We start from the raw sequence: 120976 nt of genomic DNA on the forward strand, positions 1-120976 counted from the left end.
TCCCTGGTCCTCAGTAAGTAAACAGGAAAAAAAAAAAACATGGTGGAGAAATGTAAAATAAAATAAAATTACGAATGCTCTCAGAGGCCAGGGTGTTAGGGCACAAGGCACATTAAAATAGGTGTCTGGAGACAGGCTTGCCAGGCCAGCGGAGGCCAAGCCCTGAGGCGTTCTTCCTCTCCAGGCTCAGATTTGGTTAGGACCCAGTGACTCAATCTATTGGGAGAAGAAGGTTGGGTCGATGTGAGCATTCAAGTTGAATGAATAGAAGTTATTCTCTTTACCTAGAAGGATAAGTGGGGAGAACCAGAGGACCCCACCCCAACTCAGAAAAGAGAGTGAAAAATGTAAAAATCAGGGACATTGATCTGAATGTGTCACCGGAAGGAGGAAGGAGTCCAGTACAGTTGCCTCTCTGCCCTGTCTGACATGCCTAGTCCTGTTTCTTTTTGGTGCACGGTGTCAGTTTTAGTTCCGGATTCTCATCTTAATCACCTTTGATAGCAACCAGAGAATCGGAGTTGGCTGGAGTTCCAAAGGCAGGCTGGCAGGATGTGGGCTTGGTTGGGAACTCCCTGTTCCTTCTGTGTTGTCTCAGTTCAGGAAACTTTTCTTCTCTTCCCCTGGCCCCACGCTCACCGCACTTGAGGAATTTATTTCTCCTCCCTCGGTTACACATTCTCTCGCTGCACCCACAGAGTCTGAGGAAATAACTGCCTTTTAGCTAGACTCACTCTTTGGCAAGCCTGGAATCCTTTGTAAGTACTCTCCTCGTTATGGTCTCTAGATTCAGCTCCAGTGTTCGCCGCAGGTCCAGGCCGTCTGTTATTTCCTTTTCATTTACTAACTGGAGACCACTGCCTTTCATATAAGCAGGGCACTGCTACGGGAGGACCCTTGTGAGAGGGAGAGAATTCTAACCCTTGTTCTGCCATTGTTGCTTGCTGAGTTTGAGGTAAATGTATCACCTTGATGAGCTTCTAGCTATTGCCTCAAAAAGTACAGGAGAGGGTTGAAGTGAGCGTACTTGAGTACTTTACCTTTTCGTGAAATTGCGGATCTTAGTTGGTCCCAGGTGATCTGCCAAGCTGTCCATATGTTATATTTCACAAAGACACTATTCTGTTTCCTATCATACATATTTTAGTGTAGTTAAATGATCATAATCTTTTATTTATGCAATAGATATTTTTTGAACTCATATTGACTATATACTCAGTACTTAGATTAAACGCAAAGGATGGGAAAACTGTGGCCAGAACTTCCAGCCTCACAGTGCAACTGGGAACACAGATGAACATTCACATACATGACAATGCTGTCATGGAATGGAAGTGTGACCAGATAATGCTGAATGGTGGCATTCAGGAGTCCCTTAGAGGAGGGCTGTACCTAGAGGCTGAAGTTGAGTTACCTGTAAAAGTAGAAGAAAGACATGAAGAAAACATGATGTTAGGAAGTCTAGAGAGTGGATATTGGATGTTTAAGGTGGGTAGAGGAATTATATCTAACCACAGATGGGGTAAGAGAGAAGAGGGTGTGGCCATGTGAGCTAGCTTTAAGCTTTGGACACTCCTGTGGATATTAGAATGCCTGTGAATTTTAAAACCTTTAATTTGCCTCCATAATAATACTAAAGCAAATAAATTTTATCTCATATTTCCTGTGGGCACAATTGTAACTTTTAATTTGATTTTTATTTTCTTTAGGAGTAGGACATGGGACAAGGTTTCTCTGTGTGGTGCTGGCTATCCTGGAACTCACTCTGTAGATCAGGCTGGCCTCGAACTCAGAGACATGCTTGTCTCAGCCTCATGAATGCTTGAATTTAAAGGTTCCTCTGCCACAACTGGCTACAGTTGCAATTTCTTGACATGAATTGTTCTTCTTTATACTCACTACTGTGTTAATATCTTGGAGTAGCTGCAGGAAGTTACCCCAACCAGGATGAGTTAAAGTGAAAGGAATTCTGGTGCCTATAAGACCAAAACCATCCAGGCTGTGCTCCCTCTGAAACCTCCAGAAAAAGGCCTTTCTTTTCTCTCCTGACCGTAAACAGCTATAGTCCCTGAGGTTCCTTCCCCTCTCTGCGTTTGCTTTCCCATGTGTCTTACATCATGCTCTCTATGACCCCTTTTCTAGGTTATATTTCTCTCTTTCAATGGCACCAGTCAGTGGAGCTGGGACACACTTATCCAGCAACCTTAGTTTATTACTTCTGTTAAGACCATATTTGTAAATGTGATCCCATTTGCTTTCGGAGAGCATATTTTGGAAGATGCCGGAAACCTAGTATAATAATGATAAGACCTTGTGAAGTAAAGAGCTATGATTAAGGTCATAGGTTAACACATGGCAGTACTGGTTTGGCAGGGAAACCCTCTAGGAAATTATGGCAGAGCCAGGGCAATTGTGGCATCAGGGGTGGGAAAATATGGATAGGCCTGTTAACTGTGACAGACAGGGTTAAAAACAGGAGGAATCTAGATAAACTACCAGTTTTCTGACCTGAGGAAGTGGGCAGACATTCTTCTTTTTATGAAGTACGAGATAGTACTAGACAAAGAAAGGGTTGGGAAGAAAGGGGCAAACTTGAGGGTTGATAATGCTGCGCTGCAGATACCCCTAGGCTATTGTCTTAGCGATGCATAGAAGTGCTTAGCACCCAAAAGGACTTTCTATGCTAAGCCATCAGAAAGCAGAATCAGAATCATTCATGTGTCAAATATTTACGAGCCCTTCCCACTTGTCAGCTACTATTATAGGCACAAGGACACAGCTGTGAACAGACAGGAATGTTCTTCCTTTCGCAAAATACATTGGGATAGAGGAGACAGGCAATAAATCATAAAAGTAACACAGTTTAAAATAGAAGTAAGTGCTGAGCCGGACAAGAAGAAGATATGGTATAAAAGAAAAGGACAGATAGACTTTGTACCTTAGTTTACATGGTGAGAATGGGCTTCACCAAGAAGGTGGCAACTGAGCTGAGATTTTAGAAGATTAGGTGCTCATTTTAGGAATAAAAGTGCACAAAAACCCGGCGGCATGAATGTCTGGGTGTTCCATGGTAGAACACAACAAAGGTCAGGGTGGTTGCTGCATAGGAAGCCAAGGGGACGTAGAACTCATGGGGTCAGCCCTCAATGCATATGGCATTGCAGTGTGGTTTCTCATAAAGACACCCACAAACACAAACACATAAACAGACACACACACACACACACACACACACACAGAGGGACAGGGACAGAGACTGAGAGAATTTTGTTTTAGTTGAAGCTCTGAAGTTGCCTAGGAAGTCAGCAGTTTGAGGAATACAATAGCACAAACAAGAGGTCTGTGCTCATCTAAGCCCTATGGAGGAAAGATAGACAAAAACTAAATCACTCTCCACCTTTTTAGTGTTTTTCTTTGAGATAGTATTTTAATTACAGCATATTTTTCTCTTCTCAACTCCTCCCTCCAAATCTTCCCACATAACCCTCCCTACTCTCCTTGAAACTCATGGCCCATTTTTCAATAATTATTATAACATGCATATTTGCATGTTATAATACATTTTCCTAAGTACAACCTGTTGATTCCATATATTGTTGCTTACATGAATGTTTTTAGGACTGATCATTTGGCACTGTACAACCAGTTGATGTTCTCTTCCCTGGAAAGGACCACCTCTCCTGGTCCCAGCCTTACTCAGTTTCCTGTAGTTTGTTGTGTAGGGTTGAAGCCTCCTGGACCTTTACCCCAAACAGCTTGGCATCCTTGTTGATGTCATCCTCGTCCAGCTCACATTTGGGCAGTCATTTTGGTGAGCTCTTTTTCTCTTACTCTCTTCTTTTCTTTCTTTCTTTCTTTCTTTCTTTCTTTCTTTCTTTCTTTCTCTTTCTTTCTTTCCTTCCTTCCTTCCTTCCTTCCTTCCTTCCTTCCTTCTTTCTTTCTTTCTTTCTTTCTTTCTTTCTTTCTTTCTTTCTTTCTTTCTTTCTTTCTTTCTTTCTTTCTTTCTTTCTCTCTATCTTTCTTTCTTTCTTTCTTTCTTTCTTTCTTTCTTTCTTTCTTTCTTGTTTTTGGAGACAGGATTTCTCTCTGTAGTCTTGGCTGTCTTGGACTCACTTTGTAGACCAGGCTGGATTTGAATTCACAGAGATCCACCTGTCACTGCCTCCCTGAGTGCTGGGATTACAAGCTTGCACCACAGCACCTGGCCTTAGTGAATTTTTATGGGTGTAGCTTCTGATGTTACTATGAGATACATCTCCTAGCAAACTCCGGCTCTTAAAATCTTTCTGCAATCTCTTTTGGAATGTTCCCTGAGCCTTAGGAATGGGTGTGTTTGTAGATGAATCCATAGGGAGTGGGCTCCTCAACTCTACATTTTGATTGGTTGTGGTTTTCTGCAATGGTCTTATCTATTGCAAAAAGATGTTTCATCGATAAAGGATGAAGACTAAAGGTTTGTTAGGAATTAGGCTGGTTCAGTAAATTAGTGGATGCAGATTTTTCTTGAATAACCATCAAGTTTTTTTTTTTTTTGAGATGAAGTATTTCTCTGAACTTGGAGCTCACTGATTAGGTAAGGCTAGCTGGCCAGTGAACCCCCAGGATGCTAACTCTATCTTTTCAGAGCTGGGGTGACAGACATGTACCCCCATATCTAGTTTATATGTGGGTGTGGGGAATCAGCAATTCCTTTACTCATGGAACTATCTCCTCCGCTCTGAAAATTAACTCTTTGTGTTAAGCTTCTCCCCTTGAAATGGAAGCTGTTTTACACATCCAAGTAAAATAGTGTCAATAGATAATGACTTTATTTCAAACACACAAGATACTATAGTAAGATGAAACCCAGTCTATGACATTTTTATCAATATCGTCAAGTATTTGTCTATTCAGAGATGGCATCATTGGTCATGTGACTTTATTCCTCTCTTTTCTACTAAAGAAAAGCAGCGGACTTATCGTGATGTGCACACGGTTTAGCTCTCTGGCCGAAGACTGAATGCAGACACTGCATTGAGGATGTTTCTGAACTAATCTGTGGATGAAGGAAGATCAGAAACTATTCCAGCTGTGTACTCCTTGCCAATGCCAGCCAAGAGCAGAACCCCCGGTGAACTGCACGTGTATAAAAACAACAGATTTAATCAGCCTGACTATCACATCAGCATGGAATTCCAATAGCCTAGGATGGGCTTGAGAGTGATTCTTTGGTTTAGAATTACTCTCCTCAAGGCAATGGGTAACTGATCTATCAGCCTTGTCAAGGGATTGAGACAGGACACAAAGAGAGAAGAAAACAACCATACATGATAAGGGATAGGTCCTCATCACCAAGTCTGAAGCCTCTCTCCACCAGAGAAACAAAGATTCCAGCCCACTTAACGTTTACAGTTAAAAGTTAATGGTCCTTTCATAATTACATATTTTATGTAAAAGTATCAATGGATCAGAATTAAGGCTTGAATGAATATGAGCTTGGGTAGGGCCACATTTTTTTCTCCAGAGATGGCTCAGTATCTTAAACAAAACAGTTTAATTTGTTTACAGCAAGGAAATCCTTCTCATGTGAGCTAGACTGTTAACCAATGGTGATCCTATCATGTGTCTCTCAGGAACCACCCAGATACTTAGGTTTCTCAACAACACTTCAAAGACAGTAACTTAGAAGTCCATCAAAATCCTGTATGTTACTATTATAAACACTAACAACAACAAACAATCAAACGTAACTCCCCACTTCAACCTAAATGAAGGAAACGTTGAAACAAACCCGATGAAGTCAGGGCTGAGACAAGGATGTTCAACTTCTGCACTCCTTCTTGATACTGTACTCAGAGCACTACCTGGGGGAAAAGGCAAGAGAAGGAAGCCAAAAGGATGCAAATAGGAAAAAGAAGACTCTAACCTATCCCTGTTTGCAAATGACATGATATATAGAAGAGGTACTCAAAATTCTACCACAAAACTTCGAAAAAAAATGTAGACAAACCCTGCAACATGGCAGGATACAGAATCAACCCACACAAATCAATAGCTTTTCTATACATTAGTAACAAACATAGAAAGAAGGAGATGATGGATATACTCCCACTCACCACAGTCCTAAAAAAAAAAATGACATATTTAAGAATACACATTACCTAGGATATAAAGGATCTCGACAATGAAAATTTTAAATCCCTGGAGAAAGAGATGGCAAAGGGCATGAAAAAATAGGAAAACAGTCCTTGCTCATGGACTGTAAATGTTGTGATGGTAGCATTTTGCAAAATTCATTTGCAAGATTCAAAGCAAATCCCATTGCATATTCCCATCTCATTCTTTACAGAAATAGAAAAGAAAAAAAGAAGCTATCTTAAAATAAATATGGAACAACAAAAGATTTTGGATAGCCAAGTAAATCCTGTTCAAGAATAATGCTGGAAGAATTATCATTTCAGATATAAAGATACATTACAAAGCTAGGAGCGGTGCAATCTCAGCACTCAGGGAGGCAGAGGCATGCAGATCTCTGTGAGGTCAGCCTGGTCTATAAAGCAAATCCAGAACAACCAAGGCTCTACAGAGAAACTATGTCTCCAAACACTCCCCACCCCCACCCCCAAAAAGGAAAAAAAAAGATATATTACAAAGCTACAGTAATAAACTCAATATGGTGCTGTGAAAAAACAGACACAGACATGTAGAACAATGGCACAAAACCAATGACCCAGACATATTGCACTCATCCTTTGGCCATTTAAAGAAAACGAGGCCATAAATTTAAAAGAGAGCAAGGGATTGATGGTGTATGTAGGAAGACTGGAGGGAGGGAGGGAGATGAAGGGACATCAGTCCTGCTGCTGCTTGTGTTGGAGATTATTTTCTGTGTTCAATCCAGGAATCTTGGTTTATCCTGAATTAAAATTCATAAACGTCTAGGTGAACTCCTCGGACCAATGACAATGTCTGTGGGGAGCTCTGACTCTGTCCCTCAAAATGCTTACAAAAAAGTGAATAAACTGTAATTAATTAAAAAATTATTTAATTAAAAAATGCTTACAAGATGAAAGTGGAAGGTGGGCCAGAGGATTGCAGTCATCTTCCATTTAAATCAGTCACTAATACTTCATGGAAGATCCAGTAGAACCCAGGAAATATTTGCAAATTTGGTTTAGATAGGCTTTTGTGATATGGTGTATTTTTAGCTCTTCAAGTTGACCCGAAGATTAGTGTAATATGATCCAACTGTTTTTACAGTAAAACATTGCTCAGGATGGAATCATCATAAAGAAGTCCAAACTTCCCTGTAAAGGTTGGATTCCATCCATGAGTAATTATCATCTTAAAGATATGGAAATTATTTACCAAGTGTTAAGAACATTAAAAAAATATATTTTAAAGCTGTTAAGAATTGCCAGTCTTTATCTAAAACTTTTCAGAAAAAGCTATTTGGATAACAGATTTGAGTGTTTGAGGAGGGTCAGATAAAGTCTGTAAGCCAGTGGAATAATCCTTTGAAGTCAGTGTTATGTAAGTAAATTTTAACTTCTAGGAAACTGTGTTTTCCATAGAACTTCAGGTCTCACAATTCCAGCGAGCTTGACTGCAGTCCTTGAAATGCGCTGCTTCATTGGAACTGTGGTCAGACCTTGTCCAGCTGATCTGCCTAGGGACTGAGTGTGCTGACAGAGACCTATTCTTCGCAGTCAGGTAATTCTGCTGCCAACGACTGATTTTGGCTCATGAGCTCTGACTAACATTGAACAAACTCCCTAAGAGGGCTGCTGTCTAGGATTCTCTTCCCTGGTTGTGTGGGTTAACTTCGGTAAATTTTACATAAACTTAGATGCACCTGGATAGGAAATCTCCATCGAGGAATTAACTTCCTTAGGTTGGCGTGTCTATTAGATCATTTCTTGATGGTTAATTGAGGTTGGAGGATCCATCCCACTGTGGGTACTCTCATCCCAGGGCTGTATAAGAAAGACAGATAAGCAAGTCACAGGGAACAAGCCAGGAAGAAGAGCTCCTCCAAGATCTCAGCTTCAGTTCTTTCCTCCAGGTCCCTGTTTCAGCAGCTGCCTTCACTTCCCCTGATGGAATGTAAGGTGTAAGGCAAATAAACCCTCACCCCACCCAATTGCTTTTGGTGTTTTATCAGTACAACAAAAGCAAAATAATATGTGAGTCTTCTCTTTCTGGGTCATTCATTCTCGTGAGATGTATCTTGTGCCCTCATTTCCCTTTATTGCCTTTGCCACTCATTCTCTATTTTCTTCTACATGCGTGTTTCTTGTTGTTGTTGTTATTATTTTACATATTGAATCCCATCTTGGGAACCAGTTCTTGAGAATCCAGCTTAACACATGATTCTCTGTGAGTCTTGGTTTCCCTGTGTGAAAGAAAAGTCAGTCTATAAGGTGGTAATATTACATTAAAGTGAACCAAGGAGTTTAAAGTGTAATTGCACAGCAGCATATAATATAGTTTTAGTTAATGAGTGGAATTATTTTATTATTATTACAATATCTTTTTTCGGTTTGTTTTGTTTTTGAGATAGGGTTTCTTTGTATAGCCTTGGTTGTCCTGGACTCTCTTTGTAGACCTGCCTTTGCCTCCCGGAGTATTGAGATTACAGATGTGAGCCACCACGCCCTACTTATTACAATATCTTACTAATTTTTCTGTATTTTTCTAAATTGGCAGTTAGTAGAGCCTGAGCTTGTCTATCACTAGGGCAGCATAGAATAAATTAAATGTAAAACAGAAGAATTCAGATTAAAAACTACATAAACTATTGATAAAATACATCACTAAATGTTCATAGACAAGATGATCTTATCTGTCACTCATTTAAAGTGAAAGGTGTAATTGACTGGGGCTAACCCACCTGGCATCCATGTTACATGGCCATCGAGACTGGATTCTCCTTTGAATGCAAAGAAAATCAGGAGTTTTCAGTTACAATGAACCATTTTCTCACAGATAGAAATGCACATGTCAGAAAGAGGCCTATGAAGGGCCCCAAAATATGTTCCTGGCTTGAATTATCCTAGTAATCACATATGATCTACAATGATCCCGAGGTCATGCATGTTTGCATGCCATTGATAATGGTAGTTCATCAGGGGGTCTAATTTGGGGATCATGCTTAACATTCTTTCCCCAAAACTGAAACAGAAAAATAACTTAAGGAGTGACCTCCATTTGTAAAAAAGAAATGGGAATTAGAATTATTTAATAAAAATAAAAGGAGATGAGAATCCAGAATTGCCTCCTATTAAATTGAAATATAACTTTTAAATGTAAATAATAATGGAGGGCTGCCAAAAAGAATCTCTCTATCTATCTATCTGACTGTCTGTCTATCATCTATATCTATCCATCTATCCATCTATCCATCTATCTATCTATCTATCTATCTATCTATCTATCTATCTATCTATCTATCTATCTAACATCTGTATCTATTTTTCCATCATCTATCATTATCTATGTATATATCATTTACCTATCAATTGATCTATCATCTATATCTTTCATCTATCTATCTATCTATCTATCTATCTATCTATCTATCTATCTATCTGTCTGTCTAATCTATTTGTCTATTATTTATTTATTTTGAACCTTGTTTTTGACTTAACAATTTTCAATAGATATTTTTCTTCATTTTCTTACACAGGAACAGTTTACACATGTGTAGAACCTTATAGTTAGATTCATCTTTATCTATATCTGCCTTAAAGTAAAAGAACAAAGTAATATTAAAAGTCATATCCTATTTTGCATTATTTCTGGAGCTATTCAGGGATATTTATTCTAACAGTAAATTCTGCTTTGTTTAACAAGGTTCTGTGAGATCTTATCATTCAGATTTGCTTTGAATCAGTTAAATGTAAATCAAATTTGCTATGGTTGCGAACAGCTGCACATAACACTGTCATGTTTGAATGATGTTTTTATTTTTCTGACCAGTTCAGTAGTATAAGCCAAAACTATTTCCAGGACACCAAAAGAACCTTACAGTGTTTCTTCTGTTTTCAGAATGTTTCAGTCTATAAGTCATGTCTTAGAGTTCTTAAGGGCAATGTTGTTTTCTCCGAAGAATAAGCCAGCTCTCTTGGTGTCATCAGCTGCCTACCAATGATGGAGAGATCACTGGTTTGAGCGGGTATTGTAGTGCTCAATTATTTCATATTTTTCTCTCCCTTGTCTCTGCTCTTTCAGAAACAAACACAAACACAAAGCAGACATGGATAAGGCACGAGCTCAGAGAAGACCTTGACCACGTGAATACTAACAGAAAGTTGCTTATTCTTCTATTGACCTCATTCAGTGTGTGTCTGTGGCACCTTCATCCAAAGGCCAGTGTCAGGGACCAGTGTGAGTGGTCTACTTTTGTTTGCAAAACTTTTCCCTTCCCTTCCTCTTCTTTCCCCTTCTCTCCCTCCGTTCCTCCTTTCTTTATTCTTTTCCTCCTTCCTTCCTTTCTTTTTCTTTCCTTCTTGCTTAACTTTCTTTAGTTAAGTCAAAACACAAAGCTTTCTTCATGGTGTTTTCATGAACATCTTGCTCTTTCATGTACACCTTCCCCACTGTCTTCATTAGTCCCCTTGATCCAGTCTAAACTGATCCCCTTTTTTTCCTCTCCTACGCTCTCATGCCTATGTACCTTCTTACAGTTTTTGTTTGTCCCTCTTTCCATTATGGCCACTTCCTTCCCTCTTATGCCCTCCCTTCTTCCTGAATCACATTCTAATCAAATAATCTCGTAACTGGCCCCCTTGATTTCTGTGCTTTCTCTCCAATCTACTTTCCATAAGATGTCCATTAATCTCATTTTCATTTTTATTTAATTTATTTACGTGATGCTGCTGTTTTTATTACGACTTCTAAGTTTTTTTAATTAAATTCTTATTTTTTTAATATTAATTACAATTTTTTCACTTTGTATCCCAGCTGTAGCCCCCTCCTTCATTCCGTCTCAATTCCACCTTCCCTCCCTTATCTACTCCCATGCCCCTCTCCAAGTCCACTCACAGGGGAAGTCCTCCTCCCCTTCCATCTGACCCTAGCTTATCAGGTCTCATCAGGACTAGCTGCATTGTCCTACTCTGTGGCCTGGTAAGGCTGCTACCCACTCGGGGCGGGGTGTGGGGTGAGGGGTGGTCAAAGAGCCCACCACTGAGTTCATGTCAGAGACAGTCCCTGTTCCCCTTACTAGGGAACCCACTTGGATATTGAGCTGCCATGGGCTACATCTGAGCAGGGGTTCTAGGTTATCTAGGTTATATCTATGAATGGTCCATGGTTGGAGTTTCAGTCTCAGAAAATACCTCTGTGCCCAGATATTTTGGTTCTGTTGCTCTCCTTGTGGAGCTCCTGTCCTCTCCAGGTCTTACTATCTTCCCCTTCTTTCATAGGATTCCCTGTGCTCTGCCCAATGTTTGATTATGAGTCTCAGCATCTGCTTTGATACACTGCTGGGTAGAGTCTTTCAGTGGCCCTCTATGGTAGGCTTCTGTCCTGTCTCCTGTTTTCTCCCGCTTCCAATGTCCATCTCATTTGTCTTTCTGAGTGAGTATTGATCATCTTACCCAGGATCCTCCTTCTTGCTTAGCTTCTTTAGGTACACAGATTTTAGTACGTTTATCCTATATTATATGTCTAGTATCTCCTGATAAGTGAGTATATACCATGTGTGTCTTTCTGTTTCTGAGATACCTCACTTGGGATCAATCTTATTTTTATAATGATCTTAGGCGTCTTAATTTTTTTTTGTTGTTGTTGTTTTTATGGTTATGGTCTTCAAAACGTTCTGAATACCCAGCTCTAATAGGAAATAAATTAAGCATACACCTCTAGTGCTATGTATTTATTTTCTAAAGAAAGAAAGACTGGGTATGAAAGTAGGGAGGATTTGGGAGAATCTGGGAGGGGGAGGGGAAATGGGATCAGAATATATTATATGAAAAAATAATTTCAGTTTATATTATATATGTATCTTAAAATTTTAACAAGTTACCCTTCCTTGGTGTAGAGTTTTGGGGGAATGTAGGCCCAGACCTACTTGGAAACAGCAGTTCTGGAATTGTTGCTATAAAGAAGAAAATCCCCAGACACAGAAGGAAGGAGACCAGCTGGGGAATTCCAAAGGTTTAATGGCCTGAATGTGGATGTCCCTGGATCTTCCTCCACCCCTGCCCTTCATGGGAGCTCAATAAACCTTGGATATGCTTGTTTGTATCTTTTGCACAGGACACTTGGGTCATTGTATAACTGTAAAAGCTCTACTCACTGCATCACTCAAGTACCTGTCCAGAGGTCCAACCTACAGGAAGTAAAATCCAAATGTGGTCTAACAGTTGGGAGGCTGAGGCAGGAGGAGCACTGGGATGAGAATTCAAGGACAGCTTGAGCTATTGAATAAGACTGTCTTTAAAAATGGCCAGCCCTTAAAAGATGAACATACATAAGAGTAACGCTATACAGACTGAGGAGGTTGAAATTGTGTTTTTAGGAAAGCATAAAAATGTGTGTGTGTGTAAGGACAAAGAGAAAAGACCATGAGTTTGAAGGAGAGCATGGAAGGTTACTGCGGGTCTTGGAGGAAAGTGGAGGAAGGAAAGGGAAAGAGAAAACAATGTAATAAATGATGTAATTACATTATAACCTCAAACACTAAAACAAATTATGTTTTAAAAGTCTCTATTCAATAAACACATATTATTCTGAAGACCTCCTCTCCCCATCTGCATTTGCTTTTGGTCACTGTCACATTCACTTGAAGAAACACTATAATAGACTTTCCAGCAGGTGTGACTCATTACAGCTATTTTTGAACACCTCTGTGAAAGGCGAATTCGTCCACACAACAAAGGCTCCGAGGAATGCAGTGTCTCTCACACACCATCATTACACACACTCACAGGTAATTAGATGTCTCTGACAAACAGGATTTGTCATGGCTAGACTAAGAATCACTTGCCTCTCAGTGAAACCCTTAACTTTATTGGCTTTGTATTGTAATTGCACCTGAAATATTTACTTCTGTGATCTCTTGTTAATTTTTTTTTAAACAAATACCCAACAATTGCTAACTTGTTGCAACTCTCCAGAATTCAGTCTTTTCTCTTTAAACTTCTGATTGGCAAATATAAAGATCATAAAGAGGTTCTATTTGTTTGACTATTTTTGGAACTTCCTTATGTTATTATTTTTCGTTGATATTTTTAGATGGCATAAAAAACACTGAGCTTCATAATGACGGGTTTGTACAAATGTATATTTATACTTCAATCACATCACTCCAGCGGGATTGCTTTGGGGTTTCTGAGAATTGGACCTCAGGCCTGATGTATGCTAAGGGTCGAGTGCTGTAGAATGGAGTTGTGTCCCCAGGCCACCCATCTGCCTGTTGATATGAGCCTCCACAGTGGGATGAAAGCTCTCCAGAAAATACTCCTTGGAAAAGTAACCATATAGGAAATTCTCTCTTTTTCCTCAGGTTGATTTACACTAAAGAATTTAAAAAGAAAACATCAGATTCTTGTAAAATAAACGAATGGTTTTACAGCTTTTTCTGTAATTGTAGTTGTAATAATAAGAACATTATTTTAAAATGATATGAAATTTCTCTAAACTTCCATTAAAAAACAGGTTTGTTTTTTTTCTTCATAATTCTGTAACAGTTAATACAGTTTGGATCAATGGGACATTTTGTGCACTTTGGTCCCAGTGGTGGTACTCAGGCAATGCCATATCACCGTGTAAATGGAAAACTTAAATAACCAATTCTTCAAACAGCTTAATGCTAAAGAGAAAAGAAATCTCAGGTCCGTTCTTAGATCCGTAATTTGTGAGGGTTTTTTCCCTTTCTTTCAACTTCATGTAATGTTCAATTTTTATTTTAGAGTGGTTTGCACTAAGTGAGTCCAAAGCATTAAAACCAAAATTGATCCTAAAGGAGATCAAGTGAAAGCAAAATTAATTATTTGTCTCAGAAGACATATAATGCATTGCTTTATCAAACTGAATATATGCATTCCGTTTTCTTTCCAAAATTTTAAAACAAATAAGTGTAAATAATATGTTCATAATTATATTTGTAGATGGTGTAAAAACTACATTTGTGGCATTAACAAAAAAGCTAGAGTATGCTTTTTCTTCCAGACTGCTTGTCCATAATTACTGATAAAACACCGCTTTGCTAAGCCTGATAAAACCTACATTTACAATGACCTTCAGAGTTAGATGATTCTTGTTTGTAATAAAATGTTTGTATGCAAGGAACATAGACACCTCATGTCTGGACGAATCTGTAGGTTTCAGACTAATTTGACCGTTGTTGGGAAGGTTTTGAATTTCCAGACTCAAATAACACTGTTGTAAATTACCTATTTGTGGTTAGTGCAAGTCATGTCTATGCAAAATTATTAGATGGCCTGTCCCCTGTCTCACCTTTAAGCCTAATGTTGTTTATACTAAATGGTTTAGAATAACTTTATAAGAAATGGTATTTGAAAGTAGTAGAAAGCATATAATAAAACTACCTGTACTAAGATTTGAGGTCTTTTTAAATTGTATTAATAATCATTGGCTACATATCTGATAAAAGGGCTCATTCTGGTTACTTAAAAATGATAAAAATTTAAAACGTTAACAGTCTATGAATGGAGTAGGTTACTAGAAAAAAAACATTAAAAAAAGAAGCGGGGACATGATATTTGTAAGTGATGTTGAAATAATGCTCTATTTAAAGCGAGAAACTTAATGCTTTCCCTTATACCATAATCTTCTCAAATGGTTATTTCATGTTATAACAATAGAAAAATTGGGTCTTGGAAGATAGCGTAGCTGGCATAATGCTTGTGCTAGAAATGTTGGGGCCTGAGTTAAACTCGCATAAAAATGTCTGGCTTGGTGGATGAACTGGAAATCACAGAGGTATTGAGGCAAGAGACAGAAGGGTCTATGATGCTTACTGACCATAGCATTTCCTAATTGGCCAGATTCCAGGCTCCAGTGAAAGAACCTTCCTCAAAACCAAAACAAAACAATAAAATAACAAAAACAAAACAACAGCATCAAGGTTGATTTCTGGTTTTTAGACTCATGAGCAAGCAGGTACACATACTTTCACACACATGATCACCTACACATGTATGAGCACATGTGCACACACATGAATGTACACAAAAATAAACATACAGAATGACAGGAATGATAACATCTATGAATCCTTTATATAGTTTAGAAGTGGCAAGATGGCTCAGCTGGTAATGATGCTTGCAGCCAAGGCTGATGAGTTCATTTCAATCTCCAGGACCCACACAGTAGAAGGAACCAATCCTGCAAGTTATTCTCTAACCTTCACATATATGTCATAGCACATGCATACCATGCACTAAATAAGTAAATAACCAAAATACATCATTTTTAAAAGACCAATACTGAAAATGCCACTTATTATTTTGTTTGATGTTAGGCACTTATTGGACATTGTATTCAAACTGAGACATGAGCCAGTAAATTAACATACAAGAATCTCAGTATACTTGACATCTGATTTTTCTCTGCTAGACCACACCTGTCCTTACATTGTATATCCTCATAAGATAAAAATTATCACTCATGGTGGCTCATGATTATTATACTATCACTTGGGACACAGAGGCATGCAGATGGCCACGTGTTCAAGGACAACTTAGGTGGGTTTCAGAATGAGAAACCCTGCCACAAACCATAAAGATACCTATAAAAATATTTATTGTTATCTGGCATATTCAAAATCCCTGTTTTGAGTCGACTTTAAAAAAAAATCTACATCATTCACAAAACAGTTTTATTTTTGTGCTCAAATCTATGCTGCTTCCATTTATACAGATCGTCTTCGGACGAAGCGACTACCCTCCAGTGCAGTGTAGCCTAATAGCACATTTTCGAAGAATTCTATTGATGTGTTTGCAAAATCTGAAATGCATCCAAAACCATGAGGAGCTGGGATTCTAACCAAGATAACAGCTTGATTCAATTTCATCTGTGAGCCATGCATGTCCTTAACTTAGAACCAGCAATTTTGCTTGGAAAATTGTCTCATTGTTTGTTCGTGCGTTGGGCTGTCAACCAACTGTCCCCTACATCCTTGTATGTCCCTGACTAGGGCAACAGACCCTTATCCTTTTTCCTTTGTTATTTCTCTTTTCTTCATTTCTGGTCCTCTTTTATACTTCAGCTAAGGGAAATCTTTGCAGACACTGACACCAAACGTGAATCTTAAGAGATTCATATTTCCCGAAGGTCAAGGACCAGATATTTAGTACAATATTCTACAGAATAATCGGAATTTCCAGCTTCCACTCTGTATCTGACCTCTCCACATGTGGACTTCATTTCCTCTGTCACATTCTCGTGTATTACTCACTGTTTTCCATCAGCCCAGACTGAAAATCCTTCTCTCTTTTACCCTTCACGAACCTTTGCCTCATTTAACACCCAGCTTATGCACCACAGCCGGTTCAAAGCCTGTTCAAAGCCATCTTTGACTCTCCCTGCCAGCCAGGCTTCATTTTCCATCTTCCCTCGGCACTTCAAACTAGTTCAAGAGCTGGTATTCTACTTTGATCCATGTGATCTTAAGCATCTTTCTACCACTGATTATAAATGATCAGTTCCTTCCAGGAAAGGCTTGTTCTTATGTTTACCTTTTCTGTTGCTCGTGGGCCCAACACAGACATCCATGTGTGAGTAGCAGGCATTAGATGCATTTTTATACAGTGGGATCACAGCAGAAAATGTGAATACATTGGTGTTTAGAAGTCTTATGAAATGGAAATAGGGTATTGACTCTGTTCTTTATTTTCTCCTTATTTTTCACAAATGAGAATGGAGAATTATGGAAAATAGTTGTTTTTGACACAAGTTCTCTTTCTACAACCTCAGAGTAAACTCTGCATTTTACGCCATTAATAAGGAGCGATGAGAGGCACTATAAAGCTAACCCTGAGATAAAGTATATCATAAATATGCTTATTATAAAGCCTGTTATAAAGATGCTTAATGTTCATATGGATGGATCTAAGAGGAATACCAGCCCTTGAACCAGTCTAAAGTGCTTGAGGGAAGATGGAAAATGAAACATGGCTGGCAGGGAGAGTCAAAGATGGCTTTGAACAGCCTGTGATTAGGTTGGATGTTAAATGAGGGGACAATTTATGCTTATTTTATATAAAAGCATTTTAAAAGCCTGCTTCTGGAATGCAGGTAGAATACCTAACTCCTCATGCACTCATTTTTCCAACTTAGCAATATTTGAAGCAGAAATGCCCATAAGGTCAAGAACCACAAAGTGAAATAACAGCTTGGCTAATTCCTCCTAACTGCAAATAAATGGACCAATCAGACGGAGAAAATAACCATTAACTCTCTCCACTGCCAAAAGGTAGATTGGATGGCAGTGAGTGCGTGGGCATGATGGGGCAGTAAAAGCAAATGATGTGTGGTTTTGCCATGCCAGCAGAACAAATACCCCATCATACCCTACTGTGGTCCCTGGTGAACTTTCCATGGAAAATTCAAACATGAATTCATTGCTCAATACCCCAACAATCCAAGTTTACACTAGAGAGTCAGTGTTGGCCTAAACCATCTAATTGACCTGCCTACCTTCAGTACGTGTTATCTTATCACTCAAACCAGTCCTGCTACAGAGTATGTTTTCATTCTTTGGTTGTCACCTTTGACGGGCGGGTCTCAGTGACTTATTGAAATTTATGAATCTACTTAATGGGTGAGATTTCCTAACTCAGAGGCCTTATGATGCTAGCTCTGGAAAATATTTGAGACATTACTGAAATATAACTTACTATTAAAGAAAGCATTTCCAAGGTGTAGATGATTTCAGTGCTGTTATTTAAATGCAGATATGTATGCAAATTAATTAGCCACCCCATTCCTCAATAAAAGCCTCTAAAATTTTCTTGAAGAATAGTTGACATGTGGATAATTGACTGATTGTTGTTATAAATAATTCGGAGGGGGCAGGTGGCGGTAATGCACGCCTCTTATCTCAGCACTCAGGGAGGCAGAGGCATGCAGATCCCTGTGAGTCTGAGGCTAGCCCAGTCTACAGAGTGAGTTCCAGGCGAGCCAAGGCTACACAGAGAAACCCTTTCTAGAACTCTCACACCCCAATAAATGAATGAATGAGTGAATGAATGAATGAATGAATGAATGACTAAATTTGGGGTTGCAAAGAGGGAGACCACATCCCCAATTGAAGAACCTCAATGAGGCAAAACTTTACTCTTAATCAAGAGGGCACACTTCTCACAGAAGAGCAGGCACACGGCGGCAAGGAACTGGGTCTTCATTTTAACACAGGTGAAGGCTCTGTCTTTGCCCCATTGGCTGCCATCCCACCTTACAGTCTTTTTCTACTGACTAATTTTAAAAGAATCAGAGCAAAGAAAACTAAGGAACAAGTTCATCACTTAATTCACTCAAGTTCCAAGAATGCAACAGACCTTTTTATGAATAATAAGTTTACTGGCTGGGGAGGATTAAAACATTAGCATAAAAGTCTTACAGCGTGAGGGAGATAAAAAGATTTGATGTCCTTGTGACAAACCCATCTTACAGCCTTAGATAGAAAAGATTAATGTTTACTATTTCTTACAGTATGAGTTGCTACTGTTGGGGCAGTCAAGTGTTCTCAGTATCTGTCTATTACAATTTTGCATGTGCTCTTATCTGCCTGATCCCTGGCAAAAACAAAAATATGAACAAAGTCAAATTGCTGACTAAAGATTATCATTAGTTTTTGACTAAAGATTACCATTACTTAATTTAAATTGACTTCGGACAGGTACACATCACATATAGGACCCCTAAGTTTGGCGGTCCTGTTGCCTTTTTAGTGTTCTTCCTCTGTTCCTCCCATTTCGAGTCCAGCTGTATGTGGGTGTTGAGAGGACTAAAGTTGAATTACAGTGCTAGAATCCAGTGTAAACTTATTGTCAGTCTGCAGTTGTTCATGACTAGTAAATGAACATAAATCTCTCTCTCTCTTTCACAATGTTTTATTTTTTGTGCTTGAGTGTTTAGCCTGCATGTATGTCTGTAAACCTCTTGGCATGCCAACCGCCCATAGAAGCCAAAAGAGGGCACTGGATCTCCTGGTTCTGGGGTTACAGGCCAATTGTTAGCGGCAGTGTAGGTGCTGGAAATCCAGCCCAGACCTCTGGAAGAACAACTAGTGCTTTTACACACTGAGTCCCCAAGTCTCTTTAGCTCCCAACACCATTTTTTTTGATGTTCCGTATTTTACCTTGCAAGAAAATGGATGTTCGACAGAAGGTTAACATGTTACTGTATTATGTGAAGTGAGAGAGAGAAAGAGAGAACAATGATACATTAAACCTTCTCCTCAACTGGCTCTTTGAGGCAACGCGTGGTACTGAGGAGGAGCCTCTTTAAAGTGGGGCTCTGAAGAAGGGCTGGGCTCGCCAGACTGAACTAGGAGTTCCAGTCGAATAAGAGTTTCCCAAGTAGAGGGCATGTTTCGGGCATCTAAAAAAGACAAAAGGAGAAGCATCAAGACAAAATACGTGAGAGTGAAGAAAATAGCCAAGAAACAGATATGGCTATAATCTGAGGTTTAGAAGAAGCTGCAGGGCAGGGCTGGCTGTGAAGAAATGCAGACTCCAGTGCAGGCAGTATAAACATTTTAATGCTTGAGAACAGAGATTTTTAGCTGGGCTGGGATGTGTGGTTTTAGGCTGACCTGCGATTAAGGTGCGGCTGACCCTTGGGCTCCAACCCGTGGAGAAAAGAATTCTAACAGCAGTAATTGAAGGCAAGGACACAAAACTCCCACAGAAACCTTACAAATGTGTGCCTGCAGAACCTGAGAAGCTGGAAATCTACTATAGGGGAAATGGTCTGTGTGATCTGCTTTTAGGGGAGGACAGAGGGACATCCCTAAGATTTAAGGCTCAGTTAAAGAGCTTTTATACACAGAACTGAGAGCTGGGAGGTTGGTGGGGGAAACGTTTGGTAAGAAAATACGGAAGATGATTCAAGTCGAATTCTGTGACAGGATTTGAGCGTTAGGAAAGCAGAGGCGATATTGATGGGGCGAGGGAGGAAGCTGAGGTAGAACAGTTGTTGAAACCAGCCAGCTAATTAAAATAAGAGGCAAAGAATCCGAGCTGGTGTGACGAAACATTAAACATGAGGATGGTGAATGGGATCAAAATGCAGCTCCAGTTTGCAGTCCATTTACGGTAATGCGGTCACTGATTTGGTTCTAGCGCCAACTTTCTCTCCTTAGGCTTTCATCGTCCCTATTCCATCCTTTGTCTCTTCCTCGTGTTGCTTTGTACCCTTTATGGATTAACATTTATTTCTTCGCACTAGAGTTACACTTAGTTTCTTCTATCGCCCTTTGACCCTTTCTTTGTGATGTTTTTGTTCGTTTGTTTGTTTTGTTTTTACTTGCATGTGTGTGCTTTTGTGATTAAACATGTGTTCCTAAACTACCATAGTCAACTTTGGAATAATATATAACTCCTCCCTTATAAAGAGACATGTACATCTACACTCTCTGTTCTTTATGCTATGCTGGCTTTAAGAGAGATAAACCTGCCACAGTGCAAAACTATTCTTGTTTAACATTATCTACACGGTTCTAAAGAAGCCAAGTAAATTGTGCTTAGTGTTAAATTTTACTTGGAACTCTGAAAACTATTTTTTCATGTAAACTGTTTGTTTATATAAAAATGTGTTTACTTTAACTTTTTGCTGTTGTTCTGATTTAGAGCAAAGAAAATCTTATGGTAATCAGGTACCAAACCCTTTAATACCATGGAATCATTTAGTTACACTATTTTTTAATCAATATGTATATGCTATGTGCTAATTACTGAACAGGTACTTAGATTGCAGACTTCCTACTATTCATCAAACGATACTTACTAATGCAGCATTTGAATAGGTATTAGCTTATTAATCCCTTGTTCACCCTTATTTTCAAAGAACATTTTTGGATATACATTTATAGGATGAGCTCTTGTTTTTTTCTACTCTTTAATATTTTATTTTTCTTTGATCTTATTTTTTTTTCTGATGAGAAATCCATCTTTGAATCTTTATTTTATTTATTTTTCGTTCATTTTTTTCTTTATGTTTTCCTTTCTGTTGTTCTTCTTGCCGATTTTCCTTCTTCTGGGTTCTTGTCTCCCAGTCTAAACAAAGAGGCACAAGGATCACAGAATGAGTGAGCGATGGGAGCTTCCTTAAGTTCATGATAAAAGAAAGAAAGCTCCTAGCTAAAGCTGAAGGTCCCCTAAAGCTGGTTAAAAAATGCCCAATGTAGGAGATGGAAAACTAGCTTCTAGGGTACAGGTTAAGGGTAAACCATGGAAGGCATCCTTGGGCTAAGAGTGAGGTAAAATGGAGGCTGTGAAGGCATGTGTAGAGCCGATGTATGAGCAGGTTTCTGGGTGGAGCTAGATATGGTTAACCAGGTAGCTGATGCAAATTCACTGGTGATGACAGTCGGTCATGGGGACTTCCTGGACCCTCTTTATTTGCCTTATCAGGGACTGTCAACCCCTGTCTCAGTCAAAGCCTTCTTTTAATGCAGGCACTTCGTTTTTTATTTTTAGAAAAGATATATTCCAATTTCTCACTTTTTTCTTATACGTCACTTATAAAATGATATTGATCCGCACAGTATCAATTAGTACTCTCAGTTTCTCTTCTCTCCATATTTCAGGTTTTTTTCACTTGTTAAATATTATTTAGGTAATATTTATTGACTTACCTTCTAGCTCAATTGTGAGTCCATTAAATGAACGTTACTGCTTCTGCTTTTTAGATTTATTGTTTCTTTTCATCTATGTGTACCAGTGTTCTGCCTGTCTGCATGTATTTGTACCATGTGCAAATCTAGTGTCTGCAGAGGTCAGAAGAGGGTGTTGGATACCCTGGAACTGGAGTTACAAATGGTTGGAGTGCTTGTAACCACTGAACAGTCTCTCTTGCCCAGGATATTATTATTTCTGATATTGTACTTTCAGTTTTCAAATATGTGTCAGGATCTTCTTAGGATTTCTATTTCCCCGTGTAAACAGTTTGTTGATCTTCAACATTGCCTGGAAATGCTTTACCACAGTTATAATCATTATTTAAGCATTTGCCTAGGACTGGGCATGTAGCTCAGTGGTGGTGTTAGCACAAATATTGGGGAGTCCCTCTGTGGTCAGCGTAAGTCACTAGGGAAATCATATTCCCTTCTTGGGGATATTAGTCTCACAAATAAAAGGATTTAAGGATTGCTTGAAATGAAAGCTTAAGGACAATTTCATTAGAGTTTAAAAGAAAATGCTCAGGATAGGCAAGACATAGATCACAGCAGCTGCCTGGCGGAGAAGAATGGAGAAGAGAGAGAGTGTGTGCGAGTGAGAGAACAAGAGCGAGAGTGAGCAAGTGAGTGAGCAAGCCATTCAAGTTAACAGGAATGAAAATTAACCAGATGGCAGCAGGCAACCGCATGGTTTGGTGGGGATGTAGGGCTTTAGAAGAACAAGTCAAAAGCTCAAAGTACCTGGAAAAAATCCAAGAGGAAGACAGAAGATAAAATGGAAGGGAAACTTACACCGTTCAATGGTGGACAAATCCAGTAGGACCTCATGATTGCTGGTGAGGGCTGCACTAGGGAATGGGAATTCTGGAAAGAAGAAAAAAATTATCTCTTTAAAGGACTAAAGCCCCCCCCCCATGTCTTTGGCACAAGTTAAGATGAAACTGTCTTTGCCAGTGTTGGTCATGCCCTCCTGAGAGCCCCTAAGCCAGGTCATAGACCTCCCAACGGGAACATTAGGGCTTCAACCAGGCTAGAGTTTTCATTACCTTGAATGGAAGGAGACACCTTAGTGCTGCTCTATCAGGAGAATGATCACTAGCCTGTGCGAAACTCTACATTTCATACCAAGTATACACACACAGACACACAGACACACACATACACACAATAAAAAGAGAATAGAGTATTTATCTGATAATTCTAGTAAGTTGGAAATTATTCTTGCTCTCACATGGCTTTATTATTATTATTATTATTATTATTTCTGTTAGTTTTATTACTATTCGTGTTTCTGCTTCCTTTATTGTCGAACTTCCTGTTCTACTCCTACTGTCTAAAATGAAAGATAATGAAGACTGAGATCTGGGTTTGTTTTGTTTCATTTTTTAATTTTATTTCTTTCCTTTGCAGTTAGATTAAGGTGCAGATCCATCGGACTTCTGCAAGACTTGAAGGGATCCATGGCTGTAGCTGTAAATGCTTGCATTTATGGTACATGTCAGCAGCCTATTCGGTGGTTAAGTGCCTCTTTCAAAGTCAATTCTTTTGTTTTGTCATCAGAATGTGATATGAGGGTTACACTTTCAGGTCAATCCTGTCCAAACACTTGCTCCCTATACCTCACTTTCCTAATTGTAGTTTCTGGAATCTTGACCAACTCCTTCCACTGTGCTTGAGTCTGTGTTTTCTTACCGAGAGACATTTCTCTTCCCACGCAAGTGAAGGATCAATTTTTCTGCTTGATATTCTGCCTACGACAGTGATTCATGCTCACTCTTCACTTTTAGTGCTTCCGGGAATGAGGCTGTAGCTCAGAACGGTCTTTTTATCTTTGGCTTACACCATACGCTGGACAAAAACAATACGGAAGCCCCCACATGAGCGATTTGGCCGGGAGAGGGATGCTTTTACGAGAGTGGCTCAGAACCTTAGCCATCTGGCACTGCAGCTCTGTTCACAGCATCCTGAGGGTGGATTTATTTCTCTAATCTTATGACTTTACTATCCTAACAGAATACAGCTCACAGTTGTTCATGATGGACAACTCAGGGCAAATGGTCCCTTGTGACATTGTGGGTAGATTCCCCATCTCTGCAGCGGCATAGTGGAAATGGTATTTCACATGGCACTTGGGACTGCCAGTAGCATCACGTTCTGGTTGGCGCAAGCGCCGGGATAGACTACACTGTAGCATCTATCTGCACAGTGCTCCATTGTTGTGGGCCCACAGGCCCATCTAATCCTGCAGTCTTGAATGTCTACTGGTAAATAACTTAATTGGTTATTTTTAAACATGTAGTGGTTGCCTTCAAAGACACTTCTGGCTCTTATCTTTCTTCTTTATTTTCTTCTTTTTTCTTCTATTTATTTATCTTGGAAATAATGTCTTAGCCTACCCCCCCACACACACACACTATAAACCTCCTAAATTTCACTCATGTGAATACTCTTAAATATTCGGGGTGTTATCTTCATTGAGACATATTCTCTCCCTTTTCTTCCTAGGTTATTAGGTTCTCGTTTTTTTTTTTTTTGAGAATTGACTCAAATTTGAAAACTAGCACTTGTGTCAGAAAGCCTTCATCCTTCTGTTTGTCTGACCTAAATTTGTGTTTTCCACAGTCATTAAACAAGATGCCTTTTAATTTCCATTTCCTGGTGCCTATGCTACTATGATCTGGTGGTCTGTCTTTTCGCATCCCCTGACTGCTGCTGCAGCCTTCATAGTAGTTGCACATCTTTGCTTCATGTAGTAAACTCCTACCAGTAGCTTATTATTATTATTATTATTTATTATTATTTACCATTGTTATAGGGAACCTGCTCTATAACTTACTCTCCTGAGTAAGTTGCTCATGGCAACTTACTAGTCTCTGTTTATCTTTTGTCTGTTCTCATATCCTCTCCACTCGGACAATTTTTACAGTACGGGAGAATGGAGTGTCGTTTTGAACCTTTCATAAAATTAATTTACTGGTAGATTTTCAGCCTTCGGTGGTATAACTAACTATTCTGACAAGCTCACTTTTGAGCTTTTTTCTTTTCTTTATCTCTCTCTCTATTTTGTTTCTTTCTATTTTCTTTCTTTTATTCTCTCTTGTTCTTTAACAGGATTAAATCCATAACCTGGTGCATGCTACATGTAATTGAGCTATGTCCTAAGACTCTGTGAAGCTTTTGGTATTTTCTTCAGCCTCAACTAGGAGCCACTAGCATCTTACACTCAGTCTTACAACTTGGGGAATGAATATATCAACCTTGTTTTGAGTTTTAGGGACATTTCAGTACATCCATAGATGATGTAATAAGAATTAAAATAAAATAAAAAAAAACAACTTACCATTCCTTTAACCTAGTATATGGAAGTGTTTCGGGAAGAAAATGAATCCAGACATTGAAGGTTTTTAATTTCAACAGAAAACGTGAAGCTATGAGTTATTTTGGAATCTTTATATTTAGTTAAGACTTCCTTTAATATTGTACTTTCTTTGGAGTTGGAGACTCATGTGTCATGGTAAAAGGCACTGTATTTGTTTCTTCTTTACTTTGTAATAAGAAAATTTTATCTGCCCTGATAACTACAAAGGTTTATATTTTTAAACATTTATAAAATATACAGTGACGCTTCTGGTGTGATAGACAGCAAGATAAATATTTCATTATTACTTCCACAAAACATTCCTCCTGTCCTGTGACCTTTTCAAGAACTGATGTGCTACACGTGCAAATTATAGTAATAAATTATCTTCCCTCAGGAACTGGCTCACACACTAGATGAAATTCAACGAACAAAGACATTTGGCTTATGAACTAGTAATTTAGTACTATTGCTGAGGTGTAAATTTCTCAGTGGATTCATCCTATACATGCATGATGAATAAGCAAGGGATATATACACTAGACGTGAAGGGTGAAAGGCCTGAAAAGTTGTTTCATTTTGTTTTTTCAAATATCTAGTCCATTCATTACTTGCTCTATGCATCCAGAAAACAAGACCAGATAAGAAACTTGTTGGATGCCTGTGCTGTCTGGCCACACCTCACTGTGGAGCTAGTTAGAATAAAAAAGATGAAATTTTCAGGATTTATTTTTAATTATATGTTGGTGTGTGTGTGTGTGTGTGGGTGTGGGTGTGTGTGGGTGTTTGTGTGTGGGTGTGCACATGGGTACTTACACATGAGTGTGGTTACCTGTAGAGGTCGGAGGAGTCAGTTCTCCGTAGAAATGAATTTACAGGTGGCTACAAACTGCCCAACATAGGTGCTGAGAAACAACCCCCCAGGTACATGCTCATAACCCCTGAGCATCTCTCCATTTTCCAGGATGTTTGATGTACTTCTAGATCGACTTTGTTATTGCAAACTTTAAGTAGCTCTAGAAATATCACAGAACAATTTTATTAACAACTGCAGTCAGTGGAAAGTTGTAGACTGCAGTGGTTACCCGATGGTTATAGTCCCAGAATCCTTCTTGTCTTTTATTTTATAGTGCAAATCTCTGCAGTTTAATTAATTCCATGGTCCTCATGTGACATTGAAGGGGCTCGTATTGCCTCTGGTTTCAACCTAGTATGTGAAGCTATGGTAACAGGCTTCCAAAGTAGAGTCCATTGGTCTCTTTCTCTTATTCTTCATATGCTATGCTGTTACCACCCACATTTCACTGAGATTTACTCATGTGACCAAAATGCCAACTGAATTGGTTGTATGCAACTACTGATATTGGATAAGATTGTGCCTTCACTACTGGGAGCATTCTATTTTGTTCTAGCCATTCAGTTTGGGTAAAGAGATCTGCCCTGTCATGAGAACACTTTGGTGGTCTGTATTAGTTGTTCACATAGCACAGAAATAGTTCTCAATCAGCACTCAGTGAGAATCTGGCTCCCACTAAACATGGCAAGTGTGTATTACTCACTGTATCAGTGTGCTGGCTAAGGTTATGTCAACTCGGCACAAGTTAGAGTTACCTGAAAGGAGGGAACCACGATTCAGAAAATGCCTCCATCCTTATGTAAGGCATTGTCTTAATTAGCAAATTGATGGTGGAGACCTCAGCCCATTATGGATGGTGCCATTGTGGCTGATGGTCTTGGGTTCTATAAGAAAGTAAGGTGAGCAAGCCATTAGGTGCAAGCCAGTAAGCTGCCCTCCTCCATGGTCTCTCCATTAGCTAGTAACAGCCTTTTTATTGAGAGTCCTACCTAGGAGGTCCTTATTCCCAGCACTTGAACCCTTGTCACACATTCACAGACAACATCGGAGTGAAAAGTAACCATTCCTCCACTGGTATCTTCAGGATTGAAGACAGCCATGATCAGTAGCTCAACTGCCATCTCCTGTGAAATCGTGAGTCAGAATCACACAATTAAGGCCATTCTGTGTTCCAGATACACAGAAACAGTCATAATCCCAAGCTATGTCTATCATACTGTGTGATATCAAATAAGAATCACAGTAATACAGACTAAGCCAAATAGTGAACTTTATACCATTGTGGTAAGAAAAGTAGAGGTGGTCATTTAACCTATGTTGGTCCACTTAGTGTCTCCTTGGGGCTTTCCTGGGAAGAATTATAACTCCTCCTATCATCTAGACTATTAGGGGTCCAGAGTGAATGGTAAGGGCTATTTAAAAAAAAAAAACATTGAGGAAAGACATTGAAGAATATGCTAGAAGATGGAAATATCTCTCATGTTAGTGGACCTGTAGGCTCAATATTGTGACAATGGCCATCCTACTGAAAACAATCTACCATTTCAATACAACCCTCATCAAAATTTCAAAACAATTCTTCACAAAAATTGGAAAAAAAATTATAAAATTCTTAGGAAAAGACAGTTGATAATGGTAGTCCAAAGGATTCTGATCAATGGCAAAAACAAAACAGAACAACTGCTAGAGCTATCACAATCCCTGATTTCAAGTTGTATTACAGACATAAAGTAATTAAAGCAACATGGTACTGGCATCAACACAAACACACTGATCAATGGATTAAAGATTCACATATATGCCCATGCTCCAACAGCCACCTGACTTGACAAAGAAGCCAAAAAATATACACTAGAGAAAAGATGACAGTTTCAATAAATGACACTGGTCAAACTGGATAGCGGCACGTAGAATAATTAAACTAGATTCTTATATCTCATCCTGAGCAAAACTCAGCTCCAAATTGATCAAGGACATCAACATAAGATCTGAAACCTTGAATCTAATAGAGAAGAAAGCTTAGGATATGCTTCAATTTCCAGGCACAGGAAAGAACTTTCAGAGCAGGATTCAGTAGCATGGAATTTATCAACAACAACTGACAAATGCAACTTCATAAAACTGACAAGCTTCTGTGCAGCAAAGGAGATCAAAAGAAAGGTGGCCTACAGAAAGGGAAAAATAGTTTCACAAGATATGCATCCAGCAGAAGGTTAATGAGTAGAATACACAAGTAATCCAAAATCTAAACACAAAGGAAACAAACATACAGACAAACAAAACAAGCTAACTAAAAACTGGAGCATGGAGCTAAACAGAGAGTTCCAAAAAATCAGAGCTGAGAAACCTTTAAAATACTGTCCAACATCTTTAGTCTTCAGGAAAATGCAAATTAAAACTACTTTGAGATTTGATCTTAATTCTGTCAGAATGGCTATGTTTGAAAAACTCATGTGGGTATGAGGAAAGGGAAATGCATATTCATTGTTGGTGGGAGGCAGTCTGGTATCCCCACTGTGGAAATTAGTGTGACAATTCCTTTAAAAGCCAGAAATACATATGATTCAGCTCTACTCCTCTTTAGTATACAACCCAAAGGATTATTTTATTTTAATATGCTTTAGGGTATACTTTAGTATATACCTCAAAGAACAGAGTTACATGCTCATCCATATCCATTGCCAATAGTCAAGAAGTAGAAACACTCTAGATGGCTGTCTTATTCAGAGTTTCACTGCTGTGAAGTTGATCATGGCCACTCTTATGAAGGAAAACGTTTAATTGGGGCTGGCTTACAGCTCAGATGTTTAGTCCATTGTTATCTTGGAAGGAAGCATAGCAGTGTGCAGGAAGACATGGTGCTAGAGAAGATGCTGAGAGTCCTACATCATTTTCACAGGCAGCAGGAGGGGACTGTGTACCACACTGGACATAACTTGAGTATATAAGACCTCAAAGCCTGCTCCAGCAGTGACACACTTCCTCCAACAAGTCCACACCTACTCCAACAAGGTCACACCTCTTAATAGGGTCACTCCCTATGGGCCAACCATTCAAACACATGACTCTCTGAGAACCGTACCTATTCAAATCACCACAATGGCCATCAACCAATGAACGAATAACAATAATGTGTTCCATATAAACAGTGGAATACTATCCAGTTATTAATAAATGTTAAAACTTAAAATTTTAAGGTAAATCATTGAGGCCAGAAATAATCATTCTGAGTGAGCTAAACAGTAAAGAGAAAAGTCACATGTTTTTTTCCCATATGTAGATGGCAGCTTTGAATCTTCAGTAAGAAGTATTTTTAAGAACAGTTATCACAAGCTGCCGTGTGGGTGCTGGGAATTGAACCTGGGACCGTTTGGAAAAACAACCAGTACTTTTAACCGCTGAGCCATCTCTCCATTCCCTGAATCTTTAGATATTAGATATATGTATTTAAGTTGGAGTACCGCAGAAGTTAAGAAACCCATATGGGGCCATGTGTATGGGAGCTTTTAAGAGAGGGATGATAGAATGCAGGATGATATGAAAGGAGGATGAGCCATTACTGAATGAGAAGTGCTAAGAGATGTGGATGATGGAGTGTAGGGTAGAGGAAAGAATATGGGGAGGGACAACAAATACTAAAGTCTTTTGATAAAGCCAAATGGAAACCTACTACTGTACAAACTTCCTTAAATATATACATATAAAACTCAGTTTAACGGGAGTTATACTTTTTTTTTTTCTCTTAAGAATATTTTTTTTCAATGCAGTTTATTCAGGAACCTTGAACAATCATCTGACCCTGGGGAAAGCCAGCCCACAGCTTAAATAGCCTCTGGGTAGCCAACCCCAGCGTGCCACGTGGGCAATGCAGATAGGTCCACATACATGGAAGCAAGCCAGATCCTCAGCCTTAGCCAAATGTGGAATTGTTTGTGACAGAGAGCACTCACCATCGGGAAGGTAGAAGGCGGAAACCAGCTCCATCTTTAAGGCACAGCATTCCGCAGCTCTCTACAGTTCCCCCTTTTTGTTTTAGACGCATCAGGCAAGAGTAGAGGTCTGATCTCTGATATTAGAAATAAATTGGGACTTTGTACTGATGTTCATTTAGGTGTCATCCACCCAAAGAGCATCAGACCCGTCTGATACCTTTTTCTCAGAGGCGGAACCTGGGGCATCAACCCGCATGCAATCAGACATGCTCTTCTCTGGGTCCAAAGCAGCTGACCCTGAGTGCAGTGCTTAGCCTCGCATCCTGAGCGTATCATTTTAGCTTTTTATGGTATCCAACCATGCTTGGGGAGAATGTCCTGCTTCAATGGCTGTAAAGGCCTGAATGATCATGGCTGCATCACACTGTTGTGAGACTCTAATCTTGCATATATACCACAGGCAAACCAAAGAGACCAACACCAGAAGGCCTGCTAACCCTCCCATGCCCGCCCATTCCTTCAGATGATTCATGGCTGCAGCAATCCATGTTGATAATCCTGTGGCTAGTCCTGCGTCCACTCCGGTAGAATTTACTGTGACAATGGCCACTCTCAGCTGCTCCATCGTAGTATCGAATTCTCCAGTCCAATTACCTAAAATATAGCTCGACAATTGTTTAGACAGATTTGCAGCACAGGAAAAATTCTCATGTTATATGCTAGTGAGTCAAAGTCCAGCATATTTTCATTGACAGCCAAGTTGAGCGATTTGCCATAGGGTATCAATTTGCTCCTGCACGAGGTCAATTCTCTGATTGGCCGTTGATGCTCCTCACGCTATGACTCTCTTCAGACAGAAAGGGATCTTGGAATTACAGCCGCCATTGTTACTACCATCTCATTGGCGGCTGTTGGAGCTACCACCAGGGCATTAGCCATGAGTCATACTGGGCAGACTGCTCAGACCCTGAATAATCATTTAGCCAATGTAGCTCATGCCTTAGTTGTACAAAAAGGAATTAATGCTCAACTAAAAGGAAGCTTGATGGGAGTTATACTTTAATGGGGAAGACAATACCTCCTCTAGACATCATGGAGTATCAAATAAAAAGCTCAGTGCCAGGTATGGGTTACCTACTTTTGAGTTGTTGAGTGGAATCCCACAGACTCACCCAAACATCACAACCTATTACCATTGTTCTCATCGTTCTCCATATTGTGAAAGACTCAACGTACTTGGAAAAAATTCAAGCCGCCACTGACCTCTAGCTCCAACAAAACTGGCTAGTTTTCACACTGCTGGAAAGTGCGATAACACTACTGCAGCAGAAAAGTAATCATCAGGGTTACCCAGCCATAAACCCTGCAAGCTATAACAATGACCATTATGGCAAGATGAGCTTTTTCTTCCTGAAACATTGCATCCAGTATGGAAGCAAGAAGGCAATCAATTTAAAGAGCTTCAGGAAGTCCCTGAAGATCACCTGGTTTACTAGGCCCCTCCCTCCCAGAGTAAGCAGTAAAGCTGCTGAGAGTGTTTCTCAGACAAGTCAAAGTGCAAAAAAAAAAAAGACTCTCAGACAAGACCACCAGGCTGCTCTGAAGAGGTTTAGGCCAGTGGAATCACTTGGAAATAACACTCTCCAATCTGTTGAGTTGCCTGTAGGCTCCAGCCTACAGGCTGGAAGTGAAGTGTGCTCCAGGTTCCTAATTTTTGTGAGATGTCCCCCATGCTGGGGTGGGCTTTGTGGTGCAGCTGTCTTTGAGTCATTTCTGTTTCTATAAGTAACCACTCACTCAAATTTCTGTGAGTAGCTCCAATAAAATTGGACTTTGATAATAGCCATACTTTTTTTCTGTCATGGGGGTCCTATCTGGGATGAGTAGATGTGTGTTTAGCATCTCCCCAGGAAAAGTTTTGTCACACAACATATGTCCACTAGTGCAATAATGACACTTTATGTGAGTAACCAACCACTTTCTGATTGTATTTAAGGCCTACTCCAGAACACAAAAATTCTATCACTTTTAACAACACAAGGAAACGATGACTGGATAGTTCTTAGATTCTAGGTTCTAGTGGAGAACCTACTTCTTTTATTCTGCTAAGTAGTTATAGTATTAAACTGACTTGTAAAGACTTATTGCTATACCTATACAACAGAACATCTCACAACCCTCATCAGAGAAGCTTCCTTTTGCAGTAGACTGGTGACTAACACAGAAACTTACAATTGGTCAGTGTATAGAGAATAAGAAATGGCAGAATGCTCAGCTTAGATTGGGATGTCTATATCAGACTTCTCTTCCATACTAAGACTCAGATATCATCTTGGAAGTGTGTACACAATGATTTTAAAAGCCAGAATCCTTGAATGAATACAGCAAAAGGGTGTCTCCAAATGCAATAGAATAATTGCATATATGAACTTAAAATGGCCAAGACAGCATGCCCAAGACCTTTCCAAGATCAAGCCAGAGAAAAATCTGGAGAATGGGGTCAGTCATGAAGTCCCACCTCTAGCTGGGGAGTTATTTGCAGTTGATGGTTCCTGGGAAAATGAGAATCAGGTTTCTCCAGTGATGCAGTTCCTGAGCTGTCAAGAGCCTATCCATGTTCCAGTAGGTGGCCCTGTACACATGCATGCACATACTGGCAGCACTTAGTGACTATCTGGAGGGAGCATAGCATGTAAAAACCATTCTAATAGTTAAAATCACCTAACATATACATCTCAGTACACCCTGACTATTTAAATATTGATGTGAGTCGTCTGACCTTTTCCAAACAACAACAACCTGTATATCTTTTATAAAAGTGAGCAGTATTATCAGCTAATGTTTGACCATTTGAAAATGTACTTCATGTCCACAGTGCAAGTATATTCACTTGAGTTCTGTGTTATCGCTGTTCTGTCATTTTCCTCCCCTTTGGTGCCGTCTTTAGGGGAAATGGTGACTAGAGATCTCTATCATAAACAGTTTGTTACCAAAGAACAGCTGGAAAATGACTAAGTCAGCTTTGTTTCTGTTGAGACTTGTTTGTTGGAGGCAAGAACTAAACCTTATTTTACCTTGCTCAAATAAAAGTGGGCGTGGGTAGATGAAACCTTGCGAAGTCTCTATGGACTGAGTCAGAATCTGCACGAGGTTTCCAGGCAGTCTGTTCTTCTCACAAAGGACAAGACTTACAGAGAACATTGGTTTTCCTACCCTTAAACCACTGGCATTTTTCTCATGGTAGATGTGACAACTTGGCTGGCAGAGACTCAATAAATATGTCCTTAGGACCAGGGCACTCTATAGAAATATCCCAGAGACACTCTGACATCTTTTTTTTTTTTTTTTTTATGAATCATTATGATTAGACTCAACGATGTGTTCTTGATTTTAAAACACATGAAAAATCGAAGTGGGTGTTTCTTTGATTTACTTGTGAATGCATTAATTTACTTTTAAACAACAACAACAACAAAACTTACTTAAGTTAATTTAACAGTATTTAAAAAGCCACTTTAAAGAATGACTTTGGTGTCATAGGTTGATGCCAACAACACTACTAACGAGTTCAGTCATTAGAGCTACCGGTTAAAGGTCAGGGCGTCCAGAAGTATCCATGCAGGCTGTGGATGGCTCCTCTGCAGGGTGTGATTCAAACAGACTGCAGCCTGAATTGTGAACTCTTGATGTGTAACCTGAAACTGACAACATATGAGTGAATACACTCGTAATTGTTAATCTCATATAGACAGCTACACAGGAATGAGTAAGTCACACGTATATGTGGGTTACATTTATCCATAGTAATTTCCTGGTAGTAAGTAAAAGTGACACCAGGAGTAACTTCCCTGCTGCCTCACCCTGCCATCCATCCTCCACTTTCCATATTCATGGCCAGTCAAGGCTTCAAGATTGAATGTGTTTCTGGTAAGAGAGCTTACAGACTTGTGCTAACAGTTAGGCTGAGATCAGAGTAAGCCCCGATGGTTTGGTTTCCTGACTGACATTATTCTAGATTATGTTTCTGCTTGGTACCTGAAGTAGTCTCTGATTTCCTTCCAATAAGTGCAAAGCCTTGAATTCAAGGTCTATGAATCTTAGTGAGGCAACTATTCAATCAGAATTCAATCCTGAACATCTAAAAGCTGTGTTTGTATTCCTAGGTAGCACTCTGATAACCCTGATTCCCTGCTAAATGCCCTGCCTTATCTCTTACTTTCTGATGTTACACCCAGTTCATGGCCAGTGACAAGTTTTATAGCAGTGGAGACCACTGATATCTTTCATCTCTCCCAAACTTGAAGATATTTCTCTGACATTTCACTTCAATTTTCGTAAAAACAAAGCAGAATTGATTGAGTTAGGTTTTGTAGCAGTGTATGACATGGTCCTAGGAAACTAGCAATTATTTGGTCACTTCTTTTCTTTCTTTCTTTCTTTCTTTCTTTCTTTCTTTCTTTCTTTCTTTCTTTCTTTCCTTACTTATTTACTTATTTAATTTATTACACATACAGTCTTCTGCCTGAATGCCAGCAGAGGGCTCCAGATCTCATTGTAGATGGTTATGAGCCACCATGTGGTTGCTGGGAATTGAACTCAGGACCTCTGGAAGAGCAGCCAGTGCTTTCTAACCTCTGAGCCATCTCTCCAGCCCTCATTTCTTTTCTTAATGGTGAAAAAGATCCCTGAGATTTGGACCAAGACCTACCTGAGGTAGGAAAGCCTCCCTAATGCACAGGACTTGAACCTGCATCTGAACAACTTTCCCTGGTCTGCCACGCTAGTACTGTCCTGCCCAACACCTGTTTCCTGAATACTGCCCTTCCACTTTCCATGTTACACCTGCCAGACTCATCCAAGGATAGCCCCCTTGTTTGTTCTGCTTTTTGATCCCTGACAAAGCTAGTTTGACCTTCTTTGGCTCTAAGATGAACTTTATTTGACATATGTAAAGTTTAAGTAATCCAATTAGAATGAGACTTTCAAGAGGTAAGGCTTCCCTCCCTTTGCTACCCACCACCTCTCCCCCCATCTTGAAAATTAGTCTCAAAGCAATGAGAACACTGTGTTTGCACAAAAACAGCGTGAACTAAAGCTATGGTTAATGTCGTTCCCTGCACTGACAGGCTACATGATCTGGCTCTGCATCTTGGTGAATGTGTGTGGTAGTTTGAAAAAATATGGTCCCCCATAGGCTCATAGGTTGTGGCACTATTAGGGGGTGTGGCCTTGTTGGAGTAGGTGTGGCCGTGTTGGAGGAAGTGGTCACTGAGGGTAGGCTTTGAGGTCTCTGATACTCAAGCCATGTCCCGTGTGGCAGTTCTCTCAGCTTCTTCTCCAGCACCATGGCTGCCTGCTGGCCATCACACTTCCTGCCGTGACAGTAATAAAATAAACCTCTGAAACTTTAAGCGAGCCCCACTTAAATGTTTTCTTTTATAAGAGCTGCTGTCGTTATGGTGTCTCTTCACAGCAATAAAAACCGTAACTAAGACACCATGGGAATGGCGCTATCTGTTTGACTTCAGCCACACAGCAAGACTCACAGATGACTTATTACTAAGAGAAGAAAGGCATAGACTGGGAGTCAGTGGGCACACAAGAATATTTAAATGTCAGGAAAAGCAGGCTTCAAAGCTCATCAGACACACCAGAACAAGAAAACGTGCATCTTCCTGGCCTGGATCCCATAAAAAGGTGGACACAGCACTGAAATGGTAACCACCTGACCCACTTGTCACATGACCACCTAGCATGTCTATCAGTGGACACAGAGACAGAGAACACCTGAGTATGGCAGGAATTTCTGAGAGTTAATGTTAGTCCAGTCTTTATGACTGGAAGTGGAAATGCCACCCGAGTTTGCCTCAGCCTGTCTATCAGGGAAAATTGGACTACTAGGAAAATTCCTGCTCATATAACGGCTGCACCATGTGAGCTTGTTATTTAATAAGTTGTGACATTTGGGAAAGATAAGCATGGTATTCCCCTGTGGTTCTGACCCAGTATGCTCTGAATGATTGGTATAAAATCTGGGTTTTCTAGAACCTTAGTCCTTCTGTTCAACTAATCTGATGTTCCTTATCCATAACCCCTTTCCCTCTCCAAGGTATTGCTGAGCTTGAAGCTAGAAAAAGTTTTACTTCTTACCTATAGTGATAAAAGTATTTTTATGAACATTTCTGCTAATCACACAGACTGAACTTGATGTTTATGAATGGCTGGGTTACAAAAATGAAATGGGTTCTTTAAATCCTAATCTGCTTAAAATGCTTAGAAGGTTTTTGCCTAATTCCATGTTTCTGACTAAAGGCTCTGAGAGAAACTATCCTTCCTCGAACTTAATAAGTGTGAAGAGTGGGCATGACTGAAATATAGTTGTAATGCATTGCATTGAACTAATTTACATCACCTTAAATAATGCTATTGTGCTCAGGTTAGACTGGGCTCCCAGAGCATAGACTCTTAATCATCTCTAATTAGTCTGGATCTAGCTTTCTGCTTAGGCAGCACTTTTACCTTATGAATAAATTCTGGAGGAGCCGTCAATGACATAGAAAATATATTTGACAGTGACACATACTTTAAATTATTCAGAATATGCCCATACTTCTTAAAGTCTAAGACGGGACAGTATTGTTGGAAAGTCTGGCAGGTACCTGTGAGATTCTCATACATTTTCCTTGCAATTAAAAACTCACCTCATGGTTAGGAAACTTCTTCAGCTTCCTCTTCATTTCTTTTTGGAAGGAAGGTTTTCAGCAGCTGAGCTTTAGTTAAAATGCTTATCCTCCCTTTGGGTAATAAAGATCTAGTGGGAACATTAAGCATATATAAATGAGTGTCTTAGGCTATAGCCCTTACTGTTTTGGATCTTGGGAGCTGAAGAATGGAATGATTCTGGAGACATCAAAAGGCAGCTGAAAAAAAAATCTAAATTCCCAGACTCTAGACTACTCTGCCATGAGAGGGGAGATGTGGAAACAATGCTAGACTACTTTCTGGCTTCCAAAATCGCAAGGTGTGTGTGTATGTGTGTGTGCGCATGCCAGTGTGCACTTGCTCATATTTTTTCATAAGGCAGAGGAACAGATCTTTAATGTTCACAAGGAAAAATGGACAAGTTATCAATTAGTTGCATGAATTTCTTAGCCCAGCTAAACTAAAAGCAAGAAAAGTACAAAGGCAGCTCCCAGCTTGTGAAGGATGCCTGCGGAAGGAGTGGCGAGCTGTTTACTACCCTGTCCACCCACTCTTTCTAGCACCCTGAAATTCTCCATTCACCCCGCAAGACTAGACTTGCTGTTGGCCATCTGTTTGCGAAGGAATACTCTTGTGGTTGGTCCTAATTCATGTGGCACACAGAGTTCAACATGTGAATGTTAAAGTGTGTTCCTACAATAAATACCAGTGTACTTCTCTAGATCCAGACATACAATTTATCAGGTTTAATTCTTCTATTCACAGCCATTTAGGTTTTTAAAAGAAAAAAAAAAAAACTTCTGTTAAAATAAAGAGAAAACCTTTTAACGCCCCCCTAAAGAATACAATACCTCCATCAAGATTTTGAAAATCTTCTATGTAACGTGTGCAGATTTTTAATATTAAATTTGCTCTATGTTAAAATATTACTAATGAGAATACAAGCAGTGTACTTATTTCTATCATTAAATTAGACAAATTCAAAGTAATCTCATTAAGGCCGGAAGTATTTAAATACGTTTACATAGAATTAGATTTAAGATCTTTTGGTATTTATGTTCATACTATTTTTTATAAAACAGGGCTTATAAGTTTTTCATCATTGTCTTCTGTGTTACGATAAAGTATTGTCTTTTCATTTCTCTCCTTCCTGTACATTACCTGTGCTATTTTTATTTACTTAACAGGATGTTTAAACTTGTTAGTGGTGTGTGCTTTAGGATAAATGATACCCAGGACTGCTTTTTCCTTTCATATGTAAGCCTTGAAGGTCAAAGACATAATGTTTGTTTAATTACTTACTGACTGCATTTTTGCAAATGTTAACTGACCAAAGGATTTAGGCTGTTTCGTTTTGTTTTTCTCACATGGCATTTAGCTTTACTTGGGCTTGTGAGCTCACAGGGACCGGAGTTCTGAGTGTATCACTCGGTATAAAGTTCTCCCTGCAGTCCTGAGTTCAGTAGATTTTAAGAAGCCACCAGATCTTCCTTTGTTGTTAGACAGCTTATCTAATATGCACAAACAATTCTGAGTCCAAGTTCCAGCTCTGCACAGCACAAAGTGGGTGTCTTGTTGAACACCTGTGATCCCAGAAGATGGAGGCAGGAAGATTAGAAGTTCAAGGTCAACTTTAGCTACATAGTGAATTGAAGCTCAAAGCCAGAGTAAGATACATGAGACCATTTCTCAAAAAGAAAGACAGAAACAAGGAGAAAAAGAAGTGAGGAAAAGGAAAGAAAATGAAGAGGAAAAAAAAGGGGAAGGGAAGGGAAAAGAGTGAAAGAAAGGGATTTAAAAGCCTCTTCAGCAACACAGGCAGAAAAAGAAAACCACCTCACATGATGGGAATATAAGGAAATGTTACATTGGTGACCACAAATAATAAAGGAGAGCCTAGCTACACCTGAGATATTTGGGTATTTTTCAATAGAATATAGCAAGGATAAAATTATCTGGACAGCAAGAAGGCTCAGGGGGTAAAGACACATGCTGTCAAGTCTGATGATCTGAGTTTTATCCCTGTCACCCATGGGTTGAAGGAGAGAACCAAATCCTCTAGCCTTCATATATGAGCTGTGGTATGTATGGAGCAAAGCTTTTCCATACTCAAATACACTTGGAGATATACAAGTAAACAAATAAATGTACTGAAAATTTAAAAGAATAAGTTGTGGTCTTTGATCCACTTGGACTTTAGTTTTGTGCAGGGTAATAAGTATGGATCTATTTGCATTTTTCTACATGTAGACATCCAGTTAGACCAGCACCATTTGTTGAAGATGCTGTCTTTTCTCCATTGTATGGTTTTGGCATCTTTGTCAAAGATCAAGTGTCCATAAGTGTGTGGGTTTATCTCTGGGTCCTCTGTTTGGTTCCATTGATCCACCATTCTGTTTCTATGCCAGTACCATGCAGTTTTTATTACTGTTGCTCTGTAGTACAGCTTAAGATCAGGGACGGAGATACTCCCAGAAGATCTTTTATTATAGAGGATTGTTTTAGCAATTCTGGGTTTCTTGTTATTCCATATGAAGTTGAGAATTTTTCTTTCCAGGTCTGTAAAGAATTGTGCTGGTAATTTGATGGGCAACCTCAACATAAAACCAGACACATTAAATTGGTTAGAAAAAAAAAGTGGGGAATACCCTTGAACTCATTGGCACAGGAGACAACTTCCTGAACAGAACACCAACAGCACAGGCTCTAAGAGCAACAATCAATAAATGGAACCTCATGAAGCTGAAAAGCTTCTGTAAATCAATGGATACAGTCATCAAAACAAAACAACTGCCTACATATTGGGAAAGAATCTTCACCAATCCTCTATCTGATAAAGGACTAATATCCGGTATATATAAAGAAATAAAGAAGCTGAAAAGCAGCAAACCAAGTAATCCACTTTAAAAATGGGGAACAGAGCTAAACAGAGAATTCTCTGTAGAGGAAATATCGAATGGCAGAGAAACACTTAAAGAAATGCTCAACGTCATTAGCCATTAGGGAAATGCAAATAAAAACAACCATGAGATTCCACCTTACACCCGTCAGAATGGCAAAGGTTAAAAACTCAAGTGACAGCACATGCTGGAGAGGTTGTGGAGAAAGGGGAAACCTCCTCCACTGCTGGTGGAAATGTAAACTTGTACAACCACTCTGGAAATCAGTCTGGCACTTTCTCAGACAACTAGGAATAGCGCTTCCTCAAGACCCAGCCATACCACTCATAGTCCTATATCCAAAAGAGGCTCAAGTACACAATAAGGACATTTACTCAACCATGTTTGTAGCAGCTTTATTTGTAATAGCCAGAAGCTGAAAACAGCCCAGATGCCCCTCAAGTGAAGAATGGATGCAGAAATTGTGGTACATCTACACAATGGAGTATTACTCAGCAATGAAAAATAAGGAAATCATGAAATTTGTAGGTAAATGGTGGGACCTAGAAAGGATCATCCTGAGTGAGCTGTCCCAGAAGCAGAAAGACACACATGGTATATAATCACTCATATAGACATAACATAGTATACACCTACTAAAAACTGTACATCTAAAGAAACTAAGCAAGAGAAAGGACCCTGACTAAAATGCTCAATCCTCATCCTGAAAGGCAAAGAGGCTGGACATCAGAAGATGAAGAAAACAGGAAACAACCTAGGAACCTGCCACAGAGGGACTCTGAAAGCCTCTGCCCTGCAGACAATCAAAGCAGACGCTGAGACTTATGTACGAAGTGGGAAATAGTAAGAGCTGGAGAGGACAGGAACTCCACAAGGAGAGCAACAGAACCAGAAAACTTGAACCCAGGGAACTTTCCAGACACTCATACTCCAACCAAGGACTATTCATGGAGATAACCTAGAACCCCTGCACAGATGTAGCAAATGATAGTTCAGTGTCCAAGTGGGTTACATAGTAATGGGAAGAGGGACTGCCTCTGACATAATCTGATTGGCCTGCTCTTTGATCACCTCCCCCTGAGGGGGGAGCAGCCTTGCCAGGCCACAGAAGATGACAATGCAGCCACTCCTGAGGTGATCTGATAGACTAAGATCAGAAGGAAGGAGAAGAGGACCTCCCCTATCAGTGGACTTGGGGAGGGGCATGCATGAGGAAGGGGAAGGGAGGATGGGATCGGCAGGGGAGGAGGGAGGGGCTGATGGGGGAATACAAATTGAATAAAGTGTAATTAATAGTAAAAAAATTAAAAAAAGAATAAGTTGTGGTAGCACTAACAGCCATCAGTAAAGACAAATTCATGTGTTTGTTTATTTCTCATGCCTTCTATTCAGTCCTCACTTACAATTGATCCTCGTTAACTGATGCAGGAATCTTCCTTTAGCCAGAATATATTTGATGTTAGCACAAAATGAAGACCCTTGAAATTTTCCATTTTTAGAAAACTTGGTTTCCCCAATAATTTAATAGTTAATTTCCACTGGCCCTTAATTTTTGTTCTTCAAAAAATTGGACTGTTCATCTAGTTCCAAAGGTTTATCTGTTCTTAAGTCTCTTGATATCAGATCAGCATATCTGACATTAAAATTTTACCAATAACATTAACTTTATACGGTATTTTCACTATTCTCATATACTACTTTTTACTCATGGTCATACAGAATCTAATTTAGAACTATTAAAAGATTATGACTGGGAACTTGAGACACAGTTTACAAACAAAACCATATGACTGCCTTCAGAATGATAGTGCTGAAACCATCGATTGTGGATTTATTAGGTATTAATAATCTTGTATGAAATGAGTATGACATGTTTCTGTAGTCCCAGCTGAGGACTCTTTTTTGAAAATTTATTTTATTAATTCGTTTTACATCCTGGTCATAGCCCCCTCCCTACTCTTTTCCTGGTCCTACTGTCCCTCCCTGTTCCTCCTATCCCCCCTCCTCTACTCCTCAGAGAAGTGGAAGCTTCACCACCAACACTCACCCCAGCATCTCAAGTTGCATCAAGACTGAGCACAACCTCTTTCCCTGTGGCCTGGTGAGGTGGCCCCACGAGGGAAAGTGATCAAAAAGCAGTCAACAGATTCATGTCAGAGTCAAGGGCTGAGAACTATTTGAGTATAGGAATTTAAAACTAGTTTGGACTCCATAGTGAGACTTTTTAAAAAGAAGAAAATGTAACAGAAAACAACTTATGCTTAATTTAAGCATTTAGAAATGTTCACAGCATGTGCACACTATAATTATAACTATGAAGAAGATTAAATTGTTACAAGAAACTTATGGCAGTACTGGTTATATGAAATATTATAAAATAAAAGTAATACGAAATTTTTATTTAATTTAGCAACAAAAATGAGCATACGATTTAGTTTTGACATAATAAAAAAATTAATAAGAGATTTAGAATCTGAGTTTGAGACCTAAGAAATCATTGGGAAAGATACACAAATACATAAATACAAGCCCATGAAGTGACCTAAAAGAAAAGTAAACAAAAACATTTGCCTCAAAAATATATGTTAAGAAAATTTGAAAAGCTTTGTAGGAAAATAAAGGAATAGTCATGGTCGTGTTGTAGACAGAGAAAACAACCTGAAAAAATAAGGTAATGATCCGCCAACCTCATCATTAAATTATTCTTTCAAATTTAATTGCTTATTATTGGAGTTTGAATATGAAATCTGCTCCGTAGTTTCATGTACTAGATGTTGGTGGCCAGCCGATGTGCTTAAGGGAAGTGATTGGACCCTGGGGATACTTGGGTGACTTAAAATGTGATGGTTTTGTTAGGAGGTGGTAAAGGTAGAAGCCAGTGCCTCATTTAAGGAAATGGGTCACAGGAGACTTCTTATTTGGAACTGAATTTTGCTCAGATCACTTCCTATTTTCCCTACCTCTGCTCCCACAAGGTAAGTAGCATCCACGATGTAAGAGCACCACCATAATAATCTGCCACACCACCAGAATCACTGGACCCAAAGACTGGACTAACACCCATGAACTGAGTGATAAAATAAATCACCCTCTCTTTTCTTAAGTTGCTCATATCAGATATTTGCTCATATCAACACACAGTCTTATAAAATTGATGTCATCTCTATGACTAAACCTGACCCTGCAGTTCTTACCCCACTGGGGCTGGTTTGTAAAAGGAATCTGGATATGTGAATCAGAGAAAGCCTAGGATACTATAAACACAGCTGAATACATGATGGAGGAGATCTTAAAAGATAAAAATGCTGACAGAAATGTCTACAAGGTAAAGACTGTGCTCATGATGTTTCTAATAGAAACAAAAAGTCTGTGAGGAACAGGCCCCGAAACCATTCTTCCTACATTCAAAAAAGAGAATTTCTCTACATTTTGCCTCTGCCCTGAGACTTAAAGGTTGAGTCCAAAGAAGACAGGCTAATCAGTCTAGATTACCAAGTTAAAAGGCAATACCATCATTCAGTCTATAGCCTTATTTTTAGCTCTATTGCAGTGACAATTTGGAGAAAACCTAGAACAGAAAGACTTTTAAAAGTCTTTGCTGCTGGGCAAACATATATACATATATTCATATACACACATACACACATACACACACATGTAAATATACACACGTGTACACATACACATAACATACATACATACATACGTACATACATGGTTGAGGGAGACAAAGTACCATGCTGGTAGAAAGAAGACAACTATTGTTCCAATGAACTATAGGAGATCTGCCTTGAGGACAACTAGGAAACTGGCTAGATCCCAGCCACGGCAAGTTCAAGGGTAGGAAGAGGAAGAACATCTTCTTTCACAGGGATGCTGAAGAAGATGTTGTTTCACTGCACTGAGCTGCCACAGGCATGAAGTCCCTGGTTACTGCTCCTAATTCCATTCCCTTGCTTTTCATTTGCCATGATATGAGCTGCTTTGCCTGCCCTCTCCTCCGTAGTGGTCTGAGACCATACTCTAACTAAATATTTCCTTCCAGTAAATTTATTTCTGCCATGCATTGCCTCACAGTTATAAGAAAGATCGCTTACACACTGATCTAAGGCTGAAGATGGAAAGAAAAAGTGGAGCACCCCCACCCAAAGGGAACTTTCAACTAGACAAGGAAGAAAGACACAGAGAGTGACCCTCTGGAAACTGATAGATTAGGACAGGAAGGGCCCAGGGATGTTTCCTCTTGTAGTGGCTTTCTAGAACATCCTAGTGATTGAATTTCAAGAAATTACAATGATGGGAAATGACAATCTCTGTGGGCATTTGTGGGCAACTTCTAGGCCATTTTGGTGAGCAAGCAGATTTTTGCAATAAATTATCTGCCAGATGATTCAAACAAAATATAGAAGAAGGAAGATATGTTTGTTCTCAGGTGACCAGAAATGAAGGTATTTTTTCAGTCAAGGGTAGACTTCCAAGCACCGGGATGATGTTACAGGTTGTAAGAAGTGGGAAATAGTAAGATCTGGAGAGGACAGGAACCTCACAAGGAGAGCAACAGAACCAGAAAATTTGAACATAGGGGTCTTCCCAGAGACTCATACTCCAGGACTATTAACCATAACCAAGGACTATTCATGGAGATAACCTAGAACCTACATCTGCACAGATGTAGTCCATGGCAGCTTAGTATCCAAGTGGGTTACATAGTAATGGGAAGAGGGACTGCCTCTGACATAATCTGGTTGGCCTGTTCTTTGATCACCTCCCCCTGAGGGGAGAGCAGCCTTACCAGGCCACAGAAGAAGACAATGGAGCCATTCCTGATGTGATCTGATAGACTAAGATCAGAAGGAAGGAGAAGAGGACCTCCCCTATCAGTGGACTTGGGGAGGGGCATGCATGAAGAAGGGGGAGGGAGGATGGGACCAGGAGGGGAGGAAGGAGGGCCTTAAGAGGGGGATACAAAGTGAATAAACTGTAATTAATAAAAATAAATAAATTAAAAAAATAATAGGTGGATTTCAGAATGTAAACCAGCAGCATGTATGCTAGGGCCTCATAAGATGTGGATCCAGGGCAGCATGAAGAGCCTGCATAAACTGCTGGATACCTTACCTTGATAGTGACAACAATCTTTTATAAGGCAAGGGAGAATCTGGCTTTGCTGACACAAGACTCCAATACTGCACAAGGGAAGCTAGGAAAGGAGATTTTGAGTCTGTGGTTTCCGTGAGCTGCCCCTGGGGAGACTCTGCCTCAAAAATAGAAACGTAAAGCAAAGAAATCACTGCTACAGTATTTACACCCACTGGAACTTTTTGTTTTCCCTGTTTGAATTCTGTGGTGTGGATAAAAGAGTGAAGGGAGGGAGCTACGTGTTAATGGCTTCCATTGTAAAAATTTGTTAGGAGCTCAATTTTGAATTTTACCAGTTTTTTTGTTACATCTCCATAAATAAAACTTAGTTTAGCGCATCTTAGTTAGTCCCAGGTTAGAAAGCAAGCAAATAAATAACAAAACTCAAACAAATGCCTTTAGAGGGTCTCTGTAGCCTCCTTCAATCTCCAAGTCAGCTACCAGAGTCACATTACAAGTAAGGCCTGAAATCCTCCTTCATTCTGTTTAGTAATATTTAATCACAAAATGTCAGATTCAATTCAATTTTTATTGTCAGGAGTGAGACACGGGTGCAGTGATATGGGTGGTATGGCTGTGGCAAGCACGTGCCCTCACTGCTCATGACTCTTACAGGCAAAGCCAAGCACAAGGAGAACCAAGGTTTGAGGTCTATGTGAGTCATTAGCAGCTGCTTCTCTTAGTTAAGGCCTTTTTTTTTTCCTGCAGTTTATTCATCTATAAAATGTGGAGCTGGCCACGATGATATCTAAGGTCCCTTTCAATTCTGGGTGATAACACCGGTAGAATCTTAAACTGTACAGTGGTCCTAGAGAGGAAGACCTGGGTTTGGATGTTTGCTCTGGTTAGTTACTCAAGGAAGTCATGGACTTGAGATGGGGAGATGTTGGGGGCACGGAAGAAGTTGGGGAGGTGGGATAGCAGTGAATTTTTTTTTAAACTGGAATAAAGATATGAGCAGCCGCCTTCAATGTGATTATTGGGATAGGCAATAAGTTGAAATGAATTCCAAGGAAACAGTACATGTAACTGAGGACCCTAATGCAGTCATAAGAAGACAGCAGCTGAGAAGATGGAGGAGGGTCTCAACTTTTAGGGCCAGGAGATAGGAAAGATGTGGCTCTCCTGGCAGAAGTTCTTCTTAAGGGCAGGCAGAACTTACGCTCTGCTTTGACGTCACATCTGAGGCAGGATATAAAATACAATAGCAGCTTCCATATGTCATGAGTAATGTGTTCCTGAGGGCAAGCTGGTTGAAACTACTTGACTGATTTAGTCAAGGAATAAAGCAGCTTGCTTCATAGTTTCATCAGAACGCTTTGTGGAATTAGGATGATAATCCACATGTCGTTATTTTCCAGGCACTAACTCCTTCTGCTCAGCGGTCAGTGTGGAGAAGGTATCTGGGTGCTGGCTGAGGATGTCAATGAGTCAGAAATGTGGGCAGGTAGCTGGAGAAGTGGAAGCCTGAGTCTGAACAGTGTTGGTTTTGAGTAGGCTCTGGTTTCCTTGGGCAGACTTCCACCTCCCTGACTCATGGGGCAGGCTATGCGCTGTGCTGATTCTGTTTCCTTGTAGCTCCTTTAGACTGAGTAAGATATGGAGTTAATTGTCCCTGTGTTCCTTGGAACTTACACATTTCCAGGTAGATCTTTTAGCTGGTGTAAAACGAAATAAATGAAACCATCTATACATTCCAGTTGAATATGAATACAGTGAGACATTTTGAGAACTGAGATATAGCTGGCATGGTGATGCATGCCTATAGTTCCAATGCTTGGGAGATAGAAGCAGGACCAACAGAAGTTCTAGGCCACTCTCAGACACATTGTGAGTTTAAGGCCAGACTGAGTACATGAGATCTGTCATTGAGCTGGCCCAGTGGGTCACTGTTGCCAAGCTTACTGACCCACTTTCAATCCATAGGATCTCCACTGGAAGAAAGGTGCTTACTTACTCTAGCAAGTTGTGATCTGGTCTGAGGACACACACTGCCATGCTACACACCCCCTCCTTACACACATACACACACAACAATTATAAAAACAACAATGAAAGAGAACTAAAGTACACGGGCCTTATTTTACTCATTCAAGGCATTGGTAATGGACATTTCTTGATCACATTTTCAATTGCTTGTTTCAAACCCCAGTTATACAAGGTTATTATCTACAATGATCAAATATACTCATACAACTTCTAGAAGTTTCACTTCTCATATTGCCATTGGATAAAGTTTAGGAAAGCTAGAGTTCCAGTCCATTGAGTTTTTCTACCAATGTGTCCTCCATTTTGAAAGTGAAGTATATGCCAAGAAATGGTTTGAATAAGGGGCCACCTCAAAAGGGTCTCTTTGGAATTCTTACCCTCAACTTGTCTTATCTGACAATAACACATATCTAAAGGGATCCTGAGCATGACTACACATTTCCAGCTCTAAAATTCCTTACTCACTAGTTATTCTAGTTACTAGTTACTCTCTAGTCCATAGCACAATACCCAGAACATGGAATTCACCTTTTCAGGTATGTGATGGGTATGTACAGAAACCTAGCATTCAGCAGAACTTGCTGCACAGTCCCTGTTTCCTTTTTGTTCAGATTCTTAAGCAAACCATCTCAGTGTTCTTGTCATTGTTGGGCACCTTCACGATCAAGCCAAATGAAAGATCTCTGCTCCTAAGTTGCTTGTAGATGCTTGTTACAAACCTCCTTCTTCAATAACACGATGTATACTCTTTTCATCCTCGCTGAACAAACAATTATTACTCTGAGCAAACTGTTTTGTTTCTTTTGTGCTTAACCAAATTCTATGTCAGAACTGTGCCGCTCACTGTTCCTTTTTCCCCAAAATGCTGTAGGTAATGATTTTCCATGTATTAATCATGCCTTTATTTGTACTCCTAAATCATTTGTAAAAACATATTTGACATTATTTTTGTATGTGTGCATTCATATGTATTTGTTATCTCATTGTATGTATTTGTTCTTCTATTTTCCTGTAAACCATTTAATTTTTTTATTATTAATATATTATACTAAGTGCCTAATCTGTGCTTGACATACTTTCTGCTTATTGGTATCTTTTTTTCTTCCTTCCTTCAATTCCCTACTCCTCTCCTTCCCCTTCTTTTCTTTCCCTTCTCCTCCCTTTCACATCCCCTCCTCTCCTCTGCTCCCCTTTCTTTCTCTTCCGTTTTCTCCCTTCCCTCCCCTTTCCTCTCTTTCCCAGAGGTAGAGACAGAGAGAGAGAGAGACAGACAGACAGACAGACAGACAGACAGAGCAATTGACAGAGAATTTGACCCTAATTGTGAAAGTGAGTGCCTCCAAGATCTACAGATTGAGCTTGTAGCCTGAGACATAGCAGAGTCCAGGAGTCTAGTCCTGGCCCACTTACCACAACAGGAGGGGAGCTAGAATCATAGCTGCTGTCTCAGTCCTCCAAGTTGTTTTGATTCTAGACCAAAGGCAACATTGTAGCCTATACTCCAGCCTATAACCAGTCACAGAGAATTCAATTATTTTCTAGGGAGTATGTATTAATTTGGAGGCTGTCATCAACGTTGCCGTTTCATTCAGGCTTTCGGTGGACTGGATGAGGTCCTTACAATCATAATCTGCTTTACTTAGTCTTCCAATTCAAATGTTAACTTTATGCATATCCTGTTGGTGTAATGTCCTTTTGGAATGTATACAATTTACCCTTGTTCATTCAAAATCTGATTTCTCTACCCCACTATCTGGTTTCAATCTGGACATTGCATTGTGATGCTTATTCTATGCATCACCTGTCTCAAGTTTGTGTAAACATGCCACCATTTGTTCTCTATATTGTCAATTAAAAGAAGCAGCCACAATGCTGAGCAATTGAGAGGATAGGGTGGGACATTCTGGTCCAGAATTGGGGGGAAGAGGAAGGAAGCAGAGTAGGAGAGTAGGAGAATCTGCAGAAGAGGTCTTGGAAACCATGTGGAGAAATGAACGGGACCTAAGATACGACTAAAAGCAAGTTATAATGGGTGAAATCTGTATGGCAGGAAACTATGCGGGCTTGGAGGTTTAGGATGGAATAACTTGCCCAGCATTGTGTTCTAAGTTAATTAAATAAATCCCAGGCTCTGTGTGGTGATTTGAATATACAGCTGGATTAGGAATAACAACTGCTTAACTAAAAAGATAAACAACAGTAAATATTAAATACCACCAACAATATCCATCTCACAGAAAACCCATCCCCACCAGTGATTTATTACACATTCGCCTGCCACAATGTGGCCCAGTCAGAGTGACATGTAAAATCAACCATGGCAAGATATACAGATAAAGCATTACAAAATGACTGCTACAACAGTAATCAAATACTCTCCATAAAAATGTTTAAGGGTATCATGAAACATATGGGGGTTTGAGATAAATGGAGTAGGTATTAGTGGAAGTCACACCAGTTGGTAAAGACATATGAGCAAAGATAAAAATCATGGATAGCTGTGGTCTCTGTGTACCATCACTGTATGGAGAAGGAGCAGTTAAATGCCAACCACATCATGTTTCCCTTCTATCAACTATAAGGTGCTTTGGCATTTGTTCTCATCTCACTCCCTCCATTTCTAGTTCATGGCTGAACAACAACAGAATCCAAAAACAAGCAAACAAACAAAAACAAAAAGAAAACAAACAGACAAAAAACATTGCAGCCAGGCCTGGTGGTGCACGCCTTAATCCCAGTGCTGAGGGTGGCAGAGACAGGCAGGTCGTTCTGAGTTCGAGGCCAGCCTGTTCTACAAATTGAGTCCAGGACAGCCAAGGCTACACAGAGAAACTCTGTCTCAAGCAAACAAAAATTGTTATTTATATATTAATGAAAAACTTAAAAAAAAAAAAAACAACCTCGAGAGAGAGAAAGTGAGAGAGAGATTTCTAAATTAGTAGAATTTTGGTTATGTGCCAATAAACCAAGGAGACATTTGAAGCCTGGAGTTGTCCTTGGTGGGCATCAGTAAACAGTTCTGGAAAATTAACTGTTGAAAGGGCATGGAGACAAAGGAAAAAAGAACAAGATGGAGCTACCGAAGGGGCCAAGAGGATGAGCTGTAACTCATGCCCTGTAGACTATTAAAGGTGAAATCAGGAATATTCAAAATTAATTTTCACATCTAGAGGGCTAGAAGAGACATTGAAATAACAAATCAGTCTTCCAATCCTGGAAAGCACTGAAAGCCAGGATGTTGGTGCAGGGTGATGTGAGGTGAAACACAAGAAGAAAGCTAGAGAAGGTAAGCCAAGGTCCTTCCCTCAGGTACAGATAATTCTAGACTTATGAGAGAGTTTCAGTCAAGTTTTTTATTGTTAGCTGAAATATCTAAAGTAAAAGATGCATCTAATATTTTACTGAGCATCATAGTTTATGAACAAAGTACAATGTATACAGAACATGTTTGGCTGAGCCCTGTGATCCTGTGACTGGCTGGGTACCAGCATTGTAATGTTGCTGCCTAGCTTTGATAAAGAATAGATCACTGCCTTGTGCTAGGCTAGGAAAAGTTCAATTCCAAATATGCAATGCAGTTTTTTTTTTTTTTTTTAAATCAGCTTCCTAAACTTGGTTGTAGGCTGACACTCAGTTTAAAGCTTAAAGTTTGAGGGCAAAGAAGAGTTAAGTGTTTAGTTAGGTGAAAGGAGTGAAAGGATGCTACTTGATCTGTCTGATATTGGAGAACTCTTTTTCTCTTGCTTTTTTTGTTTATTTTTGTGTCAGGAATTGAACCCAGGACCTTGCATAAGGGTCTGCAAGCCCTCTGTTAATGAGTTACATTTTCTGACCTTGTCTAATGTCTAAACTCCTCAGTGGTGCTCAGTGATAAGATCACATCAACTCCACCTGGACCTGCGAATCTTCCATGAATAAGAGATGAGCATGATCTTCAGCTTCATAATCCCCTGTCCAAATATATGCTATACTTTGGACATGCCAGAGAACACATCGCTCCCTAATTTTATACTTTGTCCTTTTACTTTCAGGCTCTACACAATTATGTTGCTTGTAAGCCTGATATCATTCAGTTCTGTTGTGTGGATAAAACAGTTAGTCATCCACTGTTACCAGCAGAAACTCTCTGGGCATGCTTGAAATTCCCGAGTGTTTAGGCAAGGTTAGATGAGCTAAGAATCCATCAGCCTAGCTGACAGCATTGCATTGTGAAGTGGTCATGACTGCTGTGTTAAGTGTACAAACGGCCAGTCTAGTAGTGTGTCTCTTGACAATTTCAGTGTTTCTTTGCCCACCATGAATTAAATATAGCCAAAGCATTCACCATTTGACTGACCTTTGCTGCGACTCAGAAAACAAAACCTCAAGGGAAAAGAAGGGGCCTCAGGCTTACTGTAGTCTTGGAAGCAGAGTCTGTCCAACCTTCTCTTGCTTCTCTCAAGCCCCCATCCCCTGTCACGGTTAACCCTAGAATCTCTGATTTCTTTCACCAAGATGGATTGCAGAAACCATGACCCATTTGCTTGCAGCCTGCCACAAAACCTCGGTGTCTTTTCTGTGTCAGAGCTGGCCATAAATTTTCTGATCTTCCTTGTTTGATTGCAATTTACAGGGCCACAATTCTAGGAACTGTCCATCTCCCCACACTCAGAAGGAAGACGTGCTGCAAAGGAAGGTCCAAAAAGAACCATCGCAGACATGCCCTGCTGCCTTCCCCTCAGTGTTTTACTGCTGGTTTGTACCTTTGATCTTACCATATTTCTTTGTGAACTTGCATGTGGGGGGGTATGTTTTATGTATGTGAGGTTGTATAAGCCTTCTGGAAGAAATGGAAATATTCTAAAGAGGCTCTGCAGGCTATCTATCTCAAACACAGGTGACCGAACTTGGCTGCTTGTGGTAGAAACCACTGTGAAGCCCAAGTTTAGTAGTAGCAGGTGTGTGTGTGTGTGTGTGTGTGTGTGTGTGTGAGAGAGAGAGAGAGAGAGAGAGAGAGAGAGAGAGAGAGAGTGCTTGTGTGTGTGTGTGAACAGGTAAGAGAACAGCATTTCAAGAGTGATTCTCTCCTTCTGCCCTTTTCTGTGGTTGGTCTCTTGATCCTGCCAGTCCACCCAACCCACAAGTTTACAGGCACTCTCCTGTCTTCATCTGCCACCTCACCTCGTGAATACTGAGATGACAGATGTGTGTCAGCACTGCATCCAGCTTCTTTACATGGGTCCCACAGCTCAGGTTCAGGCCGTCTGGCTTGCTCATCAAGTAACTTGACCTATTGAAGCCACTGGCAAATGGTTTTGAAAGGACCATAGGAGAGAAAAAAAATGAATTGTCCCACAGTTACATTTTTTGATACGTGTTGTCAACATGTTATTTTGTGGATGAAGGTAGATCAAGTATGGACACACACGTATGCATACTGACATATGGCACATAAAATTAAAGTGGTGTAGCTGTCCTGGCAAGAAGCAAGATTGTCTAAAGAGGGGCATTTTTGTGCCTCTATTTGGTTATCAAACTATTGAAAATTTGGTCCCAAGGAATGGGAATTTCCACAGGAATCTCATGCAGGTGAGGTAAAAGGCTGAAGTACTGGGGCAAGGGATAGTTGAAATTACTTTGCAGAAAATGATTACATATAGTGCTGGTAGCCTTACAGGAGAAACGGAAGCTTACACAATGAGCGAGGTCAGTAGTAGGCCGACTGGAGAAGACCTTGACCTGGACTGCATAAAAATTATACACACCTATAACCTTTTATTTAAACCTTAGTCTCTCATGTCAGGTCTCCAGAGACAGATGTGGACAGTCATTGAAGTCTTCACCCTTCAGGCCAATGTGGTATGAAATCCCTGTTCTCTACTTTTCAGCATCACTTTTCTCTTTAATTGGCCTGTTGTAGGTGGGTAGCCGAGCCTATTTGTTTGACTGCTAGAGCCCAGTCTTTGACTCTAACAATTTGACCACAGTTGAAACATGTAAATCAGAATAGCTATAATGTGCTGGTGACTTATTATGTTTTATATGCTATATAGAACATTTTAAAATACTAATTAATTTCCGTCACTTCATGAAACAGCTCCTGGCTCTTATGTTATTGACAAGCAGGCCCCATGGGATGTACTTAGTAGCTTGCCGAAGACCTGACATTATTAATTGGAATGGCCTGAACTCAGATCTCTGTGCCTGCAGTCAAGCCTATCAACCAATGATTTATTTTGCCGTTAGTTATGGCCAACTTAGGTTTCCTTTTCTAACAACAGCAATAGATTGTTATTGTGTAGGTATTCCCGCCAAAACACTATGCATTAAAAAAAAAATGAGTGAGAAGATTATTCATGAAATGTGACGTAAACTTGTTTATTCTAAGGGCTGATTCCATTCTTTTTCATGACTATAGACATGCCTCACGACTCTGAGGAAACAGGATTCAACAGAGAAACATCTTGTTCTGCTCAACTGAAAATGCAGGGCTGCTTCCACCTGCAGACCAAAAGGCCAACTGCAGCATTTCCAGTTCCACAAGTGTATCGGTTCGCCCAGCGGCAGCCGGCGTGGCGACAGACTGTGGGTGTCGGCAGGTGTCTGTAGAGCCTCTGCCAGGATCTGCGTCACCGTGGAGACACCTCGAGAGCAGTGAATGTCTGAAGTGATTGTCTCAGGGACAAGGTAACTCATCTGGCCCTGGGGCTGCAAACATGACGAGGATGATTCTGCGGTGAAGGGACTACTGGATGTTGCAGGAAAGAAAATCCAATATTGCTTCACCTGCCAAATGTGGGAACGCGTAGGTGTAGGTGTGTGTGTGTGTGTGTGTGTCTTCTGAGAGCTTACCATGTATCAGAGAGAGCTTTTAGTGTGTGGCCTGCACTGGAAAACAAAACACAGATGTCTATCTCCAGGCGGCTGTGACTAGATAATGAACTTGAAAGTATTTTATAAACTCCGCTCAGCAATTCCCATAATGATATTATGCTTCGTGTTTGCAATAAACTGAAACACTCCATATTTCTTACTCACCTCCGTGGGTACTGCTCTAGGGAGAGTACTAGAAATCGAGGAAGGAGCTCACGCCTTTTATCCCAGCACTTGGGCAGATCTCTGGGATCTTTGTGAGTCCGAGGCCAGTCTCAGGGCCTTAAGACAGCCAGGACTATGCAGAGATACCTTGCTTTGAAATTAGATAGATAGATAGATAGATAGATAGATAGATAGATAGATAGACAGAGAGATAGATAGGTGTCAGTCAAGGCTGATGTCAGTTACCTGGATGAAACACCTTGCTTTCTCTCAATCTCTTGCCCACTGCACTTGGCTACCTCTGGGTACACTTCTTGAGGGCTGAGACAAACTCATCAGAAAAATATGTATTTCTGGCATCCCCTTCCAATTTCCTGACTCTGGGTGTGTGTGGGTGCAGGACTTCCTGGTCTGTATTTATAGCCCCTGGCCCTGGAGATTCCAGTGTTCACTCAAGCTGAAGAACCACCGCCCTAGGTTATACAGTTAGTGTGAAAGGTCCCTGGGCAGGAAGCTAGCAGCTGAAGTCAGGCCTTTCCTGTACGGGGCATGCGTTTTTGGAATGGGTTTGGTGCCTCAGATCAGCAGAGCATTCAAGATTTTAGGGCACAAGGAAAGATTCACTTGTGACTCACCAAAGCTGCATGGTTCGTTGCCTTACACAATAAGTAATCCCTTTCTGATCCATTGTTAACTACAATAAGCCACATAAAACAGCATGAAATATAGGATAATCATACTAAAATCTGTACACTTAAAGAAGCTAGGCAAGAAAGAGGACTCTGGGTAAGATGCTCAATCCTCATCCAGAAAGGCAAACAGGCTAGACATTGGAAGAAGGTGAAAATAAGGACAAGACAGGAGCTTACCATAGAGGGCCTCTGAAAGACTCTACGCAGCAGGGTATGAAAGCAGATGCTGAGACTCTTAGCCAAACTTAGGGCAGAGTGCAGGGAATCTTATAAAAGAAGGGGGAGATAGAAAGACCAGGAAGTGTCTGGAGCTCCATAAGGAGAACAACAGAACCAAATAGTCAGGGCCTAGGAGTCTTTTGTAAGACTGATACTCCAACCAAGGACCACTATGGAGATAACCTAGAACCCTTGCACAGAGGTAGCCCATGGCAGCTCAGTCTCCAAGTGGGCTCCCTAGTAAGGGGAACAAGTGTTTTCTCTGACATGAACTCAGTAGCTGGCTCTTAGATCACCTCCTCCTGAGGAGGGGGTAGACTTACCAGGGCACAGAGGAAGACAATGCAGCCAGTCCTGATGTGACCTAATAGGCTAGGGTCAGATGGAAGGGGAGGAGGTCCTCCCTTATCAGTGGACTGGGGAAGGGGCTTGGGAGGAGATGAGGCAGGAAGAGGATTGGGAGGGGACAAGGTAGGGGGCTACAGCTGGGATACAAGGTGAATAAACTGTAATAAATTAAAACATATTGAAAAATAATAATAAAGCTCAAAAACAGCACGAAATAAGTAGAACAACAGCTGCAATGAACTTACAAATAAGTGAAAATTATGACTCGTTTCTTCTCTATGACAAAGTACTGTAGTCTGTTATATTTTTATATTCATTCTTGTATTTAAATTTAAAATAAATGAAATTAGAAATAATAATGTTCAGTCATGAGTTCATTATTCTAATATATCTCTTGTCTTTTTCTTTTCTTTTTTATTGAAAATGGATTTTCTTCATACAATGAATTCTAGTTACGGTTGCTTCTCTTTCAACTATTCCCATATCTCTCCCACCTCCATACCTACCTAAATCCACAGCCTTTTTTTGTTCTCTCTCATTAGAAAGCAAACAAGCATCTAAAAGAAAAAAATAATAGAATAAAATAAAAATAAACCTGAATAGGACAAAACAAACTGTTTCTTGTGATTTTTCTTTTGTTCCTTTTTTTTTTTTTTCATTTGTTTTGTCTTTCTGGCTCTTTTTACTTTCTACATTTTTATTTCAGACAGAATCACATATATTCCACATGCAAATCATTACTGTAGCTAAGAATAACCTTGAACTTCAGATCTCCTTGCCTTTACCTCCTACGTGCTGTGGTTACAGGTGTGTGTCACCATGAGTAGTTTATGTGAGCTGTGTCCCTAGAGCTCTTTTAATATATTCCTGAAGCCCTTCCTTACCAATTCGTGTCTAAAGCTTCTTAGCCTTTTACTTTAATTCGATGACAAAACGATTAAACAAGAAATAAGGTAATCCGACCATGAGCTGTTAACTCAATATTTAGGTATCTCGATAGCTGATTCTGTTTAGATAATGTGTTTTTGAATTGTTCCACTCTTCCTTCACTTTCTTTCTCCCAGTCTCACTTCCTGTTGTGTTATAACTATTCGAAGACTAAAGGTGTGTGCCACCACACCCAGCCCTGAAAGTACTTTTCTTTTTCTTTCTTTCTCTCTTTTTTTTTCTTCACTAAACCAATAAATACAAACAAGCTATAAACATGTTATTGGTCCAAGCAGTTTGGGGCAAAAAGAGCCCAATATTTCTTCAAGATTTGTATAATTCAATATTTGCCCCTTACTATTTCAAAGAGTAGACTAGAAGTGTTGCTCAAATGGAGAAGAATCATGCCTAAGAAAATAACAAGAGAGGTTGTTTATAAATAGGTTTTGGCAGTATTGTTGCTGTTAACTTTCCATTCTGGAAACCAAAGTTTAAAAACAGGCAAATTTGAAACATTCCTAAGGAACCTACTAATGAAAGAAAAGAACATGTGTATTCATCACACTAACTTTATTGCAAATACGTATGTTCATTAGGAAGATTCAAACTTTAAAAAAAATCCCAATAATGAGAAAAAATTATCTAGGAGTATGCAGGTGTGATTTAGCAGTAAACACTTGCTATGAAGGAGCAAAGCCCTGGGTTTACTTTCCAGTAACTGATAGCATTAAAAGAACTTGGTAATACTAAGTAATGGATCTAACATTACAGACTGTGTCTTCATTCACAAAAGAAAGCAGTGATTATTTAAGAATTGTCTCCAGACCAGCAGGTTAGCTCTGGGGATAAGAGCAGTTGCAGGGCAAGTCTGGCTGCCTGAATTCCACCCAGAGGAACCCATGGTTGAAGGGAAGAGTAGACTCCGGAAAACCATTTGCTAACCTGCACACACACACACACACACACACACACACACACACACACACAGATGCAGACACACAGATATGTACACATATACATACACACATTATACACATACATACACAAATACAAACACACAGGTACACATACAGACTACAGACACACAGACAGACAGATGCACACACACAAATAAAAACAAAATCCTTGAAAGAAAAGTTTGAAAAAATTCAGTAAGCGACCATCACATATACAGTGTAAAATATCAAATCTGAGTGAGTAGCACCATTACTATACTCAATATTCACCATTATTTTTCTGTGATGTGGACACTAAAAAAAATCTCCTCTCTAGCTATTTTGAAATACATAGTATTGTAGCTATAGTCACTCTGCTGTACAATACACTACTGCATTTATTTCAACTCTTTGTAGTTTTGTCTTAAACTCTTCCAACCTCGCCTACTCCATTTTCCAGTCCCTGATGACTACCATTCCACTTCATCCATTTTTGAAATCAACTTTTTTGGGTATCCTACAAACAAGTGATATGAGGTGGCATTTTTCTTTCTGTGCCTGGCTTATTTCGCTTAATGGCCTCCTGTTTCATCTGCACCACTGCAAATGACAGGATTTCATCATTTTTATGGCTGAAGGGTATTACATCGTGTACAGATAGCACATTTGCTCTATGTAGTCGTAAGTTAATGAGCCCTTGAGCTTTGCCCATATTAAGCAAAATGAAGGAGTGAGTGCAAAAGTCTGTTCAAGATATAGTCTGCATTTTTGTTTTTGAGGGTATGTATACCCAGGAGTGAGAAAGCTGGATTACTTTCTTACACTCTCAGTTTTGTGGAACCTCCACTTTCTCCAACAATGCCTGCGCTGACTTACAGTTGAGCATTTAAGCTAGGCAAAGCCATGTATTTGTTGCTCTAAGGCAGTGGTTCTCAACCCTCCTAGTGCTGCAGCCGGTTAACACAGTTCCTTAGGTTGTGGCGACCCTCCCCCCCGCCAACCATAACGTTCTTGTTGTTGCTACTTCATACCTGTAATTTTGCTACTGCTGTGAATCATAGCATAAATATCTGTGTCGTCCAATGGTCTCATCTGACCTCAGAGGAAGGATCATTTGACCCCTAACAGGGTTGTGACCCAGAGGTTGAGAACCACTGATGAAAGATTTACAGACTAGGAGACCTAGAGATGTTGATATTTTCTTAAAATGTGATGGAGCCTGGTATCCTTCTGTAAGTCATTTAGTATTGTTTTATGACTATATTTTAATGTAAGTCAACAGTAAGCTCGCAGAACACACACTCACACACACACCCACACACACACACACAAACACACACACACACACACATTCAGCAAGACTGTATCTTGCATTAAGAAAGAAAATATTGGAATACCTCATTTTTCTATTTTTGTGTCTGTTGTACATTTGATTGTTATTGAAAATTCTTGGGGCTTTCTTTTCTGTGTGATTTGTACATAGGAGCTTGAGGTTTCATTTAACTGATAAGTTATTAATCTACACTCTTCTCCATAAATCTCTAAATGTTGTGTGTCAATCAAAATAAAACAATAATTCACATATGCACATTTGTTCCCAGCCCTGATCTGAAAGGTCAGGGTCCTTGACCCTGCCTCCTGCCAAGTGTTCTGCCCAACACTTTGGAATGTGAACTCGCTTGAGCTAGCTAGTTCTTGCTTAGCATAATTTCACTGGTCGCTTGTCTGTCTAAGGTAGTCAGGGTATATTAAAATAGTCTAAAAATAAAATCGCAATCAGTCAACCATACAGCCACCTTCCAAGGGGGAGGAAAACAGCTCCTTCTCCCAAGGGCCTGAGAAAGATCAGCTTACAAGGCTCCAGCATTGCCTAGGATCCTTCGTCCTTCATCTTGACACAGCCACAGGCCTCTGGGACGGACATTTCACATCAGCCCACAGCCAAGGCTGCTCTCACATGCACTACAATGTATTCGGTTCTTCTCCTACCCTGGCTTCTGATTGGGAGCCTGGCAGTTGGATAATGACCTTCAGGACCCTCGCACCCTTACAGTTCTTTTTTGTACAATCCTTTCTGCAATTTAAGGTCCCTGCAAGAGGGGATTGAGGAAAAGTGAAAGACTTGGCACTCTCATCCCCAGGTACCTGCAACAGAGGCCAATAGCATCAGAGACCAATAGCATCAAAAGCCAGTAACATTCCAGCTGGGCTGGCATCTACCCATGCGTCCCTTCCCGACAGGCTGCTTGCTGCCATGAAGGATCTTCTTCAGTACTCCGCCTGCTTCTTCGCCCTTTTCTCCACTGGGTTTCTCATAGCGGCTACCTGGACGGACTGTTGGATGGTGAACGCTGATGACTCTCTGGAGGTAAGAAGCCAACGACCTCGATTTTGATCAAAAATGTCTGTCAGCCTTACTGCTAAACATAGACTTCAGGATGTCTCTTGGGATTAATGAAAGTGAGGATAGCCAGCAAGGTGAACTGATCTTTACTGAAAGTTAGCACTGTCAGCCTTTTTAATCCTGACACTCATCTATGAGGTAAGCACTGTTGTCCCATTTCACAGATGAGGTAACTAAACAATCCATCTATTTTTCTAAGGATACATTTTCACATCGTGCCTGCCACAGAATCCTCCAGAAATTCACCCTTCCTTTTCTATGTACGAAGCAAAGTATGGGTATCTTTCTTTCTAAGATAAGTGTTTCAACCTTGATTGGCATTATTAAGAGCCCTGTGAGAGACATTCTAAAGCTGATTTTTCTCAGGCGTTGAACAAGTGAACTCTGAGAAAGACTTTCTAAAAGACAGCTAGTAACCTCAGGCCTTTGGAAAAGTGAACTCAAGACATGTAAAATCTACTTCGCTGGTGTAGCACGGAGACAGACGTGTGACTTTAAGCAGGGAAAAACACTCAGTAAAAATGTCTTCCCATTGTACCTCAGCGTTCAGGAACAGGCATGGACTTCAGAATGCAACTCCTAAAAATGATTATCCTGCAAGACTGTCGCCCACGGGTGAGATGGCTGGGTGAACTTACACTTGAGAATTCGATTTTTCTCACTGATTTTTTTCAAGTTGAAGTTTAAAAGGTTTTGCTGTGGTAATAATAGAGATGTGAGCGATGCAAAGCTGAACAAAATTCAAATTTTCCAAGTTAACTGCTTTACCTAAGTAAGAGTGAGAAAAATGCAAGCCAGATAAACATTATGAATTGGGGGAACTCAGAAGAATGAAGGGTGAGCTTACCTTTCCTTTTCTGTACATCCTGGAAAACGCTCCACACTTACTAATAATGGTATAGACTCATCTCAATGAAGCTTTTAAAAGATCGGCGGGGGGGGGGGGGGGGGTGGGAATCATATATGTTTATTCTAGTTCTGTTTACAAACTCTCAAGTTGGAGTTAGAAATGAAATTCACAATTTTTATTTCTTTTGTTGTGCAATCTTTCCCATTTTTACCTTTTTTGTGCTTAAATTTCCTCTTATTTCTACATGACATTTCAAAACCAATAGAGTTATAAATGCCTCCTTAACCCTGAGAGGATATATTTCTAAAATGTGTTATAAAACAGAAGTCCTCTGGGTTGTCTGCTATGCGGTGAGTCGGGGGACGAAGTTCATCTGAGTGGTAATGAAGAAAATAAATAAATAAATAAATAAATAGATTAATTAATTAACAAAACAAACAAACAAACAAACAAACAAAAACAGTGCCCTTTGGACAGTCCTCAGGGGAAAGCGTGGATCAAACACCATGAAGCTGTTAGCTTCTCATGATCCAGGCTGCCAGTCATAAGTGATCAATAGAAAAGCACTTTGCACTTGAGCACCCTTTAAATTGAGTTTTTAAAAATGTTCTTAAAATATGTAAGATCCCATCCAAACTCATTGGTTAAACATTTTCTAAAAGAGTTTGAAAGTCTTTTTTGCTTCTAGTGAGAGTTGTGACCTTCAGTTAAGAAACAGAGTTTTAAGAAGAGCCAGACTGTACTCTTCTAAGAAGAGACAGGAACCCCAGCATTGAGGCACCATCTTCCTTTTATTTTAGTTTGACGATCAATTTGTCATCTACATTTTACAAGAACATCGCCAGTTTAAGTGAGTGAAATGAGTAGTCCAAATTATTCACTTTAAATAAATTCTTCCTATCCTTGGACAGAATGATATTCTTTTTTTTTCGTTTTTTGTTCATTTTCAATACATCCCAAATACAGTTGCCTTCTTTCCACTCCTCCTAGTCCCCCACCACCCTCTCCCCCATATCCACTGCTCCTCAACTTTCCTTCAGAAGAGAACAGTCCTACTTGGAATATCAACCAAACACAGCTTAACATGATGAAATGAGACTAGGCACAAAACTCTCATACTAAGGCTGGATCCTCTGTATGGAGGAAAAGGGTCCTAAGAGCAGGCAAGAGAGTCAGAGACACCCCCATTCCCATTGTTGGGAGTCCAACAAAAACACCACGCTAAACAACCACAGCATGTACGGAGAAGACCAAATTTAGTCCCATCAGGCTCTGTGATTGCCATTTGTTTCTGCCTCCTACAATCCTTCCTCGCTCATCACAGGTTCCCTGAGCTCCAAGTGAGGAGACTCAGTGGAGATCTCGATTTGGGCTCTCCTTGGTTCTCGGCTTCTGAAATGTCTTTCCTATTTTCTCTCAGTGAAATGTGTTCTCCAAAGATCCTGCACGTGGCAACTATCCTGTAAGCATTATCTCTGCTCCTTCCCCCCCGCATTCTCTGTTCACAATCTCTATCAATATATTTAAAGGGACGTAAGTATCTCCTAATAATTTCTTTAATTGGTCAGGATAAAGTTTATTTGTGAAAAAGGTTTAAGCTTCTCATAATCACTGGCCCATTGAGGCTGTTCTCCCTCGTTTACATATTACCACTGGTCCAGGCTAGCATTTCACTTTCTTTATAAACAATTGTTGTAGGGGGAAGTTTAGTGCAATAAAAATATGTAAATAAAAACATTTGGAGAGGTAGAAGAATTATTCTGACTCGTAGCTTTGTTAATATAAGCATGTTGCTTGGAAAATTGGTTCTTTGGTTCAGTTCAACTTGGTAAATACATAAAATGTAGGTCACGAAGAAGCACTATGCATATGATACCAAAAGAGAAAAAGCTAAAGCAGGAATGCATCTTGCCTTTCAGGAGGAGACACTGAGTGCATAAAGAATAAAGATGAGTATGAACTATAACAAATGACACAGATCAGTTCATATATGAGGAGTAAATGAGCAGAATAATGATGGAGCAGAGATGATAAAGCTGTCGGTCCCCATTAGGCATATTGAAATAGTTGCCGTGAAAGAAAGGGCTTTCAAGCTAAGGCTCCTAATGATGCAATTTCAAAGGGTAGAAATGGCAGCAAGGGCTTTGGATGACGGAACAATGTGGCAAAAAATACAGAATGAGGAAAATCTCTGGGTTTGTAAAAAGGATATAACTCAAAGCAAGAGGGAGAAAGAATTCATATATTCTAATGTTTTACTTTCTTTGAACAACTGTTGGGAAAAAGCAAGTGCAATCAAAATATGTAAATAAAGACATTCCTTGGTTTTACTTCTGTACACCTGCCATGAAGGATAAAATTCTTTGTATTTAGTAAAAATACTTTTAAAGAAGAAAGAAATAGCCCCCAGGAAAAACACTGGGCATGACCCAGCACAACAGGTTGAGCGGCACTCCTCTCCTCAACTTCCTTCAGTCTGTTGTTCCTGCAGAGAACTGCTGAAGAGGATGGTTTGAAAGTCTTTCAGGCCAGTGGTGACTCAGCTTTTAGCCCATAGTAACCACCTTCTCTTGGGCAAATCACATTCTTTGTCTTCAGTTCTCCTTCCTCAAAACTGAAGATGGAGTTGAATTCAATTGTACTTTTGTTAGCCTTTTTTTCTTTAACATCCAGATTCCCTGACTGTCTGCAACCCCTGAGCAATGGCTAGTTATTGAGGGATCAAAGATGGTCAGAGCTTTCCCAGGGGGAAAAACTTCCATTGGGAGTTCAATGTGAATAATCTTTAGCTTCGCTCTTGTTCCGTATACTCATTTTCTTATTCCTACTTTCCTACCTTGCTGTCCTCAGTCTAGCCTCCATCTCTCTGTACTTCTCTCTTCCTCCCTCCTTCCTCCCTTCCTTGTCACGTTCCCTCCTGTCCTTCCTTGTTTTCATTTTCTCTTTCATCCCCTTTCCTCTTTATGTTCTTCCCATTTCCTCTTGCCCCACAAATATTCTTTAGCACCCACAGTATGGCTGTTCCTGTAGTGGATTCCTGCTTATGTGGGTTGTGCACTCTGAAGCTTCTATAGATGATTCTCAGTGTGGTAAGAGACAAAAATTTGTGAGCACATAGTCACAGTTCAGCATGCCAAGCGCTTGGGCTGAGTATGAACAACCATGAGTGAACATTTCACTCTGTCTTGGATAATCAGTGGAGTCTTCTTAGTAGTTACATCTAAACTAGGAGTTGAAAAGCAAGTGAATGGCCAGAAGTAGAAAGTGTTCTAACCAAGCAAATGGAATGCACAGGAATATAGGTGTGATTGTGCTGTATGTCTGTGATATTATATATATTTTCTGATGTAGGCAGGAAATTACAGGGGCTAGGTAATCAAAGGCTTAAAGTATTATGCAAAATATAGGTCCAAAACCATAGGCAAGAGTGCCTAACTGTAGACAAATGCACACACGTCTTTTAGTAGTATCAGCCTTTCTGGCTGCTCATGGTGGGTGGCTCAAGGGGGTAAAATGAGCAATGGAGAGGACATTCGCATATACCAGGAAGAAAACAATAGTTGTGTAAGATAATGGTAGTAAACATAGGAAGGTGTGGAAAGATGTGGGAAACTCTAACTTAGATTGATGTGATTGGTGATTGACTGCCTGAGCACAGGAAGGTAATGGGGGTGAGGGGTGGGGAGAAAAGCCAAGTTTGAAATCTGCCTTACTGACTTGGGGTGGTTTAGGGGATCACTCACCCAGTGCTCAAATGGAGATGGGAATTTCTATACTGAAGTCACGGAGTAAGCTCCCTAGAACAGCATCGGTTTTGTTCCAGGCTCAGCTTAGCATGGGGGCAGAAACAGTTCTTCCAGGGAGATCTTCCACAGTACAAGGCCAATAATAACTCAGATGACTTAGCCTCTTGTGAGGATTCAATGAGCCCGCATACACAAAGTATTTACCGCAACACCAGGTAAACACGAATCAGTCAATAAATGTCAGATATATAACGATTAATTCATAGTTCATTGTTTTGTGTTGTTCTGGGGGAAGAGATGACATTTTGTATAATGTTCACCAAACTGCGAGATTGAAGAATGAAATTCTGCTCTCATTTCCGCTATTGATCCTCATAGAGAAATGTTGTTTACTTCTCTGGGCAGCGATTTGCCCAGCTTTATACTTATGACTGATTATTGCTTGGCTCAAGGAGCAAGGCAGACAATGGAGACCTGTAGCAGACGCTATCTATCTGCCAGTGAATGCTCAAAATGAATGAGGGTTAGGAGGATTAGTCACATTATTATGGTGCTAACTATCTTGTAAGATATGCAGTTATTTATTTTCTTGCTGGGGTAGAAACAACACTTTCTTAAGAAAGTTGCTGAGGTCTCCATTATCAGAAGGGAAAATAATGTTTGCGTGGGATGATTCAATTTTCAGTTAATTTTTTTTTTGTTAATTATTTCCTGGAAACTGCTATACTCTGAGCACTGTTATGATTAAATTTTTATTACTTTAAAAGAAGATTATTCACATTAGAATTTATTTCACCCTCCTAATCAGGTTTTCTCCTGGGATTTCTATTTGCCTTATGGATGCTATAATTCTTCCAGACATAAAGTGCATATTAAAATTATTATATATATATGTGCTCTGATTATTTATATACCAGTTTTGCCTCCTGTTTGATTTCAAATTCTCTTAGTAGATGTTTGAAATCAACAGTAGACTTATCCAGGTCACGGTTTCCTACTGCACGGAGGTCCACATTACAGGAACTTAGGGTGCATTCAGACACATGAACTCGGGGCCGTTTTTAATAATGTATGCCGTAGTGCAAAGAGAATGAACAAAAAAAAATGATCTTTGAGGATTCACATTAAACCCAAAATAAGAAATATGTCTACAGTGAAACAAGCATCTTTTCAGAAGCAAGGTCTTATAACTTGTTACAATATCAAGAATTAATACATGCTTTTGGCTAATCTTTTTTTTTTAATAAGAATTTCTTTAAGGAATAAAGTTCTAGTCCCCTGTGGTGTTTAACAAAGCTGGTGAAAAACTCTATTTGGCCTAAATGGTGAGGCTTTTCTGCTTTGTTCTTTAAAGAGAGAAATTTTTAGAGGGCAAGGAAAAGATACCTAATCGTTATTGATATATAATTTGTGACCTCTGATGTGGAGCAGTTATACTCACTGTGATGCTATGCTATTTTATGAAATCATTGCAATGCATGCAACAAGATAATTAAATCAAAATTTAAGTGTTTACATAGGGATGTAAGTCATTTAGCCAGAAGAGTTCTGGTAGCTGGCGCCACAGGACAGAGAAGCCTTAAAGGGCAAATGCTTTGACATTCCAAATAGCCACTTTCAGGACTAAGGAACTAGTTTGTGACACTATAGCTCACTGGAAAATGTCCTCGTTGATATAATTTCTAACGGGATTTAGAGCAATGCTAGTTCAGTGTAAACTTTCCAGTCCGAATACAGTGATTCCAGTTCACAGATTTAACTGTTGTGACTTGTTGATTCTGCTTAAAAGCACCTAGGAAGCCAGGCACAGCACTGCATCTTTATAATTCCAGAACTCAAGAGCCTGAGACAGGAGGATTGCTGCAAGTCTCAAGAGAGCTTGGGCTACTGACTGAGTCTCTGTTACATCTAACCAGAAGGAAAAGGAAAATTTAACAACTGACCATATGCACATGGGAAGCAAAAAGTTCCTCGTGTGGTATTGACCACTTTGCACTTCAGACCTTAAGGCAGTTAGGGTGCATTTATCTGGACTGACGTAAAAGTGACAGACTTTTTCCTCCAGAAAATATCTGTTGAGCATCTATTAGAGTATATCAAGAAGGGATGGAATCCTTGAAGCAAGGAGCTACATCTACCCTGCTTGTTGCTGCCTTCCCAGTATTAGTTGATGTGCCGATTAGAACATGACAAGAGTCCAGTGATACAGATCAGAACACGGCATTGTAGACAAATTCCTGTGGGATCGCAGCAGGAGGAGATAAACTCCAGGTGGAAAGAACACGGAGGGATGTCTTTGAAGGGGAGCTTGAATCCCAGGTAGAAGTGTAACAAGCCAAGAGCAAGGAGCATTCGTTTTCGTATACGCTGGGTTTGAAGAGTTCAGTGTACTGGGGAGCCAGGTAGCCGTCGGTGCATGAGTGAGGTGGTCTTTGTGGGGATGTGATGAGAACAACCCCATCTGAGTGCAGGCAGCCTACTCACTGTTGCTAAATGCTGCCATCCACAAAGAGGTCAGGAGACAGCACTGACCAAGGAGGTAAGGGAAGAAGGGAACCCAGGTATCTGGGTTGTCTCTCCCACTTTGAGGACTGGTGAGCCGACGGGAGATGTGCTGTGCCTTTTGCTTTGTTGCCACCTTGGAAAACTTCATCTCCTTGTGTGGGAAATGATCCATGTCTCACTCTCCAGAGAAATGACATCACTGAAGCATAAATTTCTTCAGCATTGCTGTCTGTGTTATTTATACAAATCCCAATTGCATGTTAAAAAGGAAAAAAAAAACCTCAAAATTAGAATTCTCTATTTCAAATGACCTCGTAAGATTAAAAAATTTAATTCCCGTTTTACAGTTTTTGCCCTTTCCGAAATGTTAGCCACACTATTTAAGCACTGGTTAGCCTTTAAAGAGCCTTATTTTAAGACTTTGAAGAACTTCCGTTGGCTTGCCTTGAAAAACAGTTGCTAATAAGCCATTTTATCACAGGCAGTGAGGTTGGCTGAAAGTAATAGACTATAGCAAGGAGGGATTTCATAAAATGATAACATAAAAGTCCTTTAACCTTGTATTTGTGCACAAAGGCACCTTTAAGGGTGTCTGCAGTAAGTGCTGTATTAAACACAGAAGTTTAGTTAATTACAGCCACTATTCTCACGTATCTTAGCTGAGTGTGAATACCAAGCGATTTAATAGTGTGCCCCTGAGCATTAATACCTAATGAAATTGGATGCCTTGTTTCCTCTAATGACCTCATTGCTTTTCGAAATATGGTCATGGCAGGTAAATGATCAATAGCCTTGAAATTGACACCGTCACTGGACTGTAGCTGAATACCCTGCTTATTAAGGATGGTGTGTGAGTTACATCGTATATGGCAGGAACGGTCTTGTATAATATAACAAGAATGCTTTGCCAGCTGACTGTAGAAAAATGTGAACTATCACTGACTGCAAAGCAAGAGCTTCGTGTCCAAGATGCACCATTCTAATCAGGGTAAGCTGGATTTGTGAGCTGAGAGACGGAAGACGTGGGAACTGAGGAGGTCTGCTTCTCTTCATAGGATAGTGAGGAGGTCTGCTCTCTTCATAGGATAGTGGAGACAGGATGTGGCCTACCTATCGGTTTCCTGGGGCTGCCATCACAAATGACCTTAAGGAAATTATTCTCTCATTGTCCTGATGGCCAGAACTTTAAAAATCAAGGTCTTTGCAAGGTTCTGCTCCCTGCTGCTGAAGCTTCAAGGGATAATGGCTCTCAGTCATGCCAGATTGCGGTGATTGGGAGTTGTTCATGACCTGTGACAGTGTGTCTCCAACACTGCAGTGGTCCTGTGGTCCCCTTCCTTCCTGCCTGTGCTTTTCCTTTGTGAACATATGATGAAAACATCGTTATCCATTAGTTCAGAATCCACTTGGACATCCGATGCGATGCCCTCTTTTCAAGCCCTCAACTCAGTTATATCTGCAGAGTCATAGTCATAGGTTCTGAGGACTAAGGATTGAGTCATTGAGGTTGTCATTTATTTCATTACGTCTTCATTTTTACTATCATCATTTTTAGTGAAACTCAATATAACCACTGCGTCAGTCACGGTATTTAGAAATTTACTACCATTTTCATTTGAGCTAATAATTTATAGAGTATATTAGCAATTTTTTAATATTTTTAACCAACCTATCATTATCTCCCTTATACAGATAAGAAAATTGAGATTCAAAAAAGAGAAGATTTTACCTAAGATTACAACATAACTATTAAAAATGTCAGTCTGTGTTTAAAACTTTGAGCATATGTGTGTGTATGTGCATATCTTTCTTTAGAAACCAATGTGTCAGGTTTCCAAGATGAATTTGCCTCATTAGAGTTTGACCTGTGTGTTCCCCTAGGTCACATAATCTTGCATAAAATCTAGAGCATTACTTCCTATTTGAATGTAGGGACAGTCCGCCAAAGTAGTGATTTGAAGGATGAGAGCCTCAGCATGAGAATCAAGTTAGGGCCACTTCACTGAAGGCTGTCTTCCAATACCCAAGTACCAAGTACGGGATACCGTATCCTGAAATAGATTTTTAAACACGGTTGTAATTATACCATAAACAAGGCTTGAGAACACACACACAAGGACAGTTCAGTTGGAAACTTGTCTCCTGCATCATTATTGAGTGTGCTGTTACAGTATTTTTCCTTCTCCACTCCTCCATTTTCTTATTTGTAAATGGATGATAACAGCTTATTAATGACCTTTAATAAACAAAAGACATAACAATATGGTTAAATAGCCCATACTTTAAAGTGTAGACTCAATATAATTGTTGCTCATTACTGGTTGTAAGTATTTTACACAAAAGGCAATCGTGAGAGTGTCAGTAGAGTTTTAGCAAGCCCCAAATAGGTCTAGGGGCAAGAGTTTCGGAGAGTTCATGTTACTGTGCAACTATGCTCAAATTAATAGGATTTACTTTTTCAAAAATGTTCTTCTGTCTTTTCCCTTCCCATGGACACCATTTCAATGCCTCTCCCTTTGCAGCTCTTTCCCACCTATCATGTTATTTATTCTTTGGGAATGGGCTTTAAATTTGACTTTCTACAATAACTCTAAAGGTTTTCTAAGCTAGCTTTAGATTTCCAAGGTAATGGGATCTGTAATTGAGCCTGAAGAAACAATTCATATTCATGAGCTCTGTCAAGAATACTTGAAACTGGTGTCTGTTGAGATGTTTACTATTGTTTTTAAAAAGCTTATGACGACTTACAGTCCACCGATAAAGAATTAGAAGAATCAGAACACTGGTACCTTTTGGCTCAAAGTGGACATTGTCATCTGCATGCCAATTTCAAATAAAAGTGCCTTACAGCTGTCTAATTATATTAGATTACTTCTCAGTTCCTTTATATTCATGTCATAGCTTAAACATTTGCAATATGTCAGTATAGCAGAGAATAAGACAATCAGGAACTCTCAGTCATTTATTGTTGCCTTTTTTCATTTGCTGGTTTTCTTTGCTAATTTTAAATTTATGAACCTCATATAAAACAGCATCTTTCTTCATGAAAGTCAATGACCATAATGAAGATTCATTAATGTGTATTGCTGATAGACTTGAGACATTAACATTATCATCTATTGTTTCATAGTTTTATTTATGAGTAAATGTTAGCACGTGGAAGTGAAATAGATTACCTTTATGTTAAAGCATGGCTCAAAGACAGAAGAATATATTCAGTTCTGGTTTTATCCCCCTCATCCATGACTTATTTTTCCACACGCCCCCTCCAGTCAGGAAGTAAATTCATTTCTTGGCCCAGCAAGCCTATCATTGCCATTATTTAAGGGAATATGTTAAAATGGAATTGCTGCTATATAAATAGAATTCTAGTTACTGTGCTTTGATAGCAAACATGATAGCTAAGTTTTTACTTGGCCAAGAGGAAATGAAGTTGGTTCTATGAGTTGTCTCACACAGTGTCTTTTCCAACCTTCAGGTGAGCACAAAATGCCGTGGCCTCTGGTGGGAGTGTGTCACAAACGCTTTTGATGGCATTCGCACGTGCGACGAGTATGACTCCATATATGCAGAACACCCCTGTACGTATACTGTAAACCTTCCTGTGTACCAGGAGGGGTGTGCCAAGGGATCCTAAGCTCAAGTTTATGTTTGTCTGTTGTATGGTCCATAAAGGCTTTATTTAATTTCAAATATTAACAGTTAGAAATGGATATCATTTTTGAAATGTGAATTGAAACATATTTTATCATATTTCACCTTTCATCCTAATTTTATAAATTACTTATGGTAAAAATATTATCTTAGCTATGAAGCAAGGGACCTGACTCAATGCCTTATAGACAGTAGGCTTATACTAAATATTTCAGAAATTAAAACTTACCCTCTGGGTGTTGTGATTTTTATCATTAGAATTGACAAGCTAGATGAATAGAATTTATTGATGTGTTTCAACTATGACTTAGCTCAAGTATAAAATTTGCTGGTGTTTTTCACTTGAAGATTTGCTAAGACAGAGTAGCAGGGACAGCGTGAGAGAGAGACAGACAGAGAGAGAGAGACAGAGACAGAGAAGAGAGAGAGAAAGAGAGTGAAAGGCAGACAGAAGATGCGAAATGCTTAAATGAGAATGCCAGCACAGGTGAGGTACCATTAGCCTCTCATTGGAGACAACTCTTTCATTTTCCTTACTCTTAGCTCAAAATCTTACCTAGATATTAGCAAGGTCATGTTCCCATGAATAAAGCATCTTTTAAATTAGCAATCCATTGCTGATGCTCTCAATCCTTCTCCACAGGATTGACTTATTCACTTAGAACTTTGAACCATGCCAAGAAATACCAGTCCCACTATTAAGGGAAAGGGCTATTATGCCTTTCAAAGCCAATGATTGGTGATGGTTCCACACAGTACTGAGATAAATGAAAAGTTGGTTCTCTGGAATGTGCTATCTACCCAAGACATCTGTTTCAGTCCAGGAAAAGCACTTAAACAGAGCATCTTCAAAACATGTTCGTCTGCTGTTTGAAAGTTTGGTGTCTGAGATAATTTTTGCCATAATTTATCAGGTCTTTTAATTAAATTTTTGCTTAGAAAATCGTAGAACTTCCCCCTTTCCACCGTATATTAACATTAACTTTACACACACACACACACACACACACACACACACACACACACACATATACACGCACGCACGCACGCACAGAAAAAATCCTGATTTGGCCAGAAGTGGTTGGCACACACATTTACTCTAAGACTTCAGAGGCAAGGGGAAAGAAAACCCCTGAATTCAAGGCCAGCCTAGTCTATAGAGTGAGTTCCAAAACTGCCAAGGTTACAAGAAGAAACTGTGTCTCAAAAAACTAAAACTAAAACTAAAAAAAAAAAAAATTCCTGGTTTGATGGGTAGGAATGGGAATTTATGCCAGGCTCTCATTCTATCCCCAAAATATAATGTGTAGACAAGCTCAGAAGACAAGCAAGAAGGTCCCAGATTATTATGAAGATAAAATATAATTAGGATATAATGAATTGGATATATATATATTAATCTTTTCTATGATCTAGGTAACATAATAGTGGTGCATACCCTATTTGTGATGTAATTTCCTTTTCTCTAGGATTTAGGATCAAACACAAGGTCTTTGCATGCCAGTACAGTGTTCTGCCTCTGAGCCGTAACCCCAACTTTTCTTACGTAGAATTCTTTGTAGCTACCACTCAGAGTTTTGTTTCCACGGCTGCAGTTTCTTTATGATAGTTTTGAATTTCATGAGAAATTATAGGCATTATCTAATTGATGTCTGTATAAATATAAATCCTGAAGTCTGTGAGTAGCCTTATGTTGCTGTGTCTAATCTTGAGTTCTGTGATATTCCCACGGGAGTTAACCTCTCTCTCTCTCTCTCTCTCTCTCTCTCTCTCTCTCTCTCTCTCTCTCTCTCTCTCCACTCTGGCCCTGTGCTCCTCCAGTGAAGCTGGTGATAACTCGAGCACTGATGATTACAGCTGACATTCTAGCTGGCTTTGGATTTATCACCCTGCTTCTCGGTCTTCACTGTGTGAAGTTCCTACCAGATGAGCCACACATTAAAGTCCGCCTCTGCTTCGTTGCTGGGACCACATTACTCATTGCAGGTACAGGTCTTGGTTTGTTTTATTCAGAAACCCTGAGGCCCTCGTCATCCTTGGGTTGTGCTATACGGATTGATCATTTCTCCACATTTAAGACAGTTTATCCATATCCTGCCTCCCAACAGTGTATAGCTCATACATATACCCAGTAAATTTATTTAACAAACTTAACATTGTATAAATTTGTTTAAGAAAGATATTTAAGACTCCACTGAATACTGTTTTTTTTAATAAATCAGAAACGTAGAAATAAAAGTTACTGAAGAAAATTCTTGTAGGTTCTAACAAAAGAGATCATCAAATTAAGTGGTCTGAGATAGTTAAGGATTGAAATCATTGCCTAGAATTTGTCTGCAATACACATAAATTTTTAAAGCATGCATTCTACTTTGAAGTTTGACAAAAGGTATTTCCAAATTAGTTGACAATTTTCACAATATTATAGAAATGGATGGTAACTTATTTTTTTTTATTTTTTATTTTTTTTATCAGTTACATTTTATTAACTCTGTATCCCAGCCGTATCCCACTCCCTCATTCCCTCCCAGTCCCTCCCTCCCTCCCTCATCTCCACCGTGCCCCTTTCCAAGTCCACTGATAGGGGGGACCTCCTCCCCATTCATCTGATCCTGTTTTATCAGGTATCTTCAGGACTGGCTGCAAAGCCCTCCTCTGTGGCCTAACAGGACTGCTCCTCCCTTCGGGGGTGGGGAGACCAAAGAACCAGTCATTGAGTTCCTGTTAGAAATAGTCCCTGTTCCCCTCACTTTGGGAAACCAATTGGTTACTGAGCTACCACAGGCTACATCTGAGTGGAGGTTCTAGGTTATATCCATACATGGTCCTTGATTGAATGTCAGTCTCAGAAAAGACCCTGTGCCCAGATATATTTGGTCCTTGTGGAGCTCCTATCCTTTCCCCATCAGACTAACTCCCCTTCTTTCTTATGATTCCCTGTACTCTGCCAAAGGTTTGGTCATGAGTCTTTGCTTTGAAAACACTGCTAGTTAGAGTCTTTCAGATGCTCTCAGTAGACTCCTGTCATGCGTTCAATGCACATCCCATCTGTCTCTCTATTTGTAATAGCCAGAACCTGGAAACAACCCATTAACGGTGGAATGGGTACAGAAATTGTGGTATTTTTATACAATGGAATACTACTCAGCAATCAAAAAGGAGGAAATCATGAAATTTGCAGGCAAATGGTGGGATCTAGAAAAGATCATTCTGAGTGAAATATCCCAGAAGGAAAAAGAAAAACACAGTATATACTCACTTATATAGACCTATAAGATAGGATGGTAACTTATATCTGTTTCTAATGGCTTTAATAGCTTTGGTTAGAATTATAAATGCAAATAATGTTCAAGATAGTACCAACTCTTAAGGAGGGAAGATTTTTTTTTTCCTCATAGGGTAAACATTTTTTTTAAAAAATACTCTTTCACCATATTGCTTTGTCTTACGCTTGTCACCTTTCTCTTTTAGATCTAGACTATAATATACAATTTGTACTTAAAATAGCAAAATCTGTGTGCTATCATTTCAAGCCACTCAGTTTTTAGAAAGGCTAATCTGTGGGCTATAGTCAAAATGTAAAAGGAATGCCATTTCTCGGCCCATTCTGACATGGTGTGAAATATGGTGTAGTAGTTACTAGAAAAGAAAGGCAGGTTTTACATGGGATTTGTTTATCTCTCCTCCCTCTGCTCCCAGCACACTGAACAGAACAGTATTGGGCATAGGTTCCATGTAGGTATTTATATTTACATGTCTGCATTTCTGGCAGAGCCTAGTTGAACGTGAGTGTTGACTGTGTATCTGGGACACCACGTATCCCGGTTAGGGTTACTATTGTCATGAAACACCGTGACCGAAAGCAAGGCTGAGAGGAACAGGTTCATTCGGCTTACACTTCCATTACCGAAAGAAGCCAGAACAGAAAGTCAAACAGAGCTGGAACCTGGAGTCAGGAGCTGATGCAGAGGCCACCGAGGATTTCTCATCATGAAATGCTCACTGGTTTTCTCATCATGAAATGCTTAGACTGTTTTATTTTTTATTTAAATTTTTTTATTATTTATTGCAATTTATTCACTTTGTATCCCAGCTGTAACCCCATCCTTGATCCCTCTTAATCCTGCCCTCCCGTCCTCTCTCCTTCATCCTCCCATGCCCCTTCCCAGGTTCACTGATAGCAGAGGACCTCCTCCTCTTCCATCTGACCCTAACCAATCAGCTCACATCAGGACTGTCTTTCATAGTCTTCCTCTGTGGCCTGGTCAGGCTGCTCCCCGCTCAGGGAGAGGTGATCAAAGAGCCAGCCACTGAGTTCATGTCAGAGACAGTCCCTGCTCCCTTATTAGGGAGCCTACTTGGAGACTGAGCTGCCATGGTCTACCTCTGTGCAGGGGGCCAGGTTATTTCCATGAATGATCCTTTCTTGGAGTATCAGTCTCAGAGCAGACCTCTAGGCCCATATTTTTTGGTTCTTATAGAAGCTAGGACCACCAGTCCAGAGATAGCACCACCCACAAGAGTCTGCCCCCTCCCCTATCATTACTAACTAAGAAAACGTCCACAGGCAGATCTTATGGAGGCGTTTTCTCACCTAAGGTTCCCCTCTTTCAGATAACCCTCATTTCTGTGAAGTTGACCTAACTGTGCAGCACAGCAGCCTTACATGTTGGTGTTGACTTTGTATCTGGGACAGCACAATTTGCTTTTGAGTGTTAACTGTGTATCAGGGACAACATGGTGGCATGTGGGTATTTGTGGGTGTTGGCTGTGTTTCTGAGACAGCACAGTTTATGTAAAGATGTTAACGGTGTATCAGGCATAACTTCCATCATGGATATTGGAAACACAGAATTTTTTTAACAGCATTACTTTCAATTGAAAATTAAGGTCGAAGTCCCAGAGGGTGGTGGCACATGCTTTTAATAACAGCACTCAAGAATTAGATAGATCTTGGTGAGTTTGAGGCCAGCTTAGTCTACATAGTGAGTTCCAGGACAGCCAGTGCTATGTAAAGAAATCGTGCCTCTTTAAAATATTTTTTTGAGACAGGATTGAGACCAGATTTTAAAATAGAAGAAAATTAATGTATAATGAAAAAAAAAAGAAGTTCTATGTAATTTGTTTCATGTTCTCTCTGTTTTCAAATTTTGTTTTTAAATATTTTCATTTATGAAGCTGTCATGAGCCACATAAGACATTCTGTTGAAGGACAAGCCATATGCATGCTGGGAGCCTCAGGAGATCACAATGGAAGTAATGATTTGTTTTACCTAGCTTTGCAGTAGCTGTCCTATCATCGTAGCATAAAGCGTTACATATTGTGGCAGTGTCGGCACAGATGAACACACACAAATACAGCATATGCAACTTGGTGATGGTAATGCATGGAATGTTGCAAGACTGAATATTTAACACATGTTATCATTAGTTTAGAGTCCATCCATCCACTTATAAAAGTGTTAAAAAAAAGCCTTATGGCTGACTCCTGTTGCTCACGGCTGCTGCATTTCTTCACTGCATTGCGTTGCATTGTTTTCTCTTGATGTTGACCTCAATTCAATGTTGTTTTGTTCACCATCGCCTTGGAAGCAATGAGCTATGATATTTTTGTATATGTGTAAGTGCACACACACACACACAAGCATGCCAAGCAGCTCAACTGTACGGCAGGCCATCACACAAATTCCTCTGTGAAGGGACACATGGCTGTTCAAAAATAACTTTGGAAAAATGGGAAAATTGTAAAAAGGAAAATCATAGTGATCATTTCAGGGTTCAACAAAGAGCTGAGCAGTGCATCATTTCATCTCGGTGTTTTGTTTTGGGGAGAGGGAAGCTGAGAGGCAATGATCGAAGCTGTCAAAACCTCTACTGTCCGTGAATCACCATAGCGGTGTTACTGTTTTCCAGGGCCCTGTGTGTTTCGAAGAGTAAGCCGGCCCTTTTGAGAGAGCACTCTGCCTTATTCCTGATCCCCTTCATTTCTCTCAGGTGCCCCGGGAATCATTGGTTCCGTGTGGTACGCTGTGGATGTTTATGTCGAACGCTCTTCTCTGATTTTGCACAATATATTTCTTGGGATCCAGTATAAATTTGGTTGGTCCTGCTGGCTTGGAATGGCTGGGTCTTTGGGTTGCTTTGTGGCAGGAGCTCTCCTCACCTGCTGTTTGTACCTCTTTAAAGGTAAGGGCAAAGCGGAGTAAGAGTCTCCCTTTCACTGTCACCTTCTCCAACCCAAAGGAAACACATCTCATCAGAACAAATGGCTCTGATACCCTTCACATGTGCACTTGTTCAAAGACAAGTGAATTGCATAAAGTCAAGGTTTTTTCCCCCATAGTAGACACTAATGGAAAGGAAGCACAGAGCTGTAACTCTGTCTTGCATTCAAACTTTCACTAGCAGTTTATGTACAATGATCATTGTCGTGCATCCAACTTCAGTAAATTAGCTAAATTTATGTTTAAGTTTAAAAGGAGAACCTGACTAAGAGCCAGTAAATATTCACTGGTAAAGAACTTCATGTATGATATCAGTTTTCCAAAAATCTACCTAAAATACCAAGATCCCTTCATAATAAAACAAAGGAAATTATTTAGCCATATTTTCAATCTAAAAATAACCCTCAGGTTGAAATACTCAGAACTTAACCTGAGATTTAGGATTCTTAGATGATTTCAACTGAGACTCCTGTGTATGTGTGTGTGTGTGTGCATGTTTTGTGTGAGAAAAATTATGTATGTGCATGTGTGTGTTTGTGTATACCTGTGTATGTCTTTGTGTGTGTGAATGTATATATTTATGTGCATGTGTTTGCATGTATATATGTACATATATGTGTTGCATGCATGTGAGAGTATGTATGTCTGTATCTGTGTTTTGCATGTATGTATGTACATATGTGTGCGTGCATGTGAGTGTGTGTGTGAATGTGTGTGTCTATGCCTGCATGTGTCCATGTGTGAGTCTTTGTTTTGGAGAATAACATAAAATGACTATTTTTTTTTCATTTTGAAAGTTAAATGGGTCATATGTATTTCTATTTCTCTTGGTTTATCTCTTTCATACAGATGTTGGGCCTGAGAGGAACTATTCTTATGCCATGAGGAAGCCCTATTCAACCGCAGGTGTTTCCATGGCCAAGTCCTACAAGACCGCTAGGACAGAGACAGCCAAAATGTATGCTGTGGACACCAGGGTGTAAAATCTGCCAAATATCAATCTGTGTTGTTTAATTAACCAATCAATGTGGTCAAGCTAATAAAATTACTGATCGATTTTGGTGCATTTATTTATGTTTCAAATTCGACTTCATTAATTGGTGGTTCAATCAAAATATTTGATTCCTCTGTCACTTCTCCTGATTTTCTCTGCTACCCCCCCACAGTCTCCCTGTATTTTAAGTTAAGGCTGAGAGAATGTAGAAATATGTTTCATATGTCTTTATTGCTTTTGGAGATTATGGCATGGTGATATTAAAGAGAAATGATGCTTCAGAAACACAAAGCAATTTTAAACAGGTCCAAGGTTCTAATTTTGAAAGGATTGGGAGCTCTTAGCTCTCCCTGACTCAAAGCACAATTTTTATACTCTCCGGAATTCGTCAATAGCTTGAAGGAAAGTTATTGTTCTAAATTTAAACTTGTATATCAGAATCTCCCATACTCAGATATTATTAAAATGGAAACAGAAAATACCAGCATCATGTATCAGCCTCCAGTGGGGGCTGCAGATTGGAACTTCCACCTCACACTCTAAATGCCAATGGCAAATGCTAAGATAACGTTGGAGTCAAGAGTGATGTCTCCTCATAATTGCAAGAGATCATAGTAAACTTTTCATAGCACCCCAATCTGCCTATACATTGTCAAATTACTGTTCTACTGTACAGTATTTTGAGCAGGGATTCAGTCACATGTAGGTTGAAAATCTAAAGTGTTCCACATTAGAATTCACCTGGTAGGATACTCATACATCACCGGATGCTCAGCATCCAGCTGCTGACTAGACAGTACATTACCAAATGTGGAACATATTCACTGATTCTAATATTCTAGAGTGATTCTTGAGTCTGCTGAAGAAATTCCTCATGAAATATGTGCAGTTTGTTTTTAGAATAAAGAAAAAAAAAGAATATAAACACCTAAAGGAGCCAGTGTAGACTCTTAATGAGTTACATGCATATTTATAACATGATCATCTTGAATATTTCAAATCATTAAGTTCTTTGGAAGGTAGACAATTTAATCTCAAATTTCCTGATTTCTTCTAATTTGAACAGATAACATTACTACTTCTGTACTATCCTAAAAAAAAAAAAATCAAGCAAACTAAAATTTAGTTCTTTGGGGAATAAAGGGAAATAATTTGTGAATCTCCCCCTCCGTTCCTCCCACCCATACAAAGAAGCGCTTCTAACTCAGAAAGCTGAGAACAATGTAAAAGGAAAATGACGGAACCCACTGTGTGTGCTGAACTCACGGAGATGTCACAGGTGTCCTCTTACTATCCTACTCTCTTCTGGAGAGATTAATCTCAGCACTAGGAACAGCTGGCTTCTCCCATCACATCCCATGGATGTCGTTAAAGGGTGATTGACACATTAAAACTTACAGATTGTGGGTGCTACTAACACGAATATTATTCTGCGCATTTCAAAACATTTTGTGCTTTTCTTCTTCAAGTTTGTTTGTTTTAATTTTGAGTATTGGTTGGGGTGCATGGGTATATGCCTGTCTGTACATTTGTACATGTGTGTTTAGGGGCCAGAGGAAGATGTCAGTTGCAATTGTGTTAATTCTCCACTTGACCCAATTTAAAATCATCTGCCAAGAGAGTCTCAAAGAGGGATAGTGGAAGATCATGTTGGCCTACAGACATCTTTGGGGTGGTTATCTTGACTGTATTGATTGAGATGGGATGATCACCCACTGTGGGTGACATGAAGTCCTCCGCCAGGGGTTCCTGGACTGCAAAAGAGGTGAGAGAGCAAACTGAGCTCAAGCATCCCTGCACTAATTAACTGGCTTCTGCTCTTGACTATGGATGTCATGTGACTAGCTGTTCCATGTTTCTGCAGCCTTGGTTTCCCTACAGAGATGGACTGCAAACTGAGATTTGGAACCACATAAAGCCTAGGATAAACTCTTTTGTTAGGATACTTTATCACGGCAACAGAAAATGGAACTAAGATATCAGAAGTCCTCCCTCACTCTCATTGCCTCAAAACAGGGTCTCTCCGTGAACCTGGACTTGGCAGCCAGCCATCCTCATCAGCCCTCCATCTGTGCCTCACACCACAACAGCCCTCCAGAGCTGGGGAGACAGGTTTGCGCAACCTCTCCCAACTTGGGGATCCAAATTCTTGTGTGCTTGTGTCTGAGCAGCAAATGCTTTTAACCACTGAGCAAGCCTTCAGCCTTGTTTTGTTTTGTTTTGTCTTTTTCTACTTTGATTTTGTCACAGTATCTATCATGCTTTAGATATTCTAATAAGTATCTTACGATTCTCTGAGGAAAGACATGGAAATTAAATAGTTCTCTAGATAATAAGCGGTTTTTGAATTTTAAAGATTTGAATTGTATGACACTGTTTCAGAGACTGGTCATAATTCATATGCATAACTATTTTTAAAATTTTTGTATTGATTAAAATGTTTTGTATGGCGTAGAAGTAATATCTGCATTTGGGATTCTGAGAGTTATTTGAAATATTTATTCTTAATACACTATATTTAATAAAACATCACAAACTAAGCACAAAACATATATTTTTGCATGGTAGCAGATGTAAATCAGGTGCTAAATAGTTAAAGATTAATGTGACAGAATGGTTGCTCAAAATGCCAGCAAAGAAAAAGAAACCATAAGCCAAAGTGTACGCACACGACACTCTTATGTTCAGGCATGAAAACAGTAAAGACGATACTGAATTCTAACTTTCAGCCGTGGCTGCTCATCACAACAGAAGAGGTGGCTAAAACTGTGCGATGTTCTCTTGCCACCCCTGCTGCATGCACTGAAATCCACCTTTTGCCATTGTGTACTTATGTATGCCATCACAGGAAGAGGTAAACTACAAAAAAAAAATCAAATACATTTTATTTAAATACCGTGTTGATATTATTTTCATCACAACCAAATAACTGAGAGAAGTTTATTTTGGTGTTGCTCCATGTTTCAGAGGTGCCAACCCTCACAGGAAAAGTCTGTCGGAGCCAAGAGCCTTCATCCCTACCAGAAGCAAATGGTAGAAGGTAGGACCCAGGACAAGGTGTAGATGGCAGGGACACATCCCCAGGGACAGAGTCTCAGCACATGGCTCCACTGACCTTGCAAGAACTCATCATCCAAATTAGGACACTTCGACAGTAAAAGGGAAGGCCGCTCATGTGAGGAAGGCTTGGGGACGTCGGAAGGTATATATCCCTTTATCAGCTGACAAGAATGGTGTGCTTTCAGGACTACACATTTTAAAATATCATCGGGGACCCAGAGTTTCTTTAATTGAATCCACTCTACTTATTTTATTTCTCAAATTATTATTCTTTGGTTAGTAGAGGCTTCATCAACTACCTCGTATTTTTTCCACTTAGATTCCTGTTATTGGTTTTTCAATAATGTAATGTTGAAGGACATACATAAAAGAATATGTAGTGGCCAGACAGTTGCAGTGTGAGTTTACCTGTGCAGTCGGGGATATGCTATATTAGTTGCTCTCTTTTTGCTGAAACAGAATATCTGAAAACGTCTAAATGCAGAAAGAGCTCATTTAGACTCTCAGTATCAGTCCATCGTTGTGTGGAGAGCCTTCTGGGGCAGAGTAGCTCAGGTCACGATAGACAGAAGTCGGAGACAAGACAATAGGGCTATCTAGCTTTCTCTTTTCTCACCTATACTGTAAGCCTGTCCAGATTCAGGGCAGGGTTTCCCTCCCAGTGAATTAGTTCTGGAAATGTCCTCACAGGCCCACGCAGAGGTGGGCCTCATGATGTCCGCGGTGCCTCTCAGTCTGATCCAGGTTCCAATCAAGATGAAACATGAAGGCACAAGAAGAGACAATTGCCCCCCCCAACCCTGCCGCTCTAACCCTCTACCCCCCTACCCTAAGATGTCCTGACCCTGCCCCAGTCATTATCCCTCCATTCCTGGGGTAACAACTATCGTGTTTCAAACGCCCTAGAGTCATTTTATCATTTTTATAAATAACTGTCTATTTATCACTCCTGTTTGTCTTCTTTCCCTTTCTATCATATTGTGAGGTTTAAGATACACCACATGGTTGCATGTGGCTATGTAGCTAATGTACTTCAGGCTATTAATTTTGTAACCATACCTGGCAGTATGAACACGCTCGCAGACTTTCTTTCAGGAGCGATAGATACTTGTTTCCAGTATTTTCCTATTACAGATGGTGTTGACTCGAGCGCTGCTGAATGTGGCTTTGGCCGATGTCTGCTCTCACTTTTCTTGGGAGCCTCCCTGGGAGTGAGTTGCTTTATCACATGGATGTGTATGCTCATCTATAATGGGTAGTTTCTAAAGTGCTTGTACCAACTTCAGTCTCACAAATGTGTGAGAATTCTAGTTGCTACACATCCTTGTGAACACCAGTGTTCTCTCTTCCTATAGCCAGTCATGTGTGTCTACACTGCAGTAAAAAAAAAAAAAAATCAAAATGAAAATTATATTTAATTTTAGTTTCTCTAGCGTATAGTAGACTAATGTGTACTTTGCAAGTTTATTGGTCACTTGGCTTTCATATAAATGAATTTAATACTCAATGCAATTACAAGGTTTTCTATGTGTTCCCTATTTTTATTTCTTATTGAATTCCAGGCAATTATCATATATTTTGACGTAAGATTCTGATCAGGGATACAAAACACAAATGGAAGGCAGTTTTTTGTTTTCTTTTTAACTCTATGAATAGTGCTTTTGAATGAAAATCATTTTTAACACAATCCCTATCTCTGTATTTCCTTAGTAACCATTATTTTTTGTGTTCTAATTAAATGTTTTTGACTGAGGATAGACCCCTCTTCTTTTCATAGCATATATATCTTAATCATCTTTTACATTTTATTTTATTCAAGTTGTAACATGTATACAAAAGTGTATACCTCTCAAATTTATTAAATATTACTTTTAATAAACCTACCATACTATATAATTAGCTTTGAGATAAAGAACAATAATAGAGGAAAACTCTTTACTTATAATCTTTATATATTCTACATAATTACTCTGTAATGTGATTAACAACTGACTCAAATTTGGAAATTATGTTAAGTAGTTCAGAGAAGATAGTTTCCACAAAATTGTATTGTGTTGTTCAACTTTACAGTTTTCTTGTATTCTTTGCCTTTAATTTTGTTTATAGAATTATAAACTTTAAATTTTTTAAATAATCTGAATTACAATGTATTGATGACATAGTTCAGCTAAGTGTATATTTAAAAAGGTGATGAAATACAAATACACACATGCAAACGCATATACATACTTGTGTTACTTATTGATATTAATTTTATATAGAGTGCTTAGAGTATAATATGAAAGAGATTTTTACTCAGTGTCCAGTGTTGATGGCCTTTGAAAATAGTTTCCATTAGATATATGCTTCATATGTCATAGGGTTGACATCTTATTTTTTTGAATGTACAGTTGTTTGATTTCTAAATTATCGTTATTGTCATCATTGGCCTTCTCCTTCCGCTTTTATGGGAGTTCTAGCGGTCAAATTCAGTTTGTCATGCCTGTGTGAGAAGAGCTTTATCCACTAATTCCTCTTACCAGTCCTGTTTCTTTTTTAGGTATAGTAGAAATCACAACCACATGTTCTTTTTAGTACTCAAGTTTTGTACTTGATTTTAGTATGAGTATACTGTGATAAATTTATTTTAAAAATAAAGTAAGTGGTTCTGTTGTGATTTGAATAATTATGGCCACCATAGGCTTCTCTATCTGACTGCTTAGTCATTTAGGGAGTAGCACTAGTTTAAAGGGATTAGAAGTTGTTGCCTTGTTGGAGGAAGTGTGTTATTTGAGATGGACTTTGAGATTTCAAAAGACACAGCACAGTCTCTCTCTCTCTCTATGGATCAGGGCGCAGTTCTCAGCCACTCAGTGCTTTGAGTACCACAATGCTCCCATCATGCCCAGACCAAAATGTAAATGAACCAACCCCTGAAAACTGCAAGCAAGTCCCAGTTAAATTCTTTCTTTTATAAGAGTTACCTTGGTCATAGTGTCTCTTCATAACAATAGAACAGTGACAAAGACAAGTTCCATAGCTGAGAGGATAAACTGTAAAATTACCTTTAACTTTCAGCTTAAATAATAGAAAAAGAAAGACTATGAAAATATATGGGGCTGGACAGATGGCTCAGAGGTTAAGAGCACTGATTGTTCTTCTAAAAGTCCTGAGTTCAATTCCCAGCAACCACATGGTGGCTCACAACCATCTATAATGAGATCTGGTGCCCTCTCCTGGCTTACAAGAGTACTAAAATCTTTTTTTTTTTTTTTTTTTTTTTTTTTTTTTTTAGAGTATTGAGGGCTGGAGAGATTGCTCAGTGGTTAAGAGCACTGGCTGCGCTTCCAAAGAATGCAAGTTTGATTCCCAGCACCTACATGGCAGCTCACGACTGTCTGTAATGCCCATTCCAAGGCATCTGACACCTTAACACTAATGAACATAAAATAAAGTTAAATAAACAAAAAGATGAAAATTAAAAACAAATAACATAGGAAAATATATAAAAAGGAAGGTGCAGTTATTCTAAAACTCTTCTAATAAAAACATAAGGGAGGGAAAGATGTTATGTGGTTCTTATCTGTTTATGATGTAGCCTTCCATTATAGCATCTATAGTGTTAATTGTTCATTGCACCCTCACTTGATCCACACTTGGGAAAGAAATGATAACAGAAGTAGGAACAAGGATGACAAGGTGCTGAACATTCTCTTTACCAAGAAATGAATCTGCACAAACACTTATAAACAATGAAAACCAGAAGCACAACTTTTTCTGCCAAATATTTGAAAGGTATTTGAAAGAAAATATTTGAAAGAAAAAAAAAAGTAGGAAAAGAATCTATCTTAATGACTAAAAGTATAGAACCATTTGAATACAGTAATAGATAGAAGTTTGAAGTTGTCTTAATTATAAAAGTGCTATCTTGATATTTTACCACATGATAAAATAATATACATTTAAATCAATTATAGTATATATAATAATACAATGCCTAAATCTATATGTATTTTAATTTTAAAAACAGATCATTTTATAGGCTAGATCGTAATGCAACATAATCATTGGGAAAATAATGATATTTTCTTAAATTCTTTTTTCACCTTCCTTTACTATAAATTCTAAATCTTAAAAAAACATACTAAGTCATTTTCTAAGCTCAGGTCATTATTTGGACCCTAGCCTAAACTTTTTTTAAATTATTTATTAATTACACTTTATACACTTTGTATCCCCCCTGTAGTTCCCTCCCTCCTCCCCTTCCAATCCTTCCCTTCCTCTCCCTTCTCCACACATGCCCATCCCCAAGTCCACTGATAGGGGAGGTCTTTTCCTTCCTTCTGATCCTAGTCTATTAGGTCTCATCAGGAGTGGTTGCATTGTCATCTTCTGTGGCCTGGTAAGGCTGCTCCCCTCTCAGGGGAAGGTGGTCAAAGAGCAGGCCAATCATTTCATGTCAGAGGCAGTCCCTGTTCCCATTACTATGGAACCCACTTGTACACTGAACTGCCATGAGATACATCTGTGCAGGGGTCCTAGGTTATCTCTGTACATGGTCCTTGGTTTGAGTATCAGTCTCAGGAAAGACCCCTGTGCCAGATTTTTTGGTTCTGTTGCTCTCCTTGTGGAGTTCCTGTCCTCTCCAGATCTTACTGTTTCCTGCTGGGAGCCAAAGCAATCTATGGAAGCCAAAGCCAAAGCTATCTAGTGAAGACAAAGATATCTATGGAAGCCGAAGTCAATTAGTGAGCCAAGGCTATCTACGGAAGCCAAAGTCAAAACTATCTAGTGGAGACAAAGGTAGTTACTGAAGCCAAAGCCAAGTAGAGAGCAAAGGTCATTTAGTGGAGACCTAAAGCTATGTAGTGAAAGAGTTATCTAGACCCTAAATCATGGGTGATAGATTGTGAGGACATCCTTTGTTAGAGCATCTGTAAGATAGCTTAAGGGAACATCCTTATGGTATCTTGCAGGTACAATAGTTAACCCATGAAAGCACTCTTCCTGTCTCCTGAAGCAGCTAATTACCTTCCCCCTTTTCCTGCCTTCTCCCTATATAAGTTGGGTAAAAATTTCTAATAAATGAAGCCTTGATCAGACAAACAGACTTGCCTTCCTCCCTTGCGCTTCTTGTCCCCCCGCCAATTCCTTCCACTCTCCTCCCTTAGGAATCCACGTTCAAGCCCCTCTAGTCGGGGCCATATCCCCACTTCTTTCCTAAGATTCCATGCACTCTGCCCAATAGTTAGCCATAAGTCTAAGCATCTGCTTTGATAGTCTTCAGGGCAGAGCCTTTCAAAGGTCCTTTGTGGCAGGATCCTGACTTGTTCCCTCTTTTCTCCTTCTTCTGATGTCCATCCTCTTTGCCTTTCTGGATAGGGATTGAGCATTTTAGCAAGTTTCCTCCCTCTTGATTAGTTTCTTTAGGTGTACAGATTTTAGTAGGTTTACCCTATACTATATGTCCATGTGAATGAGTATATACTGTGTGTGTCTTTCTGCTTCTGGGATAGCTCACTCATAGCTTAAACTTTTCTTACTTGTTTGTTTGGTTGCAATTGCTTCTATTTTCCCTCATTCCTCCAGCCCATGCTAAATACTTCATATGGGTTGCATTCCTTTCCTTTTTTTTTTTTTTTTTTTTTTTGTATAAGGTAGCAAAATCATAGCCTGATCCCTCAGGCTGACCACAAGATGATCCAGGAAACTCATCTGCTTCTCCTTTTACCACTCATGTCCATTTCACATTCCAAACAGGAGGGATTTCTTTGCCTGTTTCCTTGCTTCTTGCTCTTGAACATCTCTCTCCTATGAGTCTTCCATTAACATCTGGTTCATCTTTAAGAATGCATGATTTCACAGGATATAACTTCCTGAACAGAACAGCAGGCTCTAAGATCAACAATCAATAAATGGGACCTCACGAAACCGAAAATCTTCTGTAAAGCAAAAGACACTGTCGTCAGAACAAAACGACAGCCTACAGTCCGGGAAAGGATCTTCACCAACCCTAGATCTGACAGAGGGCGAATATCCAGAAGAGTAAAGAATATCCAGAATATAAAGAACTCAAGAAGTTAAACACCAAAAAAAAAAAAAAAAAAAAAAAATCAACTAATCCAATAAAAAAAATGGGTACAGAGCTAAACAGAGAATTCTCAATAAAGGAATATCGGATAGCAGAGAGCACTAAAAGAAATTCTCAACATACTTAGTCATCAGGGAAATGCAAATCAAAACAACCCTGAGATTTCCTCTTACACACATCAGAATGGCTAAGATCAAAACTCAAGTGACAACACATGCTGGAGATGATGTGGAGAAAGGGGAACCCTCCTCCACTGCTGGTGGGAATGTAAACTTGTACAATCACTTAAGAAATCAATCTGGTTCTTTCTCAGACAGTTAGGAATAGTGTTACCTCAGGATACAGCTATACAATTCCTAGGCACATAACCAAAATATGCTCAAGTATACAACAAGGACATTTTACTCAACCATGTTTATAGCAGCTTTTTTTTTTTTTTCATAATAACCAGAATCTGGAAACAATCCAGATGTCCCTCAATTGAGGAATAGATACAGAAATTGTGGTACATTTGCACAATGGAATACTACTCAGCAATTAAAAACAAGGAAATAATGAAATTTGCAGGCAAATAGTAGGAATTAGAAAAGATCATCTTTAGCGAATTATCCGAGAAGCAGAAATACAGACATAGTATATACTCACTCATAAGTGGATATTAGACATATAATATAGGATAAGCATACTAAAATCTCTACACCTAAGGAAGCTAAGCAAGAAGGAGGACCCTGGGTAAGATGTTCAATCCTCATTCAGAAAGGCAAATGCGATAGACATTGGAAATGGGAGAAAAAAAGTGAACAGGCCAGGAACCTACCACAGAGGGCCTCTGAAAGACTACCCAGCAGGATGTTGAAGCAGATGCTGAGACTCATAGCCAAACTTTGGGCAGAGTGCATAGAATCTTATGAAAGAAAGGGAAGATAGGAAGACCTGGAGGGGACAGGAGCTCCACAAGAAGAACAAGAGAACCAAAAAATTTGGGCCCAGGGGTCTTTGCAGAGATCAATACTCCAACCAAAGACCATCCATGGAGATAACCTAGAACCTTTGCTCAGTTGTAGCCCATGACAGCTCAGACTCTAAGTGGGTTCCCTAGCAAGGGGAGCAGGACCTGTCTCACACATAAACACGGTGGCTAGCTCATTGATCACCTCCCCCTGAAGGCGGAGCAGCCTTACCAGGCCACAGAGGAAGACAACATAGCCAATCCTGATGAGACCTGATATCTAGAGTCAGACAGTAGAGGAGAAGGAAGGACCTCCCCTATCAGCAGACTAGGAAAGGTGCATAGGCTGAGAAGAGGGAGAGAAGGCGGGACTGGGAGGAGATGAGCGAGGGGCTACATCTGGGATACAATGTGAATAAATTATAATAAATAAAAAATTAAGAAGAATGCATGATTTTAATGAGATGGCTCTTCACTGGACATGGTTAGGTACATGCCCCTACCAGTTTTAAAGGCTTTCTTTGCACTATGAGTAGCCTCTTTGTATTATCAACTCTATAAGACCGTGTGAGGTTCAAGAGGACAAATCTGTTTCATTACTCAGTTTCATCCTGTGTCTGGTATGATGCCTAATATGCTTTCAATACATACTTTAAATAAATGGACAAATGAATAACAATAATATTGACCTGGAACATACATTGTATGTATAATTTATTTGTTTAATGTTTCACTCCTTTATTTGTATATACAGTTTTGAAATTGTATTGAAACGGCCATCTCTAAGTTTTGAAGCAGCCTAAGGCATAGGTGGGACAGAGGCACAGCTGACTGTTATAAAAAATTGTCCTTATTTGTAGGTTTATACAAGCTACCACAAGATCAGCTGCCTGTACACCTGTCTGTGTAGTAGGAGGCTTCAGAAGAAAGGGAGATGTTTATTAAACAAAAGAAGATTACACACTTTTTCAAAACAAAGAAGTTACAGGAAAGAGTTCTATGCTGAAAGAACAATGCACGAAAAGGAATGGGATCAAGAGAAGGCAACTTAAAATTTATAAAAATGCAAGCACAATTCTCAAAGTCCAAGTGGGGGAAGTGAGCTTTGATGTGAAAAATTAATTTGCAATGAGGACCATGCCAAAATTTTCCTTCCAAAATAGGAAAATTCAGGTTAGGGTGTTTATGTTTTAAAAATTTCAATATCACTACTGGAGTACAGTCTAGAATAAGTGCCTGTATTTTCCATGTAGCAATAGCAAAGTATTCTTAAGCCAGGCTTTACCACCAGTGAATAATCTCTGATTCTCTAATGCATCACCTCACTTTACCCTCCTTTATATTTTAATCTTCTTTCAAATAAATCCTGTTTCAATTTTATTTCTTTATCTTAACATTCTCAGACTTTAGAAAATAATTCAAATATTCTAGTAAGGGAATAAACTTGGAATTAGGCATAAAAGCATCACTGAAATTGGTTTTGAAGCCCTTCAGCTCATGAATTGTTGTTCTTGAATAAGGTGGACCCTGAAAAGTGGTAATTAACTTAAAAGTACTATAGGTAATCACCATTGTTCATATTCTTATTTTTTAAAAAGATGGTGATTTAGTCGTTGTAGGATTTCTCTGAAGTTGTATTTATTTCTCTGAAGTAGAAAATGATAAAGCAGAAAGCAGATAAATCCCATCTTAGCAGCTTTGTTAACAGGAGAAATAGGATAAACATGAGGTGTCTTAACGATGGTTGGGGCATTACAGAAGTATGATCACTCTTATCCACCCCTAATTCCTCCTCAATACCTGTCTCTTAGGATGTTTGCTTACTTCTAATTTCTTATGTCCTTCCAGGAAATTAAATAAAATTATGGCAAGTATAGTCTCTTTGAAATTGCAAATACCATATTGTTACTTTATATTGCCCCTTAACAATAAAAACACTAATTAAACTTTTATTGGGTTTTTTTTTAATTATCTTCTTTGTTGAAGGTGCATCTCTTCCTTTGCATTTATTGTTTATCTAGTCTGTCTACTCAAATATCTCCATCATTTGTAGGATGTTGTTACCACAAGCAATGTAACAGTGCATCTAATTTTTAATATATTCTCTCTCTTTATAATATGAACTATGGGTCACATATTATTATATTTTTTTGTACTTGCATTTGAGTATGTCTTTCTGTAGATGGAAAACACATACACATTGTCTTAGTCAGTGTTCTTTTGCTGCGAAGAGTCACCATGACCATGACAATTCTTATAGAAGAAAGCACTTGCACTTGGATCTTGCTTGCACTTCAGAGGTTTAGTACACTATTCTCGTGAAGGGGTAGATGGCAGCATGAAGGCAGACATGGTAGCTGACAGTTCTACATCTGAATCCAAAGGCAGTAAGGAGTGAGAGCAAGCCACTGAGCTTGGCTTGGGTTTAGGAAAAGCCACGTCCACCCCCAGTGATACACTTCCTCCTACAAGGTCACATCTATTCCTTCCAAATATCAACCTATGGGGTGGGGATATTTTCATTCAAACTACTACTTTTCCCCCCATTTTTATTTCTACTCATTGCTGTGTGCTCTGTTTTAAAGCATCAGTCACTGCTAAGAACCTGACACCTATGGCCATGGTGTTTGAAATATGGTCAGGTCACGAGATGTTTGGATTTTATGCCCTCCCCTCCTTTTTTTTAATGTGCATTTCAAAGAAAGATTTGAGGGTTTTCTTTATGATATGACTTAAAGCTCATCTTAGAATTAAAATTTATTAAGATTCTTTTCAATTTGCTTGTGAACAATTGAATTTTGATATTCATTACTTTAATTCATACTATCTTTATAATAAAAATACCCTTAACAAAAGTAGGTTTATTCATTTCCATTGCTTATATAAAGATTTACAAGTTACAATAAGAATTATCAAGCATAAAACAGACTTATGCTGAAGTTTAATGCATAACAATTATTAAGAGCCATGCAGTAGTAAAATAAAATATTTATTTGGTTACTTAAAACTGATCTCAGAAAGCATATCATGTCACACGTAAATATTTCCCTTCCTTGTAAGGAGTTAGTAACATAGCTAAAATATCATTATCACAGTTAATAATACTAACATTTAACAGTTCCTTACATCACTTTTTCTCAGTGTTTGTTTTGATCCAGGTATCTGAAAGGTGTTCTTGTCATTGTATGTAATGGCCTGTTTTTTGAAATTGATAGGATTCAAATGATAAATTGCACTTTTGATCTCTGTGACTTGACTGAAGTGAGACACAGCCAACTTAGTTTATACAGTGGAAAGTGAAATGTGCTGAAAACTGTCAGAATAAAGGTGGGGGAAACTAGGGATCTGTGCAGAAGAGGATGCAGAAACATTGTAAGAACCAGAGGTGGTAGACGTCTTCAGGAAATAGTGTCTTCAAGATACAACAGGACTGATCTCACAGAGACTGTGGTTGCCTGTGTGAGACCTGCCCAGGGTCAAACCAGTTAGGAGTCCTGCACCTTGAAGAGGAGGCTGTCACAAAGTCACATCCCTAACAAAGAAGCTATTTGCAATTGAAAACTGCTTTGGAAGAGAATATCAGTTTTCTCCAATGGAATGACCCCAGGTGGTAGACAGTTCCACTCCCGCAGGCCCCATGCTCAGGCGTTGTGGGCCAACACATAATGGACTCTGGTTTTTGCTCATACTTTTGTTTTGTTTTGATATTTTTGTCTTATTGTTTTCCATTTGCTTGTTTTTCTTTTTTTTTCTTCCTTTGGGGACAGAACGAGAAGGGAAAGAGAGAGAGAGGAGAGATCATGAAGTTGGATGGGAAGAGGTGGGGAGGGTCTAGGAGGAATAAGGAGAAGGGACCAAGATCAAAATATATTGCATGAAGAAAAATTTAATACCCCAAAAGATTTTACTCCTCGTTGGGGAGTAAAAATGGAAGAGCTAACACCCAAGTACAGACATCACATTATGTCTGCTCTGGGGTGACTCTTGCTGTCTTCACAATAAAACAAAACAACTACAAATACATATCCTATACATTTATACACGTCTGCCATTAATAACTTCTCTATCATCTTTCTATCTATCTATCTATCTATCTATCTATCTATCTATCTATCTATCTATCTATCTATCTGTCCCTATTGTCCACTGGTCATCTAGTATAAACAAACTGAAAGTCTTACACACTTTGACCTGCCCTCAAGTCTGCAGGCAGTATCCAGACCTACCCTTATCAGCAACCATCTATTGTTAACCCAATGTGTCTGTGGATGACAGTTCCTCCCGTTTATCAACTCACTGAAGTATTACTCTCAACTATATACTATCCTTAAAAACAACAAAACTACCACTCTAGAGATATCTAGTTTTGGCCCTCGACTCCTAACCCAGGTTGATTCATAGAGCAGTAGTATATTTTGTTATTCACTACCGATGGCAATCGCCACACAGATACCAGGTAAATATACAGTCATCCATTAATTATTTCTAATGAATTCCTGGGCTTCCTTAGATTTTTATCTCTCAAGGTCTTGCAATGGGACACACCAACTATAGCTCTAAATGTAGAAGGGAGTTTAGTTAGTATTAGCTAAGACCTTCAACATTATAAATTTATTTGGAGATGTATAAGCAAGTTCCTACTAGAGAAGGAAGAAATGAAAACACCACCACCACTATTTATTAAGTATAAGTAGATGTTAGTTATGGGAGCAGATAAAATTATATGGATTTGCTTTTTATAGCCTCTAAAGAGATTTTCAGAGTATGACCTTCCCAACAAATATGTACAGACAAGCAACCTACATGATTGGTGAGGTCAGTAATTCTGAACAGTGTGACGCTTTGGCTTGATATTCTAAGACCTGACATATTCATTGATGGGCATTGGTTCTGTATAAGTCACTGATGTAATGGGGCTTAGGGCAAGAACTGTTTTCCAAATGCACAAATAAATACTTTGTGTTTATCACGAAACTAATCTATTTTGTAAAGATTGTTATTTTTATTACCTTTTTTTAAGAATTGCAGTTAATCAAATGTCATTAAAAACTATACTATTTAACCAAGACACAACACTGAAATTCTTTAAAATGCCTGTCTATAGTTACTTTACATGTGATCACTGTTAGTATTTTGGAACACATTCTGCTCCTGGGTTACCTAGCAACTTAAGATGTCATCCTGCCTGCGGGCCAGGTAGCCACACCTGGAAGGCCTGGTTACCTTGCCCCTTAAAGGGCCAACCCCGACACGTGGTCCCTCTCTTACACACTCTCTCTCTCACTCTCCTCTCTTAGTTTCTCTCTCTCTCTCTCTCTCTCTCTCTCTCTCTCTCTCTCTCTCTCTCTCTCTCTCTCTCGGCACCCCTTCCCTTTTCTCGCTCTCTCTTCATGTCCTGCTCCCCCCTCCCTCCATATCCTCCTAATAAACCTCTTGCAGAGATTATCAGTTGACCAGCCTCACGCTTTTTTAATTACTAACAATCACAGAGCAAAATTAATTTCCAAGTGAAAGTTTCTCTTGTAACATATATTCTATTTCTTTTCTATGTTCTTATCCAAAAAACAAAATCTCTACCAAGACTAGAGTCTTACAGCAGCACATTTTTCATTGCTTCCTTTACTCTTATGCTTTTTCAAAGGATTCCACATTGTGCTTTAATGTGATATTGGAGGTGAGTTTCATTTCACAGTCCACACAAATGCTATCCGAGCAGACCTCTATTTCATGTCAGTGAAAAAATATTGAATTTTAAGGTTATCTTTTACAAAAAGCTGTGCTTCTAACACAAAATCACACAAATATGAAACTAAAGAATGGAAAATTGAGAGAATGTGTGGTGGAGTAAATAAGGTCTAGGTGCATCGTGTTAGGTGGTGGTTATTACATACGCCATGGTCGGCACAGATTTCGGTTGGCTAGCCTATGCTAGAACCTCACCTTTCAAGCCTGCTCCTCTGAAGGTGGCTATTTCAAATTTCCTACTCTCTTGCCGGGCAAGCATGCATACTCAATTTTAGTTCAGTATTTCTCAGTGTATTAAACACCTCTTTTCAGATTTGAGCTCCATTAAATGCACGTTGCATCATTATCACGATCTTTGCAAATTTTAAACTCCCTGTTGATTCATTTTGCTCAGACTCATTAAAAGTTTGGCATCAACGGTAACCTAACGTCAGGCTTCATATAGCCATAAATTAAATATACCTAATTGCTGGGTGACATTCATAGGTTTTCTCCCTCTGGTGGACACACAGGAAATGAGCTACACCCTTTAACTGAGAGGAAATCTAAACATTCCTTAATGTGAAAAGAAAGGCTAAAAATATAATCCCGTTCAAATTAAAGTCTGAGAAAGATAGTTGAATAGAATTTTTAAGAAGGCATCAAGAAAGAAATCGAAATCTGTAGGAACAGACTCTAAAGACAACAGAAAAGCAATGGGCCTGTCTTTCGAATGCCCATTTTAAGTGTTATGATAACCATGAGATGTAAACCAGTATTATGATTTTAACCAAACAGCTTTTCAATGGATTGTAGAGAGTTTCTATCTGGCAGTTAGAGTAATTTTAATTTCCACTAACCGTATGTTGTTCAAAGAGGGAAGTTCCTTGAAATCTCATTATTACGATTAAACACAAGTAGTAACATTTGCTGCAGATATACTTGGAGAAGCTACGAGGCCTAACACATAGCAGACATCAGGCCTGTTAAACATCAAATGAAAATGGCAAACAGTATTTGTTGAGAGATCTTCACTAGAAAGAAAAAAAAATCTTCTGGAAAAATAAACTTTTTTTTTTCCTTCAGTTTCAACCTACCTGCGTATACTCTAGACTCATACTTTCTCCCTTTGTCTAACCAACAATATACAAGTCCAACCAACTGTATACCCAATGTATATTTTGATGACACTTGAATTGATGCATATGCCCAAGTAGCTTTACATTAGATCCTAATAACTTCAGCTCTGGTGTTTGCTCTTAGACAAAATCCAGCTGCTGACGCATCATCCCCGTTTCTAGATCCTGCCACTGTTTTCTAAGTACGAATTAACCCCACTGCCAGAAACCCTCATGGAGTGTATTTTGTGATGCTTATTCCATAGGATATAAATAAGAATTCTTCTCTTGAAGTCATTTGCTTGAGATAAGTTTAATTATTATTCACATTCTCTGGTTCAAGGAGTGACCCATTGGTGTATTATGTGTAGCTGATACATAATATTGTACACATTCAAAAGGTACAGAAATCACTAACTCATGGATAATGTACAGTAATCAAATCAGAGTCTGTGCCATGCCCATCTTTCCAGACACGTAAAAGAGAACTCTGAGCTTTTCTTTTCTCTCTTCTTTTGTCCCCTTACATTTCTTTTTAGACAGTTCAGTATATAGTCCAGGCTGGCCTCAGATCTTCAGTTCGTAGTCCTGATTTTGATTCCCCAGTGTCCGATTTACAAGCATATACGATCATATCTGCTCAAGATTTTCAAGGAAATAAGTAATTATACAGATAATCGAACTCTGAGACAGCCCTGAAGTGTGTGTAAAAGATGAAACCACCTCTAATCTTGTCTCCTAAGCTCTCTTAACATTTTACGTTTTGTTATATTCTGAATCCCTCTGTGGGCTTAAAACTGTGAGTTTTTACTCCCAAGACATCTAGTTGCTTAACTGCATGTCTAAGTGAAGTGGCATAACCACTTAAGTGAAATAAGACCGGAGATTAAAACAAGTCAGTACTCTGCTCTTCGTTATCCCGCCCAGCATTTCATTGGAACCCCATTTCTAGAAACAACAGTTTTCCCTTCTCAGTGTTCTGTTTGAGACTCCAGTGGCTTGGATGTACTTGAATGCTTTCATCCAACATTCACTTTCTTTCTCCCACTTGAGACCCGGGCTTAGGTCTAGATTTATTAGCCTGCCACCTTACTTCACATGTAATCTCCTGCCTTCACTTGGCATCAGACTTTAAAGTGCTAACAATTCTAATTTTTCTAAGCAACATCAGTTACTTATTTATAGTTAATCCTTTTAAAACAGTATCATTATAGATTAGTCACAGCTTCATCATATTTTAGTTAACTCAGCTTCTGGCTTTCGTGGTTTTAATAGTTGCTCTTATTTTTTGTTTATTTCCATTTTTTTTCCCTTTCAATCGGCTGCATATGGACAGCTTTGCATCCCATTTCCCTCTGTATCACTCCTCCAAGGCCCTTGTTGCTGTTGCCATGCATGTCTTCACTGGAGTGACTCCACTCTGGCTGGCTGCAATGCTGCATCCCTTAGTTATATGAATTAATTAATATTCCCTGACAAGTGTGGATGAGCTCCACACTCCTGACCTTGGTGCCTCTGAGTGGTTTCAGTTTAGAGTTGCTCGCCTGCTCTCTGTTCCTTCTCTGAAGGCACTCAGCAAGCAGAGCAATGAGGAAACCTCAGTCAGCTCTGAGGACAGTTCTAAACTCCTCTTTCTTCCTTTCAGGTACCACCATCTTGTGGCTGAGGCCCCTCCATCATTTTGTCACTACTATTACTTTTCTTTTGATTTAAATCTTAAGTGCATTTTTTACACCTCACTGAAATGGTAATGGCTTTCTGAAAGGAGAGCATATCCATGCTATCACGTGCAGCGTGAGGTTAGGAAAAGCCAGCTCACGAGACAATGAGGAACATACAATCTGATGCTATTAGCACAGGCAGTTGATATACATGAAGTCCGGCACATCCACCAGGTAGAGCATAGCACACTGATATATTCCTCTAGACTCCTTTTGTTAGTAGATGCAGAAGAGAATTAGGTAACAGTACTGGATTAGCCAACCCTGTTTTCTGCCCATGCTCATACCCACGAGGCCTCACCCTTCTTAGATGCCCATGCAGTTGTCTCTGAGAATTTCTAAAACCAGCAAACAGAAATTATAAATTTTCATAAAAATATATACTAAGTTCTCAATATGCTCTACCAGAGACAGTACAAACCAGTGAGTGATGTTCCCTACATGAAGATTGCTATTCTAGCAACAAAAGACACACATCTGTCCACTTATGTGCAATCTAGCTTAAATGCTACTGAAAACTAAAATGTGTCTCAGATGAGGAGATGGGGGTTTGCTTAGGGAGGAAGTGGCTGCAGTTTAAAGTAGGGTAATTAAAATGGCCTCTATTGAGAGGGTGATGTTTTTCTAAAATACAAAATAAGTTGAGGGGGTTGTAGCAATTTTGGTATATTGGGGTGGTTGAGGCAAGTATTAGAGCTTTTAAGCAGTGATTCTCAGCCATTCTAATGTGACCCTCTAATACACTTCCTTACATTGTGGTGACCGCCAACAATAAAATTATTTTAGTTGCTACTTCATAACTGTAATTTTGCTACTGTTATGAATCATAATGTAAATACAGATTGTATTTTCCAATGGTTTTAGGTGACTCCAAAGTAAGAACCTCTGGCCTAAAGGCACAAATGAATAGATTAATATGCCATAGCATTCAGAACAGAACATCTAAAGGAAGGAAAATAAAATAGGGTCAGATCTCATGGAGCTATATGCCAAGGTTTCTGACCTTTTCTCAACTAAGTTGCAGTATCAGGAGAGTATTGCTCAAGTTGTAAAAGATCACTCTTCATATCAAGAAATGATGCAAATACATACTTAATTATGAATACATACTTAAACATTGGCACTTCTAGACACTGGCATACTCCTCAGCACTGAAAAGAAATGAGCTATCAAGCCATGAAGAAACTTATACACAAGAAATTTACATACATCTTTAAAACTCCAAGGAGCCAAGCCCAAAAGCCTACAATTGTGTGATTTCAAATGACTGCTCTGCTGGAAAATGCAAAACAGGGGAAATAATGAAAAGATCACTGGTGGCCAGGAACTTGGTTAAGTGGAACACAGGGATTGTCATAACAGTAAAACTGTAAGCTACCACAGTGGTGGTATTTGATGCCAAAGCAAATCCACCAAACCCATAAAATGTGCAACACTATATTGAGTGATGATGATGTGTCAAAGTGGGTTTATCAGGTGAAGGGCATAACTTCCAGTGAGGGGTAAAATACTATGAGATCTTGTATGTGTATGGGAACAGGGAATATGGAAAATGTCTCCACCTTCTCCTCAGTATTTGTGCAAATCTAAAGCCATTCTACATCTTTGAAGGATTTTCCTGGCTACTATGATGTCAATAGAATACCTGAGAACAAAAGTGGGCCTAGCTTAGAGCTAATGTAGGACTCCAGCAAGGACTCACAGTGCTGGGTCATACCCGAGCTATCACAGGAAATCTTCAGAGGCTGGGAATTCTGAAAGCGGCCTCAACAACACTTTTGGATGACATAGTTATATGAAGTGAGAAGACAGGAGGCACACGTTGCTGACTGAGCTACAGGAGGGCTGGAAACACTTTGGTAACGCAGCTGAGACAAGATTGGAGTGAGGTTTAGTTACGTGAATTTGACAGTCAGGTGGATACGTCAATGATGTTACGAAGCAAACTCGCCAGCTGTAGGCAGCTAGTGTGGAATCTGCTGTGGATCATCCTGCCCTGCCTCTGCCCCTGCCAAACAGTGCTTGGAAATCTCTCATTCCTACTTTTCCAGTCAGTCTTCAAGCAGAAAAAGGCATCTAGAACAAACTTTCTTGTTATGTTGTTAAAAAAAAAGCGAATCCTGAGAGACCAGGAAAAGACTGGGTTCAGCAAGGACAGTGAGATCCTTCCCCTTTCTCTACACATATCACCATTTCCTATGGTTTACTTCTTAAGCTGTCTTCTGCCTCCGGGTACCCTTTCTCTGTTCTCCGACTGGGGAATGAAACTTGTAATCTCCCCTTTCATTTGTTTTCCTCTGTCAATTTCAAACAGAATTTTCTTTTCATGCTCTCATTTCAGCTTTGGCTCAAATACTCTTCCTCTAGTCACACCTGAATCTATGCCCGAGCCGCTGTTAAATTATTTATTTTATCCTGCCTCTCTATTAGAGGCTGGATGAAGCTGGAGATGTTGGGGCATCAAATAACATGCTGTGAAAGACAGGGGGAGGCTAAGCTGACGCAAATGAATCTAGCACGTACTTCCACCACCTTAAGAACTAAAATGTTAATGGCACCTAGTTAAAGACTGTAACAAGGCAGTGCTGCAGAGTCTACTAAGTGACTATTAAAACCTCCCTTGAGTCAATTCTTTTTTTTTTTTTTTTTTTTTCCTGCCAACCACTCTTTCACCTGCTTGGAAGTGTTGTGACTCTACAGTAGGTCTCCAGGAATTTCCACTAAGTCAAGTAATTGTGCCTAAAATGGACCGTATTTGCAAATATCTCTAACACATTATAATATTGATTCTGGCTAAAATCAGTTTGCTTTTAGAATTTCTTCATATGGAGGTGGAGGACCTAATGCACCAAAACACGGAGCAGGGAACAGTTCAGTGTTCTGAGCAGGAAAGCAGGCGCCAGCTGTTGAACTGCCAATCATTTCTGTACCTGGAAAAAAAATAGGGAGGGGTGATCTCTCAGGTGAGCATACAGGCAGTACACAGAGGAGATGAAATCTGTCCTTTCTGGGATCATTGGAGCAACAGAAATTTATTTGCGAGCCTGAGAAAAACATTTGGGGCCCCTTGTCTCTGCACAGTGATAGCTGAGTCCGTAAGGAGAAAACTCCCCAGAATGACCTGCCCACACCATTAGTGGCTTACTCTCGTGGAAGTCCTCACAAGGCAGCAACTGAAACCAGAAGGAAACATTCTCTGCGAGGGCCCATGAAGATAATTCCGGTAAATACTAATGCTGTTTTTGCTAATGGTCTCATCCTAGGAAACCCGAGTCTCATAAAGAAATTGGACTATTACTAAACTTCACTGTGTCACGTTTAGGTTCTCAAAATGCAACCAATACAAAGTAGCTCGGTGTTATCTTATAATAAGTAATAAGCATGTTGAGATAGGTGGTGACAAAGCACACATGATAAAGACTGGAATTCTAAATTAAAAAAAAAACTTTCAAATTGATGTTCTCACATCTAGATATTATGTACAATACAGCCATTAAGCAAGTATTTGCTTTCACAAAGTGGTAACCTTGAGAGACCTTGAATGATTTCCAGTGGCTCTTTTGGAAATCAGTATTTCCTTGAAGGGCTATTTTTGAGTCACTGGAAAAAATCAATAGTAACATTTTATAGCCTTCTCTTTTTTGCATACTTATTCTTTTTATCCTGGGTATTTGTTTAATTCTGAATTACATTGACATTTTTATATATTAACTTAAACTGAAACACAAGCACTCCCACATATTTACATATTGATTACGTCTGCTTCTGAAGTGTAATGGCAGGGTCATCGGGCCCCCTAGAAGTGGTACAGGCTACTTAGTCAATGTTGTTTCTCTCTGTCCTCTCACAAAAGAGGACATCTCCACTCATCTTCCTTAAGGCCTCAGCCTTGGTAGTATCCAGAAGACTACAAAATCATGCCATAGTTACCAGCAGAATTCAGACTACTAGACATTGGCTCACTGCTGGAATACATATGCAGGTTACTAAAATGATTACTTTATGTGGATTATGATAACTTAGAATTCAGTTTTTAGTAATATGTATTTGCTTTATTTCTTATCTTCCTGGTCCTCAGAATAAACCATAATAACACAATTATTACTACTATACATGAGAGACCGAAATACTAAATATGTTTCACTTCTTGCTCTGATGTTTTCTTGAAATGAAGCTTTAATGAACTAACCCACCCCTATGCAATTATTATATTTACTTAACTCACTCTTCTTCAGCAATAGAATAAGAATGGTATTTATCTCTGTAGATGGAACATTAATTGTCTGAAGAAAGAAACTTAGAAAAAGTTTCTTCTTTCTGAAGAAAGAAAACATAGGTAAACTTCATGCATATATGGTGTTTAAAATGAGCCAGGGATACAATAAAGGCTAACGGCTTTCACGTAGCATCAACTACGGTGCCATGTTAGGAACATGTAACAATTTAAGTCTGTAACATCGCCTTCTTATCAGTTCAACTTTAATGGTTATATAATGATTTGCATCATCATTATTAAATATGACAAAAATCAGTAACTACAAGCATAGTGAGTTAAAACCTTTCGAAGTGTATGAGCTTGGACCGAGGTCTACTAAGCTATGGTATGGCATCAGAGTCAAAGCTTATTTTATACAATCTCCTCACCTCTGTAATTACCTCCATTCAGAGCTCATGCAAAGGATGGTAGCTATTTTCCAGACAGACTGCTACTGATGTAGTCAGCGCAAATTCAGCAGGAACTTAGCGTACTGCCTGGGAACGTTTGGCCACTGGCTTGAGACATTTATTGTTTATGTTAGTTTTAATTGATTTCTCCTGCTGACATCAATATTGTGATCTGGGTGATATGATTCTGACATTTGGTCCCTGTGGTGGGGAAATATTACCTGTTTACTGCAAATGTGCCTGTCGCTTTTATGGTTGCTATGAAAATCATAGGTGTTTTATTGATAAACTAATTAAACCAATGGTCTTAGAAATCTTGAAAACTGAAGATAGACCAGTTGGTATCTTTTTTCAGAGAATGTTTATATACAAATTCTTATGGTTAAGAGTGGACGGAGCAGGGGGGTTGTTTGTTTGTTTGTTTATAGGGCATGCATGGAGGTCAGAGCACAATTTGCTAGAGTCGGCCTTCACCTCCCATCAAATGGATTCTGGGAATTAAAATCGGATCCTCAGTCTCTTTAACAACTGCCTTTACCCAACCAAGCCATCTTGTCAGTTTTATGTTTATCTTTTAACAAGTTAATGAAGTTTAAATGTATTGGGAAAACCAGATGGTTTTGCCGGAAAATTGTTGGTAGAGGAACATTTATTATTCAATTTTGTAAAACCCACACATTTGTCACTGAGTTTTTATAATTATATTCCAGATTTTGTATATGATTGATAATAATTCCAACAGATTGACTTACTTTAGCCTCCGTTTTCTACCTCTGTCTTTTCGCACCCCTCACTGGCATTGGGAAAGGGGGAAGGAGGAAGTCTCACTATGGCTTTGTACTTAGGTTTAGCAGCAGCTGGATCCTGCAGTTGTCCCTGCTGCTGGGATTACAGATAGGTATCACCATACTTGGTCATACTTCCCTTCTCCATCGGTCCCTCCTCACATAGAGGAATGCCAGAAGGCCTGAATGTGGGCCATGTTCTATCATATGCTAAGCGTGAGGCTTCTTCTGTGAATGTCTTTGCTTCTGCCTCTTCAGAGCATTGACAAAGATAGCAACATTTTTTTTTTTCAGAGAACCCTTGGGGAGAACAAGTGAAAGCTGAGGTATGCACACCTGGGAAATGCTGAATCATCTGCCATTAGCAGCTCGTTCCACACAGTGTGTGAATGAAGCCCACTCTCTATCCCTTTCTAAGATGCCATAGGGTATTTACATTAGGCATATAAACAAGACAGAGAAAATCTATAACAGATCCTGTAATAAAAGAATCCTGAGCCACCTACAAGGAGAAAGAGTTGAATATGTAAAGACTTGCTTCTAGTCTCTATCCTCTCGAAGTCCTCCTTCCTCTCCCAACTGAAAGCACTCACATTTAATCACTGCTGGCAAACAAAGAAACAAAAAAACAGTTCTTCATTTTTTTTTCCTTCTGAAAAAGGAAAGATAGAAAATCATCTGTGAAACTTCAGAAAAAAAAAAAAAAGATGAGATTAGAAACTACATAGCTGGAAGGCAGCTTTCCTGGGTTGTGATTCCTGGGAGGCTAAAACAGAGTGAACATCCCTTGAGGGAGGAGAGACAGAGGTCTCATCAGGGACCAGTGGGATGAGGGTGGGCAGACAGCTACACAAGTGTCAGAGTAAACTGTATTGCTCATTAAAGTGTAGACAAACATGGAGTTATCTCTTCTCTCTAATGAATGCTAGGTCACTTACTTCCAGCCTTACCTGCCTCCCATTCACCTCCCAAACCTCCAATTTATTTCCCTTCATATCCTTAAATGCTTACTTCCTCGTACAAATGGGCTTCTATTCTGCTTTTCAGATTTACAACCTTATTTTCCACGAGATCGCAAGATTGCCCTTATTTTTGTGAATTGATTATTTTTGTTGATGATACGTTGTAAAAATCACTTGACATTAGCTGTCAAATACGAACTAAAACAATCTAACGACCTAAAATTCTTTAATTTATATATGTATATTTTAATTTGGAAATCACTGCAGTATCTATTTCATTGTTTTACAGGCCTCACTTTGCATAGTGGAATATAATAATCACAATGATGGAGAGTCTTAGCCTAACATCAGCTAAAACGTGCATAGATTCATCTAAGAAGAGGCTCACTGTATGTTCTCATTATTCATCTTTGCCGGGACACAATTGGGGAAGGGGGATGGAGAAAACTAACCAGCTGCAGATCTTCTGCAGTTTCTGTTGATTTATCAATTAGACTAGCACCCCGCCTCCCCAGAACATTATTAAAATAATAGGTAACAACCTGAAGTTGACAACAAGTTCAAGTAAGGTATCATTTCATTCTTAATTCAAGCGATAGGAAAAGAAAAACAGCTAAATAACTCTAAGATTAAGGCATGAGAGAAAGGAGCAGGGGCAAGTGAGACGTTGGCACACTTAGGAAAACCTAAGGGGGCTGAGTGGATGTTGCTGTGGGTTGTAGAAGACATGATAATGCAGAACTGGACACAGAAGACAGTGTAGTGTAGGGATGAAGAAGATGAAGGAAGGAAGGAAAAACTGTCATTCTGTTGCTGGATGGGGAACAGGAGGTGTGCCCATAGCACAACAGAAAGGGATGGTTTAAAGTCTCTATGAAATGACTCCATGCCCATGAGCTTTTCATGCATCTCCAATATCATACTAAGATTCTTGCTCTTCATCTCCTAGTTCCTTAATTCCTGGACTTCTTATTCCTTCTGTTCTCATATGAGGTCTGTATGTTAGGGCTTCCATAGCAAAGAACCACAAGCTCCTGTCTTCTGAGACCTCCCTCCTCAGCTTGCAGATGGCCATCTTTGCCTTGTGTCTTCATAACATCAGGCCTCTGTTCCTGTCTGGGTGCTGTTCTTCCTTTGAGCAATACCAGTCAGACTGGATTAAGATCCACACTGGTTACACAATGTTTATTGAACTGGCTTTCCGAAGGCTGTGTCTTCAAGTACTTCCATATACAAGGATACTAACTAGTTAGACTTGATAAGATGAATTCACAACGTGGCCCATGGCAAGGTGTGTTTGAGGGGTTATTTCTCCCCCTCCTGTGGAACTCCATAGAGCAAGCACAGACACAGGAGGAAAGATTGAGTGTGATAAATGTCAAAGTGTCTTCTATCTGATCCAATGGCTACGTAGAAAGTCTTCTGACTCTAGGATACCTACCTGATTCAAGAGCTTAGCTCCTAGGAAGTAGGATCCATTTATCTGAGTGCTGAGTCAGCATAGTACTGTGAAAAGATGCCATCACTGGACCAAGAGATTCTCTTCTGGTCTCATGTGTTTGGCTGAGATCCCAGAGCCCTTTCTCAGAGGTGATAGCTCATCAGACATTGCTAGGGACTATGCTGGCAATGCCTTTTTCAGTGTGTCGTATAAGAATGCAGAACCCTGTGTCTACTTTTTTTTTCCTCTTTAGTATTTCTAATCTAACAAATTGGCAACCCAAGCAATGTAATATTGGCAGCAAATGCTATATATATAAAATTGCCTGCTTTATATATTTTAGGAATAGTAAAGTTCAGTCAGTTCTAGCCTTTAATAATCAGTTAAAATTTTCCTTTTGCCTTTTCACTTTTGAGGCCAATGTTTGTGAGATTCTGAGTGTCAAATCTCTGACCCTTATGTCAAAATAACAGAGCAATTTAAATTAATATATGCAATAAGTAGTGATATTAAAGTGAAATAACTTTTGAAGAAATAAAATAAAGGTCCAGGAGGAACCAAAGGTTAATACATCAAGTGTACTGCATCCATTAAGATGCTTCCAATGGCCTACTTCCCACATCCTGTGTCCGGGGTGGAAGAATATTCTCTGTGTGTCAGAGGTGGTGGGGAGTCGAGGACCCTCTTCTCTACTGTAGTAGCTCATCAATGTCACTCAAGTGATTTGTATTTATTTATTCCCTCTTCTTAATAAGTGGGTGTGTGAAAAACTCAAAAAACATACTCCCGTACTTGGAGTAGGCCCGTGAATCACTCAGTGGCTTTGCTCAGGCTGTGAGCACACACTTTGTAGGAGATGTGGAGGTAGGTACATTTGGTTTGGTCCTCACTGTATTTTGCAGGAATTAAAGGATCAGTGAGGGCTCTCATTTTCTGGCACAGTAAATACTTAGGAAGGAAACAGTTGTGTTGAGAGTGGAAAAATATAATAATGAAAGTCTCATCTAGTATGTAAATATAGTGTGGGCCCAGGCTGCAAACTGTCCCAAAATATTGATTCTCTGGAATTCACTTCCTGAAATTACCAGTTGGCACTCCCTAGGATGACAGAGAATGCCACTGTCCAAATTCCTCTTCTGTGTTTTGTGCTGGCAAGGAGAAATAAGAATGCCAAAAGGCAGGCCCCTAGGTCAACATTTGCAGCACAGACTGCCTTCTCAGCAAGGGGAGCATGCCCAGACTGTCAGGGAGCTGGGCAGAGGAAGGCGGGACCAAGAGAACGACAGCTGAGAAGAGGCAGTTTAGCCTATGCCCTCCTAGCTACACAGCAATGGAAGAGGCACTGCCTGAGAGTTTGAGTATTTCTTAAAAAGTAAGAACCAGGTGCTTTAACACGGGGCTTGTGAGAAAGGATGGAAAATGACAGAATTTAAGATCCTAGGATGCAATCCCTGACACCGGGTATGTGCGTGTGTGTATAAATATCTGAATGTTCGTAAGTGATGTTTTGTAGCATGGGATGAGGTGGCAAGGATACGAGCAGTCACACCTAATTTTAACATGTATCTACCCCCATTTAATAGCAAAGGTCTACTTGACATACTGGCTAAGGGAGAGAGAGAAGAGCGGATAACCTCTAAGAGAATAAATATCCTCTGATGATCACATTCTGAAGTTGATATTTATGAAATAAAGATCTGAAAAAGTCTCAAATTATTGCTTAGGGTTTGGTAGATCTGATGTAAACATTAGCTTTTTTTTAGAACTAAACTTCTTTCTGGCATTTATTTATTTATTTATTTATGTCTATGTTTACAATGACTTCAGCTCATTCAGAGGTTGTAATTCTAAGACCCAGGCATTTTAAGGTCATCTATGCAGATTAGTAAAGCAATGTGTTAGAGTTAATGTTTTGGGTTTGTTTGTTTGTTTGTTTGTTTGTTTTCCACTCTGAGATTGGTCAGGCAAGTTCAATAGCAGTGAACCACAGTGCAGCAAAGAGGAAAATATTATATATTCACACCTATAACAATGCTTCTCAAAAATTGTAGCTGAATAGTCAGGTAGTATGATATTTAAGATATAGAAACTTTTCTTAAGATTTAAGGCAGCCTAATGGAAGAGTTTTCCTCAGAGGGAGGGAAGGGCCAAGAAAATAAGGCCACATGATCTTTAGAAATAAAAGTTTACTTGGAAGAAAAAAAAATTACATTTTTTTAACTAGCTCTATTTAATTAAAAAAAAAAAAAACAGGTCAATATTTCCATGCATATCCCTTTGACAAACAGTTTGCTAGGTTTAGTGACCGTAATTTCCTGGATGCTACATGAAAAGCGATTTTTATTTTAGAAGAGAGATCTATTTGTTATTGTAGAATTTAATTATCCTTTTCCAAACAATAATGTCTCAAATAGGTAGTTTCTTATCCTTGTTTAAGTAATGACTTCAGGATAAAGCATATAGAAAAAAAGAGTCACTAAATATTTTTCATATATATATATATTTGAGATTTTCATTGATTATTCATTCATGATCATAATTACTCTAATCCCTTCTGGAAACTACTCTTAGGTCAACCTCCCTTCCCCAGGCCAGACCATTCCAAGATTCATATCCTCCTCCCCAGCCACTTCCAGGCCCACCCCTACCTCTCCACCTGCTCAGAAGAACTTACTGTCTCCTCAGTCCCACTTGTGCTGCCCTCCCGTAGGGTCCATCCCCTGGAGCGTGGTTGACCTACCACATCCCTGTGACCAGGGGCCACACTTGGAAGGAAATTTGCTCTATCTACTACCCTCAGGAACCATTAATTACCAAAAGCTCCTCAGCTAGGAATGAGGTAAGGTATACCCCTCCCCTTTCCATGCTGGAATATTGACTGGCTTGTTCTTTTGCCGTCAGCCATAGCTGTTCCCAGTTCATGAATGCAGCCATCCCGTCATGCCCTGAAGACACTGTGTTGTTCTAGGTCTCCCTAGCCTCTGGCTTTTACAATCTTCTGGACCTCTCTTCTGCAACGGTCCCTGAATGTTGTGTGGAGGTTGATATAGATGTCCCTTTTGTAGCTGAACACTATAGACCCTTAAGAATACTACACATGCAAGCTACACTTCTTAGCTTTTGTTGTGGTTGTTTTGTTTATTTGTTTTTATTTCTTTAACTTACTTGGCTGATTTTCTGTTTTATATATTAAGAGTTCCACACTGGCCCATGTTTCTGAAAGGTAGCCAGGTTAATTTTTATCAAGAACTCTGGGCAACTGTGTGATAAAGTAAAATCTAGGAGGGAAAATCTCACCATCTCTGAATGAAAAGATAATGCTTAAGGGTGAAGAAATGATACCCAATTATAGACACCAAGAAAAAGTGAAGTGATAAGTGCTTTTCATTCTCCTTACAGATAAGACTGGCTGCTGCAAATAACTTTTTTTTCCATTTTTTTTAACCCCGTGTGAAAATTGGAAAATGATGGGCAGGCCATGATTTTGGACAGATAGGATGGGTGCTGGCAGAATCAGGATTCCTTGGTGTTTCTACAGAGAAAGTACATCAGAATTGAATTTCTTGTGCCCAATACTAGTGGTTTCAGACTTGACATTGGCAACTGTTACTTCATAAAATATGGTTCAGTGTAACTTCAGATGAGTTAAATGAGCTGGCAAAGGCTTAGTAATTAAGACTCTAGCTACAGGGTAGGAATAAAGTCACATCAAAGCCAAGAGCTTCTCTTCTGGACCGTAAGCCTTCCTGCTCATTTGGAATAGTCACCTCTGCACACGTCTATTCATTGGTTGATTGAACAAACTGCTTAGCCTCATTCACTATTCTCTGCCAGGCGTCTGTGGATCTTTCTGTTGTTATCTCTTTTCTTCTGCAGCCTAATTTTGTATCCTCTCTGTTCAATACATGCTTTTGGGTCTCCCAATAGTTATGTGTAAATCTGCTTTGCAATGATGCTTTCTTAAGGTTTCATAGAGGAATCCAGAAGTATACCAACAACTCACCATATATCGAATCCAAGTCTTCAACAGCAAAAACAGCCATGGTGCGTCTGGGTGGATCAAATTGGCACCTTTTCAGCCAACATTGGAGACAGAAAAGCACTGCTCCACAGAGAAGAACCATGAAGAAAATCAGCAATAGGAACCTGGCGTTGAAAATATCAGAGAAGAAATAAGGTGGAGCAGATAGGAATTATAGTTTCTTTCATTGTCTGGGAAGTTCACAGGGTCTCAGCTATCTTAAGTGCAAGAAAACTGGAATTCACAGTGGAATGCCAAGTTCTTGGAGTGATCCTCTATCCACCTATATCTCCAATAAACCTGGCGGTCCTCAGGAAAAACTGGTGCTGAAAACTGGTGACAATCATTTGTTCCTTGAAAACTAGAGGGTTGTCTAAAAGGTGAAGTCACTCTCTCCCTCTCCCCTTCCTTCTTTTCCCCCTCTGTTCCTTCTTTTTATTCACCATCCTATCCACTTGTTCAAATGGTATTTAAACATATGCACATGTTTGAAATATTGGTGTTAAGGATTTAAGGTAGAGAAGATAGGGTCTCATCCTTTGAGGAACTTAATGCTTTATTAACAGAATTGGTTAATGTTGAGTTTAGAAAAAAATGAAAGTTTTGATTTAGGGAATTAGAAGAATGGTTTTAAATTTTCTGGAAGAGTATCTCATTAAATACACATTTGGCTATGTTGAAACCAGAAGCGAGGAACCATTTAGAAAGGTTTTAAGAGGGAACAATTATTTTATCATTAACCAAACTCTAGGTATAGAATAAATTCTGAGTCTTAAAAACAGTAGATTATCATATGAGGCACTTAGCAAACACTGTCCTGAAACAGACATTTCTGTGGATATTGACTCACACTCTTCTAAATTTCTCTTCAGTTGTATGTATCCCTAGGATGCTGATGTCAGTCTTAATCCAATTCACCATTCGAGTTGTAAATAAAGAGACTACAGAGTGCACAGATCTAAATGGGGCAGGTATATGAAACCTGTGTCCCCAAGGCTTGGGGGTCATCATGGAAATGGAGGGAGGCAGAAAATGTGTAAAGAGCCAGGGGGACTGAATGTATGTAATGAAACAGTATTTGATGGATGTTGTTGTTTTGAATTACTTAGGAGGACAAGTGTGCATAGACAGCCACGTGTTTTATAAAACAATTTGAAGAGAGTCTTACCAGATATACCAACCACCGAGATGTTGTTCATCATAATTCACACACCTGGTAATAAAGAAAGAGCAGTAAACATCTAACTCTAGAACTCTAAAGACTATTCTTTGGGACCTTAAACTCTATATGCAACACATTTATTTTTCCAGAATACCCACCTGCTCATTCCTTGCAGACCTGTTCCAAATATATTAAATGAACATTTACCTTATGTCTAGTTCATTCAAGGTACCAAGAAGACAGGTGAATTTGAAACCACTAGATGTGCAATAGCTTTGATTCTAAAAGTAGGCATTCTTAAGCATGGAGACGTTAGCGAGGAACATCTTAAAGTCATAATGTCAGAAGCATTAGATGATCATCATTCCCACATTCTCATTCTGCTTTTTTTTAGATATCTAGACTACAGCCCTTTCTAATTCAAATTTTCTAAGGAGGGTTTATAATCTGAGGTATTAACTTCTATGGTATGAAAATGCCTGTGCCCTTCAACTCAGGAGTGTCTCTCTACCCTGGGTAGCATGGTAGGCTGATTGCAAAGGGACCTCTTTCAGACCTCTGTACACTGATGCTGTCATGGTATCCTGAGAATGCACAATGGTGCCAGTCATCAGAGGCAGAGCCTGAGCAGCTTCTGCAATGGAGACATTTTTTTTTTTTTTTTGCTCGTGCAATCTTCAGTCAACATTAAAGTGATGCTGCGAGCTTTACATCTTGAAAGCATTCATAATAGATGGCTCCCATCATTCTTCAGCATGTGCTGCAGCAGGTGTTCTCATATGCTAGTCAGAAGTCATGTTTGACAAGATTTTTTTCTTTCGCCAAACATAGAAGACAAAAAAAAAATATTTTGCTATGGCAGAATCTGACTTATGTTTTATTTATTTATTTATTTTTTTGAGCTTGAAATGGGTTTGTTTTTGTTTGGGGAGGGGTTACCCTCAGTGGCTAGCAAAGTTCCTAAGCACAGATGGCAATGAAAAAAATGGATACTCAAATGTAAGTTTAGAAAGGATGCTAAGAAGAGTTGGGTGTCAGCAAAGGAGCTTGAACAAAAATTAATGGCGAATCTTATCAGGGAACACGATGTCTTCATCATCAATTCTGCAGACTCGGGTGCTAATCCTCGGGCAGTGAACACATTAGCAGCTGAGCACAGAGAAAGACTAGAAAGATCAAATGGTCAAACTATCTACAGAAAGCAGAAGCCATCCCACAAAAAAGGGGCTCCAGCAGAAACAAATTATGACAAATATCATTTGAGATAGTGTAATATTTTTATAATTTGAGTTTTCTGTGTGATATATAGATGCACACATACATGGCATTTGCGGTCATATATGTAGATATATATCTTTTGTAGTCATGAAGTTCTAGAGCACTCTAATACATAAATCTTAAAAACGTAGTATGTTACTTAAGCTATGAACAAATTAGGGACTCTTGTTTTAGATCCTTGACCTCTAAGCTCCTGGATAGGAATATGAGGTATTTCTTCTTCAAATAGAAATCGCTGCCTCTATCCTTTTCCATTGAAGGTGGCCACATGACTTAAAGCCAACCATAAACATTGCATATCTCATTTTATTTGGTAATTGCAACTTTGAGCCACTCAAGACAGATTTCGGTGATAACACATGCCCAGCCTCATTTCCAGTTCTCCTTCTCAGCCCTTTGCACCCCCTGGTGGAGATTCTGATAAACAAAAAGGTCAGGAAACTTCACTGAAGAAAGGAGCCATGGTGTATTTTCACAAAGTCTGGGATTGAGGGACCATTTATTTCATTCTGGTCATTTTACACATGCACATGAGATACAGAGGGAGATCGGACATCAGTTCCCGAGCTTGAAGAATTCAGGGAGAAACCTGCAGAGCTACTCAGGAGCAAGCCTCAAGCTGGAAGACGGGTCTTCTGATTGTGGGAAGCACCCTTCCTTCTTCCTGGATTCTAGTTCTTTCTCAAATCACATATTTTAAAAGCAACTTTTGAGTTCTAAATGGACTCTAGCAATATTATAATGGCTCAGTTTTTTTTTTTTATTTTTTAAGTTTTATGACAATTTTTTCACTTTGTATTCCAGCTGTAGCCCCCCTCCTTTATCCCCTTCCAATCCCGCCCTCCTTTCCTCTTCCCGGGTGAGGGAAAGGGGGAGGAGGGAGCAGTCTTACCAGGCCACAGAGGAAGATAGTGCAGATAGTCCTGATGAGACCTGATAGGCTAGGGTCAGATGGAAGGGGAGGAGGGCCTCCCCTATCAATGGCTCAAATTGTAAACATAATAATTTCAAAGTGGAAAAGTTTTGTATTCTTAAAAATAATCATTGAAGAATAGTCATCCTAGGATGCTGATGTTAGTCTTAAACCAACCACCAGTCAACTTTCAAAGAAAGAGGCTGTGCAGTGAGCGGGTTTCAACAGGTAGCTGTGTCCCATCTGTGTCCCCAAGGCTCAGGGATGGTCATGGAAGGGGAAGGGTGCAAAGAATGTAAGAGCAGTACTGGCACACACCTCCAGTCCTAGCACTCACGAAGCAGAGGCAAGTGGATCTCTGAGTTCGAGGCCAGCCTGGTCCACAAGTTCCAGGGCAGCCAGGGCTACACAGAAAAAAAAACCCATCTTGAAAAACAAACAAATGAAATTTGCAGGCAAATGGTGGTACCTAGGAACAATCATCCTCAGTGAGGTATCCCAAAAGCAGAAAGACACACGTGGTATATACTCACTTATCTAGACCTATAAGATAGGATAAATATACTGAAATCCATACATCTATAGAAGATAAACAAGAAAGAGGACTCTGGCTAAGATGACCAATCCTCACTTAGAAAGACAAATGGGATGGACGTTGGATGTAGGAGAAAACAAGTAACAGGACAGGAGCCTACCACAGACGGCCTCTGAAAGACCCTACCTAGCAGTGTATCAAAGCAGATATTAAGACTCATAATCAAACCTTCCACAGAGTGCAGGGAATCATATGAAAGAAGGGGGAGTTAGTAAGACCTGGAGAGTACAGGAGTGCCACAAGGACCAAATATATCAGGGCACAGGGGTCTTTCATGAGACTGTTTCTCCAACCAAGGACCATGTATGGATGTAATCTAGAACCCCTGCTCAGATATCCGATGGTAGCTCAATGTCCAAATGGGTTCTCTAATAAGGGGAATAGGGACTATTTCTGACATGAACTCAATGGCAAGCTCTTCCACACAACCCCCCTTACGAGGGAGGAGCAGCCTTGCTAGGCCACAGAAGAGGACATTTCAGCCAGTCCTGAAGAGACTTGATAAGCTAGAATCAGATGGAAGGGGAGGAGGTGCTCCCCTGTTATTGGACTTGGAAAGGGACAGGGAGAAGATGAGGGAGGGAGGGTGGGATTGGGAGGGAATGAGGAAGGGGGCTATGGCTGGGATACAAAGTAAACAACCTATGATTAATATAAAAATAAATAAGAAAAGAAAAGAAAAACAAACAAGAAAACAAACAAACAAAAAAGCAACCAACCAAACAATAACAATGACATGAGTGTAAGAGCCAGAGAGAGTGAATGTTTGTAACGAAACAGTTTGACGGAGTGGCAGTTGGATGCATGAACTCACGTGTGCATGCCTGGGATTGCATGTACAAAACCTACAGAATACTGAAGCCAGACAAGTTCTCAGCATGGATAGGGGATGGACTCATGAATCCCCATACCCTGGGAGAAGCTAGTGACAGTTGTTAGCTACTTGGAGAAGAAGAGTCACTTTTCTTCAGGCATGCAGGCCCAACGAGGCACCTCACTCCCTAGAAAACAAAGCCCCATACCCGTGCACATACAGGCAGAACCAAATGAACTCTGTGAGTATGAAGGAGCCACAGACATCATGAGAGAGGAAGAGGAAGTGCAAGAAGTTGGGAAGGAAAGGTGGGAGAAGAAATGGAAGGGTAGACTGGACTCAAACACAGTGTATTTATGTACAGATATTAAATAAAATACGTCATTGGAAATTTTCAAGAAAAAAGGAAAAGATGTGGGGGAAAGTAAGAGTTACTACTAGACTTGAGGAAACATTGGCAATGATTAGAATTCTCCACAGGTACATGTCCAAGGAAATGCAGCGTGCGCCGGAGCACCTCGGCCCTTCTTCATTTGGATGTCGTGGAATGGTTCCTGCTTACCCAGATGGTTAGCCTCACCCTTACTGTTCCTCTGTGTGCTGTAAATCTACGGACTGAAGTTGCAGATTTGTTAATGTGGTGACTACAAGCAGAAACCTGGAGCGCCGCTGTGCTGCTCCTCTGCCGCCACCATCCTGCACTTCCTGCAGTGCAAACTGTTAAGGACCAGGTGCTTAGCATAGCTTCGTGTGGCATTCTTTCCTTTCAAACTCTGGCGACATACGGAGGGAGCACACTGCTCTGCTTCTCTAAAACTGAGAAAACTCAGTGGTGGGTGAAATGACGTGTGTGGCATAGCTTTTTTTGGAAGACGCGAGAGCATACGTAGAAATGATCTGGCAATGGAGTCTTTTTTTCCTTAGCACCCTGTGATGCTGCAAGCGGGAACCTCGGGCTTCATATTTCCATATGGAGTCTGCGCCCAGAATTCTGTTCCAAAAGGCTCTAAAGAAATGCTGGGAAAGAATTGAGAAGCAAGTTCAGGGAGACTATCTGAAAAGAAAATAGGCTAAGAGTGACATCAGTTTGCTGGCTGAACGCAGAGAATCTCACATAGAACAGTGGGGGCAGTCTCTGGCACTGCCTAAGCTTCCCCACCTTTAAAAAAAGGAAAGAAAGAAAGTCATATTCAGAGGAACATTGCTGTTCAACCGCACAACTGCTCCTTGTATAGAAGCCTGAAGAAAATTCTGCTAACACGACAAACAACGTCATCGTAATATTCTTAGAAGAAGTAAAATAACAGATTCCATGGGTTTTGTTCTTTCGAAAAATAATTTCTCAACATGAGCCAATGTGCAATCCAACTATAATCATTTGGAAGTGGGTGAGGAGCAAATCATGTCATCTAGAACTTGCCTGTAAATTGCATGGTTTCTACAAAAAGCACAGACTGTTTCTCTCTCAGTTATTTCACCAAGTATGTTAAAAAAATTGAATTAAAAGTTGGATGTGAATCTATCTTTGCTGTAAAAATTCTGGGTACATATCTGAGTTTTCCATATTTACTCTCTTACTTTATTTAGTTATGTCCATGCTTTCTTTGACAGGGTGTCACTGCCTATCCCAGGCTGGCCTTGAACTGATTATGTAGGCCAGGCTAGCCTTGGAGTGGGATCTTTATACCACAGCCTCCCCTCAGAGTTCTAAGATTATAGGTATTCACCATCATTCCTTAACTTTTTCCTAATATTAAACAAAATGTTTAACCCGCTGAGCCAAGCAAATTGTAGACATCTCATTAGAAAATTTATTCATGTAATTAATTTACAAGGTCATATATATGTATACATTCATATTTATATTTTGTAAATCACTTTGTGCTCTTTGACAGCATAATTAGCCATGTAGAGGGGGAGGAGTGGATTAAAAGTATAACTATAATGAAAGAGGGCTGTAACATGTTTTATGGCATACATATGTAACATGTAGATTTTATATAATGCATTATATAAACAATGTATTAATTACACTCAAAATTCAGCAAATATAAAATGTAAAAAAAGTATTTTATATCACAAATGCCAATTTAAGTGAAACTAATAGAAGATCATTTTATAAAGCATATAAACTGTTTCTGAAAGTCTTGGAACATAAAAGTTGACACACTTAAAAATGGCTTCTTGGTTGATCATAATCCCTTTGTTTTCAACAGGGCCTCCACCGGAGCCTTCCCCTCTCCAGTTATTGTACCTCCTTTGCTCCTTTGCATCCAAACATAAGTCTCCTTCTTTGTGTCTGTTTGCACATGAACTTTGGACCAGTTGTTTTTCTCTTAGGCTTTTCATTTCTTAAGGATGTTGTAAATTAAGCATGTCTATGGATCTTTTTGCATAGTGGGTTTGTGTTACCTCTTTATCGAAAAACTGGTAATGGATGATTCTACTCTTTTGGTCAGGTAATGTATTTAGAACAATGGTCTCAGATCATAGAAATGATCTAATTTCAAACTCTCGGCCAGGTGCAGTGGCACATGCCTGTAATCCCAACACTCGAGGAGGCAGAGTCAGGCAGATCTCTGTAAGTTCACGGCCAGCCTGGTCTACAAAGTGAGTCCAGGACAACCACGGCTACCCAGGAAAACCCTGTCTTGAAAAAACAAAGCAAAACAAAACAAAACAAAACAAAACAACCCAACTCTTCTTCAAGATAGAGAGGTGAAAAAAAAAAAAAGAATCTTCTTGTTTGGATGTGGGACATTGACTCTTTCTTTACGTCTTTCTGTATGGCTTTTATTACAGACTCATCAAACTAACACCATCTTATGTAAAGTATTATGTCTATCTTCAGTGGATTCACTTCTCTTATATTAGTTCCCTAAAATATCAGCTACTTCCTTGTCTTTTCTACCCTTCTTTCCTACTATTTTGAATGTTACTTAAGGCAGTTATTTTTTATTTCTACTTAACAGAAAATAAATGAAGATAAATATAACAGATGCTGAGATGTAAAATGACTTACCAAAGTAAGCTCATGCCTAAGCACCAGTTAAAAGCATTTTGTGCACTGACTATTTCCCTTTCCCTCTCTGTCTTCATTATAAAGGAAAAGCAGTAGTCTCAGAAGCTCTACGGGAGCTGACAGGCCTTCCAGTTCCACCCTTCCTTGTCATAATGGCTGGATAGGAGAGTTAATTTTTAAGCCTCATCCCAGTCATAGGTGTCTACTGTTCCATGTCACAGGCAGAAAATAAGGAGGCAAGATTTGGGCAGCCTTGAAGTTCAGAGTCACATAAACACTGTGAAAAACAGCTCAGACAAGTGCAGAAGACGAAGCACAGTAGTAGGTCCAAAACTTAACGCAAAGGAGCAGCAGTGGAAAGGCGTGCAAACGCTGAAAGAGCAGCTCACACTAACGGACTGTCTACAAAATGCTCAGCAACAGTGCGTGATTCCAAGGCTGGCTGAGGATTCTAAGGACTGCCCCGTCTCTTGCTTCAGCAGCAATGCCCACCGACAGGGGTCTGAGAGGATGAGGCAATGGTAATTGGAAACAGCTGGCCGGCAGAGTGCTTCACCCCACGCACAGCGCTTGGCAGAAGTGCTTTTCTGACACTTGCACTCGGTCACACCGCATTACTCTTCCCATCCATCATCATCAGCGTTATTAATGGCACCTTCTCATCTCCCGGCTAGAATTCTGAGAACAATTAAGTCTCAAAAAGTAAGGAAATGAAGCAGTTATTCACATAACTCGCATCCAATGCCCTTAGAAACACACGCATAACACAGGGTAAAATGTGCGTTCATTTGATAATATTTGGAAATGAACTGCTATGAAACTTTTCCTTGAAATTGTAGCACTTATGCATTTGGGGGGCAAGGGAAGAAGACATTACAATTCTTATATGCCATAACAACCATAGAAACTTCACAGGAGGAGAAACCGAAGCTTAAATCCCCGGAGATCCTTTACTTATTCAATAAAATGATCATAATGGCAATTACATTTCCTGATTTTTTTTTTTTTAATGTGAGTATCTTTGGGGCTTTCAAGTGTCTTGAGTCTTGTTCTTTGAGTATTTCAAATGCTAAATAAATGGCAGGGCATGGTGGCCATGCCTTTGGTCCCAGCACCCAGAGGCATAGGCAGAAGCACGCAGATCTCTATGAGTTTGAGGCCAACCTGTTCTGCAAATCGAGTCCTGGACAGCCAGGACTCTGTCTTGAAAAACAAAATCAAATCATAGAATATCTTGTCATTTACTTACATTTCATTTTCTTCACAGGATAGATCTGAGAGCACCAGCTGAAACACATATTTAGAACAATAAAATCCAAACATTTCATTGGACTAATTCTTTAATGAAAGCAGTGCCTGGAGCCAGTGTCTTATACCTTTTTTTTTTTAATTAAAAGCTTTGCAGCATAGTTTATTGTTGGTACATAGCGTTTTAATTGAAAAATAAAATCTCTGGGTAGATTCTTAAACTCAGCAGGAGCAGTAGATCTACTGAAGTTCCCTGCATCCTACAGGAGATGGATCGGAGCAGCATTTTGTTTTCTCTGTAAATTTTGCTTGAGCTAGAGAGATTGAGATCCTTGAATTTCTTTGTTTTCATATTTTAGTGAGAGGCAGGAGGGCCATTGTTTTGGTATTATTTTCACGCATACGAAAAACTTTCCCAGTCGGAGGGAACAGAAGTCAATCCTGTAGGCTTTTTATAGGAGTTAAATATGCCTATAAAAGGGGTGACTTTAATTACCGAAGTTGATTTATGGTCACATGATACTCCTGTTTCTTTTGGGTGGGGATAAAATAAAACCTCTTTATCAAAGAGGAAAAGAAATAACTTTTGAAAGGCCCAAACCCTAAGCATTCTAACAAAATTATCTCAGTCCTCCTCGGTGTTGTGCCAAACCTTAGAGGCTACAACATTTCACACCCATAATCACAAGAAAAGAGGTGTTTCTTTCTAGAGACTGTGTTTGTGTGCTCCTTCGACTCTATGAATTGGGTCTCTTTTGTACAATGATGAGACTTTACAGGCATCCCTTATATGCAGCACTGAGGGTGGATAAGGCCAGATGGAGCATTTATTTTTTTTCTCAGACTGTCACATGTAAATATAAGTACTAATAAGACATTACACAATTTTAAGTGATAGGCTTGGGGATTTTGTATGAGAGGTGTGCTTCTCCCTCGATCCCAAATGTGCCTTTTTTCAGCACCTAGTATTTATGCCAGATGGAGCAATGGATTGGCCATCAGAGAGCATGATAATGAACAATTTATAAGCACAGAAAATGAGTTGTATTCTCTTTTGCTAGAATGCTGCAAAGAGATTTGCATACTAACCGAGAGGAAAATGAACATTCAAATTCTGTCTATAAAGAAACTTTGTTTATGATTAGATGAAACCATTTTGAATCTAGCTTAACAGATAAAACAAATTAAGCTAGCATTCCCCTTTCAAGTCACTTCCTAGTCTTCTCTGCCTTACCAGAGCGAGGAGTGTGTGGTATTTCATTATCACCACTGAACGGCCAATGCATCAACTGCCAGGCTCCCAGGTTGTTATGAAATAGTGAAAAGAGGTCTTAATGTGCTGCAGACTTAAATCTTTCAGATGTGTTGCATTCAAATAACAGAAATACAAGGATGCCATTATTGGTTACAAAGAGATGCTAGCACAGAGTAACCACATAAACCCTAAAATGGTTCTGTCTGCAGCAGTCAGCACTGAAAAACTTTCAAGAACCCAGTGAGTTGCGGAGACTGGGAAACATTTTCTAAATTAATATAGCCATAGCATCTCTGTGTCAACAGCGTTTCTGAGTTTGAAAACACCCCGAAGCATAACAAAGTGAAGCAAATTATACATTTGCATTACTTATTTCAGTACCATTGAAGCTAAGTAACAAAGAAAGGAGATTTGAGGTCATGAATGCTCTGGTTTCCTTTCCTGGAACAATAAATAATATAAAGCATTGTGGTGGTGGTAACACCTTGAAAAGAATTCTTTACATGCAGTAGTTAAATCACACAAAGGACAAACCCTGAGTATAACAAGCCCTCAGAGACCTCAGAAAACTCCCAGAAGTATTGACGGTTACCTGGAAGAGTGGCAAGCACAGGCTTCCTGTGGTTGGGATTTTGGAAGCGACCCGGTAAACACTGGATCTTGACATACTAAAAACAAATGATCTGCCCAGATACGGTACCTTGCTCACCCTGATTATCGCTCCCACAATGTGTAAGCTGCTCTATGCTACGTGTCCTGCCTCAGTGTGCATTAATGACAGACTATGTGACCAAGAAAGGGCATCCAGGGACGGAATGTTAGCTGCATGCTCACAGGTACTAGGAGCTCAAGGAGTTTAAGGTCAGAACCCTGGTGATGTTTGTCAAGGCTTTTAAATGCTGACCTGCAAAGCCAGCTGGCTGTTTGAATAACTTTCAGCATTCAAGCGCATGTTTTATTCCAGGGAACATATGAGGCTTTTCTTTCTTTCTTCTTCTTCTTGTTTTAATATCATCTTGTACATGGAAACATTCATTCAATTTTCTATGCTTTCCAGATCATCTTTGCTCTTCTTTTCCTACACATCATTTTGAATAGGGGTTGACTCCAATCTTGAGTTTACAATGCTCAGATTAGAAAATTTAAAATTTGAAAATACAATGAGGAGTAGATAAATAGATATCTCTTTTCATATATAATTAAACATGATAGAAGGTAATGGTTGGACAATATCTACTAAATTAAAAAGCACCCTTTGGCAAAGACTTTACTTTTCTAGAATGCATCCCATGTCTTTCCATTGTTTAAAGCTACACATGGTACATAGAGTAATCTGCAATGCTGCTCACTAAAACACCAAATGCACATCAACATGATCAAACACAAACTGGCACTTCCATGCAGCAGAATAGCAGGAAGCTATCATGGTTATTTCCAGGAGCTGATTTTATACATGAGGCGGACAAAGAAAGTGGCATATAGAGGGCTTTAAGTGTTATCTTTTAAACAGAAGGAACAAATGATAGGACTTTGCCTATAGCATGTTACTTTCTTTTATACAAAAAGGAAGGCATAGTTAGGGTATTTTTTTTTCTGTCTAAAATCTGCTGCATATGCTTCTATGGTCACAAAATGTGCATGGCATACATTGTCAAAAGTGACTGTAAATGAGAACAGGAATCCAAGAAAAGAAGCGTGGAAGGGAAAACTTGACTTCCACTATTAGTTTCTTGTCTGTTTGCTATGTGTACATTTTACAGTATCCATATGTTATTCAAGTGTTTTATGCATTTTTACTCAAAGGGCCAAATCTGAAATCAAATATCAAGAATTCAGAAGCATATTGCAGCCTAAATCCAATGATTGTTTACCGAATTCAATTTGAGCAATTATATAGGAACCCATTTATGATCACATACATAGATTACATCAGAAACAAATAGACCATATTAGTTAACTAAACTCCAGCTCTGAACTTGCCATTAAGACTTCTGGATTATTTGAGCTGCATCTGGACAGGAGACGAAGGCTCGCTGGTAGCCACGGTCTGTTTAGTATGCAGACACAGACACAGCCATGAATTTCAAAGCAGAGGAAGGGCTCGGTGCCAAGGCCAACAGGAGAAAAGTAAACCAAGCCTACAGTATTATTTGTGTCTAAGACAGCCTCCATTTTGAGTGTCTTTGAAGCCTGTAATTAAACAGAATGAAAAATAGGCTTTTCACTAGTGAACTTATTTATTAGTTGGTCAGAAGCCTGACTTCCGTCAGTGAAGTCAATGATCTTAAGAATTTCTGGGAAGGAAGGGGAAGGCCAGATGATGAGAAAAGAAATGAAATGGAAACAAGGGCAGCATGCTTGGGTTAGCCCCAGAAACTGGCACAATGACCAACCAAATACAAGGATTAAATAATTCTTGTCTAAAAGCATATGACTGTGCAGCAGGTGGTTGGCTAGAGACATAGCCACTGAAGGGAGATGCAAGCTAGAGGCACAGGGATGCTGCGAGCACCGCTGCTCCATGTCTGCTGACAGAAAAATCCTGCCCATAACTCCTTTTATCTCCCAGCTTTCCATCCATTTACTTCTGTGAATCTCTGGGCCACTTTTAAGGTTTGCATGATCCAGTGGACCTAAGATGGTAATTTCTCTCTGTAGTTCCTTTCAAACATCAGCACAGTTGGGTGGTCTTGAGGGAGTAAAATGGTGATGATGGACTCTTGTTATATTTTTTGTTTGAATGTATTTGGGGAGCCACATTCTGTTTGAAGAGCCAGGATGGAACTTGTTTGTCCTCTTCACCCAGTTTTCCCTAGCAAGAAGCAGTTTCTTTGCATAACCGTTTATGGCACCCAACTAGGAAACTCACAAGGACAGAATGGGCTCCCACAGGCTTTATCTATCTATCTATCTATCTATCTATCTATCT

The 120976-nt window shown here is 39.5% G+C and overlaps 2 protein-coding genes across 2 annotated transcripts; one reads left to right on the plus strand and one right to left on the minus strand.

Moving 5' to 3' along the window:
• Positions 1-58664: 58664 nt before the first annotated feature.
• Cldn16 (claudin 16) lies at positions 58665-77307 on the plus strand. The gene is made up of 5 exons (XM_060370155.1): positions 58665-59235; positions 69851-69953; positions 71848-72012; positions 76021-76212; positions 77100-77307. Exons 1-5 carry the CDS (start codon positions 59122-59124, stop codon positions 77231-77233), a joined length of 708 nt encoding a protein of 235 aa, XP_060226138.1. The 5' UTR covers positions 58665-59121; the 3' UTR covers positions 77234-77307.
• A 17163-nt stretch (positions 77308-94470) lies between these two features.
• Positions 94471-118788, minus strand: Tmem207 (transmembrane protein 207). The gene is made up of 5 exons (XM_021661471.2): positions 118640-118788; positions 116794-116831; positions 108929-108973; positions 107743-107885; positions 94471-98816 (listed from the first exon to the last, which is right to left on the minus strand). Exons 1-5 carry the CDS (start codon positions 118712-118714, stop codon positions 98686-98688), a joined length of 432 nt encoding a protein of 143 aa, XP_021517146.1. The 5' UTR covers positions 118715-118788; the 3' UTR covers positions 94471-98685.
• Positions 118789-120976: the final 2188 nt, after the last annotated feature.

This window comes from Meriones unguiculatus, chromosome 17 (assembly GCF_030254825.1).
Source record: "Meriones unguiculatus strain TT.TT164.6M chromosome 17, Bangor_MerUng_6.1, whole genome shotgun sequence".
Taxonomy (NCBI): domain Eukaryota; kingdom Metazoa; phylum Chordata; class Mammalia; order Rodentia; family Muridae; genus Meriones; species Meriones unguiculatus.

Coding starts and splice junctions, on each gene's coding strand:
- Cldn16 (XM_060370155.1), top strand. CDS start 59,122: ATGAAGGATCTTCTTCAGTACTCCGCCTGCTTCTTCGCCCTTTTCTCC. Junction 69,954..71,847: donor CATATATGCAGAACACCCCT/GTACGTATACTG, acceptor GTGCTCCTCCAG/TGAAGCTGGTGATAACTCGA. Junction 72,013..76,020: donor GACCACATTACTCATTGCAG/GTACAGGTCTTG, acceptor CATTTCTCTCAG/GTGCCCCGGGAATCATTGGT.
- Tmem207 (XM_021661471.2), bottom strand. CDS start 118,714: ATGTCAAGATCCAGTGTTTACCGGGTCGCTTCCAAAATCCCAACCACA. Junction 108,974..116,793: donor TCCTGTGAAGAAAATGAAAT/GTAAGTAAATGA, acceptor CTTTATTACCAG/GTGTGTGAATTATGATGAAC. Junction 98,817..107,742: donor AGACTTGGATTCGATATATG/GTGAGTTGTTGG, acceptor TTTTTTTTCCAG/GTACAGAAATGATTGGCAGT.